We start from the raw sequence: 105,355 nt of genomic DNA, 5'->3' as shown, positions 1-105,355 counted from the left end.
GTTTTCTTCCATCGGAAATCTTGACCGTGCCGTCAGGTGTTAAGTTGTTTCTGCCAAGTAAACCTGTATGTGATACATTTATAAACTCAGTCAAAAATTAGTCTAAGATTAGACAACCAAACAGGATTTACATGAAAAGATTTTTTGGATATTTTGGAGAAGTTTCTGTATCGCAGAGAGCGGTCTCTACCACTGCTGGTACACGCATACATCTGCAAACTGTTTCACCTTTTGAGGGGATTTAAAACAGTTTGTGTGACTGAGACAAACATTTTGTAGTTTACGGTTATTACATCTGACATATTTATTGCTCAGATTGCTTTAGTTGTAGATTTTTCGGCATAAGGTGAGTAAAAAGCTAAATGTTCTCCTTTACTGGCCGTATTTTTCAATACACAATTGCCTCGCATCAATCAAAAACCATAGAACACCATTTAAATTAACCTCCTAAGACCCGAACTCTTTCATCTTTCGCATTTTTAATTTCGCTTTGCTATTTGGGCTGATTGGGACCTGATGAATGTAAAAACAAAGAATTACGTGCTTTTTTTTTTTTTTTTTTTTAACCTCATTTTTGTTTCTGAGAAAAATGAGGTCCACATATTAGGACATTCACTTTAAATTTCGCTAGAACAGTGGCAGTATCATGTCCTCGTATGTTGATATCAGACCCTTGTAGAGGAAATTTTAGTATTTTGGTCTAGACAACCCAAAATGTGATGTCCACATATGTTGACGCCAGGTCCTAGGAGGTTAAATAAGGTAAGTAATACATCAGTAATACATACACTGAAAACAACCCCAAAATCTATTTTTGTGTTTTTTTGTTATTGTTTTTTTTTTTAAATTAAAATATAAATATTTCATTAGATGCTTATGTTGTTCTCTGAACTTTGTACTAAAAGGGGAAAACACTGGTGCTAATACTCCTGTTTTTTTCCCCGCTCTGGGTACAAAAATAAAACCAGCATTTAAAGCTCCACATTGAACACTACAGCAACTCTCAAAGCAATCATTCTTGTGTTAACTTTGAATAAGATTTGAACACATCAACTTTCTAAATCACCTACAGGAACCTGCAAAACTGAAATCCTCTAAGTAGTCACTTGCCTGTATTAGCCTTCTTTTTTTGCATACATAATTCATGCTTCTTCTTCTCTTTTTTTTTTTTTTGGTATGACATATGTCTGTCCAGCATGTTGTACAATACCAGGTGCAATCCAAAAATTCTGCAACTCTGCCAAAAAAAAAAAAAGTGTATAAACCATACCTGATAGAAATTAGGTCACTTTGTTTGATAATTACATTAAGTTTGGGCAGTGAGATGTAATTTCATGCATTTATTTCTTACAGTTTAAGTCCAAAGAGTCATATTGACAGATTTCTTACTTTTCTTACAGCAGTATTTCTTTATCATGCAGAAAAACTGAAACACATTGTTGAAATTTCACTTTCTTCTGATATTGAGATATCTCAGGGATTAAGGGTTAAGGTAAACTTCTTTACACTGACAGAAAGGGGAGTTTCACTGGTCTGCTTAAAATAAGCATGGGCTTTAATGTGACCCACAATGTAAGATAAATTTGACATCCCTGCTTTAAAGCATTAATTTATCAATTGCACATTTGTGATTGTGCATTTTATCTTCTACAGGACTCCAGCTTGCAGCTGTGGAGCTGCCTGTGGTTATGACAAAAAATACTTTGAAATGAAAATGAGCAATGGCTATGTTTTTAGGGTTTGTTTTCTTTTATTGCCAATTATCAAAATAATAATTCAAATTCAAACTAATAATTAAAATAGACTTTTTCGGTTTGAATAATTTGCCCAAACAGAGGTTGGACTCTAGGCTTTTACATGCAAGTAGTTTTTTAAATTTTTTATTTCTTGTTAACAAATTTCTAAACGTTTTAATACAATAAAAACATGGTATTAATGTTAAAAATACAAGGTTACATATATTTATTTGATATATTTATATTCATATAAATCCCTACTGCATGTTGTATCAGTTACTAATGTTGATAATCCATAGCTAACAGGCTGTGTCATGTTCATTATAAGGTCTGAATATGTTTTGCAGCTCCACAGAGATATTTTATTAGGGGCAAAAACTCAAAAAAATGGCTTGTTGCTCACCCCCTTCGCATGGTCTGAAAGTATTAACCCTTGAAGTTGAATTTCATTTTTGGAATCTAGGAACTTTCAGGGAGCCAAAATTGGGAAGGCATGCATGGATCTCTGGCTGTTGCCACAGCTGAGGTGGTTTGCTTCAAATGTTCTCCCTTTAAAGCTTCAGGGCATTAAGGGACAACCCGATGTCGACCCTGGGGGAATTATTCAGTGTGCAACTTCATGAAAAAAATAGACTGGTCAGCTCCTGAACTGTTGTGGCGCCTGCAGGTTTGAACACTGTTGATTGTTTGGTCTTTGAGTTGTGATTCTCATCTCCAGTGATGAAAATCAACATGATGCTTGGGTGAAAACAGAAAGTTCATCTTAGCTCTCTGCGTGAGTTTGAGGTCCATGATGACATTGCCCACAGGTAAGTGCAAGTGGTCAGACACCACTTCCAGGGAGCATTCTCAAAATGTCAACAGCACTGAAAGATGTTCAAATGTGTGCAACATGTGACCTAAGCCAAGCTAATATCAGGTATGATTTTTTGCTTTTTTATGGGCAGAGCCACAAAATCTTTTGATTGCTCCTTGTATACACACAGCATCCTAAGCACTTGTAGGCTTGTTGAAAGGGCAAATACTTTTAGAGTGAAAACTGACCTCATAGTTTGAATTGATTCTGTTGCTCTGGGCTGTAAAGACACACTGTAGGCTAACCTGTGAAATACAAGAAATAAGGCCGGAGAAGGACAGCAGACTATTTTGCCATCTGTTGACACAAACTGACAGAAGTATGGGACAACAGAGGTTTCTTTGGTTGGTGTTGATGAAGGTTGCAGAACGACGTAAACATGACTTATCTTAGGCTCATTTGTGAGTGCAGGGCTGAAAACCATAGATCCACTGTAACAAAAACAAACGAAAAACAGCTTCAAAGTACATTAAAAGTCACTGTGAGGAACTGTCAGTGCGTTAACAAGATGGTACAAAAATGATTTAAATATATTCAGCCATTACATATAAATGCATAACTTTTTTTAACACAGCAGAGCTAAACAAAGGTGAATGACAGTCACTCAACATGGGTCTTCAACTAAAAACAAACTCTTAACTATTTACTGTTGGAAAATTGCACTAATATTTGCACTTTACAAAGGTAAAACAAAGTCAAATTTCCCTTGATAGAAAGGATCTGCTTTTTTATATTAACAGTATTGCACATCAAGATGAACTACTCCTACAGATTGCAGTAGTCAAAGAACTGACCAGACACTTGACTACCATTATAGCGCTAGCTCACATAGTCCCATCACCTTTATAACTACTGTAAAAGTAACTACAGCAAAGTGACAACTGTTCCTCACGCACAGAAGTTCATTGTAGTTATTAGTGTTATTTGGCTGCTATTTCTTAAACAGTAAACCTATAAACTCCTTATTTATACCCTTAAAAAGGCTTAATTTCTAGTCATTGGATGATGAAACTTTAACAGTTCCCTAGTGTCTGGACAAAAACTTTCAGCAGATGTTAGGCCACTAATAAAGTCTTCTGTCAGGGCAGCACCATCACACACCTGTGTCACAAAGCTACTACAACTAGTCGTTTAGCAGTGATTTGAAATTGAATGTTCCAGATCTGGGATCGTAAAGTACATCTGGAGAAATGTGTAACGTCTATTTGCATCTGCCTAAGAATCGTATAAAACTATAATATTTGCAAACACGTTTGACTCAGGACTCATCTACATTCAGTAATGCTTATTCGTCAATTTCACGCTTTCTCTAAGCCCACCACCTGAAAACAGCAGCCATAATAACATTTAATCATCATGAATATTGTTGATTCGATATAAAAACTGATGATATAGTCTGCCCTCCATTTTTAAATCCCTCAAATGTCTCAAACTCTCAGTTGCACCCCAACACCTCAGATCATTTTGTATTACAGTGATGATACAACATATAAATTAATAAAAAAATAAAGGCAACTATTATCTGTGGTTGAAGAAGTGAACTCAGGCATACTTGATACAGTGTTCAAAATAAACCCAGCTCCTGTGATTTTGTGAAAAAATAAAATACCTTGATGACCTGAATTTCTAAAGTAACATTTCCTTTCCTCATAGTGATGGTCAAACGTAATAAACAAGGCTCTTCAGGGGACAGTACGTGGCTTGTGACAGGATTATTCCTGGGAGAAGCTTAGTTGAAATCAGGAACAAAGCCATCCATTTCTCTCCTCTTGCCTTCTCTTCTGACCTGTCTGTTATCTGTATCCAATTGCCTTTGTTGAGTCATTTGGTCTGTTTTCACTTTGCCTCACTAACAAGGAAACCTCCCATCCATCGTAACTTACAGGCGAACCAGCGCCGCAGAGGGCAGAAGTATTCAAAGTGGAACTGCTGGAATTCTGGTGTCTTGCGGATGTCTCTCAAGAAGGCAATGTCCAGGTCCGACTCTGTCAGCATGATGAGAAGCAGCAGCAGGGCGAACAGAAGTCCAATGGTAACCAGGAAGAGACGCAACACGCTCAGGATAAACTTGTTGAGCTCCTCTACCTCGCTAGATGTTGCGGGCCTGCTCTTGACCATACGTTGTTCTCTCCTGCTGTGCCCAAATTCTGTAGCCTGCCCCTCTTTCGATGTCCCTGCCTCTGACTCGTCCTCGTCAATGCTGCAGGGGGCACCATTGAGGTGACGAGCCAAAGGCATCTCCATTCCATGTTCTGCCACGGGTGTAGGCAGCACGCTGTCAGAGGGGCTGTAGTTCTCATCTGAGATGACTGCTGACGTGCTTGCCTCACTGCCATCCACCGTCTGGCTCCTTGAAGGCATGAAGGAGTCGCCATGCGAAACTGAGCGCACCGGTGTGGAGTGAGCACTGTCTCGAAGGGACTCCAAACCTGACACAAACAGCAGGGAAAGACAGGAGATCATAAGATCCAATAACTTGGAGGAAGTTTGGTGCTCCTTGCATCACTTAAAAAGGGATTTTTTCTTAGATGTGGGATCCAGGACAATAACGAAGTTTCATCTAAAAGGCACTAAGGACTCATTAATACAGAGAAGACCCCCCTATAATCAGACAACCCCCTATGAGCAAGCAGTTGGTGACAGTGAGAAGGAAAAACTCCCATTTAACAGAAAGAAACCTCTGGCTGAACAGGCTCTGGGAGGGGCAGCCATCTGCTGTGACTGGTTGGGGCGTAAAGGGAGGGAGACAGGACAAAAGTGACACTGTGGAAGCGAACCAAAGATTAATAATAACTAATGATTAAATGCAGAGATTATGTGAAAGCACAAAGAGAATGAAAACAGATGAGTGGGGAAGAGTGAAGACCTAAGGGAGAAGAAATACTCTTCTAATAGGCCCATTGCAGCATAACTAAAGAAGGATTAAGGGTCACCTGATCCAGCCCTAACTAAATTAAACAATATTATAAAAGGAAAGCTTTAACCCTAATCTTAAACATAGAGAGGTTGTCTGTCCCAAATGCGTGGATGTAGATGGATCCACATGTTTTATTTGGCGCAGATTTTGTGCGAGACACCGTTCCAGATGCAATCCTCCTATTTATCCAGCCTGGAAAACAGCACTTAGAGTACAGTAGGATTTCTGTCTCCCTCTGGTCTTGAACTATGGATCTTTCATGTGTGAACCACTACCCCATAAAATAGACTGTAGATTGCAAACCTACTTGACTGTTAAGTCATCATTTTGTATTGTTTTTCTCTTCTGAAAGCAGGCGGTATTAAAATACCTAGAATGGAGGACTGACTTACAGACTATCCATCATGTTGTTTTTGCAGGCTGATCTGGTAATATTGGAAATAACAGCTTTACCTTTATGAGTCAACACATGTAGGTGCCATTGCATTGGATAGACAGTTTTTCTAGGTATGCAGCAATTAATAATTGCTCATGAATATCCACATAACTAGTAGATGCCTGGAAAAGACATGCTTATTATGTCTGAAAGTTATAGTTATAAAAGTGGATATAAAGAACCTGTCCCTTATAGCACATAAAAGAGGAGGTCTAAAGGGAAATTACGTTCATTTGTTCCTTATTAATTAGTTCTGAAGCAAAGTTTCCACAAGCCTCTGGAGCTTGGCTTGCTGAGCTGCCAGAATATTCTGGAACATTTGTGCTTTCTTTAACACTGTGCTGACATCTCTTATGCTAATATAGTCATAAGGGAAGCTGGATTTCTTTTTAATGGCTAGCTTTTCACAACTTATGCAGAAGAAAATTAGCCTTCACATCATGTAATCTATGTCTAAGGAAATGTAATCTATGTCCAAGGAAATACAAATGGCAACTGTAACCCCAAAGTAAGCATGCAACATAAAACCGATGTCCTCTAGGAACTTACTCAGTTCTCATATTCTCACAGCTGCTTTTTGGAGGTTCATCACAGTGCAAACTTTCTATCTATCACATTAGATTTTAGCAATATCTTACACAGTCACTTAATGCTGTAATTTTTTGAAATATAACCACAAAAAATCACTTTTAAAAATCAGGAAATCTATCACAAAATATCACAATCCAACAAAACCAGCCTGATTTTTACCTGCACGATTGCCTGCTGGGCTGCAGCCATGTAACTGGAGTGGAACAGCTAGCCTGGAAGGAGCCCTGGACTCCTGTCTCAACCCAGGTCCGGAGCCTGAGTTTGAAGATCCCCCCGGTAGAGCGGGGAAAAGGGGAAGGACTCCCAGAGCCTTGCCTAAAAGCCTGGGTCCCAAAGACAACACACGCACCTTCACATCCCGATAACAATGGTTGATCATACGCAGATGAACATTCACCTTGGTCTTGATGCGGATCAAACACTTCACCATGATTGCGCAACAGCAAAAGCACTATTTCTAATTGAGTTTCTACACGTTTTCAACTGCTATCCTTTCGCTTTCTAAATCTTAAAACTGCCTCTTTGTACTCTGCCTTTCTGCTGTCTGTCTTTGTCTCCAACTGCGACTGGTCTAGCTAAGCAGCACTACTCCCTTCTATGCAGTAAGCTCCCACATGCTGTTAGGCGGGCTGACAGCGGTAGATAAATAGAAAGACAGTCAGAGTGAAAGACAAGGCCCAGGAATGTGGTCCACTTGTGCCACAGTTCACCTCGACCTCCCCTCCTGCTGTCAGCTGTGACACACACAGCATGGTCCCTGACAGCAGGAGCTTTTTTCAGGCTGAGATATCATTGCCAGTTGAAATACCAGTACAAATATAGCAACACGACAAAACACAGGGGGTTTGCTTCCCTGTTGATACACTGGGGTGCAATGTCAGAGTCCAGGACAAGAAGTAAGGCTGGTTTGATAAAATACATTTTTTTCTATTTGCTTTTCTTTTTTGCAGACAGGCCATGTTGTAAGTTTATTAGTGTGACTGAGGCCGATCGGCAAAGAGTAAACTTACTCTCAGTGGCAGCATTGGCAAAAGGTTAATAGCCTGTTGGAGGAAAGGCAGGATGGTAAGTGCCCTTTATAAACTGACAGGATGACTTTCTCATGTCAAAATAATACCTGAGGCCAGTTGCTGATGGGCACTCCAGTGTGTGCACTTTTCAGTAAAGCACACCCATTAGAGAAAGAGTGAGATCTCACAAAAATACAGAGAAAGCGACTGACATTTGCAAGTAGGTAGGCTGTTAACATGGAAAAGCACTTAGATTGCGCTCTTTCTCCATGCAGGTATTCACAGGTATGTCTGATAGTGTTATAAGGAACCTCAAAAAAAAAAAAAATGCTGTGCCATTGCTGTGCAACCCAGATCAAATCACAGGATTAAGACAGTGATTTCTTGTGTGCCCTGGGGGACTGATCCCCCAGGGCATACTATAAGACAGACTGTGATATCTCTAAATTAACCAATAAAATTATTTTTAAAAGATAATAAAAATCTATATTTTGAGGTAAGTGTAATGCCTCAACACCAGGGCCCAAGATTTAATGGAAATCAGCAATTAAGCTAACAAGTTCAGGTAGCTACAGTAAGACCTGGCCTAACTGGGAAGAGTTTATATGTTTAAACAAGAAAAAAAGCACAGTGGATAAAGTGTTTATAATAGTAAACTAAAGGAAAAGAAATGAACTAAAACTATCTGAGCTATAGCAACATATTTAATACCTCCTGTATTATCAGGATTTGAGCAACCAAATATGGCACACAGGTTCCTCTTAGAACTCTGATGGTTCTTATGGGATAGATTTATAGTGCACCTCGGATTAACCATCTAAAGCAACAGACAGTGCACGAGACAAGTGAAGAAGAGAATGCAGGTATGGTGGAGTGGGTGGAGACGAGTGTCAGGGGGTGATTTGTGTGAAGGATAGCAGCAAAAGTGAATGGGAAGGCTTACAAGATGGTACTGATATCTGCTATGATGTGTGGTTTGGAGATGGTAGCACTAACAAAAAAGACAGGAGGCAGAGCTGGACGTGGCAGAACTGAAGCTTCTTTGTTGGGAACAAAGAGAATGGACAAGATTAGAAATTAGTATACCAGAGGGACAGCTCAGATCAAGCGGCTTTGATTCAAAGTTAGAAAGGCAAGGCTGAGATGGTTTGGATGTGCAGGTACTTTGTTTAAGAGAGGAGATCTAGTGGATATACTGGATAAAGGGTGTTGAAAATGGAGCTGTCTGGCAGGAGAAGAAGAACACCACAGAAAAGATTCATGGATATAGTCAGGGAGGACATGTAGAGGGCTGGTGTGACAGATGACGACCTGTGGATAGGGTGAAATAGAGGCAGATGCCCTCTAAAGTGAGCAGCCAGAAGAAGAATACTTTTATAGCACCTTTCTCTTCAGTGTGAGCAATCACATCACCTTCTACTAGAAGTCTCGTTTACTCAGTCACATGAACATTCATACAGTGCCTTTATCTATATCTTTGTGTTTTATCTAACTTTCACAAGCACTCTCACACTCCAATGGATTCATCAGGGTTCAGTATGGAGGAGCCGGGGACAACAACAGTGGACCTTCCAGTTTGTAGAAAACCATCACAGCCATCACTTACCTATAGATATTGTGACGCCATCATGTTACCTAGCAACCAACAGTCTAAAATGATCCATGTGCAGTATTTGTGCACTTATAAAGCCCAATAAAAGCACTTGTATTTCATAAAGTAACAATAGCAAATAATTTATATCCACAAAATTTTCATTATGCATGATATATTATGATGTCAGCATGTTAATAGTAACCATCCACTAATAGACTAACATCACTGACCAAACAATGCTATAGTATGGGCATATACTAGGTAAAATTATTGGTTAAACAGACATCTTTTTGCACACTTGGAAATACATCTGTTGTTTGGCAGTTTGAGGACTGACTCCCATGACTTCCACCAACACAGTGAGGGCTTAAGCTACACTTTGCTCTTGTGTTTGTGCGGTTTACCTTCCATAATGGAAATGTGCACAGCTCTTCGTCTGGTCCTTGGCACACTCGTTAGACGAGGGCCATGAGTGATGGATGGACAGCTCCTACTAGGCACCATACCAGCCCTGTGAGAAAACACATGTATACATAAAGCCCCAAACAAACACATGTGACAGTGCATACAGAGCTTAAGCAATTTGTTACATAATTTAATCAATGCATGATTGTTATGATTATTACCTGTGGATCTCCGGGGGGTCTCTCTTAATTTTAGCACTTTGTTCCATTACTTCTTTTGCAACCTTTCCGCTAAAAAACAGAGAAACGTGACCACTACGGCAAGCACTGAAAACTCCCAATTGTACTTAGTATTCCCATATCATGCTTTGCAATAAACATATTGTTCTGTTGATACCTGTATCTAAAGCGACTACCCTTGAAGAAGAGGTTACTACTGGACACAGTGCGGACTTGGCTTGACTTCTCCAGCCTGTGAGTGAAAAACCATAAATGCAGTCATTAGCTTAAATGAAAGGATATCTATTTAGTTTTTGTATGCAATTTTACTCACTTGTAGAAGGCCTGATTCTCCACTCCACACTTCCAAAGATGCTTGCAGGCCTCTGGTGTAGGTGCAAAGTAAGTCAGTATGATCTTCTTATCCTGTAACCAGTCCACTATATTAACTCATATTTGTGATGAAAGCAACATTCTTTTTTATCTAAAGGCTTTACATTCTCATTCAAACCAAAGCCTACATTGAGTTTTAGAATATGAGAAGGTGTCTATACAGATATATTTAAAGGGCACTGTAACCAATCAGCCAAAGAAAACCCAAAAGAAATAATCCCTCTAATCTAAACATCAACCGCCTCTAACACAGTGTCTTTATTTTATTCTTTTGTCTGCTAAAACCTATGGGTAGCACACATTTTTGTCAAATCCTTCCTCGTTTATTTCCACATTAAGAATATAGTACAGTGGCTCCCCAGTGGCAGAGTCTCCATGCATAAAACACGGCCGCACTCATTTAACTTCCTGAGCTCCACAGGCTAGAATAGGCAGTTTTAATAATGAATACACATACCTCCTTCTGATTTGCATATATATGGAACGTCTTTGCTTCAAACTTAAGTTTGGTCACCTCCTCCCTGAGGTTAAAATAAAGAAGACGGACCAAACAGAGTAACAAAGAAATCAGACCAGAAAGAATAGGGGAGAAAGTGAGCAAAAGAAAGGAGAGACATAAACCAAAAAAGGCTGTAAAATATTAAGAGCTGTAGGTAAATTAACAGGGCTAACAGTGATTCATTTCTGTGCTGAAAAGTCTAAACACATTGATTACAAACAGAAAATTACAAGAATAATCTGCAAGAGCTCAAACGCTGATTTGGAAACAACAAAACAAGTCAGATGCTGTGAAAACCTCGTAGCTTTCTCTGCGGTCTTACAAAGGTTACTGTTATCTTCTTGTATGGATCACTGGTTACTTTTATTTTCCTTTGGACTCTCTTGCATCACATTTCACAATATTTTAAAAATTCTACTGTACTTTGTGTGTTTTTTTCCAACAATGCGTGAAATTGTATTAAGTTTAGGATTTTATTTGTCCTTTTCATAATTTAAAGCACTGAAGTCATTTTGAAGTGGAATGTAGCTGATATACTCATGGGCATAAAAGTTTGAAATAAGTTTAAATATTAAAGTCTTTTGATGCTTAATTCATATTTGAGCTTTTTCTGCAACTGATGGGGAGATTTTATTTAAAATAAAGTCACTGTCTTGCTAGTACAGACCTTTGATTTGAATATGATTATCAAGTGAAGTTTCAACTCTTCATCTCTACTCACCATTTGAGGAAGTGAACCCTCCTGTTTCCTTGCAGCACAGTGAAGCCAAAAGGGGTGAAAGCCAAAAAAGCCGGGTTCCCAGACACATCCTGAGAGCACATCCGTGTTTTTTGTAAAAACATGGATTTGAGTTAACATTTTAAATCACAATGACATTCAGTCATTCATGTTAGGGTTCACTTTACTGTAAATCTTAATGATAACCTTGCATGGATGTGGGTCGACCCCATAGGTCTCCAACATCTGAGCCTTCTGAAGAAAGTTGAGCTCTGATGTTTCAGGAGTCTGACCTCTGAGAAAAAAATTAAATAAATAAAGTCAACATACTGGGTTCTGTCACAACTCTTAATTCATGAAGACAGACTTATGTGAAGATTATGTTCATTTCTAAAAACTAACCTAAAACAATTATACAAATAACTTTAATAAATTTAAACCGTTGGCATAAAAAAGCACATAGCAGGCTGATTAATACCCCCCCCCCCCAAAAAAAACAAACAAAAAAAAAAACCAAACAAAAAAACCAAACAAACTCATATTGCCTGTATAACTAAAAGTTGTAAAACATCAATCTTTGCCAATAAGATTTGGCAAAAACAAATTTAAAGCCAATTAAGTAAACTGGATAATGTGTAGCACCAGAAAGGTTTGAATGCTTTAATTTTCCTAAAGAAAAAGTCTCTAACCATCCACTTACTCTTTTAAATGTCTATAGCTACCAGGCTGTAAACTGTACAGATCAAGGATACATAATTAAATCTGTTCACTGTGTGTAAAGAATCAAACAAAAACTTAATTCAGTTTTTAGCCCTGCAGGTCAAACTTTAAAGCAGTGACTATAATGTTCTAACAGCAGTTGTACTGACCACAGGAATGAAAGGATTATAAATCAATCTGCTGTCTACATTTTCTTCTATTAATAATCCTTGATGAAACTAGTGTATGAGTCACATTAGCTCGGCTGGAGAACATACTGTAGCTCTTTGTTTTTGCTCAGGCAGTCTGAAATAAACTGAATTAACGTCATTATCCCTTTGCCACACTCAAGCTTCTTGTATCTTAGCAAATTACACTGTTATTCTTATGCAAAATGTTTTAGGGACAACCTTTGACACTTAACTCCAGGGAATGTACTTAATTATGGGAAGGAAATGAGCAACAGAGGGCAGTATAGGATTGAATCTATACCCAGTGCCAGTGTCCTCCTGGGTTTTGTACATTGTATATACAGCAAGTATAAGTTACTGTGGAGCTGTTTATTTGATTAAATCCTCTTTGGCCTAGGAATACTATCTGCAAGGTTCATCTTCCAACAATGTACTCCTAGTCTCAACATCACTGAGCTGGTCTGAAATTATCCAGTCAGTATAAATCCACAGAAGAACTACAATTTTCCCAAAATCTTAAAACAAACTACCAGCCCAGTAAAAAAAACCATTCTATTCATGTTTTTTAAAACATCCTTTAAAGGTTTTGTACCACATGACAGAAAAAACATCTAGGTACCTCTACATCACTGCTTTTAATTCACAATACCTGCTACATAATTAAAAGTTCAGAACTTTTTACAATATAATGATAAGAAATTATGCTTGCCTATCTTGTCTTAATATCCTAAATGAGAATTCCAATGTTGTTGTACGTTGATCTAAAAGCATCCGCACTCATGTAAGTTAAATAACAAGCTATATATTATATAGAATAGTTGATTGCATAGGTGCTCCAAGTCAGCTATGCTCTTGTGATGCCTGCACCTTGCCTCTGATAAAACTGAAGGAGACTACACAGGTATGCAGGGATCTGGACAGATGCCACCTTACATCAGCTCAGTTTTGTGGATCTCAGCAATCCGCCGCTCCAACTTCTCTGAGTGCTTCGGGAAGAATTGAAACTTGGAGCTGTAGCCCTCTGGATGTTTCCCAGGGTCATAGTCACCAATTTCAGCTGGAAAATTAAAAAGAAAGAAATAAAAGAAAAGGATAACTTTTTTAAACGATTTTATGTTTGGCTTTTTGCCTTGCCTTTAATTGATAGGTAAAGCTAAGTGTGAAACGATGACATACAGCAAAAGGCCAGAGTTGGAACTGGCACTGCTGAGGTAATAAATTACATGGTGTATGTGCTACCAGCTGGCCCAGGAGTCAATTTTTTGTGATGTAAGACCCTTCAACCAATTATGGGATAAAGAAATGACCAATCGTAGCTAAATATACAGTCAGAAAAAGTATTTTGAATACTCACAACATTTCAGACACAGCTGGTTTTCTTGCTTGAACTTTCAAACACACAACTGGACAAAATTATGTTCATCATACAGGGGTTGTTCTTATTAGCTCAGTTTAAAGATAAATTGAATAAGCTGAATAATCATGCACAGAGAGACAGTGTGTTCTCAGTATTAAGAGAATATTATCTCTGTCCTGCTGCCCAGCATATCTTTGAGCACGAAAATGTCACATAGAAAAAAGTGAAAAATATTTTCACTTTGCCAATTTTGACATTAAAAGGTCTTTCCTTTTACTCAGAATTATTTCAGTTTATGTTGTGTTCAGCTACCAGTGACCATGTTTGAATTTCTCATTTATGTGGTTGGCCTTGACAGAAAAGAGTTTGTGCTGGGGTGCATGATACTGAAAGATATTGCTTTAAACTAATAGTAGTAAAAAGATTAAACTTAGATTATAATTTTTCAAGGTTAAAACATCTGCTCACGAATACATGAATCTTTATTCTGAATCAAAACTTTGACATTCAAGCAAAGATCAACATAATGTAATATGTAAATATCAGTTTAGTGTAATTTATCAGAGAGTTGAAACCTTCAAATGTGTTATTTGTGTCTAAAGGATTGATGTGGAGCACAAGACAGCTATGGTAATTTACTTCAAATTAACATAGGTAGTAATTATTTAGCATAATTGGGCAAAAAGTCAATAACAAAATTTAAGCACACTGTAAAACGAGTGATTTGAGATGAGAATACGCCTTTGCTCTTCCTCTTGGTTACTTTTTTCAAGTCTTGGAGAATATGACTCTTCTATACTGTAAAGGGGGACTCTGGCCAATTATAGGTCCTTTCAGAGAAATGGTGTCCCTATTGGCGATTACATGTCACCTCAGATGGTGAAAAGTGTGACTCAGTGGTGGAAAATCCTGGTGGAATAGCTCTCATTCCTGGCTTCACAGCCTTCACAGAGCCATCCCACCCCCACCGAAAAAAGAAGACAGACTTAATAAAAAGAGCATAAAAGACACTGTGACTGAAAATACATTAAAAATACATGCAAATCTGCAAAGCACACTCATTGAATGAGGGTTTCATTTGAGCTGTTGTTATATTTGGTTAGGTTAAGAAAAGTAGATGTACCATAAAAATAGGTGCTATGATAAATGTTGCTAACTAGTAGCCATTTGCTAATTGTAACCAGGCTAATGACAGCTAATTTCATTACAGTGCCAGCTGCAAAAGGTTGGGGAAGTTTTTTGCCCATGCAATAGTATCACAGTCGTACTGGGTACATCCTAAAACTTTACAAGTGTGCAGCTGAGATCAAAATGAAGGCCACCCTGTTTTCAAACACAAAAAATAAACTGTATACATTGCATTAAGTGTATATTATATTCGTTTCTAGTTGTAATGTATTTAAGTCCCCACAGATGAACTCTCTTTATCTACAGGGTGGGCCATTTATATGGATACACCGTAATAAAATGGGAATGGTTGGTGATATTAAAGTCCTGTTTGTGGCACATTAGCATATATGAGGGGGGCAAACTCCTCAAGATGGGTGGTGACCATGGTGGCCATTTAGAAGTCGGCCATCTTGGATACAACTTTTGTTTTTTCAATAGGAAGAGGGCCATGTGACACATCAAACTTATTGGTAATGTCACAAGAAAAACAATGGTGTGCTTGGTTTCAACATAACTTTATTCTTTCATGAGTTATTTACAAGTTTCTCTTTGTTAACACGTGAGGAGCGGATCGAAATTGTGTTGATATCTGGTGAACGCAGTAACCGGGTCATTGCAGCAGATTTCAATGCAAGACACCCTACGAGACCACCCATCTCCCATGCTACAGTTAGCAAACTGCTTGCTAAGTTTCATGAAACTGGTTCAGTGTTGGATTTGCCAAAATGTGGACGCAAGAAAACTGTCACTAATGAAGAAATATCAGTGGCTGTCCTAGCTTCATTCAGCAAGAGCCCACAGCGTAGCACTCGCCGCATGTCACTGGAGAGTGGCATTAGTCGAACATCCCTTCGGCGGATATTAGCGACTCATAAATGGCACCCTTACAAACTCCAGCTACTGCAGCATCTCAACGAGGATGACCCAGATCGGTGCACAGAATTTGCAGAATGGGCAAAACAAAAATTGGAACAGGACCCTCAGTTCACGCAGAAGATTTTGTTCAGTGATGAGGCAAACTTTTATGTGAATGGTGAAGTTAACAAACAAAACCACCGCTATTGGTCTGACACTAACCCACATTGGATGGATCCCTCCAAGACTGTTGGAACAACAAAAGTGATGGTTTGGTGTGGTATATGGAGTACAACGATAGTGGGTCCATTCTTCATCAATGGAAACCTCAAGGCCACTGGGTATTTGAAATTGCTACATGATGATGTGTTTCCCTCTTTATGCACTGAAGCTGGCATGTTCCCTGAGTTTTTCCAGCAAGATGGTGCACCACCACATTATGGGTGCCAGGTCCGAGCATTCCTAGATGAACAGTTTCCTGGAAAGTGGATTGGTCGTCGTGGGCCAGTTGAATGGCCCCCAAGGTCTCCTGATCTGACCCCCTTAGACTTTTATCTTTGGGGTCATCTGAAGGCAATTGTCTATGGTGTGAAGATACGAGATGTGCAGCACCTGAAACTACGGATACTGGATGCCTGTGCTGGCATTTCTCCTGCGGTGTTGCTATCAGTGTGTGAAGAGTTGGAGAAGAGGGTTGCATTGACAATCCAACACAATGGGCAGCACATTGAACACATTTTATAAGTGGTCAGAAACTTGTAAATAACTCATGAAAGAATAAAGTTACGTTGAAACCAAGCACACTATTGTTTTTCTTGTGACATTACCAATAAGTTTGATGTGTCACATGGCCCTCTTCCTATTGAAAAAACAAAGGTTGTATCCAAGATGGCCGACTTCTAAATGGCCACCATGGTCACCACCCATCTTGAGGAGTTTGCCCCCTCACATATATTAATGTGCCACAAACAGGACTTTAATATCACCAACCATTCCCATTTTATTACGGTGTATCCATATAAATGGCCCACCCTGTATTTCTAAAGACAGGTGTGGTTGTATTGCAGTCACTCGAGGCTGCTGTTTCTTATTCAAACTGTTATTCTCCCTCTCAAGTGATTATTGCTAAATAATTAAAAGACACAGTTCACCCAAAAAAATTACATTTCTTTTCTGGCCTGTTATTCTGTTTATTCGTCTACATTATTTTAGTGTGAAATGCACAATTTTGTTAATGCCTGTGTTCTAAGGCACACTGTGGCTTGTATTATTTACTGTAGGAACATAAAGAGACACAGAGGACATTTAGATTCAGGGAATGTCTGAGAGACAGAATCCTGGCAGCAGAGATGTTTGGTAGTGTGTGTGCCAGGGAAACTGTTTCTTAATGCATCTCACCCCTCTGCATGTTGATGAGTCTAACACCCAGAGGAACCAGGAAGTCTTTTTGTCAGAACTCTCAGATTTGGTTTCAAAGCATGTAAACATCTTAAATTAATCTGATGATTTTTTTTTTTTACATTGAGTTTATCTAAGTTGCTTTTCATACTGTTATTTCAAAAATAGCATTTTCAGTTTAGCATAAAAACAACAAACTCCGATTCCCTTTGTAAACAACAGTATGAACCCTATGAGTTTTCAGCTTTTAAACACACTCTGCTCACACGTTTGCACACACCCACACAGTGAAATATATGTTTACCGTATGATTAAACATACTCGTCTCACAAACAGGTTATTTGTCATACCTTGTAATATATAGGCAGCCAGCAAAGCTGCATCTGATGTCTTGCACAGGAGGCGGCCGTGGTAAAGATCCCTTTTAACCTGCAGGAAGACAAGATATCTGTGGAGTGGAACACAGAGAAACTGATTTGGGTCATTACTCATAGGACGTCTAGATGTTTACAATTTAAAATTAAAGTGCCTTTTGAGGCTGCGTATATAGTATATGGGAAGTCACTGTTAGAAGATGAAATTCTGAGAGTACCAAATAAGAGCATCCATCCATCCATCCATCCATCCATCCATCCATCCATCCTCTGCTGCTTCAGCCTTTCCCAGCTTCTCTACATGTTCATGAAGAGGCTGAAGAGGGTGTGAGACAGAGCACACCCTGGACAGGTCTGGACCAGTCTGTTGCAGGAGTTTCGAGCTTATACATAATCATTTTGGGAATTGAGATTGATTTAAAATATGATTGCAGTTTCATGGAGAAGCCCTCTGGGTACAACTTCATCTTCTGGTCTCTTCTACAACATCCAAAAATTCCTGTCTGTCAGTTTGCTCACCCTAAATTCATTTCATACAGCTGTGATTCTGCTTCTCTCCAAGCAGCAAAGCAATAAATAGCATAGAAGTGTTAAGCATTGCTGGGAAAAAGTGTGGTTATTGAGCATTTTACATTACTGAGGTTATTACTTGTTGTCTTCAATGTGTGCAAGTTTCATACAAGGTTCATTTTTATGTAATTTCTACTGCCTATGCCACCTCATCGCTCACAAAATCTTGCATGGTACCCAAGTTTCTTTTACAATACACAAAAGCAGGATTGCTGTGAAATAACTGGTATTATTTAGATATATTTTTGCTTATCCGCTATGCATTCATTTGTTTGCAAAAGCCTCTAGTCGGAACAGATGGATGAGGATGGAGGGGCTCTGCCTTGCCGGCGCTCTGGTCTATCAAAATGAGCTGGATTGTGAATAAGAGATTTCATTGCGTGGCAACCAGTCGAGGGATGTGATTTACAGGGATCTGTGCACTTGGAAGCTCTCCGGCTCACTCCTCACAGCAGTTTGTTCAGCTGTCACAGATGCTGCACGCCGTACAGTAGTGGCACAGAGCTTCATGACACTACGGCTTGCACAAAAGAAAACACTCAAATCCTCTCTGCACACAGGCCACTGTGCTGAACTCAGAGTACTCTTAGAAATTGAAAAGCGTGGGTTTCTGCACCTTCATAACCACTTGCCCATTTTAATACTGGACTTTAGATAATTTAGAGGGTCATTTTGACTCATTAATAAAGAGGCCAAGTTGAAACCCGTTTTCAACGTTCCCATTAAAATTGCTATTATACTTTCCAGGGTTTTTTTTTTTCTTAAGCAAATAACAATTTACTGAAAAGGATTCCTTATTTAAAATCAAATAGGATTTCCTAATAATCTCGTCTAAGTTGCAGTGGTATTATTCATTCTTCCATTTTGTAAAAGCCAGCTACAGAAGCATAAAAAGGCATTATCTGATTGGATTTTATGAGATAAGTAAGGGCAGAATAAAAAGACGTCTTCCCCACCCCTTTTTGGTTCAATAAAAGTATCTCTTTGCTGTGGAGACTTTTATTATTTTATATCTCCATTTAAGTTTGATCTGTGTCAGCATTTCTTAGATTGTTGAGTGTAAGAAGCAAAAAGGTAGACATCTATACACAGTTCCTGCTTTACGTTGTGTTAAAAAGGAATATTCCACACACATATAATGATAATAATAATAATAATAATAACAATAATGATGATGATGAAGCTAACTTGAAGCACAACAAAAGGAAATCAAGTTTGCCCTTCAGTATTTTCTAATGCCCTGAGCTCCAAATAAAAAGAGGCTGGCACTGCAGTTTTTTCCATTGTGTGTCTGTAATTTGTTTTTTTTTCTCTTTTCTTTGAGCGTCATGATTGGCAGTACCATTTCAGTGTAGTGGCAGACATCTTGACCCTATTCTGAAATTGCAAGTGACAGATCCCCGTGACCTGATAGAAGGAAATTTGCAAGTGAAAATGAGCCACTCAGTTTTCTTGGAATGCATTAAAACCCCCTTTTTTCTTGCACATCTGGTTTTTATTTTAATTTTTTTACGTTTGTTATCTATTTATTTTTTCTAGTTTTCCCAGTAGTCAATACAATACAAATGGCTGCAGACAGTGTGACATTAGCATACTTGCTGGTTGTCATGAAGGCATTTAAGTCATGTAGAAATGCAAAACATGACTGTGAAGAGATGTGAACTCTGCCACCATCAGCCTCAGAGCTCAGTTAGTGGCAGGCAGTTGTAAAAACTGACACCTTACAGTCAAATATCATTTGTGATGGCATATTTTATTACTGTGTGCACCTCTGCAATGTGTCATTTTGTTTGTATTCGCTCGATTACTGTGCAAAAAGTTCAGCTGTGATCTGCAGATGAAAATTAGCCCTAAGCAAATTCAGGTATAAGACATAAAATTATCATATTTTAAACTTCAAAAGGTCTCCCGTAGAAGAAGAACATGATATAAATTAACCCCACCTTTTCCCATGTGGAGCCCACTAAGCTATCTTAATGTCTTACCTGGTGATTTCCTCTTTCAGGGCAGCGGGGTCAGGTGGGTAAAACTTGACACGCAAACACATGGTGAATGGAGGCTGGGCTACAAACAGGAGATATATTTCTTTCAGGGGTTTTACTCTAATCAACTCTGGACATCTTGGAAGAGGAATAAACCAAAAACAGTATCCACAAACTCATCAGGGATCTCAAACTAAATACTTACATTTCATTTGTTTGGCAATTGACTTTGTAAACTCCAACCAGTGCTGTAGGGAAGAGAAAGAGAAGTAAAGACCTCCACTTTGAACACTGATTCGGTATCTGCCAAACTGTCAGTCTGGGGTCTGATTACTCAGCAGCTGAGCATGATGACTTAAAATCTATAGCTGGAAGGCACAGTAGAATTACTCCCATTGCCTCGCCTTCTGTTTATTTAGACTCCCTCCAACACAGTCACCATGCAGAGAAAAGAAAGACATTTAGAAGATAATCAGGAGAGTGCTGCTTTTCTGTTTATTCTGCGCACCAACCATCAAGATTCATAAGTGGTTTTAATCAGTGAGATAATTACAGTTTGACAATGGGGCACGGAAGTCAACACAGGGTAGCCAAAGATGCTATAAAGAGAGGGCGATTGGCTGAGGCAAGGTCGGTTAGTTTTCTGGGGCAATTTTTTTTGAAGATTTTTGTTCTCTACAAGCTCTGCCTCCTTGAGATATCAACCTGGTAAATAATGCATGTGTAAAATGCAATGCTGAATAGCCCTCAAGGTATCTCCTATCTTTTTATTGTGTTGAGCTAGAGTTGAAAGATTTACACAAAGATCCAGCAGAAAGTCTTATCATGTATGACTAGCAAATGCAGTCATACATGATGGGAATGGTGATGTGAAATGCTGTACAACAAAGCATTGTTATTCCAGGTTCATTTCTGAATCATCCACTATCTCAGAGCCTACGGGATTGCGCATTCTTAGCATTAAATAGCATATGTTTCACTTATGACTTTGTGTATTTAGAGGCTGTAAAGTAACCGCCATCCAAATGGGTGGTTGTTGGATTACTGGTGGAGGCTGAAAAATGTAAAAATATCACCACTGAAGTAAAATACTGAAGTGACCTTTGAGAGTGTAAAAAGAATAAAGCTTTTTAGACCTTTTAAAGAATTTGTAATCTTATTTACATTTAAAGGTTGAATAATTAAGGAGTCCTCAGTTCAAGCTCTGCAAATCTACCTATCACTGTATCATTTTTTTCCTTTAATTCATATTCACTTCAGTCAAAGAGGTTGGCTTTTTGCCAGCTTTTATTATTAATCTGTAGATCTACCCATCTGTTCAGAATCCTTAAATAGACCCAAATGCTTTCTTATCCTTGCATCAGCTTCCCATTATTTTCTTCAGTGCTTTTAAGATTTACATTTGAATACGGTTATCCTTTAAATCCAGCGTAGCGAATGAATCTCAATGCTGTATAATCTTTTTGAGGCATAAAATGGATTTTTAAGGACAAGGACCCAGCTAACTTGTGCTCACAAATGATCTAAAAGGTGAATAAAACTTCAAATAATGTAAGAAACTTAACAAGAGATAATTATTGTTGGGAAATGTAAATATTAAAAGGTTGGGTTTTAGTGACAGAGGGAAATTCTTTTTAATTTGTTTTGTTTTATTTTTCTATTTGGTGGGTTTGTTATGAACAGGGGTGCACATAAGTGGTCCGCAGGTGCGCATGCAGTGTCAAAATAAAAAACGCGCACCAGATAAAAAGTTGCAACGTGCGTGTGCGTACATACGATTTTTACGGCATATTCTGCACCACATCTTTGTGCGTTCATCATTTGTTTGAAGCCAGCTCACCTCCTGCAACCACTTACATTTCCACTTCTTTTGCAGTTCGGACTCCTTCTAACATTTCTTTGGAGGTGGAGGAACACCAAAGCAATTGCTTAAAGGAGCTTGCTTCTTCGACAGCTTTAAGAGTTCTAAACAAATGTCTGTCCTCCTCCAGAAAATCTTATGTACGCAAACGCACGTTGCAACTTCTTATCTGGTGCGCGTCTTTTATTTTGACAGCGCATGCGCACCTGCGGACCGCTTATTTGCACCCCTGGTTGTGAAGAAGATTCATACTTACTCTCTGCTTGTCTGGGTCAACATATCTAATGCCAAAGTAGTCTTTCTCCAGCAGGTTAAGATGGTGGCAGATGAGGTCAAACAAGTACTGTCCTTTGGCGTCCCGCTGAAAGAGACATGACATGAGATAGTATGAGAAGATTCAACCAATGTGCCCATTACTAAGGGATATTAAAGTCAGAAGGGTAGGGGAAAAACATGACTCCACAGTCTCCATCCTCCCTCACAGTAGTTGCATACTGGGACACAGTTAATGAACCCCAAGCAGATCAATGTTGTTTACTGTGCACACAAACACTTGGAATCAAAATCTAGACTCCACATTACAGACAGAGCAGCAGACAGCATCATGCATTATAAAATGAAGAGGACATTTAAAGACATAATAATAGTGCCACATCGAGCTGATTTATTTCTGTCTCATCAGGAAGTCCATCTTTTTTTCTTTTTTCTTTTTGAGCCTCTGAAAAGTCAAAACGGCCACCAGAAAATGTTTTAATATTTTACTACCCTCAAGGGAGATATATGAAGGCTATCAAATATTCATATGGAGGCAGCAGCCATCTGTGAACGCTCTGAAACATTTCTGCAGCAGAAAAAGACCCGAAAAGGAGCAAGACAGTGAGTAGGCTAAAGAAAATGCAGACTGGAAAGAAGATATAGGCCTTGTCATGCAATGCAGCCAAAAAATCTAAATCTATGACTATTTTTTTAGATTTCTTTTTGTTTCTGTGGGCCTGTACTTGACCAAAATAGTGAACATGGACTGGAAAGGGGGAGAGATAGACAGGGAGATGAAGTGAAGCAAAGGGCCAGAGGATGAATCAAACTCAGGTCACTGCATGGAGGAATAAGTCTTAAGTGAATGGTAGACACGCTGAGCCAGGTGTGATATGGGGGAGCCCCAGGATACTGTAACACACACACACACACACACACACACACACACACACACACACACACACACACACATACAGATATATATATATATATATATATATATATATATATATATATATATATATACATATATATACACACATGTGTGACAGTGAACGTTATTCACTTTTGGAACTAGCAGTTTAACTCAGAGTAACTATGGCTTTACAAAAAGCTGCATGTACCCAATGTGACTCATTGAAAATCTATTTTAGTGAAGTCTTTATTTAGATTTAACTACATCATTAAGACGCATAGCTCCCACTGAATGCAAAATGAACCATGAGAAGTAATTTGGCATGTTATAACAGTGCCAACAAAAATCATCTGTGATGGACAACACTGCAATATTTCACCCCTCTTGGGCTTGTAGTATAGACCAAAAGTGATGTTGAGAAAGAAAAGGGAACAGTTACCTTAACTGATTTAAAAAGGCAAAGGGGTTTTCGTGACATACACATGCATTTCACATACACTTCTCCTATGTTGAATGAATGGACTTCAGTCAGCTAGGAGCAATAGGTGTGGTCATGCACCGAAAAATGCAAACGAATTGTGAACATTTATTAGACCACCACCCAGTGTAAGGTTTATATCAGAGCTGCTCTAAACTAACAGTGTTAGTAATTATCAAAATATTTTTTTATGTTCCTGTAATGGTTACATCAGTATGCACAATCAATATGATATTTTTAATGCTAAAATCATTGTTATTATCCATTCATTTTTAAATTTTCTGTTTTAAAAAAGCAGAACAAATAGTAAAGCAGATTGGGGTTTTTTATAACACCAAAATTGCAGTAATTTACTTGCATTTTGAAGAGATAAATTATTTTAGTGGTTGAACGTTATGCTTGATTAATTTTTGACTTCTCAGTGAAGTCTGCTGTGCCGGTTGAAATCTGGTTATAAATTCATGAATTTAGTTTGTTACAGTTTGCCTAAAAATATGTTAAATAAATATATTTTTTTACTTTTAAAAAAGTTTTTGAGCGACTTCTAAAGCATTGATGCTATACAGGTGGTCTAATAGCACTGTAAATGGAAATTAAGTATATGAGGCAAAAAAAGAGTTTGTATAATTCTAACAAGCTTGAAAGTCAACATTTAGTCTGACCACCTTTATTCTTCAACACAGCCTGAACTTTCTTAGGCAAGCTGTAATTTCTTCAAGTAGTCTACAGGACGTCTCGAAGGACATTCAAAGCTCTTCTTTGACTATTGCTGCCTTTTGTTTCATTCTATGGCAGGATGATCCCACAGTGATTCAATGATGTTGAAATTCAAGCTCTTAGGAGGCCAGTCTATGACTGATAATGTTTCATTGTGTATTTTTATATTCAGGTATTAGGGGTGGGAATCAAGAACCAGTACTTTTAGACACCCGGCTCCCAGCAGTTCAATTCCTTGGAATTGTTAGCCTGCTTGCCTTTCAATTCCACTCACAGCTCCGGCACAAGTACTACAATCAGCTGACTTCAGTGTGTGTGCTGGAGGAGAAAAATAGTGGTGACATCTACAACGTGGATATGAACATTATTTTTATTTTTATTGCACAAAAGGGTGAGAGCACAATGGTAAAGTGCAAACTGCATCCAGAACAGACACAACTGCATTATACTTCTAACACAACTTTGGCTCTTTGCAAGTACTAGCATATACAGCATGCTAACCCTAAGCTAGCCCAGAACCCAGACTGTGTTAAAACTGAGTGAATGCAGACCCACGCCCAGCAACCAGACCCTGAACTTCAACAGGTAACAATGTTTCCATGTTTCTTTATACTGGTTTTTATCTTTGCTTTGTATTCATACTTAAATAGTAGGAGAAAGATTATATATGTGTCTTCATTAGAATAGGGATTTGTGTTGGTGTGTGGGACTGTAGCATACCCATATGGAAAAGAAATAGTAAAAACTTATAAAAGACTTGCATAAGATGTGGCCTACTTCATATAGTGAATCATATAAGGCTTATATGATTTACTCATGAAAGTGGCCACTTTCTCATTACTTTCATATATTGTTTTAGTAAGTATCCAAAACATACAAGTTTCATTTATATCATTTTTCAAAGGATCGTATATCTGTTTTTACTCTTGTATGCTTTTCATACAAGTTTCACACAAGACAGATACAAACTTTATAAGATTTATATATATATCTTTTCCATATGGGTATGTAGACAACGTGTTTCATGTAACAACAGATGTAATGAGTAGCGTAACAAATTAATTTCTCCTGCGAGTAGTTAAGTAATGTTCTGCATTACTTTTAGGAAAGTGTTCTGTGTAATATATGTATTACATTACTTTTTAAGTAATTACCCCAACAGGCAAAATACCTCCAACATGCACAAACATTTGACCACACAGCATGCAATTAATTTGCACAAATGTAATGTCTTTGATATGTTGCTTAGCGATGGTGGTGACTCTCAAAGTGTAGCCAATAAGAACCCAATGAGAATCGATAAGTGATGTCGATAATGGAATCGGAATTTCTAAATTCTTATCAATTCCCTTCCCTACCAGTTATGCTTTTACTGCACTGGCAGTGTATTTGGGAACACTGATATCCTGAAAAAATGAACTCTTTGCCATTGAGACACTTTCCAGTTAACAGTAGGATCAAAATCTGATGGTATTTTTCTACATTTATAATTGAATCAATTTTGACAAGGTTGACAAGAAATGCAGGCTTTGATTTAGTCTCCACTGTGTTTTCTGTTTGCAGACACTCACTGTTATACCTCTCCCTTGATATCCTCACTATATAATAATGGAGATTTATTGCAGTATGTCTTAAAATGTATCCTTTGAGGCGTGTCACCATGGAGTGGATGTACAGCAAATGAAATTTTTTTGCCCCTTGTACACTGTACTGTACATATAGGATATATTTTGTCTTTGTTGTAAAGGACACTATAAAATATCTGACTCTGCCCTTCAGAAGACACAGTGTTCACATAAGTGACACAAAACTGCAGAGTCAGAGAAAGTCATAGGCAGATATGTGAGAACGGGAGAAAGAGAAGGGAAAGGCAAAACCAAACAGAAAGTGAGATCAAATTAAGAGAGAGGACAAGAACGCAGGGAAACGACGGAGAACAAAGAAGGCCAGATGACTCTGATTAATATGTCTCTATCCAACACCACAATCAATAGGGGATAGGAGAATAACTGCACTGAAGGACTGGTTCATGTGTGAACCACAATCTATGCTCAGGCCTGCTGAGACATATCATGTCGGACAATGTGTGAATCTATGATGAATTCTGTCCACACTTTCATATCACTCAGTATCAGATCAGATTTTTGAACAAACCCCTCAGGTAACACATGTCAGCTGTGGTGCACGTATTATTATTCCAAAACCTTAATGAGGGGTTGTTTTTTTTTAACTTAAATTGATGAAAAGTGCTCTTCTTTAAGAACCTAACTGTCTCCATCAGACTATCAGACTGAGCGAATTCACTTTTCACTAGTGTAAAGCAACAGATATGAACACAGCAGTTTCATGGTATATATATCTCTAGGATACACATGAATTTTCCAGTGTTGTTTTAACATTTTCAGCTAGTGTAAAGAGTTTACGTGCCTATTTGTACTGGCCCAGCAAACTTGGATCTAATCAATTTATTTTATTTACTCTGTTTCGTGTGGTGTTCCACTTTAACAAATTTGCCTTGGTTTCTGTCTGAACATGAAGCCTTGCTGACAACATCATTCTCTTCTTTGTGCCAGTGAAGCTACATCACATGCTGAATGCTAAATGACCAGTGTGGCCTGTTCTCTCCTTATTTCATGACAAATTAAGCAGATAAAGAAATCTAGAGATGATTCTAAGGGTTGAGCATACATTTGGTAGACGTTCACTAGAACTCTCAATATGAGGTCCAAAGAGATGTTGATACAAGGTAAGGAGGCTATTATGGCCTTTAGGTCTGTTATTTTAAGCTTTTTATTTATGTTTTTCAGGTTTAGCCCTTAGTTGAGGATTTTTGTTAGGATTATTATTTTTAGTTATTGTTTAATCGAAACCTAGCTTCTGTTAGCTTTTAGCGTGCATTACCAGATTGCTTGTGTTTTGGTTCATTTTTTTCTACAGGGTGGGCCAACACAATTTCGATCAACTCCTCACGTGTTAACCTCTTTGACATGTCAATGGCTGTGAACAAAGAGAAACTTGTAAATAACTCATGAAATAATAAAGTTACGTTGAAACCAAGCACACCATTGTTTTTCTTGTGACATCACCAATAAGTTTGATGTGTCACATGGCCCTCTTCCTATTGAAAAAACAAAAGTTGTATCCAAGATGGCCGACTTCTAAATGGCCACCATGGTCACCACCCATCTTGAGGAGTTTGCCCCCTCACATATACTAATGTGCCACAAACAGGACTTTAATATCACCAACCATTCCCATGTTATTACGGTGTATCCATATAAATGGCCCACCCTGTAGTTTCCCTGAATGTTAAGTGACTGTACGTATGTGTGTCTGGCATCTGTATTTATTAGTTTCTTCCTATCTAGTATTGTTACTTGTCTCTAGTGTCTTATGTTTAGCTTTACTTCCTCATGTGTCATTGTCTTTGATTGTTATTGTCTGAGTCTTGTTACCCTGTTGTGTCCACTTCTTCTAATTACTCTCATGTGTTTAAATAGGACTGTTCCAACAGTCTCTGTCTCAGCAAATTCCCTTGTTCCCTTGTATGGCTGTTGTAGAGGTTTGTTTGTTTTTGTGTGTGTGTGTGTGCACACGTGCACTTTTCCTCTCATGGTGTTATTTAAATCATCTTAATTAAACAGCTTATTTTTGTTACATCTTATATTCCTCCAAAGTCTGAATTTGTGGCTCCTTAGCGTGCTAATCACGATAGAGCTATTATCAGCTATCATTAGGTCATTGGGAATGGACATGTTGGGTCTGTTCCCACAAACCCCGCTAGTTCTAGAGACTTATTCATCATGAAAGAAAACAAGGCAACAGCGTTCGATCGATTACTTGCGCAAGGGAGGCCTTTGGTCAAGAACCAGCTCTTGGAGCTCACGCTCCTAACCTGTCTCCAGCCCAAAGTCCTTCAAAGAGCAGCTTCCCTCGCAGCTATTTATTGACAAACTGTTACAGTTCACACAATAGTTTACAACACGTACCTCCCCTCTTAACCCCCCTTGGTTACAAAGACGAGGCACTGTGTGTGTTTGTGTGTGTGTGTGTGTGTGTGTGTGTGTGTGTGTGTGTGTGTATGTGTGTGTGTGTGTGAGACCTCCTGCTGGGCAGGAAGCTTACATCAAACAGACCTTCCAGATAGGATGTGTCTGTAAGCAAACCTACAGCCCCCTACCCAGAACCCCGAGAATCTGGGGGGAAGGACAGTGGAATCCCTTTCATCAAAGTTGGCAAGCATAAAAATGACAAACATTTAACAATCCACTCTAACAGGACATATCAGTAATCTAGTATGTTCTTAAAAAGAGAGCATGCACTGGCTGCCCAGCAACACTAAAAATCTTTCAAGTCCACAGTAGACATCTAAATTGGATGATTACAAAATTGTTTCATTGGTTAACAAAAATAACTTCGTAATATTTAGCCAAGTCAAGAATATCTTCGTAGATGTATCATTGTTAAAGTTTACAGCCAAGTCTTTATGAATGTGAATACAGACGGTTTATGACAAGGTGCAAACCACTGGTTACAGTCATGAACCGGAAGGCCACATTACCAGAAAACATCTAACAAAACCGCCACAGGTTCTTTGTACAAATGAAACCAAGATTAACTTGTATTAACATGATAGGAAGAGGAAGGACGGAGAAGAAGGAACCAGCTCTTCACAGTGGAAATGTATAATGGTGCAAAGCACACTGTAAAAGCAACCTGAGACTTTTTCAAGGCAAACAAATGGGATGTTCTTCAACGGGCAAGTCAGTCCCTTGATTTCAACAAAAGGAAAGCATGCTATTCAGTTACTGAAGACAAAACTGAAGGCAGATAACCACAAACAAGCGACAACTGAAGGTAGCTGCAGACACTTCAAAGGAGAAAACAACATTTGGTGTCCATGGACACTAGACAGGCAGTCAATGACTGCAAAGGATTTTCATCAAGTATTAAAAACATTCCTTACATGTAAACATATGCTAGTTTATTTGAAAATGGGTGATTATGTATAAGAATTATTGCGATTCCTAAACACTTAATGCAATGCTTTTGTAAAGCCCTTGAATTAAAGCTGAAATTCTGAACTTCAATCACATCTTGATTGTCTGATTTAAAATCCACTGTGGCAAAGGCAAAATTACAACTAATTTGTCAGTTAATTCAGAACGGTCTTTACAAAATGAATCTATAATGAAAAATCTGCCACAAGAAATAACTTAGTAGAAGCATGCAATTAATAAGTGTTTTTAATGAAGTATTTGATCCATTCTTTAGCAAACACCAAAGCACAACCTAACATGAATCATGTTTAGTTGTGTCAAGCTGTGCACTTACTAGACCTTTCCCAGGATGCACTGGGCTGACCTTTCATCTCCTCTGTCAGTGTGTCTGTATGTCATTGTCATGACATACACCCAGACTCACCAGGACAAGCCTGCTGACCAGCCCAGGAGCAAAAATAGAAAGGCGCATCCCTCTCGCTCTCACTCTCTCTCTCACACGCGCACACACACACACATGCACAAACACGCACACACACGCACAGTCTCCATTCTTCTGTTTTAATGGATGGTGATACACCTGTGAAACCTCTAAATCCACAGCATTTTCAGAGCCTGTACCTCCCACTCGCTCCATCTGCTTAGCTCTGTAGTGTAAACTATGCAATCCCACTTAATCACTATGCTATGCTAATATGTGCACTCGAGTGTTAGTATATGCCATATCTTAGTGTGTGTGTGTGTGTGTCTGCCTGTGTTTCCCTGTGTGTGTGAGTGAGTAACTGATGGTCAATATCCATAGAAGTTATGAAACAACAAAAAAAGGCGCAGGATGATTTGTCTCTGTCCAACACTTTAGAATATAAATGAAGAGGAATGAAAGATAATTGCAAAAGCCATTCATCAAGATTACTAGTCTTCTGAGAAAATATTTCCTCACTTGGGTACGCAAGCAGACGTGCTTTTTATAGCTGCAGCAGAGGTAAACACATACAAGTTCTACAATGGTTTCAGTCCCTTACAGCACATTTTAAGTATAATCCTGTTGTCCCTAGTAATTTACCTGACTCTGCACTGTGATGCAGTTTGTATTACTGAAATCAAAGCACACTGTAACTTTGTCCTGTGCTCATTATTTGCTTTGACTAAAATAAGTAGTATAAAGCAGCAGAATAAAACTGCCCATAGGCAGCTGACCAAACACTTGTAATGTATGGATGGTGTTGTGTTCCATACTAATAAGATTCACTGAACTTCAGTAAGGCTTCACTTGCTCCACTGGGAGACAAAGACTGAAACATTATCGATCTGAAGTTAAGTGTTCTTCAACATCCTTAAACTCAGAGTTAAGCAGCAATACACTGTTGGCTACAGGGAGGAAATGCTATATGTTTCCAGTTAAAGCACAGTTTTATTGTTTTTGAGTAGATAAACTGCAGCTCTGTTATGTGGTTTGTGGTCATGTGATTTCATTGTGGGAATTGCTTCTCTCACTGCTTTCTCTCCCTTTGGTTTTACTGCTGTGGAGGAAATAATTGGATCTGCGCTATATTTGGATTAAAACCCTTTTATAGTCAAAACATCATGAAACTGTGAAATATAATAACCTGCTATTAAGATAAACAGACACACATTTAAGACCTTATACAACAGGCTTTGTAGTGAGATTGTCTTTTGTTTTATATTCAACATAAGGGCTGAAAAAAGGCCTTGGTAACGAAGTCTGTCATGCATCCTCTTTTTCAAGATTTAACACTCATGAAGTTCATAGTAATTGGGCTTTAAAAACAGAGTTATTAAGTTCTCTTAATTGGTAATGCTACATCACATTACACATCACACAGAGTAAATATCATTACTGCCATATCATCCCATTGAACTGCAGAGAATTAGACATATTAATTAGTTTAATCTAACCCTCTTTCACTGACATACAGTTCCTAACACACTTCATACTTTTCCTAAGTGGCTGAAATGACATGAATATATTTATTTCCTGTAGCTAAAATGGCAACCAGACTGCTCGCATGCCTTTGTATCTAAATGTGGCTGAAGTAAAATGCTACTTTAATTTTACAACATCCTCTGTCAGCAGCCAATCTGAAATATCTTTTCTATTATTGTCCAGTTGATGTCTCTCATGCAAGTGTATTTTGGGTAGAGATCAGGAGTTCTTAATGTTTTGAGTGCCAATTAAGGGAGCCATCATATAACTGACTGCTCCACCGACTTTGCTTTTATTGTAGTGTTTGTCATATATCTGCTCAGAGGATGATGATTTCTGTTGGTAATTGTTGTAACTGTAGTGTTTTTTTGTTATATTTCTTTACAACAGCTGTATATTTCAGCATTTAAAGGTTCAGTCTGTTAGATATTGAATTGAAGAGAATCCCCCTTTCTTTTGCTCTGTTCCTATATAATGGTATGATATTGATAAAAACTATAGATTAATAGTCCATTCTTTTCTTATTAAGTACATGAGTAAAGTTTAATACTAGAAAGGGCCAGCACTAGCCCACAGGTTGCACATTGAGAACCCTGGGGTTAGACTGTTAGAATTAAATTTGCTTTATAGCATATTTACAGACAAAAAAGCATAAAAACTAATCACACATATTTATTAAAACCACTTTCCTAGAATAACTCTACTTTCTAAAAGTTTAGGCCTTAACTATGTTTTCTTTATACTGTGATGTACAGTGTATGATCAGTTAAAATGAGTACAAACAGCACTTATTACAATGCAATCTTATGGCAGTGTGTATTCTTGTACCGATAAAGTAGCTCGGGCTAATATTATCCTGTCAGCTTACATTAAATTCACTGAAAAAATCATTAAGCTTTGGCATTTGATTTCACTGGTCTTCCCTGATCAGGATAAATGAATGGCCTAGAGGTTCTGTTCCCCAACACTTGCATGTGTGCTTGCTCAGGTGTATTTGAGAGTGCCTGCAACCTCAGGTATAATTTAATGTAAGAGATCAAATAATCTTAACAACCATCTCATGAATATGGATTTTATGTGAGCCAAGGGGAACATTCAAGACTTGTGATAAATCACAAAAAGGCAGACAGATATCTGTAGACCAAAACCAGCTTTTATGGTCACAGAAATCAACTTTTGAGTTCTAGAAAGGATGAGGATCAGAAAAAGGATTTTCTTTTGCCTCTTATATAACTCAAAAATTGAGGAGAAGACTCTATGCACACTGTTCTTACAGGTGAAAATTGCCTTTCCCGCTTTTTAGAAAGAAGTCCACTGAGTATGCTCCATTTATCAGTCCTCCCAGAGAAAACTTTAGCTGGATCGAGACAGACAGGCTTCAGATTCAAGACTCACATTCAGTGCCTTTGAGGAACGATGGATTAGCTCTTTGCTCTTGGGAAGACACTCAAGCAGTTATGGGAATTTGCTAATCCAGTCTTTGTGCACTTACTAAAGCTTATGACAGCATCCTTTAGGATGTATAGTTGAAGATGTACAGCAGGAACATAGGGTAGAAAGACCACAGCGCTGAGCCATTTGATCTTTGGTATGTTTTGTCTGCGAATGTCATGGTTACAATTTCTATTTTATAGTGATGATAAACTAGTTCTTACTGGTTTCATCACAGTGTCATTACACAAATGGGTTTGATAGTTTTAATTATTATAAAATAACTGAAATAAAATTTAGCCTATACTTCAATGAATGAGGTTAAATGAAGTGCATGACTAAATTTGACCACATGCAAGAGTGTTAACCTTCACAAGGCTCATGAATGCTGGCTAACATCTGAAACAATAAGATTTCAAATACAAGCAGCTGACCTCAAAAACTGCACATCCTAATTCTTCCATGGTGAGTCCTGGAGGAGTGGGATTAAGTTTGGCTAAAGTACACTAACCCGTTTTAGGCTCAGCTCAAACTCTGGGAAAGCTGAATGAATTATTTGTGGTAATAGCAGTAAACTTATGAGTAATAAGAATCGTAGCATTTTACTTACATATATACATGTTCATGTATGTATCGGGGTTCTTATGAGATGCGTTGTGATAAGAGTAGTAGCATAGGCATGTGTGCACTGTGATATTAGCCACAGTGACTTCTGGGTAAATTAGATTAGTGCAGGCCTGCCACAGGGAGAGGAATGTATTAAACAAGCAGAGGCCCGTAAGTGCTTTATGAAGGCACGCGCCGTGTTTCATCACAGCTATAATAAAAGTGATAAACGGGGAGATGGAAATAACCCAGACTGGGGCCAAATGATCACTGTGCTCCTTTAGTGGGAGCATCAACAGCAGCAGCACGCCGCTCTCTCAGCATGGCCAGGCCTTGCATTAGATTAATTATTGAGAGGGGTTCCATATCAGCTTGGGAAACACCACATCAATAAATAATGGTGTCATTTTAAGCTAGAGGATGGAAATTGCAACAACTGTGGGAATAGTTTTGAAAAAATTACTGCTTATAATAGCGTCTGGTAAAAGTGGTGCTTGACAACGTTTTGTTTCAGTTTTGCAACGCCACACAGCTCTCAGCTTTAGGTTAGCAGACGATTAAATGGAAGTATGGTTCACGGTGGTCTCAAACGTTGCCTGCTTCTTTGGAGCTCAACAACAAAGTTAATATTTAGCATATCTCAAAGCTCCACTGCATGATCTTTACGCTGATTTTTGCTGTTCTTTAAGAAGCTGTCCCTAAAGCTGCAAGCCTGTAAATGGCTTAGTATAATCTTATGATATGGTAATGTGTACTTTCCATATTCTACAGAGCGAAAGACTGTAGTGGATGCTCCTGTCAGTCAGCGGCTGTTTGGTAAGAAGATTTACACTCAACATGCCTTCACTGGCAATCTCATGGAAGAAATAAATCAGCTATATTGCAATGGCTTTTGCAGAAAGAAAGAAAGTGACTCATGTATATTCTGAACATTATTTGAGTTACTTTAAATAAACAGACAACAGGCACCAGCACCATGGTGATGTAATAGTACTACTATACATTTAAATAACCTGGTGATGATGTGCACTGTAGTTTATACTAGGTTTCATTAAGCTTCTCTGTATGTTTGCTTAGTAAATCTTACATTACTTAAATAAATAGGCTGTCTCCATGACAGCTGTAGTCACCCAGCTGTTTGCTCTAGCTGCATAATTCATGGACGCATGTGAGAGCAGTATTAAAGAACAGTATTTATTTATCCCTGACATCTTGCACGAATAGCCTCTTTGAAAGTGCAGAATCTAAAAGTATAGCTAAGGATTTGTATCAAAACTCAATGGATCCAAACTCAAGACTCAAAACACCACTTTTCTTTCTCAGCAGCATGATTAAAAAGAGCATGGAATTCTTCTTTGAATTCAGTAGAGCTCAACTAAAAGCACAAGGCTATGCAGACCCGTGCTGACACTGGAAAAAAGAAAGTAGACACACTGAATAAAACCGTACTCAATGACATTTCTATGGGGATGACTCACACCACTTCTTGTGGATAAGGCTCTCTCATTTCCATGTATTTTCCCCCAAATTGCATGAGACTGGGTCTTTATTTTCCTCTACAGCCATTAATTTACTGGTGATTCATTCTTGCTGCACAGCACAGTGACACTACTTTAAATTGCTCAGAATATATTGCTCGTCCTCAGATTTAATCTCAGTTCAACACAAGAAAAACACAGTGAGTATGAAGTCATGTTAGGAGAGGGACCTTTTGACATGAGTAAAGTGACTCATTTTGAGCTGAACATTTCAATTAAATCTTAGCTTTTAGAACAGGATTCGAGTGATTCAAGCTCAGAAATATGGCTACCCGCATGAAGCTTGCTGTCACTTTAACTACTTTATGAAGTAATCTCAGTGATGTTGGACTATTAATAATGGAGGGAAGAATATGAAATATGAAACTAAACGTATTATTACAGCAAGTATAAAAAGTCAACACACCACTGTTGAACTGCCAGGTTTTTGTGGTGTGAAAAATGAGACCTAGATATAACTATCTCAGAACTTTTCCACCTTTCATGTCACCTACAAATACTTTAGCTTTGATAATAAGGACCGCAAGCAGGTGGAAAGACAAGTTCTGACCTGGTACATCTAAAGCTGTCAATATTATATAAATAAAAAGATGTTGTCTTACTGGGATTTACATCTGCAAACATGAGAAAGTCACTAAGAACAGAACTCAAGAAAACCAAAACGTGACAAATTGATGTTTTTTTTTCATTCATTTCTATTTGCAATTTTTTTTAAATGTATTCATGAAAAAAATATGGGTGATTCACAGTATAAACTCTCATGATCAAATCATTAAAACGTTGAAAACATATTAACAATGTGTGCATAAACCAACTAGGGATAACATTATCACCACCTACCTAATGTTGTGTAAGTGCCCATTTCTTTGGTTTTGCTGCCCAAACAGCTATTGAGGCATGGACTACACTAGACCCCTTAAGATGTACTGTGGTACCTTGCACCAAGATATTAATAAGTTATCCTTTAAATTTCAAGATAGGGATTCCATGGATTGGACTTTTTTGTCCAGATCTAGAGAATTTGGAGGTCAAGTCAACATCTCAAAGTCATTGTTGGAGAATTCAAACCATTCTTGAACCATTCCTCTTACTTTGCGGCAGAGCACAAAGAGGGCACAGCCATCAGTGAGTACTGTTTTGATGAAAGGGTCTGCAGCGTGTCAAAACAACATCCACATGTATGGGAGAACCCAAGGTTTCCCAGCAGAATATTACCCGAAGCATCACACTGCCCGCCAGCTTACATTCCTCCCATAATGCATCCTGTTGCCAGCTGTTCCTCAGGTAAGTGACACCAGGCCATCCACATGATAGAAAAGAAAACATAATTCATCAGACCAGGCCACCTGCTTCAATAGCTCCGTGGGCCAGTTCTGATGCACATATGCCAGCCGTTGGTGCTTTCGGTGGTGAACACGAGCCAGCATAGGCACCCTGTCTGCAGGTATACAGCCCCAAACGCAACAAACTGCACTGTGCATTCTGACAGCTTTCTATCAGAACGTGCATGAACTTTTTCTGCTATTTGAGCTACAAAAGCTCGTCTGTTGGATCAGACCAGCCATTTCTCCCTACGTGCATAAATGACCCTTGGCTGCCCAAGAACCTGTCATGGGTTCACCAGTGTTCCTTCCTAGGACCACTTTTGATGGATAGTAATGCCTACAGAGAGCTGCACTTTGGGAAATGCTCCAACACAGTCATCAAACCTTTACAATTTAGCTTTTGTGAAACTTGCTGAAATCCTTAAGCTAGCCCATTTTTCTTGCTTCTAACGAATCAACTTTGAGGACAAAATGTTCACTTGCTCCCTAATATGTCTCACTCACTAACAGGCGCCATAATGAAAAGATAATCAGTGTCATTTGCTTCACCTGTCAGTGATCATACTGTTATGCCTGATCAGTATATAGTCTTTTTTTCAAATGGACAACCAAATAAAGGGATACACACACACACACACACACACACACACACACACACACACACACACACACACACACACACACACACACACACACAAACAAAAAAAGGTGGTTGGTGATTCAGGAAAGAACAGATAAGTCTGAATAAAAACCAACAAAGAAAAATCCACAGAAAAAAATCCAAAACTAACAAAAGCAGGAGGAGGTTATGCGGGGAATCACAGGAAAGATAAACAGCTGAAAAGACAAACTGACAACTGACAAGGCAACACACAGAGTAACTACACAAGAGGAGCACACTAGAGGTGATATTAATGAGGGCAGAGGTGACAATCGAAAAAGTGAGAAAAATAAACCCAACGAGAGGAAGCAAAACAAACACAGACACACAAGCCAGTGTTTAACGGAAACAAGCAAAAAAAAAGAAAAGCTAAGAACACGGCAGTGACCATGATGCAGTATCTGGTTTTTGATAAGCATAAACATTTTGTAGGCAAAGCTGTGAGTCACAAGGTATAATTCAGCAAGAAACAATCACTGAATTTAAAATTCTGCTAATGAAGGGTGTAAGGAAGCAAAAGAGTGGCTGTTAACTATGGTGCCACACTGTGACAACAGCTATGGCAGTGAATATGATGATTTGACTGGCCTCTTTTCCTTGGCAACCCAGAGTTGACCATTATAAAATACACCAGCCTGCCATTCCAAATTGATGGGCACAGCATGATTGTTCAGAATATTAGTCACCTTTTCTTATTCTTAACAATGTGGTTGAATAGAGCAGGGTTCTAAATGAATGGATTCATTTAAGGTTTAGAATAAACACCACCCTTTCAAGTTCATTATGATGATGGCGTGGACGACCAACCCATGCAAAAATTTCAGTGGGTGTTTTATTCATCAGAAAAACAGAATAACTAGCAATATAATGTAGGGTGATGTAACTTTGGTAAAGTTGCACAAAATTTCACAAAGACATGCTTAAGCAAAAATTGATGTACAATTTAGTGTCAATCTGTGAGACACTAACATGCTATGACATTGCTTGACTACAGTTTAATACACATCTTTTATTTTCTCACTCATATGCCCCTAAAACAACTCTCAGCTGCAAGGGAAAAAAGACAGTGATCCTCTTAAAAAGATGTTCACTGTCAGCAGGCTGCCATCTTTATTGCCCTTGAAGTGGCCCAGTGGGACTGAACAATGCTGGGACTGTGTTTGCAATCACTCCTCGGCTTGGTCTTATAAATCCTTTCTTGTTTGGGTAGAGGTTCAAGCTCCTGGGGCCTCCATTAAAGAGACGCCACAGTGGAGAAGTGTCCCTGAGATCAGGATACCCATAAGAATTATTAGGACAACCATACTCAGTGTTCGCTATTGCTTAAATATGCTGTTAGTGGAAGACGGAAGAGGGGGAGAGAGAGTTTTGGACAGAGAGATAAAAGGCTATGTGGAAAACGCAGGATAGTGGAGGATATAAAAAGGAAAAGAAATAAATAGAGGGGAAGCCAGTACAAAAAAAGACAACCTTCACAGATGTCTTGTAGCCCCAGCTGAGCAGTCTCTCTGTCTTTTCTCTTGTGATGTGCATGAGATGAAAACAAGCCAAACCACAGAGCACCTGTTTTTTTGTCTTTCCTTTAACCTCTGGTTCAAAGCACTGAGCACTGCTCTCACAGTAAAGCCTGACACAATCTCAAAACTTTGGCTGAAAGTTTAAAAGTTTAATTACAAGTGTCCAATCTTATATTTTCAATATTCCATATTTCAGACCAGATAGGCAAACAAAACCATAAACCATAAACAGCGGCCAACCTTCTTGAAATAGTCCGCATTTCAAAATAATATTCATGTTCACGGCTAACCCCTGGGCTTTGTAGCTGGCAACAGTTCAGCTCTGCTATATACATAGTAATTTGCAGTGTGGGAGAAATGCTTTACATACAGCATGCTCTATAGGATGTGAGACTGTAGTTTCTGCACTGTTTTAACATTAAATACCCTCAACCTATCAGCAACAACTATGGTAGCAAACTGGTAGCTTATTTTTGTCTCAAAATGCTAATAATTAACCCATTAATTACAAGACAATATATAATTATGAAGAAAGCTGCAGCTAATTAGCATTCTCCATACAATCAAAATACATGTTTGTAACTTTTTCCCAATGTATAGTCCCCATTAATACCTAAATGCCTTTTTACCACCCTCTGATTATCAGTCATTTAAGAAACATTTTAAATTCTTAAATAGCATCAGACTTTTCATTGCACAGACTTTACAGCCTTTGCCTTTAACACTGAGCAGAGTCCCTAAAAAGTCTTCATTAAAATTATGTATAACTTTCCTTGTAGTTGCTACACTTTCAAATTTTTCACTGAGGGTTTATATCAAAACTTGCTTATGGTGTTATTCTATGTCCATGCAACTACAAGTATGAGACCAGGGAAACATTTTAAATTCAAGTGGAAGCACAGCTGCTGAATCACTGCTGAAAGAGCTGCAGCCGTGTCTGGCATTTAACAAGCTCTGCAGCAGTGTACGCCCCATCAGCATTTTTACTGTAGGTTCACAGTCAAAGTTTAGTTTAAAAACACACATACAACAAATATATATTCTATTATATCTAGCTGCATTCGTTATAAATATGTGACATATAAAGTTAAAGAGAGACATTTTATTGCTACATGATTGCTGTACATGTACTTTCTTTCATGTGCACATCAAAAAGGCAATCAGAAGGTTCTTAAATTTCCTGGTCACTTTAGATACATGAATTGCTCACTGTATAGCTCATGATCTTGATACTGAAGATCACAGAGGGCAAATGTAAGGCCGGATAAATTAAATGGATCACATTCCAGTTATTGCTCTCTGTGACACACAGTCAGCTATATCTGAGAGTTATTTCTGCTTAAACTTCCTTTCTTTATTTGTTAGATTATGACTGATATGTCTTACAAAAAGAGAGAGAGAATGAAGAAATTCATTCTTTCATTATATATGGGTAAAAGAGATACATTAACAACCATCTGGTAACTGGGGTCTCAGTGGACATTTTTAGAAGTGTAATGCATACATACACAGCTCATATGATATCTAACCTTTGAAGCTTGTCTTTTATGTTTTAGATATCACAGAGAAATCCCTAAAGGTGTTTCTGAAATATTGAGAAGAGGGTGGGCCACGTGGACAGATGACAGATCAAGAACATCCCTGTGGCTATGGTTGTTCAATATAAGCCTAAAAATACAGTTTAATTTGAGTGGCCATCTTTGAATTTTGGCTTGACAATACAATAATATTTTGTGCCCAAAAAAATCACTGGAGGTAACTCTGGCCTCAAGACATTACTAACAGGTAATTTGTCTCATATTAAGCTATTACTGTCTCTCTGAACTTAGTCTTTTTAAAAAATGAAGGGATACTCTAAATTAGATTCGCTAAACTGTGCCAAAAATCTGGAACACTGCTTGTGATCACAAGAGACTTTCTGCAAATAGTAATGTAATATTCTTCACACTTTAATTTAGCAGACTGAGGTTTTCTTTAGTCTTGGAGTCTTATATAATGGCGTTTAAAAATCTAGATTTAAATTATAATAGCTGCTAAATGGTGTTCACTGTTGAATTTAAAATACAGCAGAACCAAGGTAAGTGTATACATCTTTGTTTTTTTTTTTGTATTAGCCTTACAAATTTAGATGCAGATTAACATCCATTAACATCCAGCTCCATTTCACCTGCAAGAAAACTGGGTGTCTGGCTTTCCCTTTGCTTGCTTCTGAAATAGAAATTACATTTACAATTACTACCCCAAATAATATGTGTGCATGTCTGTTTAGGGGTGCAAGTTGTGGAGGAATATCAGGCAATACCTACATTTAATTTAAAACCCTTGCATTACTGTTAAAGAAGCAATGTTATACTAGAACAATTGTCAATTAAATATGTTGCTGTTTTATGACTTCTTCAGAAATAAAATTTTTATCATTAGAGAAAAAATTACCAATAATCATCCCACAGATGTAATATTATCTACAGCTACTTTTAGTACCATTGATGTTAAGTTAGACTCTTTTTCTCCAATCGATCTTTCTGAGTTAACTTCAATAATTAATTCCTCCAAACCATCAACGTGTCTTTTAGACCCCATTCCTACAACACTGCTTAAAGAAGTCCTGCCATTAATTAATTCTTCAATCTTAAATATAATCAACCTATCTCTAATAATTGGCTATGTACCACAGGCCTTCAAGGTGGCTGTAGTTAAACCCTTACTTAAAAAGCCATCTCTAGACCCAGCTGTCTTAGCTAATTATAGGCCAATCTCCAACCTTCCTTTCATATCAAAAATCCTTGAAAGAGTAGTTGTCAAACAGCTAACAGATCATCTGCAGAGGAATGGCTTATTTGAAGAGTTTCAGTCAGGTTTCAGAGCTCATCACAGCACAGAAACAGCTTTAGTGAAGGTTACAAATGATCTTCTTATGGCCTCTGACAGTGGACTCATCTCTGTGCTTGTCCTGCTAGACCTTAGTGCAGCGTTCGATACTGTTGATCATAATATCCTATTAGAGTGATCGGAACATGCTGTAGGTATTACAGGTACTGCGCTGCAGTGGTTTGTATCATATCTATCTAATAGACTCCAATTTGTTCAAGTAAATGAAGAGTCCTCTTCACACACTAAGGTCTATTATGGTGTTCCTCAGGGTTCAGTGCTAGGACCAATTCTATTTACATTATACATGCTTCCCCTAGGCAGCATCATTAGAAGACATAGCATAAATTTTCACTGCTATGCAGATGATACGCAGCTCTATCTATCCATGAAGCCAGGTAACACACACCAATTAGTTAAACTGCAGGAATGTCTTAAAGACATAAAGACCTGGATGGCCGCTAACTTTCTGCTTCTTAATTCAGATAGAACTGAGGTTATTGTACTCGGCCCTGAAAATCTTAGAAATATGGTATCTAACCAGATTCTTACTCTGGATGGCATTACCTTGGCCTCCAGTAACACTGTGAGGAACCTTGGAGTCATTTTTGACCAGGACATGTCCTTCAACGCACATATTAAACAAATATGTAAGACTGCTTTCTTCCATTTGCGCAACATCTCTAAAATTAGAAATATCCTGTCTCAGAGTGATGCTGAAAAACTAGTTCATGCCTTCATTACTTCCAGGCTGGACTACTGTAATTCTTTATTATCAGGATGTCCTAAAAACTCGCTGAAAAGTCTTCAGTTAATCCAAAATGCTGCAGCAAGAGTACTGACAGGGACTAGAAAGAGAGAGCATATTTCTCCTGTATTGGCTTCCCTTCATTGGCTTCCTGTTAAATCCAGAACTGAATTCAAAATCCTGCTCCTCGCTTACAAGGTCTTAAATAATCAGGCCCCATCTTATCTTAATGACCTTGTAGTACCATATCACCCTATTAGAGCACTTCGCTCTCGCTCTGCAGGCCTACTTGTTGTCCCTAAGGTATTTAAAAGTAGAATGGGAGGGAGAGCCTTCAGTTTTCAGGCCCCTCTTCTGTGGAACCAGCTTCCAGTTTGGATTCGGGAGACAGACACTATCTCTACTTTCAAGATTAGGCTTAAAACTTTCCTTTTTGATAAAGCATATAGTTAGGGCTGGACCAGGTGACCCTGAATCCTCCCTTAGTTATGCTGCAATAGACGTAGGCTGCCGGGGATTCCCATGATGCATCGAGTTTTTCCTTTCCAGTCACCTTCTCACTCACTATGTGTTAATAGACCTCTCTGCATCGAATCATATCTGTTATTAATCTCTGTCTCTCTTCCACAGCATGTCTTTATCCTGTTTTCCTTCTTTCACCCCAACCGGTCGCAGCAGATGGCCGCCCCTCCCTGAGCCTGGTTCTGCCGGAGGTTTCTTCCTGTTAAAAGGGAGTTTTTCCTTCCCACTGTCGCCAAAGTGCTTGCTCATAGGGGGTCATATGATATGATTGTTGGGTTTTTCTCTGTATTTAATATTGTGCTATCTACTGTACAATATAAAGCGCCTTGAGGCGACTTTTGTTGTGATTTGGCGCTATATAAATAAAATTGAATTGAATTGAATTGAATTGACGGCTGGTGCAGTGGTAAGTCCTGTTGGCTCACAAAAAGAAGGTCCTGGGTTCAAATCTGCTGAGCGGTTTCTTTATGGAGTTTGCATGATCTCCTCATGCCAGAGACGGTTCTAGCCTCCTCCCCACACATGCATGTTTTTTAATTATTGACTCTAAAGCTATTTTAGAAAATGGATGGCTTTAATAAAATTAACTTTGATAACAAGTGCAATGATAAGGTATGCATTTTATTTACCATGTTCACCAGTTCAACTCATTCACTGATAAACATTCAGAATATTTATATAAAATTTATATCTTTGCTTGCTTCACTTTTCATCTAAACTTTGGGTGTTGTTGCAAAAAAAAAAAAAAGCTTCACAGCTGGAACAGGAACCGAAAATGTCAAAACAGGAAACAAAGCAAGCACAGATGGTTTTCAGCAGTTTTCTGTAGTGTGTCCCATGTTTTCCACCTGTTCCAGCAATTGGCATCTGTGCCATCAGTCCTCCTGCATTAATGTACCCCTGCTGATGCAGACTTGTGCTTCTGCGCAGTCTTCAGCACTTACAGAAAATGCAAAATGACCAGTCAAAATACAAACACTCACCGTGCACCAACAGTAATAATGTCTCTGTTGGTGCCTTCTGCTGCACAGAAATGATGACAACAAGTATAAACTGCCTGTGAGGAAGATGGTAGATTAAATGTTTACTGCAGTCTATTAAAAAGTTACAAGGATCAGCTATAGAAGCTGCATAGGCACCCAAGGTTTTCTCTGATGAGGAGTAATCATGTTGTTTTTTGTTGGTTTTTTTGGTCCAATAAATAGGTGAAAATTTGAGCCATGAAGGTTATTTTTCATTTTTTGCTTTTTTTGGACTTGCTCTTGCCCTTTTCTTGCCTTGTGCTTCTATGTCTTTTATAGAGTATTTGTCCCTCACCATCACATTCTTCTGCCATCTGTGGTATCCCCTATGGCATCGTAAGTTTGGTTTGGTACAAACATAACAGGATTATATATGTGGACTCATTATCCCTTCCTAAGGTTGCCTGAAAAAAGCAGTATAGCATATAGAGAAGGACTAACTAACTGACTGAGGCATACTACCACTACCATGTTGCTATCATGGCTATTTTGCACATTTTAAATCAGGATACTAATCACTTTGTCACCTGAGAACATGGCAAGGCAAAAAGATACTGGCTTTCATTGACTGTTAGAGTTTAAGGACTTAGCTGAGAGTATACAGAAAAGCCAGAGAAAAAGAAGTCAGGCTTTTAAAAAAGTGTTAGAAACCCTTACAATGCAGAAAACCTTTAATTGTCATTAAGCTAAACCTTCACACAATGTTCAAATCAATTTTAAGCCAATCAGGCAGCGCAAACTTGACCCATACTTGTAGGATAAGTGAAAAATGTGTTACTGTAGTATACAACGGCTTTGAGCTCAGCAATTTTTAAGAAGTTCTCTTACAAGTCTCTAACCAAGAGGAACTGCAGACCAAAGAGCACAGATTAAAAAAACAGTGAAGTAAAGCAAAACTATAGCTACTGTGTGAAAAACAGATCAATTAAGAGAGAACTAAAACATTGTTAAGCTATACTGCTCAACATAGTTAATCCAACTTCACTGCAATGATTTATCCAAGTATTCTGTACATTTGACACTTAATATTTTTAAAAAATAGACATGTGTGCAGGATACTTTTTTGGACATATTACTTGCTGTCAAAACCTACTTCTCACTTTTGTAAAATAACAAATTGTAAGTGACAAAAAGCTGTGGAATTTTCTACAGATGATAGGAGCGCAATGATTGTCTGTGTTCAACGTCTACTCGATTAGCATCAAGCATGTTTACCTTCTGTGACACTGTAACGGTGGTGTAAAGCATAAATCAGAAGCCATTACCAGCAGCACAAATGTCATGTATCTGGTGAGTTTTTCCCTGTGGAACATTTGTGAAAGGTTGACATATCCCTGTACAAACAACTTCTTCTACACTGTATATAGTAGGAGGGGTTTAAACCACACTATTGTGGACATGGCTCCTAGATTGTTTCTGCAAAGTGGCAGAAAAAAAAATACTTGTTCAGGTAACTGCAGTAAATGCCCAGAAGTCACTTTGCCCAATAATTATTCAGTTTCCTAGGCACTGTAACGGCAGCTCATTTAACAGAATAACTCAAGGAGGACTTTTAATATTCAGATGTTATTACTTGGCTGAGTGATTATTTGGCTCACTGCATGTTAAGTTATAAGAGTCATAGGATTAGATTGTGGTCAAATTAGTGAGAGAAAGAGCCAGCAAAACCCAATTAAAATAATAAGAAAAGAAAAACTTTGTGACCCTGAGAAAAACAATATTCAGTACAAATACTTAATAGGACCTCAAGACATAACTTTAGATTTTTTTTGAAATATTTCTTCCTGTAAAAGCAGCTTCACTGTGATGCCTAAGGGCTGGACTGCAACAAAATGCTTTGAGCTCTGATACCATAGACAGTGTTCTATCTATGGTATCAGAGAAGTCGTTCTGTAAAAAGTGCTAACAGCCAATACTGTTGCCCTGACCGAACAGTCAGCAGGTCAAATGTATTAGTGATCACGGTCCATGATGGAAGCAGGCGCCCTGCATCTGCTGTGCTTGCATCTAGACAAGGATTCGGAAGGACACTGGGTGATTTAGGGCTCACAGACACCAGCCACTTGGAATTGGCTTTCCTAAAACCATGCAGACATGCACACATTCCCATACGCTATCATTATCTTCGTTCATCAAATGCACCAGATGGTGTGTGTATACACACGAATACACATAAAGACTTCTCACTCAGACAAAGTCGCGCTAATGCATCCTTCACACAAAAGATTTTTTATTAGCTTTCCCCTCTGCTCCTCAGAATGTACAATAAGCACGCTTATGCGTTGAATGAATTGTTTATTTTCCCTTTGGGGACAAAGTGGCCATCAGTGGACTGTCATAACACTCATGATGCTGCCAGAAAGGTTTAGAATGGAAAACTGCGCCAGAGAAGCTTCATTCTTCTACTAACTTATGTGCTGATAAAGACAAGTGGAAAACCTGAGAAAAACCAAGAGACTTTTACTTTATATACATTAAGCAAAGAAGGGAGGATGTGCTGGAATTTGTGAATGTCCCCTGGGGATGAATAAAGTGTCTAGTGAATGCAATCTAATCTCAGTAAACCACAACCAAGGTTAACATCCGTCTTAATATTCATAATTCTAGACAGTTTACTTTAAGTGTTATGTTATGCTGAAATTAACATGCTTTAATTTTTCCAGTTTCTAATTTTAAAAAAAGGAAAAAAAAAGAATAAACAAAATTACAGACATTACATATCAATGATTGTAATTTTTTTAACTGTCCCCAGCGTGCATATATATATATATATATATATATATATATATAGGTTTTATATTTCTATTGTTTAGAAACTGGTTTTCAAAAAACAATCTTACTGCCCACATGGTACTTGCCCACAGAGAAAACAGCCACCTTGCTGACCATCTTTATCTCACCAGCTTTATCTTTATTTAAATACAACATAAATCACGGGGACATATTTTGTATTCGTGACCAGTAATTCCTGTTTACCCAGTACCTTACAGAAAATGCCCTTATTCCTAAAATCTCACCCATATTACTTTTTTATCTTTACAATTCTGAATACTCTAATAAAAATGTTTTTATTTCATACACAATTTTACAATATTATATTTTTCAGTGTTTTAATCTGTGGGCATTTATAGCTGCCTGCTGTTTTCATCTCATCCTCAGCACATGAGCAGTGATTAACCGCCCACAAAGAACCTTTACCAATGCATATGTCAGAGTCCCACGGTCTTTGTGCTTTTATTTATTTGGAGTTCTTGGATTTTACAGCTTCCTGTTTTCATTGTTTTAGTCACTAGTTTACTTTGTTGACGTTTGTTTTCTTTTTGCTCCTATAAGTACTCTGTAGGGGTTCTCTGCATATAAGATAAGATAAGATAAGATAAGATAACCTTTATTAGTCCCACATGTGGGAAATTTGTTTTGTCACAGCAGGAAGTGGACAGTGCAAAAGTTATGAAGCAAAAATTAGAATAAAATAAAATAAGAATAAATACAGTATACAACTGTACAGAATAGAATAAAATAAAATACTATATACAGTAAAATAAAATAGTGCTATATACATATAGTTTTAATGTAAGTTTCCTGGTCTTCCTCATTGTTTCTATTGGTGTAAAGTTGCTGTTTATGTGTGTGTGTCTAGCCTCTGTTAGTTACTTCCTGTTTTATTTTAGTTTAGTGTCTTCTATTATATCTTGTGTCTGGTTCTACTTCCCTCCCCTGTCTAATCATCAGATTCTGTTCCCCAGTCCCCAGCTGTTTCCAGTTCCCCTGATTGCCCTCTGTGTCTATATTAGTGCGTATACAGCTTCAGTCTTCCCTTTGTCCTTCATTGTGTTCTGATGGTCTGTTTGTGATTTTTTTGGATTCTGTCAACATCTCTCAGTTTTGAGGTTTGCATGGATGCTCTTATTTTATCTGGATTTTGAGCTAACACAATAAACATGTGCTTTTAAGATGAGGCTGGATTCGGCTCCACTACCTGTGATTCACGAAAGCATATGCATAAATGTGCACAGTTTGAAAATACTTTATTTATTTATCTGAATAGAGGGTTGTGCTGAGAGTCAGTGGATCAGAGTATAAAAATAACAGAATCATTCAAGAAAGTATGTGCTTTAGTAGTGTATAGTGAACAAATACACAGTATGTGATCACACCAGCATACTACTTTTACTTGCAGACTCAGTTAATCAAAAAAGTGACCCAGTGATTTCTGTGCCAAGCATGTAAAGAGTCAGTATCCGATTATTTTACAAGAGTGACTCAGAGCAATAACCTGCAGGTCTATTGTGAAACAGTGAAATTATAGTATTTTTTATCTGCATTTATTTTATTTTTTTTTGTATAAACACATTTGCATGAATTATGAGGTTGTTTTAGTGACCTATGTGGACCATAAAATATGAAAGCAAGAGTCCCTCCCAAAATAGAAGAAACACTCGGCCCAGGTGACTCCACCCATCTGCTGCAGCCTAAAAGTAGAACAAATAGACAAATTAGAGAAGCAACCAGACCATCACCATGTTCAAATGAGATTTTATGCCTTGGTGGCGTTACATAAATAAGTTCTATTTACTGGCACAATTTTAAAACCCAGTGCAAAGTGAATGGGGAAAAATAAGTGTGTGCCTAAATCCACAAAAGAAAATAAATCCACAAATGTGGCAATAAATCATGGAGAAACAAGTTCAGACTGCTTTTGGAAGACAATTTTTTTTAAAAAGGACTTAAATTAAAGAAGAAAACCAGAAGGTAGGGTGAGTGCATGAAGACCACTGTAGGATGAAAAAGCATATTGCTTTTTTCTTGCATGCTCTAAAGAAGACTGGAGAGAAAATAGCACTCTATTTACTTGAGAGAGCTTGAGGTACAATTTTGGAGCTTTTCCTAGTAAAGCAAATCAACCCAACAGTGACGCAGCCAGCTGTCTTTTATCCAAAACCTTGTGATAGAATTACATCCTTTAGCATCAATATGAGAAACCTATCACACTAATGGCCATATAGTCTAAGTGTTAGCAGGTGCAGATAAAGACACTGCTATTTTTTGAATGGTAGCATCACCAGTTATTGACATTAACGGAGTATACAAGCACATTTATATCCCATATTTGCACCATTGCCTAGACACGAATTCTGCAGTCTTTTATTTCCTTTCTTTGCTGATCTATTCATCCTCCAGCTCCCTGTCACATTAAATCTGCAGCGTCCGATTTAAATATCTTTGATGACAAGAGTTACTGCACACCAACTCATACAACTACATGAAAGTCTAGTCACATCATGTCAATATATTCAGACTGCTGGATTCCATTAGTGAAGGACCTTTGAGGAGCACTCACCATGTCAGGCTTAGTGAAATAGAAAATTTGCATAAGTTTTAAAACTCACTAAGTTTCTTACAGAGAAACATCAGTGACTTAAATCTGATCTTGAAGTGTAATTATACTGCTTGGTGAAAAATAGAATAATCTTTTATCTATTCAGACATAGAAATGTACCATATGCATGAAAAGCTATAGTAATGCTTCATGTTGCTACTAATTCTAGACGCTACTTTGTTTAATATCTGCCTCCATTTGTCCATAGCCATGCAAGTTTTATTCTCAGTATTTTCAGTCTCCGTTTTAATCAAAGCTTAATTTTTATGTACAGACATTAAAGAAGTACTGGACTTGTCAACAAAGCCAATATGTCTATTTCCCAAAATTATTATTCCTTTAAGGCAATATTTCTGTTATATTAAGTTTTTTTTTTTCAACTAATTCTGTTCATTAAACCAGGACCATCTTTGCCTGAGGGAAAAGTAGGAATTTTGAGGTTTTGGGGGAGCAGACATTACCCTCCTTCCCCCTTCCTTTACCAAAACTATTGATTAATCCCTCTCAATCTTTTTGTTCTGCCTGGGGTCTCCTGGAGTCCATGTAGACAACAACTTCAAAGATACAGTTGGAAGCCCATCACAGAGGCCTGTAAATATCAAGAGGGCTGCAAAAAAAAAAAAAAAAGCCAGAAAGAGAATTTTGCTGAATCATTAAAATGCAGCTCAGCTGCAATACAGCAAGTGTGCAAGCCATAAATAAACATATTTGGAAAGGAAACACATTCACTAATGCTCAGCCAAGTCCAGGCAATGAACAGACAAATTACAAAAGGCTAGCCTACAGTATTACACCTGTCAACTATACCAATTGTGAATGCATGCATGTGATATGAGGTCCATATAGTGCTGGGGGCTAAAACTAAGCAATAGTCTGCTGCTGTATAGCAGCAAAAGTCAGCTCCAGATTAATTTCACATGATAACAGTTTCAAATATGACAGGAAAAAGTGTCCTGATACAGCATACATAAATTTATGACAGTGCATGCTTTTTCCCTTTCAAATTAAAATGCTACAAGACAGTCGGAGAGACTGATTAAAAGGTACAAGAAGGTTTTTCCTAACATTTTTTTAAAAATATGTACATAACAATTATTTTGGCTGAAAAGTCGGGTTGATTGCTTGTCTGCTAAAGTGAACTGACAGCGTACCAGCCCAGTCAAAAAATTCCACTGAATTTTTTGCAACACAAGGCACAGTGGAAATTTGATTTTAATTTAACATAAATATTTGCCCTTGTGGTTAAAAAAAGAACCAAAGTGTGCTGCAAAGAGGTCTGAGATGGATTGAGGTGGACACATTTATTTTACTCCAGTCACCATGCTAGACTCTGGGGCTGAACAAGGGTGCAGTGATAATTAGAATAAATCTTGTCTTATTAATGACAGTGGAGCATGAGATCCCTCTGGAACTGGGATGCCCACACATACACACACAGACCCATCGATCCTCATGAGCACACAATGACACTTGTGAAAAATTCCAAGGGTTAAAGGAGGGCAACAAGAAAGTCTCTGACTCCTGCAGTTGTGCTTTTTGAGGGTTTATGAGGCTATAATGTTTTTATTCTCAGAAATAAAAAAAAATAAAAAACACTTGAGGAGGAAGGTAATGTTTCAATTCTTAAAAGTAATTATTGTTATTATATTACATGCTCATTAAATCCTCACAGGTAAAGCTGGCCCTCCCTTTCATCACTGCCAGAGGCAAACAGCAGCCTGTGATAGGAACAACACTGCTGCAGCATTATTCAGAATGCCGACGCACAGCGGCAGAGACAATTAGCTGCATAGCTGCAGATATTCACCAAGCCCCTGAGAGGACAAGCAGGAGTCGTTCTTATTCCTGTCACACTGCCCCAAGCTCCGCAACACGCTCCTCACACAAAAATCAGACAGTCGGAAAAGGGAAACAGATTGTGCCGTGATTGAGATTGTTTAAGTCTGGGCCCGACGTTATTGTCCAACTAGACAGACAGGTCAAGAAGGGGATGCCTTCACATAACCAGAAAATTACTGTGATGCTTTTCACCTGTTTGACAGTTTATGTTGTTCCTTGCTTTCATGTTGCTACAGCTTAGCCCCTGACCTTGTGACATTATTACTGATGTGTTTTTTTTGTCTTTTAACCTAAATTGACATTTTTCAAGCCTGCAGGGCTCAAATTCAACTTAAGACAGGAGGTCATTTTGTTTCTTCAGGTCAGACTTCACTTAATATTTTATTTAAAGTGAAAAAGTACATACAGGGCTAAGCTGGCTCATTTCAATTTTCACACTGTCTGTTATCCTAGTGTGAGAAAAGCCTCTAGTGAAGGCACATGCCCAGCTAAACCCAGCATTCAATGCCAGCTTCCTCTTGTAGGCTACTGTAAATGGGCAAGCTACACAGGACAGGCAACCTCTGCCAACCAAGCATCCAACGCAACGAGAGAGTAAACAGTCCATTCTCTTCAGTATTTGCCTTTTTTAAGGTAGATGGAAAATGAGCTGGATGACATTTTAGCTTACAAACATTTAAACTGAGCTCATGTCTACTTGTAATTGCCTGTCAATAAGATTCCTTAAAATCATAATTTTTTTCTTTTATGCCACTTTCATGTTTTGATCCCTTCTTGAGACCACTTAGGGTCTGATTTGGATGAGAACCAGTGCTTAATAATATATAAGTACAGTTTGAACACTGCTATCACCAAACTGTAAACAGTACACAGTAGTAATGAGAACCCATCTTCAGAAATATTAACTACCTTCTTCTCTGGGAAATTCAGCATGTATACTACCTGTTGTACAATACTCCCTGCTTAGCACTAAACAGACAAAGGCAGTGCGCGAGCAACTGACTGCTAAAAACCTATATCCTTCCTAAGAAGCTAATAACTTAAAGCAAAAAACACAGTAAATGTTGAAATTATATTCATCAAATGGACAGAAATGACACTCTAAATGAATTCTAATAAAGTCCATTATCAACAATATTAGGTGAAAGATGAATATTCTGTTATAGCTGACTCTTAGTTGGGCTTAAAATTATGGGCAGACAGCTAACAATAGCTGTGTACATAGTAGTATATCACGGTTGCTTCCTAAAGTATCTCATTTAATTTTTCATTATTTCACACGCCTCAATGGGCTGATTCATTTCTAGTCTTCTTTTTAGTACAGAGCAAGGGCACTGCAATGAAAAGTAATTGGTCCCACAGTATATAAACATACACTCCTCTCTTAGAGGCCATGTAAAAAATAAACATCTTTCTACCCTGCTGGATATTTAAAAATAGATTAAAATGATTTCTCTCTCTTCATTCCAGTGTTCCAAGCTGAGGAGTAAGAGTGAAAATCCCACTGAGATGACACTTCATTTAGGAAAGATACTTCCAGTACAAGTTTTTCAATTAAAAGCTCCAGTACCTCAGACAATTGTGTCACTCTAGCTGTGCACTGAGGAGGAAAGGGAGGCTGACTGCTAAGCTCTCTGCGACCACGTGCTGCCAACTCTTGCCAATATAGCGGGCCTCATTTCTCTGATGCACTGCATTAGGAAGGATGACTGACACTTAAAGAAGCCCTATTTAAGCCATACGTCCATAGCGTCAGTGTCTGCATGCACACTGCTCTTTCATCTGATGGAGAACAGTTAACGTACGCAAAAATAAACTGCCAAGCACATGCATCTTGATAACTGGGTGCAGTAAAATATTGTCAGATCTTTCAAGCAAGGCTACTGTGTTTCTTAGTAATAGCTGTGGTTACTAATCATCCATCATTGTCCCAATTTTGGATATTGAAGGAATGTCAAGTTAACAAATGATGTGATGTTTGGAGTAAAATAGCCCACTAGATTTAGAAGTCAGGCTGTTCAACCAAACATAGACTAATTTAGAGAAAATTGGGCTTTGAGGCCTTGGTTATTAGACCCCGTTCGCTGTAAAGAACAGAGCAATTATTGATCCTCTGAGTTTGTAATTGACTTTTAGATGCATTCTAAATGATGTTAGCAAGGCTGGCCATGGAAGGGAGAGACAGCATGAATGGCATACAGATTGTCCTAATACACAGCAAACAAGTATGGCCTTGGCTGCTGACATGAAAAATATCAAACCAGTCGTACTGTTTGGTGGGTAAAAGAAAATAATTTTAGTTTAAAATATTCCCAGTATATACAGGTCCTTCTCAAAAAATTAGCATATTGTGATAAAGTTCATTATTTCCTGTAATGTACTGATAAACATTAGACTTTCATATATTTTAGATTCATTACACACAACTGAAGTAGTTCAAGCCTTTCATTGTTTTAATATTGATGATTTTGGCATACATAACTCATGAAAACCCAAAATTCCTATCTCAAAAAATTAGCATATCATGAAAAGGTTCTCTAAACGAGCTATTAACCTAACCATCTGAATCAACGAATTAACTCTAAACACCTGCAAAATATTCCTGAGGCTTTTAAAAACTCCCAGCCTGGTTCATTACTCAAAACCGCAATCATGGGTAAGACTGCCGACCTGACTGCTGTCCAGAAGGCCATCATTGACACCCTCAAGCAAGAGGGTAAGACACAGAAAGAAATTTCTGAACGAATAGGCTGTTCCCAGAGTGCTGTATCAAGGCACCTCAGTGGGAAGTCTGTGGGAAGGAAAAAGTGTGGCAGAAAACGCTGCACAACGAGAAGAGGTGACCGGACCCTGAGGAAGATTGTGGAGAAGAACCGATTCCAGACCTTGGGGGACCTGCGGAAGAAGTGGACTGAGTCTGGAGTAGAAACATCCAGAGCCACCGTGTACAGGCGTGTGCAGGAAAAGCCACTTTTGAACCAGAAACAGCAGCAGAAGCACCTGACCTGGGCTACAGAGAAGCAGCACTGGACTGTTGCTCAGTGGTCCAAAGTACTTTTCTCGGATGAAAGCAACTTTTGCATGTCATTCAGAAATCAAGGTGCCAGAGTCTGGAGGAAGACTGGGGAGAGGGAAATGCCAAAATGCCTGAAGTCCAGTGTCAAGTACCCACAGTCAGTGATGGTCTGGGGTGCCATGTCAGCTGCCAGTGTTGGTCCACTGTGTTTTATCAAGGGCAGGGTCAATGCAGCTAGCTATCAGGAGATTTTGGAGCAGTTCATGCTTCCATCTGCTGAAAAGCTTTATGGAGATGAAGATTTCATTTTTCAGCACGACCTGGCACCTGCTCACAGTGCCAAAACCACTGGTAAATGGTTTACTGACCATGGTATTACTGTGCTCAATTGGCCTGCCAACTCTCCTGACCTGAACCCCATAGAGAATCTGTGGGATATTGTGAAGAGAAAGTTGAGAGACGCAAGACCCAACACTCTGGATGAGCTTAAGGCCGCTATCGAAGCATCCTGGGCCTCCATAACACCTCAGCAGTGCCACAGGCTGATTGCCTCCACGCCACGCCGCATTGAAGCAGTCATTTCTGCAAAAGGATTCCCGACCAAGTATTGAGTGCATAACTGAACATAATTATTTGAAGGTTGACTTTTTTTGTATTAAAAACACTTTTCTTTTATTGGTCGGATGAAATATGCTAATTTTTTGAGATAGGAATTTTGGGTTTTCATGAGTTATGTATGCCAAAATCATCAATATTAAAACAATGAAAGGCTTGAACTACTTCAGTTGTGTGTAATGAATCTAAAATATATGAAAGTCTAATGTTTATCAGTACATTACAGGAAATAATGAACTTTATCACAATATGCTAATTTTTTGAGAAGGACCTGTACATATGTATTCCCCCATTTCCTCCTTGTCCCTGTAAGTAGGCAAGCTTTCCCAGCATTTCATTGTGCTTCATTTCTTAATTGGAATTACTCATCTCTGTCTAAATTTTCCGTGTGGATGTTTGTTCTTTGTTGTTTCTATATGCGAGACCTTTTACCTTCCTTTTGACTCAACTGTTTGCTATGCTACCTAACTTATTAATGACCCAGCACTGCATTAAGGATGTGGATTTTGGATTATTACCTGTCCTGTGTTTTTGACCTCTTATCCCCTGAACAATCACAGAAACACTTAAACACTCCAAAATCTCCATAATTAAATTAAATGAAATGTTTCAAGCATCTTAAGTAGGGATGGGACTTGAGACCAGTTTTATCAAAGAAGTTTGGTTCCTTGAAATTGTTAGTCTGCTTGCCTATCGATTCCGTTTATCGGCTCCACTTGCACTTGCACTACACTCAGCTGATTTCAGTTTGTGTGCTGGAGGAGGAAAATAGTGTTGCTGTCTACAGTGAGGATATGGACATTACTTTTATTTTTCCTACACAAAAGGACAAGAGCAAGATGGTGGCGTGCAAACTGTGTACAAACCCCTGCACAGACTGAGAGTGATGATAAAGCTGAGTGAATGCCGACCCACGCCCAGCAGCCAGACCCTGAACTTCAACAGGTAACAAAGGGATGAGCAGTCAGGCTGCAGCCTCTGTTTCTACCTGTTTATGTTTCTAAAGTAGGATCTGTGGCGATCACTTTGAAGTCTGTTTCTGCTGGTTTTCATCTTTGCTTTGTGCTGTTGGCTTTGTGCTCGTACGTGTGTGTCCTTGTTAGGAAAGGGATTTGTGTTGGTGTGCGTGAGTGTAGCCTCAGGTTTATATTGATAAATGGTAATTATGAGACCATGCATTTCAGGTCATTTATGGAGAAACTCGAAAGTAATGTGACGAGTAGTGTAACAACCTACTTGCCTTCTCCTGAGAGCAATTAAGTAACATTTTGCATTATTTTTAAATAAAGTGTTTAGTGTTATATGTTTAATACATTACTTTTTTTGAGTAGTGACCCCAACAATGAATGCCTCCAACATGCACAGACATTTGAGATGGTGATGACTATCAAAGTGGAGCCAGTGAAAACTCAATGAGAATAAGTAAATGAATCATTAAGGAATCGAATGATTATCACTCCTGATGTTTCTTTGGAGAAAATATTATTTATTACACTTTATTACGAATGGATTGCATTTTCATCCATGCAAGTAGTTTTGTTTAGTTTCTATCTGGTCTGAAATTTTATATCCCAGTAACACTCATTGTTGAAAATTATGGTTAACACATTGTAAAATAAGAATGCCTGTATAGATTGCTTATATAATTATTTATTTATTTATTTGGATGACTAATGAAGAACAAATATATGTATTTTTAAAAACAAATTTATGTCACTAGATTGAAGTCAAGGTTTAAAAGTGAAGGAATATAATTAGCAATGGGTGGGACATTCCTGGCGTCCAATCCCCAGTGAAAGTTTTGCTCTTGGATGAGAATAATGTTGCTGATTAATCAACAGCTAAACAAGTACAGTCATCTACAGCAAGAGCGGAATTCATGACAGGCACTTTCATAGTGGTTTATCCCCACCAGAGTAAATTAGCGATCCATCCAAGTATCCAGGTAAGACTGAGGTCAGGCGTTTCTGCAACGTCAGAAGTGACTAATTACCAACAGCTGAGCCACCCTTATACAGAACAGAGGAGAGCTCAGCGAAGATAAAAAAGATGTGCAAGGCAAAAGCTTAAATAAGTTTTGTTAAGTCATCACATGCAGATGACACTTTTTCATACCAACTAACAACAATGTGAACAGAATCTTAACAGAAATGCTTAACAGAAATTGCACAAAAGCCTAGATAGTCTTAATGAACAACTATAGTTTCAAGGGTTTTCCAGTTATTCGGGGAACCAGGAATAGGTTTTATGATTTATCCATTTCAGTGTAAAAACAGAATATTAAATTCATCCATCTAAGTTACTTTCTTTGTGCAAAGTCTCTTGATTTTTGTCAGATTAATGCAAACATACAAAGATTGTTCACATGTTTACTCTTTTTTCCATTATCCAATCTTCCCCTCTCATTCCAAATGAACCACCCTAGTGTAAATATTCATTAATACACTCAATTGGCAAATCTGAGTATGTGTTAATTTATGTACTCATTCTAGATTCTGGCATAACTGCTCATTTATCATTTTTAAGATAAACGTCTTTCTAAATTGATGTCAAATTGGTGACATTTCATTAATTGAATTAACAACTTCCTTAATTAACACCATGTAACTCTGCAGAAGTGAGAACCAGTGATATAAAAACTGAATGCTCATTTCTTAATATCAAACTAGTAGATTTTCTTAACTCTGTATCTCAATACTCAATACTTGAATGTGATATGTTTTAAGGAACAGATTAAATATAATGTCTCCCAGTTTAGTGTTGGCTGTTGAAACTATTTATTTAACATGTATGAGTAACACAGCAGCTGAATCCTGTTTTCATTGATTTTTCACATCTGAATATTGAGTGGCAACCACATCACTAGAACACTAATGATAATGATATAGTTAAAAAAGATCCATAGATATAGAAGAACTAAGTAATGGGTCAATTGAATATAATTTAGAGCTAAGTTTTTTGATTCAATGGATCTGAGTGTGAATGATGAAGAGGAAAGAGCAATAAAATTGCATAAATAAAATTGCATTTTAAATCCAGAAGTAATGAGGAAAGAAAGGTAAAACAGCAAGATAAATGAACTGGTACTTATATAGCACTTTTCTAGACTAAGTGAGCACTCAAAGCACTTTTTACTACAAGCCTCATTCACAGACCCACTCACACAGCACTTTATTCTCCCTTAAGTGCTTTCTAGTTATCACACACACACACACACACATCGGAGGTAATTAGTATCAGTATCTCACCCCACAGTGGTTTGGCAATGCTTCAGTGGAGAGGAACTGGGGATCGAGCCACTAACCTTCCATTCGGTCGATGACCCGCTCTGCCTCGTGAACCACAGCTGACCGAAAGACGTTTTCATGTTTGATTTTGTAAATAATGTAGTTTATCATCAGCTTTTAGGTAGTTAGACATAGTTAACAACAAACTGTTGCTTATTTACTCGTTTGTATATACAAATCACAAACCTTGCCTGATTTAAATTCAGTGTTCTACTGTAATATCCTGATGCCTCTGGTGGAGAATATAATGCCAGGAAGATAGCACAAAACTGAAAATTAAAAGAGTTAATTTGTTAAATGTAATGAGTAAAATAAAGAATAGTTGTAGTTTTTTTAGCTACCACAGCACAACATAATTGCTCACAACCAGGACTGCTTACCAGTTATCTCTCCTTGTGACTTTGGCCACTTCCTGAAAAGGTGAAGTTGAAGATTTTGAAACACTGGAAGAGATTCACCTTGCATTGCGGAGGCACAAATTCAGCGGGATATAACGGTACTTTTATGGAATGATTTGTAAATGACTGCTGATGAGAAGAGATTATACTGATCTGGAGAATAGCCTAATTTAAATCCCTTCACTTAAAATGAGTTAAAATATTAATATTACTATTTATATTTATTTAACTACTGGGGGAAAAAAACAAAGAGGTGAATGGTTTGCTCTGTGTCTGCGTGATTTCTGCATACCCTCTCCCGGTACGTTTAAATGGAAGGATGGATATATTTGCAAGATACTGTAGCAAGATTTCAAAATTAAAGTGCTGTCAACACATAATTTGTTGGCAGTAACATTTCTTTAACAAGTTTCCATTTCTGCTTGGCAAGAAGTGTTTACTATATATCTTCAAATCTATAATCTATACTATAATCTTAACTTCTCAGACTTATTAGTCCACACTGCATGAAATCAAAGCAAAGGAGGAAAACATTTAAAAGCTTTATTGTGATCTGTGGTTTGAAGTAAAAAGCTATCCATAAACCTTCTTGGATGGAAAAATGCTGAAGGATAGAGAAGCAGCTGAACAGGGAAAAGGCTTACCAACACATACATCAATTAATGGGTCTTTTTAAATTCCCTTTTGCTTTTTCTATCTTTTCTTTTTTGTCTTCTTCTCTAGGCACATCAGCTTGGACCCTATCTTTGATTCAGGAGATTGTTCACCTCTCTTGAAGATGTATATATTTTTATTTGTACCTTTCATGACCGTTCTGCAGAGATGTGTTCTCATTTTAGATTTGTTCTAAATTTTACCAAAACTACATAAGAAGACTTTTCCTTTGAAATGCCAAGTGGACAGTGTTTTTAAACTTATTATGATCCACAGCCACAGAGACCCATTTGACTATGATTTTTCACGCACTCCTCGACCCTGTTTCCCTCTGTCATCTCTACTCTTATTCCAGTTACAGCTCACCTGATACTTGTCTCATCCATCCATCACTCCCTCCTCTTAGTGAGACCCTAGAGCATGCAGCAAGCTGCATGCACATAAATGTTCAATGGCCAAGGGACCAAAGTCAGACTGAAGAGTTCAGTCAGGCAGCAAGGTCACTGTGACCTCTGCTAAAGCTGAAAGTACACATGCTCTTCTGGGATACACTGTCCAGTCTGCAACAGTAATGACAACTTGATGAATGATGTAGCTGAGGGACATTGTAGATTATTCTGCCTTCATGCACTTCCACCAGAGAAAACCTGGCTGGCAGGTACAGGGGTTAAGGAAAGGGAGACAGGATTGTTGAAGCTACACAGATGACAAGCCTGAAGCCTTGAATACTTTGTACCAATCATAACCCCATCCTCTGCATTTGCACATTACAGCCAACTGTAGGTACGTTACTTTCATGTGGCCATCTATCACAGGCACCCACAGGGACCAAGCTGACTGAAAACTGGGCTAACACAAACTGTTAACCCCATTTAAATAGTGCCAAATGTTTTAGGAACTAACCTTCCCCGAGGCGAAAGCCAAACTGGGGTAAAGACAGCTAAGAAGTCTCAGAAGCACTGAGGAATAACATCTCCAATTTATAGTCATTTGATGTTGGTTGGATCCTTTGTAATTATGGTAAAATATAAAACTACAAATCCTTTTAGATGTATACATATATTTATTGTACTTATTTTATTAATTCATACTACTATTTTTTTCTCACAGGAATTTTGATTATATATAACCTCAAGAAGAGATGAAATTACCTATTTTTGTCTCTATCAAATAATTTTCTAGACCAACCAACACTTTTTTGTCTGTAAAATGTCCCAAAAACATTAAAAATGGATTAACAAACTTTTGTAAACCTTACTCATAAGATAAAACAAATCCATTTTAACTTGTGCTAATCATAGCTAAAAGTCTCACACAAAAATCTTGATATTTGTGGACATATGGACGTCCTCTTACAGTTGGAAGAGTTCACAGTGAGGGTTTTGACATGCACAGCAGTGAGTGTATGTGATGAGTGTGTGGAGTCACTACCGGGCTGCCGCAGAGCTTGGCCAAACACCAGCCTGACGACAGCAGCTGGAGAGTAGTGATGTAATAATCTTGTTGCCATGGAGACCAGTGGTTCCCCAGCATCTCCAAAAATTCAAGGGCGGTGGAAAGTCACTAGGCTGGCTGGCTGGCTGGGACACAGTGCTGCTGTGATGAGACGATGAACGGCCGCACATTCAGAGGCATAGGAGCTCAGTTATTAATCTATGCAGGATAAGATTTTAAAGATTTTTAGATTTAAAGATTTTTCCACTTGCTTCAAAAGAAACATGAATAGGAAAAAGACTTTACTGGAAAACGGCTGGGTTTTTATGCCAAGTCACCGAAACCTTGTTACAATATGCTTTGGTGTCAAAACGGCTGAATCAGGATAGCCCAAATCCACAGCGAATAGAGAGGAACTAAGTCTTTTAATCAAACATCTGTGTGCAATTGTGTTAAGGGAGAGCGGTAAAGAAAGTCTCTTCTGTTTTTCGTCCCATAAACCATATGAAGCAAAAATTTTTAAACAGAATTCAGAGCACAAACCTAACACACCACTGATTGAGACTGAGAAGCTCATCGTTCTCTTGATTTAGATGAGGTACAGAGTCCCTGCAATGACTGAAAAATAAAGAGTTTAAAAATATGGACAGTCGGACAGCGAGAAAATAAAAACAATAGAAAACAAAGAAAACAGGGAGGACTATAGCTCTATATCTCATCTTTGATTAAAGACTGGGGTTTGTTGCTAAACAAGCAAAGGGAGTCTGAGGCCTCAAACAGGGCCCAGGAATTTAAGTAGACGTCTGTTTAGATGATCATCACTTTGTGATTAATGGCTTCATTCTTTAAATCCACACAAAAGTGTAACTGAAAAGTGGAAATGGAAAACATTGTAAAGCAGCATATCATAATGTCTTCAGGAGCTTTTGGACATCATTTCATCTGAAGAGCTAACTTCTCCAGCTGTAAATTTTGAAAGTTAAATCATTTCTTGCCTTGACTGAGGGACATAATGAATAATTTAAAATCTGGATTAGGAGCATTTCTGTCGCCCAAGAACAACATTTGGAAGTAACTAGGTACATAATGTCATTATGTATCTAGTTACATAATGACATTATAATTGCATTCTTCAATGATTTTGGTCCATTTCTGACATGATAGCACCACACAGTTGCTGCAGATTTGTTGGCTGCACATCCATGATGTGAATCTCCCATTCTGTCAGATTCCAGATTCCACTCTACTGGGTAGAGATCTGGTGACTGTGAAAGCCATTTGAGTATAGTGCACTCGCTGTCATGTTTGAGATGATCTGAGCTTTGTGACATGTCACGTTATCCTGTTTTAAGCAGCTATCAGAAGATGGGTGCACTGTGGTCAAAAAGATTAGCAACAATCCTCCAGTAGTCCATGGCATTTAAATGATGCTCTGTCAGTACTAAGGGGGCCAAAATGTGCCAAGAAAATATCCTGCACACTAATATATCACCACCAGCAGCTTAAGCAATTGATATAAGGCCGAATGGAGCTGTGATTTCATATTTTTTGATGCTCTTTACACAAAACTGACCCTAAAAATTCAAATCCTGAATGTCTTTGATTCTCCAAGTGCCTTTCAAGGGGGAAATATATCCACAAACATTAGTCCACATTCCCCATCTCTTATCTTTTTTGATGGGCAACTTGAAACTCTTCTCATCAGGGCTGGAAGCCAATCTAAGCAATTACATTTTCAGTGGACATTCAAATCCATATTTCATACTGTGACCATTGGAGCAGCAGTAACTGATGAAAAATGTGTCTGAAATAGATTCACTGCCAGCAGCGGTGCTAATGACAGAAGGTGTGTGTGTGTGTGTTTATTTTTGCTGTGTATGTGTGTCTGTCACTTATTCTTTATGCAAATATGTGCACACTGACAAATGATCTTTATTGTATACTACAGTCAGATCCAAAAAGAAAATGAGTGCTGTGTGTTTGGCACTGATGAATGAAGGAAACTGTTGCCATCGATCATGTTTGACTCTGTGTGACATGAGTATGAGGAGTTGCTTCTGAAATGATACTAAATTGAGAACTTTTATGTAACATAATATGCTTAACTTTGCCTACTTTGCATCTGTATTTTAGTGTAAATCAACTATTTTAGAAATTACACACACACACAAAAGCCTCAGTCCTTTGATGCTAGAGAAATTCTGATTCTGAAATACAGGGCCAATATGGATAACAATGTTTAAAATAAAAATGTGCAGTAAATTTTTTACTTTTTGTATTTGGTTCCTCTTTTTTGTTGTGACACCACAAATAACTATCAGCAAATCTTATTATCTTATTTGCAGGAAGAATGATATCAATCAATAAGACCAATATCAGCTGATTTCCCAATATACTGGTGCATCCCTACTGGAATTCACAAACCATTCCACTAGCAATGGAAGTGTTGGGTCGTAAACATCCAAAACACCAATTCAGTTTTAGCATAGCAGCATACAAAATGCCAGAAGCTATATGTAGAGGAGATCAAACCCTCTCAGTGAGTCACTCTCATGCTGTCTACCTCACTCAGAGAGAGGTGAAGAAAGGAGAAGAAAGCTCTCACAGTGCAGACAAACCTTTGCTGAATCTTCCCTCTTGTAGTTTTAAGAAACACACGCACACTCTAAGTGGAAGGCAACGCTGAGCTGCCCTGTGCATCAGAACAGCCGCTCGCCAAGACGTCATAAGATTACAAAATAGTCAGTTAGCCATTCTGCTCACTGTTTATACTGCTTACCGTGCCAGAAGGTGTTGAAAAAACTAAGTTCAGCAAAGAGATAAAAAGGAATATTAGAAAGGTGATGAAAGGAAGATGAAACAAAATAGATAGATTGTCTATTTCTGTGTGCAGAGAAGAGCAAAAGAAGGAAAGCAACAGAGCCAGGAGGAAAAAGCGAGAGTTCTTTGACTGACACTTGACTGAAGTGTGGACTGTTCTTTGCATAGAAGTGAGCCGATGATGACTACAGTTACCCACAGTTAGAGAGGGGAAGAGCAAGAGTGTGTAAGAACAGGGGGAGCGCTTAATATTCCATGCACACAGACTCTCTCCACTATAGCAAGAGTTTAAAAATAGACCGCAGATGAGCTAAAAAGAGAGGCACCGTAGCGTATGAAGAGGGGGATCCAGACTGCTCTGGATGATGTGAAGGGTAGGGAAGTAAATGGCTTTGTCCTTCGTAATGATAATTAATCAATTGTAGAGTTTTGACCTAACACATGACACTGGTATCAATGTGAGATCAGAATATGCTGTTTCCTTAGAAATGTATTGTATTAATTTAGTATTCTATAATATACTGATTGATATAAAACATTTAAAAGAAAAAAATGGGTGCTAAGATTAAACAGACCCACATAAAATGAAGACAGTGTGTGTGTACCTAGATCTAAATAATGGCTACTTCATGCAGTAATTTATCTTACTTTAAAGACAGCAAACATGAAAGAAAGGGAGCAAAGCCTGTCTCAACAAATTTGAGAACTGATCAATACCTTAAATATTCAAACAAACGAGAAAAAAAATGAAATAATTCTGGATTTTATTGGAGTCCGTGAGCACAATCAATCTAGCGCTCAGTCCCCCGGCCTCTGGCTGTTATTCTAAGCTAAGTAAACTATATTGAAGCTGTGTGTTTAGACAGTACTTGAGAGTCATGTAAATCATCTATTGTAACTGTAAGAAAAATGACACAGATTTTCTTTAATAATCTTGAATAACTACTTTAGGACTATACCTCAGAGTAATTCAGTAATTCAATTCAGCTGAATTCAAAGGCCCTACAATAATACAAAGAAAACCCCAACCATCAGACGACCCCTGACTACCAAGCACTTGGTAACAGTGGGACGAAAAAACTCCTTTTTAACAGGAAGAAACCTCTGGATTAACCAGGTTCAGGAAGGGGCAGCCATGTGTTGTGACTGGTTGGAGTTAGGAGAGGAAGACGGAATAAAAGACACATTGTGAAAGAGAGAGAGACTTTAATAATGATTAATGATTAAATGCAGAGTGTTGTATAAACACAGAGAGAGAGAAAAGAGGTGAGTGAAGAGGAAATGCTCAGTGCATCAGAGGAAGCCCCCAGCGGCCTAGGCTCATTACAGCACAAGGGAGGGTTCTGGGTCACCTGATCCTGATCAAAAGGGAAAGTTTGAAGCCCAATTTTAGAGAGAGTGTCTGTCTCTCTAATCCAAACTAGGAGCTGGTTCCACAGAACAGGGTCCTGGAAGCTGAAGGGTCTGCCTCCCATTCTTCTTTTAAATAGCCTAGGAACCACAAGTAAGCAGTCAGAGTGTGAAGTCTAGGATTTACACTAGAGCAGGATTTATACTTGAAAGTGCACTGGTGTAGATTTATTTATTTACTGAATTACATTAATCACAATTTTAAAGATTTATTAATGTGTTTTAGTAAGCTATTAAAGATTTACAATGACATAATGCATTTTGAAGTTACTGAGCTCACTAAATTATATGATGTTGAGGGAAAATGATCTGATTAGAGGGCTGATTTTATTAATGGGCAAAAACCCCTCTATCTGTATGCAAACGACAACAGAACTGAAAACAATAAACGCATTTTATATTGCAGAAATATCTAAATTCAGAGTTAATAAATGCCATGGGACCATGGGAGCAGCATTTCTCTTCCAAAGCCTTGTGAAAGATTCATAAGCCTAGATACAGTTTATATCAGTGCAAACCGCAGCCAGAGTTTTGCTCTTTTCCCAGCTGATCTCTTGAATGAAAATCTCAATCCAGCCATCTGAAGGACTGAAGTGATTTGTTTAACTTCTGCTCTTTACTTCTATTTTCCTAGAAGACATGTCCACTGACATTTGCATTACTGTGACTAAAAGTCAAATGTGACTTTTGTGATTCTGAAAAAAAGAAAGCATGCCGAATTATCTTTTTAAAACAATGAAAAAAATAAAATAATATTTTCCCCACCAGAGAAAGACGCTTTCTTTTAGCATCGTGTGCCTCTCTGTCCAGCCCAATGGTTCACAGCATGAACTTGGTTTTGCTTAATATTTGGTTTAATGAAAAAAAGCATGCTACTATCTGCAATTAAATCTGCACATTCTTTAGCTGCTTCAAAATAAAAGCCTTTGAGTATTTTGTTAAAAAACACAAGAAGAAGCCATTTAAAAAACCACTAGCATGGTGATTGGGTGACTGGTATACATATTAGCATTATATTCTGTTTTAAGGATTATAGACTGAAATGTTAGTAGACTCCTAATACAACTACAGGTACACTACAATAGTGTATTCAGCTTTGTTATATTGCAGCCACTGCAAACAATTTAGCTGATGGAACACAGATGATTTCACAACATCACTGCTGACTGCCAAAAAGAAAAAGAAAAAAATGGTAATGTGTATTTCAAGATAACAACACAAACTAGAAGCTAGATCCCTGCTAGACGTTTGCTGAAATGCCAGTTGGAAGAACTGCAGTCTCAGAACATATACTGTCCACAGTACCCTACATACTGAGAAACACATATATGGTCACGTTTTCTTAATTTTCACATTGAAAGGTATCATAAATAATTATTATAAATAAATAATATAAATGGCATACTACAGTCTTGCAGTTCTGTGTACATCCATTAGGGTTATTTTAGTTGAAATGTTGTGCACAGTATTGTTAAACATCATAAAATGCATTAACCTCCTAAGACCCGAACTCTTTCATGGCATGCATTTTCAATTTCTCTTTGCTATTTGGGCTGATTGGGACCTGATGAATGTAAAAAAAAAAAAGAATTACCTGATTTTTGTTTCTGAGAAAAATGAGATCCACATAAGAGGACATTTGTTTTAAATTTCGATAGAACAGTGGCTGTATAATGTCCTCGTAAGTGAATATCAGGCCCTTGTAGAGCAAAATTTAGTATTTTGGTCTAGACAACCCAAAATGTGATGTCCACATATGTAGACGCCAGGTCCTAGGAGGTTAAAAATGTATCTGTCTCAATTTTTATCAGGTCACAACTTTTTAAAAAAGCAAATATTGTAAATAAGTGTATGAATACTTGTTGCATGCTGACTCTTATACCTTAACTAATAAAATATTAACACTTTATATTTTATTTGCTCACATCATTATGTTCTTGTATGCTCAGTGATGCAACATGCATATTTGAGATTTTCTTTTCATACATGATTAGACTGCGCTGAATACTGTGTGGCTTCCACCTCTACCCTTAATCTGGTCCTGTGAATTGACAAAGAAGAGAAGAAGAACACACCATCATCTCACAGTATGGCACAGACAAGCGCATATTCCCAAGAGACAACAAACAAGTCAGCTACAATACAAACACATGCACCACAAACCACAGCACACACTCAATAATTACCTCACAGACCGAGGCACTCTTAGTTAGTTAACTAACTTGCATGGATATGTACAGCCTTAATACTCACTGGTGCACCTGCAACAGGCATCTCGGCCCAAAGAGATGCAAAATGCAACATATACACAGTGTTCACTTAAAGGAAAAATGATTTAACTGACAGACCTAAAATCAATCCTTTACCGCTTTGAGTGATCTCGGCTGTTTCTTGAAGCATCGCTAATCATTTAGCATTTTCATTTTGTCTCTGCAACAAAGTAATTAGCACGCACAGAGTGTTACCCAAGTGAGAATCCCAAAGTCATTATAATGATCCTTATGGTGCTATGTCTCCATTCTCCTTTGTCCAGTCTAAAACCTCCATTCAGAAGCACTTGGATGCACACATGCAAACACAAACACAGACACACAAACAGAGGATACTGTTGTCTGCAATCTGCAAAGCCAGCAGCCCCCCAACAGGATGTCAGCATCCACGTGTAATTAAAGCTCTATGCCCTTTGTTTATGAGGCACCCTTCACCAGTGGACACCAGCAAAATCTTTTGTGCCATCTCTCATTAACGCAGAAATTCACACAAACATTGAAAAGAAGAAAATCAGATACGCAAATAAACTGTTCAGCAATGACACACACAATTACACATCAGAAACACAGGCAAAGAAAAGACACACACACACACACTAATACTCACACTGGCAATTAAGAGCACCTCGATGAGAACATCATCAGTATGATGATTAAATAGGGAACTGAGTCATGAATAAAACATTTGACCCATGTCTGAGCAAAAATCGCAACAGAATGATTTCCGACATCAGTGAGGCCAACACCAGCGTGTGCAGAATTGCCACTGTGCCTCAGTTCGCCCTTTCAAGCTACATTCTCAACTCCACAGCAAGCCCCTGCATTTCCAAAACAAGCTTTGTCTCCCCTTTCAAGTTTGACATAAAAGGAAAGACAAAAGGGGAATAGGAGCACCAGAGAAGACTGCGGCGAGAACAAGAGACTGCTCTCTCATTTCTGTAAAGTCTTAAAGATTTCCCTGCTGTAAAGCCTGTGCCAGGGTGAGAAGATTTCTTTGTGGTTCTGATATCAACTAGTGTTGAAAGGCTAATACACATTCATTCTGCTAATCTTCAGAGCTCCCCTTTTTCTTCTTTGTGAAGATGTGGGATACAGTACCGCTAACACCTCATTGTAGCTGCAGCCAAACGCTGCAGATGGAGAATCCACTAATTGAGTAATGTGCAAATTGGTGTTACAAAGAGACAGACAGAGGAAATCGCAAAAGTGAGAAACATCCATTTCCAGACCATCACCTTGAGGGTGTTTGCAGTCGAATGGGAATCGTAGTACATAATCCCTGAGCTACAACTGCTTCTATACATGCAGAGGGGTGATTTAGTTTGGGTGGTTACAGTCTGTCTGTTACTCAGTTCCCCACATTATACCATAATCTTTTTGATGCCTCCCAAATACGACAGGAAAATTACTTGATTATGTTTCAGCTGCATAATTAAAATTAGCAACATAGGTGTCTTCTATTCACACTATACTATGCAGATCATTTCTAACGCCAAGTGTAACTATTATAATTAAACTGATGAATCTCACCTTGAGTCAATATTGTATTGACCTACAATCACATTGGCATTCTCTTATGTTTTAGTGAGAATTAAGCACACCTCGGCTGTGTCAGCAGGCTTCAGAAACACTCATATTTACTGCCTCCCAACAGTGAATGGCTCTCTACACCTTTTCTCATATTTTTATTCCTGCATGCTTCAAAGGCATCAGCAAAAGACGCGCCAGCTCCCTGAGAGACATAAATCACCACCGTGAAAAAGAAGCAAAGAATAAATATAGTGTATTTCATTTTCTGGCATTCTGAGTGTGATAGGTATGTGGATAAAAAAAACAACAACTGCTGTCTGTTATGTACGAATGCTAGACATTAAAATAACGCCGATATGCCAGGCCATGTTACTGACTCCATGACACTGTACAGATGGTGCATTCCATTTATCGTGCAAGTTGGACCTCGAGGTGCAGTTCCAGCAGTAAAGTCAGTAATGCAACGAAAAATACATTTTATTGTCCCTCTTAGCAGGGTAGATCCATTAATGTATCTCGAGCAATACAGCACAATGCTTGTTTTTGGCACTTAAAAACACCAGTACAGCACATTTGTGGACAGAGCAGTGATCCATGTATGACTTATTCAACCTGTCACAAATACACAACAGCGGCAGTACAGATTAAAACTTTTACAGTTTTACTGCTGTTCACAGCCAACATTTTGGATTAAGCTGGGTTTGGTAGCTCTACTTCAACTTTACCATTTGGAAATTCGACTTTAGCAGGTGTTCCAATTCCAACCTTTGGAATGCACTATTAGGCTTGAGCACAATGCTACCATGCTTCAGTTTGCTGTCATATTGTAGCATGCTAGTATTGTCTGAAAGAGAACCTGTTTTAATTCTTAAAACCTTCAGCTTACCATCAGTATAACCACCACTAATTGTCAATATATTTGCTGACATGTGTGCAACACAACTTTCCCACAACCAGGCACACTTCTAGCAACAGGCAGATAGTTTATCTAGAATAGAGCTCCAACATAATGCTTTAACAGTAGGCTACATACTGACCTCCTCATCGCAAAAAAGTAAAATAAGTAAAAGTCATCCTGTGATGAACTCTGCCAATGGACACTGTACTGGCTCAATTACCCAACCCTCACAGGGATGTCAACAGTTTTGCTGGAATTTGGTTAAGAACCAAGGTATGGACATCTAGATGTTCACACTGTGGTCAAAAAGGTAACTTGTAAACACTGAATGTTGCACAAAATTTAACATCAGTCTACCCTAAGAGTTCAATGTGAGTTAAAGAACCAAAGAAGTGGCCATTTCTAGAATCATGCTGCTAGTGTAGATAAAACACAGGGTCCTCCATGTATGAAACAATGGCTGTAATTTCTAGTCTCGAGTAAAGTGCCTCTACCATCCTATCTGCTGTGTCATGTATAGAATGTCTTTGCTGCGATGTTTACTGGTGTCAGGTTCACTCAGGCCAAGCTCATTAATCTGCTCAGCTGCAGTGCTACTGGCTGAGAGAGGACAGGCATAGAGAAGAAGTGGGGAATGAAAGTGAGACAGAACAAAGAGGGGATTTTACAGAATTTAGGGGGCAGGCAAGAGACAAAGAATAAAAAAAAGAGGCGAGATGAAAGATACTTCAAACGGGGCTGACAGAACAAGACTGATAAAGAGACAGAGGACAAAGAAAAAAGAGTGTTAGAGCACTGAGAGTAAGATTTGTTTTACTATAAGGCTCTTCATATGCTTTTATACAACAAGTCAAATGGCATAACAAAGACAAATGCTTTATGTGTACTGGAAAATTCTCCTTTTACTACTTGAGCAACTTAGTGCCAGTGTCAGTGTTAAAATATGAGATGCAATCAAGAAGACCCAAAACTATGCCTAGAAAAACTAAAAACTTACTGGATCTCAGTATGGCTGTTATCACATTCAAGGTCAGAACAGAACTTCCAGGGAACGACTCAAACATGGCCGATTGAGAGCAGTGTATAGCTGCTAAAGGAGACTAAACTGAAGGGGATAGCAAACAAATTTAAATCAGGTATAATGTTTCATTTTGTTATAGTCACAGTCACTTTTTGATCACACCTTGTACAAATACTGGTTAGCCAGTGTGGGATGAGCTCCATGAAAAGCAACCTGAGAGCCAACAAGAGCTACAAAATGTTTTTTAGGAGTCTCAGTTTTGGATGTAAAAGATCTGCCCCTGTGCAATTCACTTTATGATTAATTTTCGCATATTAAATTCTCAACTTTTATTAAGAATTAGAGAAAAGTATTAAGCTTCAGTTACCTGCTGGTACTAGTGTACACAGAGAATATCCACTTTTCAATTAACTGTTGAACAGTACATCAGTGGTTAAAAGTTTATGTGAGCTGCTGAACAGTTGTGGCATACAATACATAAATCAGATGGTTTGAATCCTAAAGCAATCTACTATGGATTATGGGTTATGTCTGACTAAGACAATGAATCAGCCTCTTAATCAGAGTTGCCCTGACTTCACTGGAGTCCTACACATTAGTGTCATTGCCAACACCCAAAGTCCCAGGATAAAAGCACACCAAAGCCTTGAAGGCTCATCCCATCAATTCTGCACATTATGGATTAACATGTTATTTAGCAGTTTGCCTTCTCATCAGAAAGACATGTCAGCAGGGTGGCACATAGCTGGCAGCGAGGCAGATAAGCAAGAGCTCTGTTTAAAGCACATCCTACTTTTATTCTATATTAAGCCTTTACAGGTTAGAAATAAATCTACTTAGGAGGCCAAATGCTTTCCCTGAATGTTATGCTTGTGCTTTTTTGGCCATCAGTTGAAATTTATATCTGCATATTCTGTAACTATATGTTCAATAGTATATCCCAAACACTCATCAAAGGAGACTTACATGCTGGGTTTTTCTTTTAGCACCTCTGAAGGTGCTACGTGAAGCGCCACAAACTATGATGTAAGAACAAAGCTATCAACAGTTTTTCATTGTTAAGTTGTCCAAAAATAAAGACTGAACACCTCATTTCACTCTTTTTTAACATCTGGGAGCTTCCGAATTCAAGCACAGTTCTGTTATCTCCAGCTGGCAGATCCAACAGAGCTGAGACTGAAAGCTCTGATCAAAGACATTTTGACAGGAGTGACAGCATCTGTGCTTGCACCAGCTGATCTGATGCGCAAACATTTACAGAATGCACAGTCCAAATTGAAAGCTGGTTAGTTGTCTATTGAATCAATGAAGTCCCAGAAATTTGGTCAGATTTGTCCAGGCAATTAGGGCAAAACCCATGATTACAAGAATATGAAACAATAAGAATGGCCTTTTTTAAAAAGAAACAAAAAAAACTTGCACCACATTTTTTCTGAAAAACATATTTTAGTACCTACTGGTTTGACTGCGATGACATTTTGCACAGACATTCATATAATGAATCATTACGTGATCCCCTAGCTCTTCCACAAGGGCCACCAGGAGGTTTATGTCTGTGCTTTTTGGTGAAATATCTTGATGGAGTGCGATGAAATATCAATATTTTTACTACCAGAAGTAGTAAAATGCACAATGGCATTAGCACTGTTGTCTCACAGCAAGAAAGTCCTGGATTTGAATCCACTGGTCAGCTGGGACCTTTCTGTGTGTAGTTTGCTCATGCTCCCTGCGACTGTGTGGATTATTTCCAGGTACTCAGGCTCCCAAACCCAAAAAAATCCTTGTTAGTTTAACTGGTAATTCTAAATTGCCCGTAGGTATGAATGTGAGGATGAGTGGTTGTCTTGTCTCCTTGTGTTATCCCTGTGATAGATTGGCGACCTGTCCAGGGTGTACCCCAACTCTCAATCTATGACAGCTGGGATAGATTCTAGCCCCACCATGACCATGAATTGGATTAACCGAAGAATACAAATGAAATTTTAGCACAGCATAAGTGCTTTGACTATTGTTTGTCCTCAAGGTACAAACTGAAAACAACCTGAAACCCAAACCATTTAGGAGCCAAAGTATAATATTTATCAAGAGTGAATCAATACCTGCTGTAGTTCAGCGTATGAAGACCATTTATAAACTTGCCAGTTTTACTATAGAACAATCTTTTAACACCAAATTGATATTTTTGAATGCCCCAGTGCCTTCTGGTCTCTTGTGAGATACTCACAAATTGGAAATTTGCTATTTTTCTTATGTTCATTATTTTGGTGTGGAACTTTGATGAAGGCACCATAATCAATAGAGGCCCTTGCATGTATTCAAACAGAATATTACAACGTCTACTCAGATTCTAGCAGCGTACACCAAGAGGAAAACAATACAAGTGCACAGAGACCACTTTGGAGATGACGGAAACCTATTTCAATAATGCATTCACAACGCAAACAAGACAAGCTTCTTCCAAGTTGCGCATTTGGCTGCATTACAGCAATCCTAATTTCATTAGTGACTTATCCAGGGCTTGAGTTGGTGCCAGGTGACTGAGTCACTTAATCACAGTGATAAGGTACCTTTCCTTGCATCACTGCATTTCTATCATTCACCTAGCTTTCAATCACTAATATATACATATTCTGGTTCACAACAGGAATATTAATTTAGAGCAAATCGCCCGCAGTATTTAACTCCAAAAATTAACTGCCTGACTGCTGGATGATATTTGCTCAACTGTATGTTATATTGAGCTTTGAGTGAATTACATAGCTTGTATTTTCATAGAATAATTTCATGAAATGTAACTCACTGGTTTGTGAGCCATTGGAGAATTTATTCTGCTGTTCTGTGTTGAGACACTGCTTATTACTACTGCTAGACCATGGCTGTTTAACCACACTCCTTGACTACATAATTCAAAGGCATCCAGGGCATAACTGCCAAACAACACGTAGATCCAAAGAATCCCTGAATTTGTACGCCTCTTTAATTACAGTGATTAATTCAGAAGAGTAAAGAAGCCGACACAGATACTCATGAGCTAAGGCTAAATCCAAACCAGAGCAACACTGTCAATATATTCTAGGACAAAAATAATAAAAGGCAAAAGACGCACATAAAGGAAACCGGTCAAGCAATAGTAATCTCAAATTTGAAGTTTAATATAAACTTATTCTTTTTAATGTATACTGCAGATCAACTGCAAGGTACTTGAAGCATCAAGACATTGCAGATGGGAGGAAAATGTAATTCACAGTAGTGGATCAACAGTGTGGCTCACTTATTTTAACAGGTTTTAAAGATTAAATCCCTGTCCTATCATTTTATTGATTTGGACAATCACGCCTGTACTGTTGAATGATCTGGATAAAATACTATTATTATTTTTTGTAATACTGAATGAAGAAACTATTCATCCTCTTATTGATTGGGATAGGGTGACTCAGCAGGTAGAGGGCATCTGCTTATTGCGGATTGGTGATTCGATCTATGCTCCTCCTCTTCACGAGCTGTCTTACGTTAAGTACCCTAAATTACTCCCTTTGGTTAAGGCAATGCCTTGCATGGTAGCTTGACACCATCAATGTGTTTGTGTGTAAACTCAACCACAGGGGGCCACAAGTGAGTGTACTTCTAGCGCCCGAGCCTAGATAAATGGGAAGGGTTGTGTTAGGAATGACATCCGGCGTAAAATCACTACCAAATCAAACATGTGGATCATCAAGAATGTGATTTCCAGAAGGAGCGAGGGTCCAGAATGCAGGACGCAAAGGTGGGATTCAAAAAAATAAATGATGAGTCATTTATTAGGTTGAAAAAAAATTCTTAATATAAATCTAAAACACAGTCCAAGTAACAAAAATACAAAGAACAAGAACACAGAGGGAAAGAGGAAGGCAGGGAAACAATGCTACACAATAACACAAATATGTAGACTTACATTTGTAAATAGAAACATGAGGTAATCAGAAAGAGCAAATATTGCTGGAGAAAACAAGGCGAACAGAAATCAAGATAACGAGAAAAGGGGGAAATAAAACTAAATACAGAGCACAAGAGGACACAAAGGACTACCAAAATAAAATAGGAAGGTGCCAAAATATGAGCACAAACACAGTGACTGAGACAACCACAGGACATGAGGAACACAGAGGGAGCAGGAATAAACTTGAAAACAAGGAATCAAATATGAATAATCAATTAACAATAAACAGAAATTCATTAGTGAGCAAGAACAGACAACTCTAATAACAATAATAATGATGAAGAGTCTATAATCAATAAAATAAATAATAAACGATAAAGAATCTATACAAAACATAAGAAAACAAGACTTGAAAGTCTTGTAATATGAAGAACTAAATTAAAGGAAAAACTCTAAACAAGAAACAAACTCAAATATAACACATGCTTAAACACAAATGAAAACTAAACCTTAAAAGAACTCAAAAACCTGCGTCCGAGACCCAAAGACCACGACACTGAGAAGTGGACAGATGAGATTAGGCAGGGGCCTCCGTGGACTATGATGTTTGCAACATTGTGATCTGCAGTAAGGCGCAAGTAGCAGAGAGGCCAAAGGTTCATAAGATGGTAGTGAGAGTATAGCTGTGAGATAATGGCACGAATAAAAAATGGAAGGCACAGCTGGTGGTAGAACAGTCGAAGATTTTAAGGGTTTCATTGGGAGTGACCAGGACGGACAAGATTAAAAATGAGAACATTAGTGGGATAATTCAGGTTGAGCAGTTTGGAGCAAAAATTAGAAAGGCAAGGCTGAGATAGTTTGGACATGTGCAGAGGAGAGATAGGGGACAAAGGATGTTGAATATGGAGCTTCCAGGCATGAGGAAAAAAGGAAGACCTCAGAGAAGATTAATGGATGCAATGAAGGAGGACATCCAGAGGATTGGTGTGATAGAAGAGGATGCCAGGGATAGGATGAGATGAAGGCAGATGGTTCATTGTGGCAACCCCTAAAGGAAACAGCAACAGAACTTGGTAAAGTGTATAAAATCATAAATCCAGTCGATTTATATTTGGCCAAAGATCACTAAAAATAAAATGACTGGTTCTAGTAATACTAAAGCTTTCTCAGGTTATACAAGCTATACCTTTCCATATATACTGCCATTCAAAAGTTTGGACACACCTTGTTATTTAATGGTTTTTCTTTATTTTCATGACTACATTGTAGATACTGTGACAGCCAGTGGTGTGGTCTCCCTTTTCCTTGTCACATCCTTTGAGCCAGGTTGTGACAATACATACTGAGGGCATCAAAACTATGAATGAACTCATATGGAATTATATAGTAAACAAAGTGTGAAATAACTCAAAACATGTTTTATATTTTAGACTCTTCAAAGTAGCCACTCTTTGCTTTGTTGGCAGCACTGCAAACCTTTGGCCATCTCGCAATGAGCTTCATGATGTAGTCACCTGAAATGGTTTTCTCTTCACAGGTGTGCCTTGCCAGTTTTGAGACCACCAGTTGTGTCGTGCAAAAGTCAGGTTGGTACACAGCTGACAGCCCTATTCATCAGCAGTTAGAATTCATATTATGGTAAGAACCAATCAGCTAGGTAAAGAGAAACAACAAACAACAGTGGGGATGCTTTTCTGGTGACATTGTTGGGGATTTCTCCAAAATTGAAGGCACACTGAACCAGCATGGCTATTACAGCATCCTGCAGTGACATGCCATCCCATTGGGTTTGCATTTAGTTTTAGGACATTGACCCCAAACACACCTCCAGGCTGTGTAAGGGCTCTTTGACCAAGAAGGAACATGATGGAGCGCTGTGCCAGATGGCCTGGTCTCCACAGTCAGATGGCCTAAACCCAATGGAGAATGTTTGGGATGAGATGGAGCGCAGAGCGAAGTCAAAAGGGCCAACAAGTGCTCAGGATCTCTGGGAACACCTTCAAGGTTGTTGGAAAACCATTTCAGGTGACAACCTCATGAAGCTCATCGAAAAAATGCCAAGAGTGTGCAAAGCAGTAATCAGAGAAAGGGTGGCTATTTTGAAGAATCTAAAATATAAAACATGTTTAGAGTTATTTCACACTTTTTTCTTTACTACATAATTCTACGTGTTCATTCATAGTTTTGATGCCTTCAGTGAGAATCTACAAGGTAAACAGAAAAAACATTAAAGGAGGTGTGCCCAAACTTTTGACTGGTAGTATAGCTATAGTCACTCTGAGCACAGTGTTTCTAAACAGCTGAATTCAGCTGAACCAATGTCTCTCTATCTTGGCTAAATCTAAAGTAAATCTTAAGCAGCCTGTGGAGAAGTGAATTTGACCTTTTAGCCTTTAAAGTAAGTCTCAGCTGTAATGAAAAGGGGAACACTGGATTTATTACACAATGTAACTAAACATAAAATCCAATTAACTGCACAGCTCTATATGTCCATTAGGTTACTCCCTCTGCACGGCCATTGCTACCTTTAAATGCTGAAATTTTGCTTTTTCAAAACTATCTCAAAGTTTTCCTGATGGGGTTCATAAGCAACAGGTGGCCCCAGTCCTGATCCTGTGGTTACTGAACTTGATATTCTTTAAAATTTGGGGTTTTCAGCACCACCTTCCACCTTTTCATTACAGCAACCATTTACCCTCCTAATTTTTTCCTGCATAAACTGCTCAGTCATGAGCTGAGGCTTAAACATCTGTGGATGTGAGACGTCTGTGAATATTGTGAAGGACAGTCTTGTCAGAACAGGACACATGAGTGAACATGGTTCTCCCCGTTCTTCAGTCTGATTATGCTGTAGGCAGGCCTGGCCAACTGACAGGCAAAGTTAGAAGTCCATGTTAAAACAACAGGACACCTTCACCTTCTCCTACTCCACTTTAGCTTGTCTTCACATTGAGAAATTCTCCCAATTATGGAGGTTGTATCTCCCATTGTTCCCAAAAGATGTGATTTCACTCTAACAGCAGCTGTTAAAGGTGTAGGCTAATTGAGCTAAATGGAGAATGTGACCACTGGGCCCCACGAGGACCCTTTATTCTGGGCCACCTCTGTAAGGTGGGCCAGGAAAGGACAGCTACCATCCACTCTCAATTTCCCTGAGCCCACAATTATGTCATCCTGCACTAAGGACACTGTAATGTCCTTTACTCCGATGCAAAATGAAGTGAACACCAGTGTCTATTTAGCTTTAGAGATGCTTTGTGTAAAACATAATTAATAGAGTTTCCTAAATACTGCATTCACCCATTCGGATGTCAGCAAATAAATGGCATTGTTGTTGTGAATAACAGACGATTGATTAAGCCGATGATCCTATTTATGTCTCCATTTAGACCAGTTGTGCTTCATCAAGGGCCCCATAGTGTGAAATAATGGCGTATGTCATTATTTCCCATGCTGGAAATAATGACATACGCCAAAAGAGCGCTAATCCTTCTCAATACAAGCTCCACTAGAAATTAGGCATTCTATCCCTGCTGTGTGGTTTCAGTTGCTAAAAGGATGGGATCAGCATATCTTGACAGCCAAACACTTTGAATCACGCTCAGGGGAAGGAGCTGCTTAGAAGTCAAAGGGGAAAAAGTACAGGCTGAAACTAAGAGAAAGCACAAGGCACACCATGTCGTCCCCACACGTGGCCAAAGGCAAAAATCTACATGGTGTTTTGCTTGTTAAACAGTAATGTTAAAACTCACTCAGGTAAATTGGCAAGCTGGTCAAAAGTCAATTCATCTACAAAGCGCATCATTTTCTCTCAACAGTAATGTGTATTGAGCTATGAGGACAGCCTCAAAGTCATCTAAACGAGTACTCACCAACATGCTACACTAAAAAAAACAGAATAATTTGAATGAAAAACATGTTTCTCCCAACTTGTTGATAATGCTGATTTTTTTTACAGATAGGAAAAGACCTGACACTGACAAAATCCCCATTTTATCTGTCCCCTGAGCACCGCCACTTTAAGTTGTTACATGCTGAAAGCCTTGCTTTGCCTTTGCTGTCAGATCGTAGAAATGAACAGGTGTTGATGGCCTTTCTCTGCTGTCATCTCTAATTCAGCACTGCTGGAATCTCTTCCAGTAAGAGGCATCAAACGTACCTCCAGCAAATCAAAGACCAGGTTAGACGACGCACAAATCATACTTTATAATGATGCAGCAACACAAAAGACACAAACACACACACACTTGATTTACAGAGGAGGTAGTGCACATTAATCACTTACTCTTATTCCTGCATTCACTCATTATAAACAAACTGTGCACTTATTGACTGCAATCATGTTTTGCCTTTATTCGTGCCAATTTATTTTATTTAAAGTAACTCAGACTAAAGGAAAATTTGATTTTTATTTTACTTACAATGTCAGTTAATGATGCAAAAGTACACAATAGAAAGAAACTGGCCTCTGTCTTTTACCTTTTCTATAAGATAAAATTTACTGAGAAATAATTTTTGGAGCCATGTATTTGTCATTTATGTTCACATTTTTAAAAACTCAAACAATTTCTAGATCGTTAAGGTTTGTGCTGCAGAACTCTTTGAAAATGTAAATATGATTATCGTTATCGATTTGGAAAAGAATATTTCTGTGTTAAAGCTGACTCAGGTATAAAAGACTTTCTAAATGGCTCAAAACATCAACCACAAATGCAAAAATGTATGTACATTCCTCTCATCACAAGTGCAGTTTATCAGCCAAACATGAGGTCAGTCTGAAGGTCAACCACCTTTGGGACTATGACACCTGAGTTGGTTACACACACTATAAATATAATTAGTATATAAACATCTAACATTCTGTCATTCTATGATAAAACCAGACTGGCTGATGTAGCTAAAGAATCTAGAAATCCTGACTGACTCCTCCACTGAAATCGTTCAAGATCAGATTATCCAGATTAGTTTTATAATGCATTCTAATCAATGCATGCAAAAAGCTGTCAAGAACAACAGCTGATGCTGATATTTTATTTTGTATTTATTTAACATTAGTGTATTCCTTCTGTTGGCATATAGAGTCATCTGGCCATCCTTGATATTTGCTACGCAATGCACGAACCACATGCGCTCATCATGGCATGTCCACACAGGTATCTCTCTGACGAAAGCCTAACATCCGCAGCTCCACAATGACAGGTTGCACCATAAAACATACAATCAGGTGTAATGTGAAGATGATTGGACCTGCGGTAGATGACACCTCTATTAATCTGAATGTTTCCTGCAAGCATCACATTGAATGTGACGGGCGAGCGGTTGAAACGTCACTCTACCTGATCGCCACCCTGTTACCTGTCAAAAGCACGTCCTCCGCAACAAGGTGATTTGAGAAACAGGAAATGTTGGTCTCCACTGACCTGGATCGTGCAGGTGTACTCCGAGTCGTCCAGCAGCCTCACGGTGCAATTGCATTCCCTGTCCAGACTCCTGATGCTGCTGCTCATTAGTCGGCTCAGCATCTTCTCGATCGTCTGCGAACGGGACCACAGAGAGGTGCACACAGCACATACATACAAGTTTATGTTCTGAGGCGTTAACGGCGTCCCTGGTCTTTGCTCCAACACCTGGTCAGCGGCAGCGCGTGTGCAGACAGGCAGCGGTGGTGCATCGTTTTAGTGTGTGAGCGCGGACTGAGCGAGGTGCTGCGTTTCTCCAGTCAATGAGAAGTGGGAACACTGCTGTAACTGCTGCTGCTGCTGCTGCTCCTCTCTGGTCCGGTTAAACTGTCACCCCCTCACCACACCTTCTCCCCCCGTCTCCGCCGTTGCCATGCCGCTCTCAATGGTGCTGGGCGGGCTGGTTGATGAATGGCGAATCTGTCAGCCAACAGAGCGGGAACTGATGCTGCCTTCGCAGAGTTAAAAACAGAAGTCGAAATTCCGATAGGCTGCCGCAAGTCGTGACTAAATCCACATGGAATAATAACACAGCTTCACAAGTAAAACAACAGGCAGGTGCTTTGTCCTGTTTTAGAAGTTGCTCAGTTAATTCAAGTTGATAAACGAATAACTAACGCAATAAAAAAGAAATGCGTCAGCTGAACATTCCCGAAACATACTTACGCTCAACGTCACACCTCACGTGCCAAATTTTCCAGCTAATTTATTATTGTGTGTGTTAAAATGGATATTTCCGACAGAACGTGAAGGCAACAGCATATTTTAGCATTCAATCCGCTTCACCTCCACAGGTTGGTTTCCAGTCTTTAATTATGTAGTCAGAGAGACGCATTGTTTATATATGACGAAGCTGTTAAACTCAAATGCACTTTGTTTATCAGAAAGTAGAATATTTATGTATCTGTGCTTCTGCCAGGCTATTTTTAAATGACAAGTTATTTTCTGTTCACATTATTTCCCTACTTTTATGCGACCCAACATGATAATTTGATTGGCATGTCTTGCTCACGAGCAGCGGAGGACATGCGGTATTTATTATCCTACAACTGATCAGCTTATTGTACAGAGAAAGATCTCGGCTGGATGAGTTTGGTCCAAACAGAAAACAGAAAACTCCAATTTCTTCAACCACGTCTCTCTCTGGGGGTGCTTAATGGTAATTACAATGGAGCAATGGGGTAAACAGGGCCCTAGTCCTTTGTATTGTGGATGGATACGTTTTCCAAAATACTCCCAGTGGTAGGAAACGCGTGAACTACCACGTATTTTAGACCTGTTTCATGTTGTACACATTTACGGGCGGAATTTTTAAAAATAATCACGAAGCCACATATTTTTCTTACATAGTCGAAAAGAAACTCATCTGCCGTGACATTGTTTCACAATGCCGTGACCCGGATTCGAACCGGGGTTGCTGCGGCCACAACGCAGAGTACTAACCACTATACGATCACGGCGAGCTACGATGAGCTGATGGGTTTAGAGAGGCAAAAACGAGGTGTCTTTAGTAAACCCTCCCCGGAACTTTGTCAAATTGGTGCTATTGTTAGTGATTGAGGTAAGTTTCAGATATGTGATTTAAATAAGCAATATACACAGATACATTACACAACTTTTAATAATTATCGCCAGCAAATCGAGGTATTGTGACATTATAAGAGCATAACTTCGGTTATTGTCTGCCCGACGTTACCACCTAGTGGATAAACCGACAAACTGCTACAGCCGCACCACGTGTGGTTTTGCTAAGCCTCCTCTGGTTGGCTGCCCTTGCTGCAGACGTAACACGTCTTCCTGTTTTGTAACACTCTGAATGTGATTGTTACCAAACACTGAATTTTTCAACAGCAGTTGATCTGAATCGCGCAAAGTTGAAAAGCCCCAAGAAGGTAAAGTTTTGCTTTTTTTTGGCTTGAAATGTTTGAATGTTATCATATGCTGTAGTTATCATACCGTTGATTTATCGCATTGCATGTTAGTTGCAGTTTAGAGGTTTCTGCAGGTTCTGCCGCTGAAGTGTAAATTTAAGCGGATGCTCAGAACTTCCAAGGAATCATCATGCATTCCTTTCAAGTTGTTTTGTTTGGTTTAAGATTTGTGCTGTATTTACCGTAGTTTTAAAGATCTTAACTCTTAGTCGTTTACATTTCTGAGGCTTCTGTGTCTGTGTAAGGATGTGCTCTCCATTAACTGAAATGTATCAGGTGGAGAGGAGGAATGGATGTTAACCTGCAGCATCAGTTCCTTTAAAAATTTTAGTTTATGTGACGCGTTGACACAAGCTCACTGAAGATCATCAACTTGATGTTTTGGTGCCTTACGTTTGTGATTCACGTGTCCGCAGGTATGGCTCACACGTGTATTCACTGGTTCCGCAAGGGACTCAGGTTACATGACAACCCAGCTTTGATGGCTGCTCTCAAGGACTGTAAGCAGCTGTACCCTGTGTTCATACTGGACCCTTACCTCCACAACAACGCGTGTGTGGGTATCAACCGCTGGAGGTTCCTCATTGGAGCGCTGAAGGACCTTGACGGAAGCCTCAGGAAGCTCAACTCTAGGTAGAGACACAGTCGACACTCAACAACATTAAACACTTTTTAAAAAGTCAGACAGCTGCCATCAACCTATATTGTCATGTTATGGTGTGTTTAATCTACTTAGGCTGTTTGTTGTGAGAGGGAAGCCAGAAGATGTGCTCCCCAAGTTATTCACCAAGTGGAAAGTAACCAGGCTGACCTATGAGTATGACACAGAGCCCTACAGCCTGCAGCGCGACAGCAAAGTGACGTCACTGGCCAAAGAACATGGAGTTGAAGTCATCTACAAAGTCTCACACACTCTTTATAATATTGATAGGTAAAAATCTTGCTGAGCATTTTCAGACAGGTGGATTTTTTTTTCTGTGTTACTTGTGTTGTCATTTCTTGACTGTTTTTTTTTTCTGTCTTAATAGAATAATTGAGGAAAATAATGGAAAACCCCCACTTACCTATACCAAGTTGCAAGCAATAGCGAAGACTATTGGTCCCCCTAAGAGACCAATCCCTGCTCCAACCATGGACGATATGAAAGGTATCACAATACCAGAAAAACAGACTAGTGTTACTGAATTGTCAGACAGAGTTATTTGCAATGAAGTATGGACATTTATCTAAAAAGCAAATGTTAACATTTAGAAGTGATTAGATTAAATCTATCCCCCCTGTCAAAGGTGTAAAGACACCATCCTCAGAAAACCACGAGAAGGAATATGGGATTCCTACACTGGAGGAGCTCGGCCTGGAGACTGCTCCTCTTGGAGAGGATCTGTTTCCAGGAGGAGAACAGGAGGCTCTCAGGAGACTAGATGAACATATGAAAAGAACGGTAAATTAGATTCACATCTACATCCTGTTATTTGCAGGATTGTAACAAAAGACATACCTACATTCTCTGAAACATTTCCATGTATGCCTTTCAGAAATGGGTGTGCAGCTTTGAGAAGCCCCAGACTTCTCCAAACTCTTTGAGTCCCAGTACAACTGTTCTCAGTCCCTATGTCACCTTTGGATGCTTATCAGGCAGAACCTTTTGGTGGAGACTCACGGAGGTGTATAGAGGGGTGAGTGATGCACTTTACATACAGATATTGTAGTTAATAATGGTAAGGAAAACTATGCTGTAGTATTGTTTAATACATTTCAACAGGAAAGAAACTGAATTAATCATTGCCACTCCAAATACTTTCCTTGTGTGATTCCTGTGGTGAGAGACTGTACTTGCAATGTGCTTGTATTTGCAGTAATCTTTGTCTTTGAATTGTGTGATTTTTGCAGAATAAACACTCAGATCCTCCAGTTTCTCTGCATGGCCAGTTACTCTGGAGAGAGTTCTTCTACACAGCCAGTTTGGGCATTCCTAACTTTAACAAGATGGAGGGTAACAGCGTGTGTACTCAGGTGGACTGGGACACAAACCCTGATTATCTAGCTGCTTGGAGAGAGGTATTGAGATTGAGTCCTTGAATGAAGTGTCTCTAGAGAAAATTGATGGAGCGAGAAGAGGAGTTTTCATGTTGATGTACTTATGCAATCACTGTTAAATGTGGAGTAATCTAATTTTCTGTCTCATAGATGATTCATTGTTATTTCGCACTCTCCTTAAAGGCTCGGACTGGTTACCCCTTCATTGATGCTATCATGACTCAGCTCAGGCAAGAGGGCTGGATCCACCACCTAGCCAGACATGCTGCTGCTTGTTTCCTTACTAGGGGAGACCTCTGGATCAGCTGGGAAGAAGGGCAGAAGGTCAGCTCGCAAAGGCTGCAGCTGCTAATATCACAAATATTATAATACTACTGCTACTAATAGTAATTATTATTAGCTATACACAACACTTGTGTTTTTTTTTTCATCATGAGTCAAGCAGTACATATGCTAAATAAGTATAGTACCCTTAACATTTTCTCACTGCTCATGAAGGTGTTTGAGCAGCTTTTATTAGATGGAGACTGGGCTTTGAATGCTGGAAATTGGCAGTGGCTATCAGCGAGCACCTTCTTCCACCAGTATTTTAGGGTTTACTCTCCAGTGGCCTTCGGGAAGAAGACAGACAAAAATGGAGACTACATCAGGTAAGATCTATCAGCCAAACGTATTACCTAAACAATTCACATTCATTACATGTATCATTTTAAATGATTTAGCATTTTTCCTATGTTTACAGGAAGTACCTCCCTCTTCTGAAGAAGTTCCCAGCAGAATATATCTATGAACCTTGGAAAGCTCCACGCAGTATCCAGCAGGCAGCAGGATGTATTGTGGGTAAAGACTACCCACATCCCATTGTACAGCACGAAGTGATCAGCAAGAAAAATATTCAGAGGATGAAACTTGCTTATGCCAAGAGATCCACAGACACCACAGAGTCACCTAGCAAAAGCAAAGGTACTGCAAGAAACATACAAGAGCTTTATGTCCTTTTATATTAGTCATACTTGAATTAAATTCTGTTTCTTCTTTTGTTTTTATTTCTTTGTTTTCCTCCAAGGTGTAAAGCGGAAGGCTCCATCCATCATTGAAATGATCAAGAAGAAAGCAAAAGTAAAGTAATTAGAAATCATGTTCACGTTTTGGTCTCTTTCCAGTACTTTAGTTTTATCTCAGTCCACAGTATGCTATATTGTGTTTTTATTGGGATTTTCATTGGTTATTTTTTATATCATTATTATTGTTACTTTTTATGTTGTATTTATGTCAGTGTTTAAAAGTCCCTCTTGGATTTAAAAAAGGTCAGGTGAGAGACTGCACAGAGATTAGGTCATGTTTTCTAAAGGTTAATAACCTCACCTTGGCTAAAGTGTCAAATTGTTATTATGTTACATAGGAAAAAAAATAAGCAGGTCTGAATGTCTCCATGTTAGAAGGGTGTAAAAATAGACTTAAGTTAAAAAAATGAATGCAAACAGTAAATATGAGAGATATGCATTAACTTTAATGGTTCGGTCAGTTCGCCCACCATACAATTCAAGGAGCACATCAGAAAAAAGTACATTAATTATGGACAATGAAAGAATGGTTCTAAAAAAAAATAGAAAATCAAGAAAAGTGGAAAATTTAAAGTTTTAAATCTTGGGTAAGATAATCCAACATCTCAGTTTGATTGACATCAGACATCAAATGTATTGTATCAGTTTGTTGACATTTGCAAACAAACTGACACAATTTACATATGATTTGTTTATGAGTCAGATTGTATCACTGTCAAATAAGATTATCGTTATATTAATAGTAAGCATACACTTCTGTCTTCTGTCTGCTGCCATTAAAATAAAAAAAAACCTTACACTTAGAACTTGGACGTGACTACACAGAGGATTGTGTCCAATCGTACAGCTGTCTCATATATTCAATCGAAAAACTAAGACAACTGTTTACAAGTGAAATGATCTTTTCAGCTCATGTTATCAGCTTGCAAAGTTTTATGTCATTTCCATATCGTTCAAAATTGTTGCTCTTTAATAAAATGTCAAAATGAAAATTAATATTGTATCTTAAGCAATAAAATGTGTGGGTCCTAAAACTGCTAGGTCTATGTATTGTTATTCCCACTAGATGGCGCTGCAATACCTGAAGAAAAACTCAACTCAAGTATTTTTTTTAATTTTTTTTTAGTACCTAGATCAAGTATACAGAGGATATTCCCCCAAGTATATTCTTAAAAGTTATTTAAAGATTTAATCTGTTATGCGTTTTGGAACATTTGTAATTGAGTTCATTTAACTGTCATAAAAATGAGAACAAAATAAATAAATTTTTAGAGTATCTGTGGTCAGCACAGAGCATCTGACCTTTTATATGTTAACTCTTTGCAGAAAAGAAACAAAGTAGAAGTGATCTGTTAATATTTTTGGTGAATAATATTGAATCTCAATTAATCTCAATGAATATTAAAAATAAAAACAATCAAATTCAATTTTATTTAATTTATTTAATAGCTACAATGTCATTTGTCTGCTTTCTATAAGGAATTCATTTTTCCAGCTTCCTCATTCCTAAAACCTTGCTTTCCTTTTTTTTTCTAAATGTAGCAATGAGCATCAGTTTTTTTCTTATCAGGATTATGCTTGAGATGCAGTATTACCTAAGGCCTTTTAATCAATTACTAATTGTGTCAGTGCACAATTGGTCAAAGTCAGTATGAACAGGGCTGTGCTACATAAAGGCAAAGATGTAAGTGAGTGTGTTTGGGGCACACAGCTGTTCTTGGAGCTCAAGTCTTCTCCTGTTTCTGCTTCCTTGGAGCTGACACTGGTGTGAATAACCAGAGGATGATGTCACAGGCTCAGTAGCAGGCCAGACGGCCATACAAAGCCAAGCTCAGTTTCCACAGAGACCTGTCAAACATCAAAACAATCTGCTCTCTGACTGTGCATTAATTACAAAGGTGTTTTGGGGTACACTTGGCATTGGGTCACTCTTCCGGTAAACTTTCATAGCAGAGCTCAGCAAGCCTGGGTGAACCGAAATCACATATTCAACAATGTACCTGCATGCATTCCAACATTTTCTGATATTATGAAAATGTTTAGCCTTAATCCCAAAAAAGAATAATTAATTTGCAATCAAAATTCCAATAATAGCTGGCTCCTCCTGTTTGTCCGTGGGTGTACCCCTCTCCCCATGGGTCCACGTCGTCACCTCACCACTCAAACCATCTTGGATCTGGGAACTGTAACATCCCAGCTGAATTAGAACAGTGTGTTCCCATGCAGCTGGTGTTTCATGTAGCTGAAATAGTAGTGATTTATCTCAGGAGGCTGCTCCACAGGCAGCAACATGAAAGACTTAATGCAACAAATTTCTATGGCCATAATAATAGGACAGGGGCTCTCCAAGGTTCAAAAACGGTTCATCTTTAGGTTACATTACAGAATAATATGAGTTCAATCTAACACTTGATTAGCAAAGCTCTCAATACAAACTACTGCACGGTGGGTCAAGTGGGTCAGTGTAAGTTTACATCACCATTTTATGAGGATTACCACAACACCAGTGAACATGCCCGTCTGTTTATAGGCTTCAAAGCAGACAAATAACAGACATACATTTCTGTTGATCAATACAAAGGTACCAATATGGTTTTACATGACAAACTGCAGACCATCTATTCATAAACAAATGTTATAACTCTTAAATTGCAAAAAAGTACATAAACAGTCATAACTATTTGTTAAAGACCAAAGGGTAGTGTTCTTTAGTGGCCAAGTAAGACTAAGCTGAGGAAGAATAGTGAAGCTAATTTTTTTAATAGAAAAATCGAATTATCTCTTTTGTTGTACCAATGACATTATAATTGGAGAAACATTGAAGGACAAGAGGAAGCTGTGAGTAAAAGGTTCGTGAACACGTGCTGAAAGGTCACTATTTATTAGAAGTCCATAGAGGTGGTAAATAAATGCCACAGTGAAACTGAAGAGCTGATGGGTGTCCAATCTGCTTCAGTTTTTTTGCTCTATGTTTGTCACCATCAGGGACACACACGCACACACCCCTCTGTACACATCCTGAATGACAATGGTCCTGTTGTCGTGGGATGTCCATTACCACACAGGTTCTAATGACTGATTATAACAATTTACATTTGCCCCACAGGACCCCCCTTTTATTTCTGATAGAAGCACAATTATCTTTGCAAAAGAGATAATGGTATAAACAAAGCCAGAGGTAGTGATCTCAGAGAGCATCATTAGTAGCCCCCCTATAAATCTGCACCACTAAGCCACTACAGGATTTTGTGAAGAGCTATAAATGGCAAAACATGAGGCAATAGACATGCAATGCTAAAATTATGCACTCCACTACAGACCTCATGTGCACTGAGATTTGGAGAGAGATTAAGACCTTAACATGGGACAGGGCATAACATTCCTTGGATGTTCCAAATAGTAAGGAAAACAAACTTCTGAGAAAACCTTGGAATGGTTATTGATGTTTTAGCTGGTATCTAACCAGGTCTTTATTTTTTATATGGATTGTAATTTTGCAGGCAGATAAACTGGTGTACTTAAGATTTTTCTCCACCTGACCAGAAGCATAAATATATGTTTCTTTTTTATTTCCAGTTATTATATATTGGAAATTCCTCTTCCATCAGCAGGTTTCCTACATGCTTAAGGGGATACATGTTCAAACACAGTCACATGACAGAGTCTTCTGGTTTCTGTTCTGTTTCACCGCCCTGGTGTGCTTTGATCACTCTGTATACACCCCAATGGAGAATATCCACACCGCGCAACTGTGTTTTCCAGCCTCTCTACAGCTGACTGACGTACAGCCAAATACAAGATCCTGCAGCCTATACATTTCAGTCACCAGTGTGTATGTGTGTGTGTGCGTGGTATGCTATAACTAATGGAATCCATAATGAATTGCCCAACTGTGTGTTCAATTTCCATTGCTTCCATTTTCCATTGGTTCCAAGAGTCTTAACATATTCCATTTAAAAATGTTCTTTTAAAATTAAATTCTTAATTTAATATAGGTTGTTAAATCAAATCACTGCGTCACGGCCCTGGCAGGGAGCTACAAAAGAATATGACAAATGGCTGGAACAAAAAAATGTAAATAGATGAAAGGAAGTCATGCAGGCATGTGTAATATGATGAGCATATGTAGTAACCCGAGAGATAATGCAGTTTGATACCTTTGAACTTGGGCGAACACACTCGGGAAGCTGTAACTCATTGTAGTAGAATCAGTGCCAGTCAGTTCAAAGACAAGTTTGGGGGTTTGCAGTGTGTTTATCATGGAAGAAGTCTATATAGGTGACAAATAAAACATTTATTAAGGTCATTTTGGCATCCAGTTATCAGCCTTGCAAGTTAATTTAATTTCTGCTTAATATTGAGATTGTCCCAGCATTTTGTTTTCAGACTGAGCCAAGTATTTGAATCAGTCTTGAATCCCTGGAGACTAAAATCACATTGGTCTGACCAAATAAATAAAAATTTAATTAACTTGTTGATAAATGCACTCTCTGTTTGTGTGTGTGTGTGTGTGTGTGTGTATGCAACAAAGTGTGTGTAGATGTATCTGTGCATGCTTGTATGAAGATTAGAGCCCATATCTCTTTGGGAGTCAGTGGGATCTGCCTATATAAGGCTGTTCTATTCCTACTGCTTTTCCTCTGGGGACACAATGCAATTGTCAGCCACTGAACAATACATGTCTGAGAACTTAGCAGACTTCACTGTCTTGAATAAACATATATATTTAAATGGTTTTACAAGAGGTGATTCTGGGAAATACTGGGCTAAATGCTGTTGCATGCTGACTTCAAGCTGTTTTTGCTATGTTCTACTTATACTCGAGAGTTTCCTAACGCCACACTTTTTAAATAGGAAACTACGTGACCGTAAGAATGTGCTGCTCATATTAATGCATTCAAAACTAAAGGCGTCATCCTTTTGACTGACAAGCTCAAATGATTCTTTACTGCAGCTTGTAAACACAGCTAAAACGTTCGACAGAGGATACCCAAAGAGAAAATCTTTTTTCTTTTTGGGAAACTGTAATTCACTAATAACAGAATGAGAAAAAAAAGACTTAACCATGTTTCTTTAAATTCTTTTCCTGGTATCTGGTGAACTAACAGATCTGGACATGGAAAATGTTTTAGTTTTATTTTTCTTTTGTTTTTTTTTTTAAAGATTCTTCTTGATTTATTTTTACAGATGTTTTCTACTTAAGATTTATATTTGGTGGATCCATTAGAGTTTTTTCCCCCCCTCTTTATAAAACAGCTACAAAGATGAGTTTTGGAAAGTGTGATGTGCTCTTGTGCCTATTTGCAGGCCAACTATAAATAGTCCAGGAACCTACGCATGCTCATGTTTGATTGGAAATTGCAGTGCCTTAAGCCATTGCTGTGGGGTGTCTGTCAAAGGAAGGAATGAAACTTGTGTATGGTGAGTTAACTGTGTAAAATAGACTGCTGAATGTTGTTTATGTAGCTACTGGATAAGCACATGTAGAAGATGTAAAGTATATCTTAACCTAGCATCTCTTGTGCTGATTAATTGTGTTTTTAATATACAACATTTGTTTTTAATGTTTTACAACTTTATTGTTTTAAAGTTTAAACTCTTCTCTTGGCAACAAAACAATATCTGGTGGAAAATGACTTCATGGAGGACAACAAGACGCTCGTCTAATGGGAATGGGCGATCTTCCAATGGGGAAGATGTCAATGGAAGCGGCCGCCTTGGTGGCTGCAGCTACCTCTCTAACGTGAGGCCAGAAAACAGGTACAGAATCCAGACTAACTCAGGGTGCTGTCCTTCCACTTGAACCATCTCTGCTGGGAACATGCAGTATGTATGATCCCAGCATGTATTTATTCTATAATATATCTATAATTCAGGGTTTTACTTAACCTGGGATGAGCATGTGTTGCATGGTGTTTTTTTGTTTGTTGTTGCCATGGACGGCAGAGTTTAAATAAACTGCTTATTAAGAGCACAATCTCAGCTATGCACCATTGGCCCCTTTTCACATCAAGCATACACGACAGAGTCTGCATGGGAAGATTTGTTTATAGCACAAGTAGGTGTTGCTCTTTCGGTCCCCTTTTTAATTAATCTTGTGTAATATTTGATTAAACTGCTGTTCTTCTTTAAACTACTGACGCAGGACAAACCGAGTAACATTATCTGCCAGTTATCTTGCATTGTTGCTTTAGGGGATCTTTCACTCTGTCAGCCTCAGCTGAACTTTGCAGAGACCACTGATCATGTCCTTTACTTAGCATATCTAATGTATTACCAAAGCTAAAATCAAGAATTACCAGTGATTTGTGTTCCTGATTTTAGTTTCTGAATCATTACTGAATCTAATTTTTTGTTCTCCATCTGTATTTTTTTGCTAAATGTAGATATATTCACAATATCTTGTTTAGTGTTTGCTTCAAAACAATAATAGTACCAACTGTATAACATTTAGTGCCTTGTTTATTAATCATAAGTAATATTCAGTGAAGCGTAATGATCTCACCTAACTGTACACTGATCTAATACTCAAGCCTTGATCTTTTCATTCATATATTCATATTTCATTCATATCTTTGGACGATCACATTTTTCATGCAATGAATGTAAATATGGGCTGAATGTAAAGCTTTTTTATACTGAATACTATAGTGAAAGATCAAAGAAACACTTTATTTAAAAAACAAAAAACAAAACAAAACAAAACAAAAAACAAGTTAATTGTAGTTGCCTCCAAAACTCACAAGTGTTTTTTTAGACTTTAATATAAAGTAATGGCCTTTAGAAAAATCTCACTTTATGATTTCAGTTCTTACATTCATCATTTTACAAAGTTTTGACTTGGGACGTTCTTTTAAATGATACAAAAAAACAAACAAACAAACAAACAATCAAGCCAATATATACAGATAAAAAAACTCCAATAAACAAGGTTTTTTAAATGATAAAAGACATATGAATCCAAATAAGTACCATGACTGACCAACTCCATTTTCTTGTACAGGAGCACACTCTGCAGTGTGATTGCTCATTTAACTGAAGAAACACAGCCGTCCTTTGAAGCTACCCTGAAGTCAAAAGCTGTGTCCGAAAATTCAAACGTGAAGTTTTCCTGTGTGGTTAGAGGTAAGCATTGCCTACTCCATACATCTGAGTAACTGAACTGAAATATATCACAAAGAAACAAAAATACTGTAAGTTTTTGTGCTTATGCTGCATTTTTTTAAAGAAGGTCAAAGACAAGAATAATACAAAGATAAACCTTTTGAACACCGACAAAGTTGGAAAACTGTGTCAAATTTAAGTTAAAAAGAAAATGCAATGATTTCCAAATTGCATAAACCCATGTTTTATTCACATTAAAAAATAGAAAACACATTAATTGTTTAAACTGAGACATTTTACAGTTTAATGAAAAATCTTAATGTGTATTAGTTTTTGCTGCTATCCCTGCGTGAGGCTGGCGACCTGTCCAGAGTATACCCCACCTCTCGCCCTCTGGTGGTTAGGATGGGCTCCAGCCCCACCGTGACCCTGACAAGGAAAAGCAAAAAAGAATCGATGGGTGGTTGAATGACTCGTTTTGATTTTGATGGCAGAGAAACATCTTTGAAAAGTTGGAACAGGGGCAACAAAAGTAAAAGAAACTAATTAGGTTAACTCACAAGTGGTCAATAACATGACTGGGTATAAAAGGGAGAATAGTAGAGAGGCGGTTTGTTGGCAGCAAAGATTGGGCAGAGTTTCGCCAATCTGCAAAAAACAGTATCCACAAATTGTAGCACAATTTCAGACTGGTTCTCATCAACATAAAATTGTTAGGTCTGTAAAAATCTCATTATCTGCAATACATAATATTATCAAAGGATTCTGAGAATCTGAAAAATATCTTTACACAAGGGACTAGGCTGAACATCAATATTGGATTCCTGTGATCTTTAGGCCATGAAGCAGCTTTGCATGATCCAGATGTATGATCTCAGAAACACTTCTAAAAATCAAAAATTGGCAGCTTGCACATCTGGGAAGTCAGCATGCTGAAAGGTATATACAGCCTTCAGACTGTATCTTTTTCAGCTTATCTCAGCAAGACAGTACTAAACTGCATACTGTATCTAACACAGCATGGCCTTGTAGTAGAAGACTCCAGGTGCTGAATTGGTCTGCCTGCAGTCCAGACTTTTCATTAATTGAAAACATTTTGTGTATTGTGAAACAAGATGCTACACAGTAGTAAGCATGACCCTGTCCCAACTTTCTGAGACATATTTCTGCCATCAAAATCAAAATAAGCTAATACATGTTATGAAATATTAAAATGTCTCAGTTTAAATTCTATTGTTGATCTATGGTATTCCAGTATCTATTTACAAATGATTGCAGTTTTGTTTGTTTGTTTTGTTTTTTGTTTTTTAGGATACCCGGCCCCTCAGATTACGTGGTATAAAGACGACATGCAGTTGGATAGATACTGTGGACTTCCTAAATATGAAATATTCCACAATGGACAAAATCATTCCCTGCATATTTACAAGTATGTATATTTGAAAATACTGTTTGATGATGTCCATAAAGGAGATAATAAGGAAAATTATAATAATAGCTTTGCCATCTAAAATGTTTTTCCTTTCCGATAACTGCTGCTTGATGTGATATTGATTAATTTCCAGGTGCACTGTGGAGGATGCAGCTATATACCAGGCCTCAGCCATCAACAGTAAAGGTATTGTTTCCTGCTCTGGTGTTCTGGAGGTGGGTGAGATGAATGAGTTCAAAATCCACCAGCGTTACTTTGCCAAGGTCAAACAGAAGGCTGAGAGCAGACGCAGGGAAGCAGAAGGCAAAGAAAACCAGGAGCCACTACGAACCATGAGTCCTGATCGTACACAGAGGAAACGCCGCTCGACAATGGAGGCTTTTCTTAGCACACCAAGCTCAATGGAGGATGATGGTACCGAGGAGAACCATCAAGCTGTTGTTCTAGAGACAAAGCCCAGGTTACAAGGGGCCCCTGGGGAGGAGGTTAAAGAAAAGCCAGTCCCAATCCCTAATGGCACAATGCCTAGTTTATCTAAAGGAGAGGCTGTTAATGATAATGGAAGTAAGGCTGAGAGATGCTTGTATGATGCTACCCAGAAGATTTTTACGACACACCAAACAAAAGCTCCCTTTATCAAGAAAAAGATTAAAATTTCCAACAGTGCAAAAGCTGGAAAAGCAGATGGTCTAGCAGAGAGAGTGTCTGAGGAGAGAAGGCTGAAAGATGAGCCCTCGGTCTCTGCAGCTCTGACCTGTAAAGAGTCAGTCCAGATCCAGAGGAATTCAGATGAGATTATGGAAGTAGATAATATTTCTAGTTCATCAATTACACATTCAGAAGTGACAAACATGATAAAAGAAGATCAGAAATCTGCATCAGAGGTGGCAGTGTTTCCTCAAAGGCCGTCACAGGATGAAAAGATATGTACAGAGGTAACAGTGGCTTCAAAGAAAGAGCAACCCACTGTGCCACTGTCCCCTGTTGCTTTTGCATCTTCACGCCATCCTGGGTCAAAAACTGAAGGTGAAAATGCTGCAAAACATGAGCAGGAAATTGGATGCAATGATACAGAAGAAAGTTTGAAAAGACAACAGCAAATACCTTACATTTCCTCAACACTGTCAAGTGTTAGATCAACACTCCTAACCAAATTAAAAGAGGACATTCACGCAACAATCATGGATGGTGATGTAAAGACAAAGCCTTCAGCTGATGGATCTCTAGTCCACGAACACAGTGAGTCAGTGGATACACCTTGTGACAGCAGGACTGCTTTATTTCAGCATCCATGTGAACCGGCTGGACACCAGCTGTCTGAGAAGGAAACAAGCCACAGCCAAAAAAAGGTGCCTGCGTCTCAACTACCCATGCCAAGTGAGGTGAGGGAACCTTTTCACATGAGCTCATGAGTGCTTTGTGCTGCCAAAATCAGTCCCATCACTAACACAGGCATCCATAATCTATTTATAGCTTTTACAAGTATCCCCCACTGGGTCACAAGAATTAAATGACGCACATGTTGACAGTTGCAGTAGATATACTGATGTAGTGGGTCTGATTTTGTTTTAAGTTTAAAGGTCTGAAAGTGAGATTTTATAAATTTTTAAATTTAAACAATTTTATTATTCTTTGAAACATTATTACAAGAAATAAGCAGACTACCAGAAAGTTACAGTAATGACTTTGAAGAAGCCTACACTTTGGTTTATTGAGGGATCGACACAACTCTCATGTCTGTAAATTAATATGAAGCTTCTCTCAGTTAGTCTAACTTAGCAGAAAGACTGCGAACGGGTAAAGCAAGATTTGTAAAATGTTTTTGCACAGATCAAATAGCTGAGATATAATATGTTATTCGGTAAGCCGACTATCCTGGCAAATGGATTTTGGTTAGCTGTTTCCTGTCAATATTTCACTGCCAGCTGGAGCTTAAAATGATGCAGAGTTGGATCAGTTATCACATCCCATTCTTTAGATCCTTTTCTAGAAAACAAAAAAGTGTCATCCTCTAAAGTTTTTATCATTCCTTGCAATTGAATGAAAGTATTTGTGATAGGAACAAAATTTTTAATTTTAATTTACTGCATTAAAAAATAAATTACTGGCTGGGAAACAAAGTTATCACTGATTGTCAGTCTTTATACTGCTTATGCAATCACATCAACCTCTACTGCATAGCTGAATACTGACGGCACCTATGACTGAGACAAAACACTGAATGGCTGGAGCGGCACTTAAAATAATTTGCATTCCTTTCGGGCCAGTCTTGCATGCAGGATAGCAACCTTCCTTTTAAACAGGCCTTCCCATACCAGACTTGCAAAGAGGATAAGAGAAAGAAGCAGAAATATAGATTGATTCTCTTGATTGTGTAGACTAAAGGCTGCTTTTTGAGGCACAGTATTGCTTAATATACTAGACTATATTGGGTCATATTATGGCTTATGTCATCCATGGTTCAGTTCACTAGCAGACTTTAATAACTGACTCTCAACAAACATGCTTTTATACCATATTTATGTTTTACTTTATTAATTATGCTTAATTGAAATCACACTTCTTTGAGGTTTTCCAGTATATTGGCAAGTTGTCTACTGAATGGTGAACAATATTTCTTAACCTATGTATCAATTCAAGAATCAACTAAAACTCAACTCTTGTTTGGCATTGGCAATGGAGCAGATTAACACACTTAAACTTTTCTCCAGTTCATAAATTTCTCTTTGTCCTAAGGTCTTCTCATTCCTTTCCCTGTTTGTTGCTGGTTACACAGTTGCTGTTGATAAAAATTGCATGTGTTTATCCATGACCAGCATAGCCAGGGATAAGGGAATATGTATTTACAGCTTGGAAAATCTGTGCTTGTATTATGTCCCAAGGTTACACAAGATCCCACAAAGATGAACAGGAATGATGCACCTGTCAGCCTTGAGCTACCACCAGACCAGTGTATGGTCAGCTCGCGACAACAAAAGACTCCAATAGAAAGGCCGACCATGGCAGATGACATCCAGACCCCGCTTTTGCATAGTGGTTTTAAAACAGACATTGACACAATGACACAGGACGCATGGGATCATTCCAAGGCATCAAATGAAGTTCTTTCCACAAACGTACAGAAGTCACCCCTCAAAAGCCCTGTCAGTGGTGAGAACGCTTTAAGGTGTAATATTTCGCTCAGTATCATGGAGAGTCAAGTTAACACAACTATAAAAGCTGTTGAAGGGACAGAAATACAACATGATGAGAAGGCAGAGCTCACTAAGTTGTTGGTTGAGAGTGACAATCCAAATGAGAAGATAGTGGAGATGGAAACTGAAACTGCTGCTGTAAATGTGACTGAACAAACTAAAACAGAAGAAAGCAAAGATGCAAGGAACAAATACACTGGAGGAGTCATTGTGGATGCACCTTGCAATGAAACTGGGCAGAACGAGCACATATCAAAAGTGGTGAAGAAACCTAGTTTAGACTTAAAACATTTGATGGAAGATATAAATGACACCTGTCCCTCGCGCTTAACAAAAACAGCAGAGAACACAACCTCGGTAGAACACATCAAAGGTTTTCAAGAAATTTCAAAACCTGAAACAAAAATAATTTCTATTGCTGAACTTTTAAGATCACAAATAAAAGCTCTTGAATCAACATTGACTAATCCAGTATCTGACATACCATCCCATTCTAACTTACTACAAAATCAGAGTATAACAGCAAGGGCACGCCAGGAATTAGTACAAGATAACAGAAAGCTGGAGGTGAAAAAGTTCATGCCTAAAAGAGAAAATAAGAAAGGCGTTGACGAATCACCCCCCACAACCATAAAGGCAACACTTATGGAGGTTTATCATCAACTTCATAAAACAGACTGCGAGCAATCTAAGACTCAAAGTGCAACATCACAGCCCCTTCAGGCTCTTTTGATGCCACCCATCTCTGTTATAGACAGTGGAACAAATAAAGTCATGGCAGGACTTCACGGAAGTGTTGAAAAATATAATGGAGGTGCCATGGATATTGGCAAGGAAATCCAACCTTCAATTCTAGTTCAGCCAGAAAATTGTTCTGTTGTTGTTTCTCAACAAACAACACCCAAACTAAATTTTCCCTCTTTAACTTCTGAAGTCACACTGATCAGTACACTTTCAAATCTATCTGGAACTGCCAGTCAGGAACCTGAGTCTCCACTTACAGTGACAAATAAGAAGCAAAGTATTCAAGAGGCAAATATAATAAATTCGGAGTGTACCAAAGATGAACTTGTTCAAGGCAAAGAAGTGCAATTCACACAAAAGTTAACTCCAGAAATTAAGCTCAGCAGCACAAATAAAAGGGATTTGACAACAGTTTCTGATCAGTGCAAAATGGAAGAGCAGTACACAAATACAAGTTCTTTGCAAAGTACTGAAAGGTTTCCCCCTGAAACTGGGTCTAACACTCAAGGGAATAATCTTCCACTTATTCTCAAGGAGGTTAAGGAAGGTTTACTGTCAGACTCCACAGCCAATCAAACTGCAGAACCTAGCCCATCATTGAAGAAAAGAAACTGTGTTTCTCCCATCCCTTCTGCTACTCCACAAGAGCTGGCCTCTGGGGCTCGCCGCAAAATCCTAACACCCAAGGCCAAACCTGAAGAGACCACAGAGGTCACATCAGCAACTGATAACCAGACTCTGAAAAGGGAAGCATCTACGCAGAGCAGCAAGCTTTCCACAACTGCTGTGGCCCTCTCTGTATCTCCAAGCGTGTTGCGACGGTCATCTGTACTTCAGCCCACAGGTGAACAAACCTCTCTACTAGAAAGGCGTTCACCCATCTTGAGCAGAAAGAAGATGGCATCAGAAACACCCAGCCAGCTGCCTGCTGAGGAGATTCAAACTGAAAGGAAACCTGAAGAGAAGGACAAGCGTAACCCATTCAAAGGTAAAGAAAGGCCTGAAGGTCTCATGCTTTATCAGAATTCACTCATGTGAGACAAAGGAAATGTTTTAGTACTTTTGTATTTTACTACTTTTGAAAAGCCACTATTGCATCTTTTCTGGCCATATCAGACAAGACACCGTGAAAGGCAGCAATCCATGCTGCTGGTCATCAGAGAGACGTGATTCACAACCTCCTCATTAGAATCTAACAAAACCAGAAGTTTCTCCTTTTTCTGAACTCATTTTCTGTATACAGGCTGGTTCTTATAGTACCTATAACAGACCTTTGCTATTTAATTTGTATAGGAAAATTTATAAAACTGGGCACTTATGGAAAAATGTGTCTGTTTGTTTAATTTTATTTCTCTCCAGCTCCTCAAGTTATCCGTAAGATTAGGGCTGAAACTTTTGCAGATGCCTCTGGACACTTGAAACTGTGGTGCCAGTTTTTCAACGTTCTCAGTGACTCGACTATTAAATGGTACAAAAATGAGGTGGAGATTACTCAGGTTAAAAGAAAGTAAGTTCTCAGAGTGACCTTTTTGGAAATATGTTACATTCTTTCAATATGTACTGTAAGTTTAGGTCTTCTTAAACATTTTTATATTATTTCTTATTTGTATGTCTTCAAGAGCAGGGGATGAAGCCCAGGTCAATCTTGCCATTGTTCAGGCGTCTTCCAAAGATGCCGGTGTTTACGGATGCTCAATCACAAATGACTATGGGACAGACTCCACAGACATTCTGCTCAGTGCAGATAGTATGTACTGTTTTAAAATAACTTTGGAATACTAGATACTTATTTTTTTCCTTTCATTCCCTGACTGCAACATGATTACTTTTCTGTATTCTCTCTTATTATTTTGCAGTCTTGACTGGACTGTCCATACGTGAGGACCTTGGGGGTAAGATGACGTTTCACATCTTAAGATTACAGGTTTTTTTTTCTCCTGTGCTTTTCTTTTCTGACTATTACCGTTAAAAACTTGTGAATGCAGTTGGGGAGGAAATCGAAATGACACCCCTAATATTCAGCAAGGGAGTGGCTGATTCTGGTGTCTGGGGCAACAAATTCTTTGGTCGCATAATGATGAAGGAATCTCATATTGGAGATGGCTGTTCTCATAAAGTCTGGAGGGCAAAAGTCATCTACGGTCTGCAGCCTGTGTTTGAGTCTGGTAACACATGTATCATTAAAGTATGCAACCCCATCGCTTATGGAGGCAAAGAGGACAGCTGTCTTATAGATACAAACCTGGACATCATGAAGCAGGTATATAAGAACGGGCTAATGTCATAATTTATTCATACCTTCATAAATATGTCATTCAATAAACAGCAATTCCCGTATTAAAGTGAATCAGGTGTCAATTCTGCCACCTTAATAGGATTACTATGGCACTAATCCAGTAAAGACTGAATAAATGGTGTAGGCGGAGCTGATGTTTATTGGCTATTCTCCAATGTTCTACATACAGGAATGTAAAATTCAGAACTTGGCTCGGGAATACTGTAAAATCTTTGCTGCAGAGACAAGAGTTATAGAAAACTTTGGGCCCTCTCTTGAGTGAGTGAACTCTATTTTTTCTTGAAAAAGTTATATTAATTTTGTATATCTATCTATACAACAGGGACCGTTAAGCATCTCCTACACCCTGACAATCTTTGTTAAATAGGGTGATTCCAGTCTACTTGATGTACCGACCAGCAAACGCTGTACCATACGCCACAGTGGAGACAGATCTCACAGGGGTGTATCAGAAATTCTCTGGCCTGGACTATACTGGCAGAATAGACATGAGGACTGGCTCTGAGGTGGAGCAGAAGTGCTGTACCCTGCAGCACTGGATCTTTCAGTGGACCAATGGAAATCTGCTATTCACTCGACTTGAAGGTATGGTCACACATGAAGCCAGAGTAATATTTAATAAGTAATACGTTTGTGTTTTTCCTGTACTTGCTATAATTTGGAATATGTCTGCGGTTTGGCACAGAAAATTACCAGAGGCAAACCTTCTCTACTTATGTCCCACCTTACCCCACATCACAAGATTCACATTTAACAAGTTTGTGTTAAATTCTGCAGTGTAATAAAGGTCCAGTGAGCAAATGAAGCTCAAACTGGTTGAAGAAAATATTGCTTACATACATGACCTCATATGTTAAAATTGTGCTTGCAATAATGAAAGGATATTTCAGTTTTAACATTTAAATTGATAGAGTAGCAACAGTATTCCAGATACTTTCAGGCCTAATATGGACATTCATTTTATTTTGATATATTTTAGGTTGTGAGGTTTGGAAAATGTGCATGTTGTCTTTCACATTTCTAAAACTGCAGAGGGTATTTAAATTGTACATCTTTCAATATGACTATGTTACATGAACAAGTAATTTTGGGGTGTCATTTTGCAGGTGTTGACACTAAGATCACCGGTGTTGGAATTTCAGTCAAATCAACAGGGTCAGTATTATTTGAATTGCGTCGTTTCTGCAAATTATACTGCAAACACCTCATTTTACAGGTAATTTACATTTATAGGAATCATGTCTGTTACATTTAGCTTTGCTCTCTGTTTTACATTGCTACAGGCATCAAGGTTTATCTATCGAAGCGAATCCCAAAGTTTTTGAACAGTTTGTCTCTCAGCACAAGTGTAACTACTTTTGTGGTCTGCTTGGCCTGCGGTCACTGAAAGTTATGGACTCTTTGCTGACACCAGCAAAGCCAAAGAGCTCCAGGAGTCCTTTGCTTCAGCGCAAGATGGCTGCAGGCTCCTCCAGCCCACAGACTGGGAGGAAAGCTGCTGGTAGCCCTAGACTGTCGAGGAAGACTGAGCAAGAAGGAAGCAAGATGCCAACAAAACAGAAAGCTGCTGATGCTCCCAAAACAATGAAAATGGCATAGAATAAATATCTCTTGATGAGACGTGAGATGTTGGATATATTCACAGCAAGCCCAGGAAGAGCTTGTGGAATGATAGAAGCCTGCTGGTACCTTATTAGAAAGTATAAATCTTACAGAGACAGGAAAAGATGTTTATTAATGATATAACTTTTTACTTTTAACAGCTATCATTCCTTGCTATTTAATGTGGACTTATGCATTCATCTAGTGTAGCAAATCCTAGGGCTAAAGCTGTTCTGTAAAGAAATGCATTGAGCTTTTGTTCTATTCATCAAATACCATAGGTTACTGATTGTGGATGCCTCTCACAGGTCAGTGTATTCATCCTATATGAATGTCAGACACTTTGGACTGAAGTGGAATTGTGTTCTATGTTGTCTATGTGTAATTCTCAAATTTACTCTTTTGTGGTCACATATATGAAGTCAAGAAGAAAAATGGAAGCAGGATATGCATTAAGCCAATCACGCAATGCAGGTTTTAAAGGCTGAGAGTAACCAGCCAGTTTTCTCTTTCAGGAATGTATCAAGCCAAATGCAGCTGTTCACGTGACACTGTTGTACAGTGGCTAACGGTGCTGTGCTTTTATATTATAACCTGACATGTTTACTTGCTACTGTAATTTGCACTGCATTTTTAGAAATTGCACATTTGAATGCAACTGGCTGTACAATAAAAGATATGATCTTGTATGTTCTGAGACTCTGTCTTAGTCCAAAATGTACCTTTTAAATTTGGAGTGTCTCTCTTACAAATTTGCCTATTATGAAGTGGGCTGACTAATAAAAGCCATCCCACTCTGTCTCAGACATCAGCTTTCACTCATTATCATATATGTATTTTATCTAGAAAGATTAGTAAGATTGTATCTCAGTGACCCTTGTTATTAATGCAGACTCTATGAAATCTCATCAAAACATGCAGTTTCTAATTACAGCATGAGAACAGCTTAAGACAATTTTAAACATTCAAAACGCTTTAGCTTTATTTTTCCTACCTACAGCAGAACATGTATAAAATAATATATTTGTCTAGTCTTCCAAGTCACATTAGTGGAGCATCAGTGTACAGCACATCTTGGAATGAGTAAATCATCTAACTGATGGTACAAAAATGGTGGCAAAAATGTGCATAAATGTGAAAAGAGTGTGTGCTGACATTAAATGTGTTGTAATGTCTACGATTTTGTGTTATAATCAAATGCTGTGGCTCCTGTGAAACAGGATAGTGTTCAAATTTGGCCATTGCATGTTTAATAACACTACCGCCGAGGGGCAAATTCAATTACATTCTGTAAAATCTTTGATAGGATCACACAAGCAGTGTGTGTTTACTATGTGAAAGGCTAACTTCATCACACTAATCATATTTGATTTTGTGAGTCATTGCTGATGTAAGTGGTGGCCTCGCTCATAAGTGTGAACAGTGCTGGAAAGCTAAATTCATGCAAAAAAGTGTCACTTAGTGTCACTTCTTATGTTGTCTAGTAGCACAAGAGAGTTAGAGGTTGTCACCAGAGGGGAGAGATGACAGACATTGGTGTGAATACCTGATGCTTTATGTTATACATTTCATACTTCCTACACGCTACCATGAATGTACTGCATTACAAATTTGCCTGTAAAAGAAACCTTTTCATTACAATTTTATTAAACAATATAATAGCTTGCAATTAAGTGCAGCTTTGAAATATATTTTCACTTGACACAAGTAAAATATACTTCCTTGAAGCCTATTCAACTACAGTATGTAACTAATTCATAGGTAATTTACAGGTGGCTAGCTGATATATCTTTATACCATGGAAATGAACAAAAAGGTCTTTGATAGCCTCATAAAAACAGGTAACTATACATAAGCATGGATAATGGCAATAAGAGACTTTCCAGCAAGCTTGGGAAAAGCAAACAATATTAACAATAAGAACAAATCTTTATTTAATGTCAAATAGAAAAAAAAACTAACCCCCTGGCCCATGAGCTATACAGATTAATAAATAGCTAGCATCTGTCCACATGACACTGAAGACGATCTGCTTCATTCATTACTTTATTAATTTACCATGGATGAAGTGTGACTGAGGCGTGGTAACAAGATGAGGAAGACACAACACTCCTGCCACCTACTGTTAGTTCAATCACTGTGCTCTTGACAAAAATAAGAGCGCGAAAAAAACACTTTCACACTGACATGAAACTCTGTCTGTTTTAACTGGACATGTAAAGTATGTCTCTTTTAAACTTGACTAATTTTTAGGTGAATATTTGGCTGTAGTGGGTCAAAATGAGAAGTGTCTCTTAGCATTAATGTCACATTTGTTTGGGCTAAATACTACTGAGTACATTTTTATGCTACTTGAGAGAGTTAGCATTTTTTAAATATTCTAAATAATCATATTTCTATCACAAAACTGACACCGAATGAAAAAAAAATGTATTTAAAATTAATGTTGCTTAAGAATTTAATTAACATCATCTTCATTCTGACAATGTTCTATACCTCTGTACCTTTGTTCAGCTTCAGAAAATGATATGCACTAATGATATAATCTAACTGTTTCTTACAAGACATTAATAAAAAAGTATGGGTGAGGTGAGAAAATTACAGAGAAAAGATGCACTGACACTGCTCTTCATGGTGCACTGAGTAGCTCTGATAAAATGCAATAAGGAGCTAGATCACTAGCCGTGAACTAAGCATTAATACTCATGATATGACACAGTAAATGAGGGAATTATTAGTCACAAACTGTAGAAATTTTACTGGCACATTTAAGCCAAAGGAAGTTCCATTTCACTTAATAGGACGTAATGTTGAGTTAATGTCAAGATCTCACACTCAGCACCCAGATCCTTAGCACATTAAACACATTTGTAGCGTTGATTTTCACACTCTGGCTTATTATGTGGCAATATATAAAATAAGATGGTCACAAAGGAGCTTATTTGCATTCGATACTTTCAGCAGAGAGCACTGGCAGAAATATATGAAAGAATAAAAATTGCTCCTTACAGGCTGCGCAAGGTTAAAAACAAGTTTAAAATAGAAAAACAGGATATAAGCAGAAACAGAGAGACCGCGCTCTCTTACAGAGCTGACTATTTGACTCTGACCTCACATTGTTGTGGCTGACTGACCCCAATTACCATTGCTGGTTCATCATGGGTGTGACCATTTAGGTAGATTATATGAAAAGGATCACACATTCCTAAATGCCACAGACTAGCTGGCATTTGAAAAAAGTTTTATCTCCAGTCCTCCAAAAGTCGCAGGCTGCCAGTGGTCTCAGTGGCATCGCTAAGTTGACTGCCAGTGCTGAGTTATTCTACCATATCACAGGAAGCTTTTTCTGACTATGAAACAAAACGTTTCTGATACATATCTTGGGTTATTTTCTCTCACAGGAGAGCTTAAAGGCTAAATCTGAATAAAATCAATGTTGTCTACATACTGTATGTTGGAGACAAGAAAGCAGTGATGATACATAAAGCAGACAGCAACCTGTTTTGACAACAGGGAGTCAAAGGGTATGTCTACAACATCCCTGGGATATCATGTAAAAGTTTTGTAGGGATATTCGTGTTCATCGTAAAATGCAGGTGAACGGCTTCAGTAAATCAGCTAAATGTAATTTCACAATGCCAATCAGCACCCTTGCTATATTTAGTATGACTTGGAGAGAACAACCCATTACCTTATTAAAGCTGTCCTTCATTCAAAGGAGGAAAACTGCTTTAACACTAATAAACTAACACAGAGACAACAGCATCCTCTGCATCATAATGTCAACCTTTAATTGTTATAAGACTACAATTTAATTATTGTATCAGAGTGTAAAGACATGACAAACAAATTCAGTCCAGTAGTTTGTTTTGATAATTTGTGCTTTTACAAAAATATAAATTCAAACAGAATTTAAGTCGCATTGGTCTTTAAGGAATAAACAAAAGCAGCTACTGTAGAGGTTACCAACTGTGAAGCCAAACAGACATTAATGAATAACTAAATTCTGTGGTGTGTGTGAACTGGACAGCTGCATTTCCTGCATTTGGAGGTTGTGCATTATAGGCACTAACCGTACTATATTTGCTTTTTTTTTTCTTTTTTTTTTAAGTTTATCTTTGATTGTAGATTTAGGCCCCCACAGTTGCATGACATCAGCCCTGTCACTAATGTGCATACATATCAGATGACAATGTGTCACATAAATTCAATAGTGTTACTCAAACACATATCCAAATATACATAACCTTATTTGGAAAAAAACTGAATTTAAAATGGACTTTGGAACAAATTTGGAACCAAAAACACAATTAAATGGCTTTTTAATTGTGGCTCAAACACACGTGACATATAATCTACTGATCATGTCCACAGACTAAGTCAACAACCAAGCAAGGTTTGTGGGTTTCACGTGTGTGTCCACTAATTATGTTATCACTTGCTCAGTCAAACACACTTCCTCTAGGAAATTAGATGTAGTCTATGATAGAAGAAAATGGTTAATAATTACTGGTCATTTTTGTTACATTATTGCACTTTTAATTAGGAGACACATTATTTAAAGTTGCAGTGGAAAGTCAATGCAATTACATTTGCTGTTTAATTTGCAGAATAAACTTTAG

General features: G+C 38.3%; 3 protein-coding genes and 1 non-coding gene across 4 annotated transcripts; 2 read left to right on the top strand and 2 right to left on the bottom strand.

Annotated features, from left to right (window-relative positions):
- Positions 1–1,967: 1,967 nt before the first annotated feature.
- On the bottom strand, positions 1,968–79,638 carry LOC134630599 (FERM domain-containing protein 5-like). Its single transcript, XM_063478023.1, has 14 exons — positions 79,291–79,638; positions 22,087–22,191; positions 20,175–20,217; positions 19,973–20,051; positions 17,394–17,491; positions 13,197–13,320; positions 11,581–11,668; positions 11,377–11,465; positions 10,614–10,677; positions 10,098–10,189; positions 9,942–10,016; positions 9,767–9,835; positions 9,545–9,651; positions 1,968–5,021 (listed from the first exon to the last, which is right to left on the bottom strand). Exons 1-14 carry the CDS (start codon positions 79,390–79,392, stop codon positions 4,429–4,431), a joined length of 1,728 nt encoding a protein of 575 aa, XP_063334093.1. The 5' UTR covers positions 79,393–79,638; the 3' UTR covers positions 1,968–4,428.
- A 1,079-nt stretch (positions 79,639–80,717) lies between these two features.
- On the bottom strand, positions 80,718–80,789 carry trnah-gug (transfer RNA histidin (anticodon GUG)). The gene has a single exon. It is a non-coding gene; the product is annotated as a tRNA-His (tRNA).
- Positions 80,790–81,115: 326 nt separating this feature from the next.
- Positions 81,116–85,380, top strand: cry5 (cryptochrome circadian regulator 5). Its single transcript, XM_063478010.1, has 11 exons — positions 81,116–81,221; positions 81,677–81,893; positions 81,997–82,191; positions 82,289–82,407; positions 82,547–82,701; positions 82,796–82,936; positions 83,151–83,318; positions 83,481–83,621; positions 83,796–83,947; positions 84,040–84,260; positions 84,364–85,380. The coding sequence occupies exons 2-11, from the start codon at positions 81,679–81,681 to the stop codon at positions 84,423–84,425; spliced, it is 1,569 nt and encodes a 522-aa protein (XP_063334080.1). The 5' UTR covers positions 81,116–81,221; positions 81,677–81,678; the 3' UTR covers positions 84,426–85,380.
- Positions 85,381–89,993: 4,613 nt separating this feature from the next.
- Positions 89,994–100,730, top strand: LOC134626136 (alpha-protein kinase 3-like). Its single transcript, XM_063471716.1, has 14 exons — positions 89,994–90,157; positions 91,362–91,486; positions 92,777–92,894; positions 93,031–93,700; positions 95,780–96,352; positions 97,370–97,823; positions 98,195–98,342; positions 98,455–98,582; positions 98,692–98,727; positions 98,821–99,095; positions 99,301–99,389; positions 99,499–99,716; positions 100,238–100,286; positions 100,415–100,730. Exons 1-14 carry the CDS (start codon positions 89,994–89,996, stop codon positions 100,728–100,730), a joined length of 3,363 nt encoding a protein of 1,120 aa, XP_063327786.1.
- Positions 100,731–105,355: the final 4,625 nt, after the last annotated feature.

This window comes from Pelmatolapia mariae, linkage group LG1 (assembly GCF_036321145.2).
Source record: "Pelmatolapia mariae isolate MD_Pm_ZW linkage group LG1, Pm_UMD_F_2, whole genome shotgun sequence".
Classification (NCBI taxonomy): Eukaryota; Metazoa; Chordata; class Actinopteri; order Cichliformes; family Cichlidae; genus Pelmatolapia; species Pelmatolapia mariae.
The sequence above is the reverse complement of the archived record's forward strand: the minus strand, read 5'-3'. Positions and strand labels throughout refer to the sequence as shown.

Coding starts and splice junctions, on each gene's coding strand:
- cry5 (XM_063478010.1), top strand. CDS start 81,679: ATGGCTCACACGTGTATTCACTGGTTCCGCAAGGGACTCAGGTTACAT. Junction 82,408..82,546: donor AACCATGGACGATATGAAAG/GTATCACAATAC, acceptor CCCCTGTCAAAG/GTGTAAAGACACCATCCTCA. Junction 83,622..83,795: donor GCTGGGAAGAAGGGCAGAAG/GTCAGCTCGCAA, acceptor CTGCTCATGAAG/GTGTTTGAGCAGCTTTTATT.
- LOC134626136 (XM_063471716.1), top strand. CDS start 89,994: ATGACTTCATGGAGGACAACAAGACGCTCGTCTAATGGGAATGGGCGA. Junction 98,343..98,454: donor ATTACTCAGGTTAAAAGAAA/GTAAGTTCTCAG, acceptor TATGTCTTCAAG/AGCAGGGGATGAAGCCCAGG. Junction 99,390..99,498: donor AACTTTGGGCCCTCTCTTGA/GTGAGTGAACTC, acceptor TTTGTTAAATAG/GGTGATTCCAGTCTACTTGA.
- LOC134630599 (XM_063478023.1), bottom strand. CDS start 79,392: ATGCTGAGCCGACTAATGAGCAGCAGCATCAGGAGTCTGGACAGGGAA. Junction 11,669..13,196: donor ATCCACAAAACTGAGCTGAT/GTAAGGTGGCAT, acceptor TTTTTTTCTCAG/AGGTCAGACTCCTGAAACAT. Junction 5,022..9,544: donor GCACATTTCCATTATGGAAG/GTAAACCGCACA, acceptor TGTTTGTGTCAG/GTTTGGAGTCCCTTCGAGAC.